The 144,179-nt window shown below is 43.2% G+C and overlaps 7 protein-coding genes and 1 long non-coding RNA gene across 11 annotated transcripts; 3 read left to right on the top strand and 5 right to left on the bottom strand.

Moving 5' to 3' along the window:
* Nucleotides 1-2,341: 2,341 nt before the first annotated feature.
* Nucleotides 2,342-24,971, bottom strand: LOC118395918 (nuclear factor of activated T-cells, cytoplasmic 3-like). The gene is made up of 9 exons (XM_035790006.2): nucleotides 24,495-24,971; nucleotides 18,484-19,669; nucleotides 17,903-18,065; nucleotides 14,935-15,134; nucleotides 12,777-12,949; nucleotides 11,828-11,968; nucleotides 11,695-11,750; nucleotides 10,523-11,585; nucleotides 2,342-3,892 (listed from the first exon to the last, which is right to left on the bottom strand). Exons 1-9 carry the CDS (start codon nucleotides 24,580-24,582, stop codon nucleotides 3,783-3,785), a joined length of 3,180 nt encoding a protein of 1,059 aa, XP_035645899.1. The 5' UTR covers nucleotides 24,583-24,971; the 3' UTR covers nucleotides 2,342-3,782.
* Nucleotides 24,972-25,099: 128 nt separating this feature from the next.
* Nucleotides 25,100-31,529, bottom strand: dus2 (dihydrouridine synthase 2). Its single transcript, XM_035790007.1, has 16 exons — nucleotides 31,379-31,529; nucleotides 30,942-31,085; nucleotides 30,772-30,817; nucleotides 30,570-30,661; nucleotides 30,373-30,416; nucleotides 30,098-30,158; nucleotides 29,922-29,969; nucleotides 29,766-29,831; nucleotides 29,528-29,598; nucleotides 28,211-28,297; nucleotides 27,939-28,107; nucleotides 27,542-27,663; nucleotides 27,206-27,349; nucleotides 26,569-26,656; nucleotides 26,390-26,463; nucleotides 25,100-26,148 (listed from the first exon to the last, which is right to left on the bottom strand). The coding sequence occupies exons 1-16, from the start codon at nucleotides 31,382-31,384 to the stop codon at nucleotides 25,914-25,916; spliced, it is 1,497 nt and encodes a 498-aa protein (XP_035645900.1). The 5' UTR covers nucleotides 31,385-31,529; the 3' UTR covers nucleotides 25,100-25,913.
* LOC118395923 (uncharacterized) lies at nucleotides 27,984-36,485 on the top strand. The gene is made up of 3 exons (XR_004828091.2): nucleotides 27,984-28,121; nucleotides 33,717-33,886; nucleotides 36,337-36,485. It is a non-coding gene; the product is annotated as an uncharacterized LOC118395923 (long non-coding RNA).
* On the bottom strand, nucleotides 31,775-46,882 carry slc7a10b (solute carrier family 7 member 10b). The gene is made up of 11 exons (XM_052466228.1): nucleotides 45,351-46,882; nucleotides 41,343-41,547; nucleotides 40,949-41,100; nucleotides 37,757-37,882; nucleotides 37,322-37,475; nucleotides 36,647-36,770; nucleotides 36,333-36,436; nucleotides 36,032-36,128; nucleotides 35,668-35,817; nucleotides 33,736-33,913; nucleotides 31,775-33,472 (listed from the first exon to the last, which is right to left on the bottom strand). Exons 1-11 carry the CDS (start codon nucleotides 45,520-45,522, stop codon nucleotides 33,348-33,350), a joined length of 1,587 nt encoding a protein of 528 aa, XP_052322188.1. The 5' UTR covers nucleotides 45,523-46,882; the 3' UTR covers nucleotides 31,775-33,347.
* Nucleotides 46,883-47,785: 903 nt separating this feature from the next.
* On the bottom strand, nucleotides 47,786-49,880 carry LOC118395921 (Fanconi anemia core complex-associated protein 24-like). Its single transcript, XM_035790009.2, has 4 exons — nucleotides 49,679-49,880; nucleotides 49,134-49,279; nucleotides 48,813-48,968; nucleotides 47,786-48,526 (listed from the first exon to the last, which is right to left on the bottom strand). The coding sequence occupies exons 1-4, from the start codon at nucleotides 49,779-49,781 to the stop codon at nucleotides 48,284-48,286; spliced, it is 648 nt and encodes a 215-aa protein (XP_035645902.1). The 5' UTR covers nucleotides 49,782-49,880; the 3' UTR covers nucleotides 47,786-48,283.
* Nucleotides 49,881-52,540: 2,660 nt separating this feature from the next.
* On the top strand, nucleotides 52,541-94,703 carry tdrd12 (tudor domain containing 12). 2 transcript variants are annotated; one of them, XM_035790013.2, is made up of 35 exons: nucleotides 52,541-52,622; nucleotides 58,791-58,844; nucleotides 58,986-59,153; nucleotides 59,418-59,554; nucleotides 59,720-59,842; nucleotides 59,982-60,037; nucleotides 60,169-60,254; nucleotides 60,352-60,574; nucleotides 60,730-60,803; nucleotides 60,914-61,026; nucleotides 61,147-61,218; nucleotides 61,313-61,367; nucleotides 61,563-61,687; nucleotides 62,950-63,094; nucleotides 63,269-63,376; nucleotides 63,779-63,964; nucleotides 67,010-67,163; nucleotides 67,260-67,387; nucleotides 67,889-68,080; nucleotides 68,717-68,845; nucleotides 69,085-69,202; nucleotides 69,403-69,542; nucleotides 69,798-70,018; nucleotides 70,293-70,374; nucleotides 70,560-70,741; nucleotides 70,969-71,176; nucleotides 77,371-77,463; nucleotides 77,721-77,896; nucleotides 78,205-78,726; nucleotides 79,092-79,159; nucleotides 81,821-81,908; nucleotides 82,088-82,201; nucleotides 82,446-82,599; nucleotides 82,856-82,916; nucleotides 92,758-94,703. In XM_035790013.2, the coding sequence occupies exons 2-35, from the start codon at nucleotides 58,821-58,823 to the stop codon at nucleotides 92,823-92,825; spliced, it is 4,593 nt and encodes a 1,530-aa protein (XP_035645906.1). In that variant the 5' UTR covers nucleotides 52,541-52,622; nucleotides 58,791-58,820; the 3' UTR covers nucleotides 92,826-94,703. The 2 variants fall into 2 exon arrangements, with proteins under 2 accessions (XP_035645906.1, XP_035645907.1); XM_035790014.2 differs by having other exon boundaries at nucleotides 81,821-81,899.
* A 6,114-nt stretch (nucleotides 94,704-100,817) lies between these two features.
* Nucleotides 100,818-134,604, top strand: ankrd27 (ankyrin repeat domain 27 (VPS9 domain)). 3 transcript variants are annotated; one of them, XM_052466229.1, is made up of 27 exons: nucleotides 100,818-100,950; nucleotides 109,188-109,307; nucleotides 110,160-110,270; nucleotides 110,621-110,777; nucleotides 110,902-111,056; nucleotides 111,336-111,395; nucleotides 111,511-111,564; nucleotides 111,735-111,800; nucleotides 111,909-111,985; nucleotides 112,295-112,416; nucleotides 113,146-113,224; nucleotides 113,389-113,521; nucleotides 113,797-113,889; nucleotides 114,104-114,222; nucleotides 114,421-114,503; nucleotides 114,678-114,793; nucleotides 115,005-115,097; nucleotides 115,388-115,585; nucleotides 117,052-117,108; nucleotides 117,742-117,837; nucleotides 118,098-118,262; nucleotides 118,508-118,705; nucleotides 118,807-118,926; nucleotides 131,675-131,848; nucleotides 131,925-132,018; nucleotides 132,217-132,298; nucleotides 132,558-134,604. In XM_052466229.1, exons 2-27 carry the CDS (start codon nucleotides 109,206-109,208, stop codon nucleotides 132,949-132,951), a joined length of 3,198 nt encoding a protein of 1,065 aa, XP_052322189.1. In that variant the 5' UTR covers nucleotides 100,818-100,950; nucleotides 109,188-109,205; the 3' UTR covers nucleotides 132,952-134,604. The 3 variants fall into 3 exon arrangements, with proteins under 3 accessions (XP_052322189.1, XP_052322191.1, XP_052322190.1); XM_052466231.1 differs by having other exon boundaries at nucleotides 118,511-118,705; XM_052466230.1 differs by having other exon boundaries at nucleotides 100,825-100,950; nucleotides 109,192-109,307.
* A 2,904-nt stretch (nucleotides 134,605-137,508) lies between these two features.
* LOC118377410 (iroquois-class homeodomain protein IRX-5-like) lies at nucleotides 137,509-140,186 on the bottom strand. The gene is made up of 3 exons (XM_035764308.2): nucleotides 139,645-140,186; nucleotides 138,744-139,149; nucleotides 137,509-138,511 (listed from the first exon to the last, which is right to left on the bottom strand). Exons 1-3 carry the CDS (start codon nucleotides 139,882-139,884, stop codon nucleotides 137,814-137,816), a joined length of 1,344 nt encoding a protein of 447 aa, XP_035620201.1. The 5' UTR covers nucleotides 139,885-140,186; the 3' UTR covers nucleotides 137,509-137,813.
* Between the last annotated feature and the right edge of the window lie 3,993 nt (nucleotides 140,187-144,179).

The raw sequence follows: 144,179 nt of genomic DNA on the forward strand, positions 1-144,179 counted from the left end.
TGCCGTCCACCTTCGCTGCCATGGGCCAACCTACACTCAATCATAGGACCTACTGAAGAGATGTGTCCTCAGTAAAGACTTAAAGGTCGAGACTGAGTCTCGAGTCTCTCACATGGATCGGCAAACCATTCCATAAAAATTAAGCTCTATAGGAGAAAGCCCTGCCTCCAGCTGCTTGTGTAGAAATTATTATTATTATTATAGGGACACTAAGGAGGCCTGCATCTTGTGACCATAGCATAGTCTCCAAATCGGAGAGATAGGTATGAGCAAGTACATGAAATGCTTTGTAGGTTAGCAGTAAAACCTTGAAATCAGCCCGAGCCATAACAGGATGGCAGGCTACCACTGGAGTAAAATTATCACAATTTTTGGTTCTCGTCAAGATTCTAGCAGTCGTATTTAACACGGACTGAAGTACCTTAAGAAGGATGCCTGTATCTTTGTAGTGAATGGGTGAATGAGATTTTTTTTACCCATCTACCAATAGGTGCCCTTCTTTGCATGTCATTCGAAAACCTCCCTGGTATTTCTGTTTGAGTCTATGTTTGAAATTCACTGCTCGACTGTGGGACCTTACATATACAGTGCCTTGCGAAAGTATTCGGCCCCCTTGAACTTTGCGACCTTTTGCCACATTTCAGGCTTCAAACATAAAGATATAAAACTGTATTTTTTTGTGAAGAATCAACAACAAGTGGAACACAATCATGAAGTGGAACGACATTTATTGGATATTTCAAACTTTTTTAACAAATCAAAAACTGAAAAATTGGGCGTGCAAAATTATTCAGCCCCCTTAAGTTAATACTTTGTAGCGCCACCTTTTGCTGCGATTACAGCTGTAAGTCGCTTGGGGTATGTCTCTATCAGTTTTGCACATTGAGAGACTGACATTTTCCCATTCCTCCTTGCAAAACAGCTTGAGCTCAGTGAGGTTGGATGGAGAGCATTTGTGAACAGCAGTTTTCAGTTCTTTCCACAGATTCTCGATTGGATTCAGGTCTGGACTTTGACTTGGCCATTCTAACACCTGGACATGTTTATTTTTGAACCATTCCATTGTAGATTTTGCTTTATGTTTTGGATCATTGTCTTGTTGGAAGACAAATCTCCGTCCCAGTCTCAGGTCTTTTGCAGACTCCATCAGGTTTTCTTCCAGAATGGTCCTGTATTTGGCTCCATCCATCTTCCCATCAATTTTAACCATCTTCCCTGTCCCTGCTGAAGAAAAGCAGGCCCAAACCATGATGCTGCCACCACCATGTTTGACAGTGGGGATGCTGTGTTCAGGGTGATGAGCTGTGTTGCTTTTACGCCAAACATAACATTTTGCATTGTTGCCAAAAAGTTCCATTTTGGTTTCATCTGACCAGAGCACCTTCTTCCACATGTTTGGTGTGTCTACCAGGTGGCTTGTGGCAAACTTTAAACAACACTTTTTATGGATATCTTTAAGAAATGTCTTTCTTCTTGCCACTCTTCCATAAAGGCCAGATTTGTGCAATATACGACTGATTGTTGTCCTATGGACAGAGTCTCCCACCTCAGCTGTAGATCTCTGCAGTTCATCCAGAGTGATCATGGGCCTCTTGGCTGCATCTCTGATCCGTCTTCTCCTTGTATGAGCTGAGAGTTTAGAGAGACGGCCAGGTCTTGGTAGATTTGCAGTGGTCTGATACTCCTTCCATTTCAATATTATCGCTTGCACAGTGCTCCTTGGGATGTTTAAAGCTTGGGAAATCTTTTTGTATCCAAATCCGGCTTTAAACTTCTTCACAACAGTATCTCGGACCTGCCTGGTGTGTTCCTTGTTCTTCATGATGCTCTCTGCGCTTTTAACGGACCTCTGAGACTATCACAGTGCAGGTGCATTTATACGGAGACTTGATTACACACAGGTGGATTGTATTTATCATCATTAGTCATTTAGGTCAACATTGGATCATTCAGAGATCCTCACTGAACTTCTGGAGAGAGTTTGCTGCACTGAAAGTAAAGGGGCTGAATAATTTTGCACGCCCAATTTTTCAGTTTTTGATTTGTTAAAAAAGTTTGAAATATCCAATAAATGTCGTTCCACTTCATGATTGTGTCCCACTTGTTGTTGATTCTTCACAAAAAATACAGTTTTATATCTTTATGTTTGAAGCCTGAAATGTGGCAAAAGGTCGCAAAGTTCAAGGGGGCCGAATACTTTCGCAAGGCACTGTAATTGTATGTGTAGGGTACAGAGATGAGATAGTCATTCCAAAATCATGTTAAACACAATTGTTGCACACAGTGTCCATGCAACTTATTATGTGACTTGTTAAGCTTCCATAACAAAGGGGTTGAATACTTATTGACTCAAGATATTTCAGATTTTAATTTGAAAATAATTTACTAAAATTTCTAAAAACATAATTCCACTTTGACATTATGGGCTATTGTGTAGGCCAGTGACACAACATCTGAATTTAATAAATTTAAAAAAGGTCAAGGGGTGTGAATACTTTCTGAAAACACTGTACATGTTGTCCCATTCCTGTGGTCGCAACATCATGCATGTGTTGACTGAGTGGAAAAAAAGGAGAAAGTGTAACCACCTACACCCACGACCCACCTGTTGTAGGCCTATATCATTTTGATACCACTCATAGATACAGCTAACAAGATTTTTAAAATGTGTTTTCTTTTAATTGAACAAAACCACCTTTGACTTTGAAATAGCTGCTTCAAACCTGACATATTGTCAAAGAGTGTCATATAATTATTTATAATATTGTACATTCTTTGGAAAGTAAAATCTTAAAATAGAAAATGGGCATACAATATCAGGCCGGCAATACAAGGCTATGAAAATCAATCATTATTCTAAAGAATCATACAACTGCAAGAGCTACAGTATAAAAAAATAGATTAAAATCTAATGTATTTTGCCAATAAATATTACATTAATACAGCATTTACTATTTGGCCTTCTTCATTGACATCAATGTTCTTTCAACAGCAAATTAGTCATTTTTATGCATTTATAGACATTTTAGCTGTGACATATTTTAGCTGTGCCTCCATCTGCTCTTTTTCAAAAGGCAGCAGGTAAATCTTTGGTATGAGAGACATAGCCATTTTTTTTCCTGAAAGATACTTTAGTTTGACTTGAAAATCGTGATCTGTTAAACAGGCATAACTTCTCTACAACCTAACCACCTGTATGCATTACCAGTGACTGGGTTGGTAATTGCACCAGTTAAAGACATGCTTGGGAACTTATTTGTTCAACCTCCCGCTTTGGGATGGATGTGTCAATGTGTAGTTCATACATGCATAATCTATGAGCAGAATTACTGTCTTATCTCAATTAGTCACGAAATCCCTAGTTTGAAAGCAACTGTTTTTTGTGAAGCTGTGCTGTGCCATTTTTGCCACATTTTCCCCCACATGGGCCAGCCCCCTAGCAATTCAAGTTCTAGCCAATGAGCTTCAGCCCCTCGCCATTTGACAGCTAGCAAGATGCACACACAGCAGAGCGACAGAGAGAGCAATGATTTGGTGCACATATGTGACATAGTATGCAATTTTCATGGACAACTTTTGGCTTGTAAGCGCTACTTTCAAAACTACTGGCTAAAAAGTATACAAAAGGACAGGATAATCTCTTTAAGCCACCACAGTTTTGCCATCAAAATTGTGATCAGTTAATAATAGAACTGCCAAATGCATTGATAGCACCAGTCAACTCATGTCCTGAGTAATGATGATTAGAAAATGAATGAAAGACAAAGAATGGAAGAACATTATCACTGGAGAATCACAGAATCCCATTCATAAGGATCCTGTCCTGGTTGGCTGGACTCTGCTGCACTACCACCAATGAGCTGAGATATGTCTCTGTCGATGATCTCATTCACTGCAAAAGAGAGACACACAGGGGTTTAGTTTCAAGTCTATTGTTGTTGGTATCTTTATAGTTGATTCAGCCATCTGAGGGCAGCATTGTCCATCTCCTAAATATAAACCGAATCACAAATGTAAAAGTAAGTAAATGATACATCAAGCAATACAACACTGACACATACAATGCAGTGCATTGTTGATACAGATGTAGGATCTTAATTTGAGCCAGTTTGCTACAGCTGGAAAATAATCCTGCAGCAACAGGAAATGTGAATTATTATGTTGATTATAATTCATTAATATTTTTTGTAAGGGATGATACACATTAAGTTAGGGCAAATCAGGTTTAAAGTGGGAATTACAAACTTTAGAAGTATTTGCATTTCCTGCTGTGCAGGAAAACTCTCATCAACAAAAGACTGATCAAATTAAGATCCTACATCTGTACATTGTATTATTTTAATGACACTCTCCATCTACAGATGTCACACGTTATGAAAAACGACCAAGCATTGAGGCCTGGTCTAAAGATTAGAATTGGCTGTATGGTGAAACATATTCTGGAGCTTTATCAAATGGTGTGATCCATGTCGATGGCTGAGGCTCCAGTCTGTATTTGTGATGTCTATTTATATTACCCACAGTGCAACAAAAACACATGGATTATAAGGCCACATAAAGTGTCTTGCGAAAGTATTCGGCCCCCTTGAACTTTGCGACCTTTTGCCACATTTCAGGCTTCAAACATAAAGATATAAAACTGTATTTTTTTTGTGAAGAATCAACAACAAGTGGGACACAACCATGAAGTGGAACGACATTTATTGGATATTTCAAACTTTTTTAACAAATCAAAAACTGAAAAATTGGGCGTGCAAAATGATTCAGCCCCTTTACTTTCAGTGCAGCAAACTCTCTCCAGAAGTTCAGTGAGGATCTCTGAATGATCCAATGTTGACCTAAATGACTAATGATGATAAATACAATCCATCTGTGTGTAATCAAGTCTCCGTATAAATGCACCTGCACTGTGATAGTCTCAGAGGTCTGTTAAAAGCGCAGAGAGCATCATGAAGAACAAGGAACACACCAGGCAGGTCCGAGATACTGTTGTGAAGAAGTTTAAAGCCGGATTTGGATACAAAAAGATTTCCCAAGCTTTAAACATCCCAAGGAGCACTGTGCAAGCGATAATATTGAAATGGAAGGAGTATCAGACCACTGCAAATCTACCAAGACCTGGCCGTCCCTCTAAACTTTCAGCTCATACAAGGAGAAGACGGATCAGAGATGCAGCCAAGAGGCCCATGATCACTCTGGATGAACTGCAGAGATCTACAGCTGAGGTGGGAGACTCTGTCCATAGGACAACAATCAGTCGTATATTGCACAAATCTGGCCTTTATGGAAGAGTGGCAAGAAGAAAGACATTTCTTAAAGATATCCATAAAAAGTGTTGTTTAAAGTTTGCCACAAGCCACCTGGTAGACACACCAAACATGTGGAAGAAGGTGCTCTGGTCAGATGAAACCAAAATGGAACTTTTTGGCAACAATGCAAAATGTTATGTTTGGCGTAAAAGCTACACAGCTTATCACCCTGAACACACCATCCCCACTGTCAAACATGGTGGTGGCAGCATCATGGTTTGGGCCTGCTTTTCTTCAGCAGGGACAGGGAAGATGGTTAAAATTGATGGGAAGATGGATGGAGCCAAATACAGGACCATTCTGGAAGAAAACCTGATGGAGTCTGCAAAAGACCTGAGACTGGGACGGAGATTTGTCTTCCAACAAGACAATGATCCAAAACATAAAGCAAAATCTACAATGGAATGGTTCAAAAATAAACATGTCCAGGTGTTAGAATGGCTAAGTCAAAGTCCAGACCTGAATCCAATCGAGAATCTGTGGAAAGAACTGAAAACTGCTGTTCACAAATGCTCTCCATCCAACCTCACTGAGCTCGAGCTGTTTTGCAAGGAGGAATGGGAAAAAATGTCAGTCTCTCGATGTGCAAAACTGATAGAGACATACCCCAAGCGACTTACAGCTGTAATCGCAGCAAAAGGTGGCGCTACAAAGTATTAACTTAAGGGGACTGAATAATTTTGCACACCCAATTTTTCAGTTTTTGATTTGTTAAAAAAGTTTGAAATATCCAATAAATGTCATTCCACTTCATGATTGTGTCCCACTTGTTGTTGATTCTTCACAAAAAAATACAGTTTTATATCTTTATGTTTGAAGCCTGAAATGTGGCAAAAGGTCGCAAAGTTCAAGGGGGCCGAATACTTGCAAGGCACTGTATACACTGTCTATTCATAGCCTGCCCATGAAAATGTGATGTGTATGAAACCCGAGCTGTGTATGAGGGTAGATGAAAGACCACATGTAAAAAAGCAAGGAAAAAAAACATGTTTAATTGTCACATACACTGGACAGGTGCAGTGAAATGTGTTGTTTTACAGGGTCAGCCATAGTAGTACGGCACCCATGAAGCAAATTGGGGTTAAATCCCTTGCTGAAGGGCACAGCGACATATGTTTCACCTTGTCGGCTCGGGTATTCAAATTATCAGGCATTTTGGTTACTGGCTCAACTGCTTACCTGCCGCCCAAACAAACATATGTAAACAAACACACAGCACCAGGCTAGCACTGTTGGGACCGAAAAAACAAGTCCCTGGCCTTCCCAACCAACAGACTGACGGGAAGCTCCCTTCCTCCAAGACCAGTTACAAGACACTGTAAGGACCTTAAACTATTTTATGCTTTAAGCAAAACAAAATTACTAAACCTAAAAGATCCCAGCACTGTAAATCAATGAAATCACTGTCATTTGAAATTAAAATGGATTAAATCATTTGAATTAAATCATTATCACCTAATGTGGCATAAGCTTGCTGTACCCTAATTTATGTATCAGAGTCGCAGAAACCCTGTAGGGTGAAAGTCCAAGTTCAAAGAGGACCCTTCCACCAAACTCAGACCAGGGGTCTTATTTCCAAGCCATATGTAGTGAGGGGGTTGTGGGGTTGTTATGAATACCTGTCATTACTGCACTGTGACAGCTGTGCCACAGATGGTAACTGAAGAAGATTAGCATGCAAAGTACCTTTCGTCTCTTCTGTGTGATTATAGTGTCTATGCTATACCAATCACAGTCAAAAGTGTTATCTCCTCAACTAGCAACCAGGGCCCCTGCCTATAATTAACCTAGATCAGCATTCTTCAACTCTGTTCCTGGAGAGCTACCTGGTAGGTAGGTTTTCACTCCAATCCCAGTTGTGACTAACCTGATGCAGCTGATCAACCAGCTAATTATTAGAATCAGGTATGCTAGATAACCTACGGGACAGTAGCTCTCCAGGAACAGGGTTGGAGAGCCCTGACCTAGATCATATTGTACGCAAACACACATAGACATATGTGCACAAGCGTGCACACACACATACATGGGCAGGCAGCCATGCAGCCCTGTAGGACAGCAAACAAAGACCCAGTGGGCATATGCCTATGGTGACAAGAAAACTGGGCAACAGTGACTGACTGTGTGGTTGGGACAAACACAGTCCGTCCAGCGAGAGGTGATTCATTAAAATATCTGGTCGGCATGGTGAGAGTCTGAGAGCTTGCCTATCACCTATTAACTATCACCTAGCCCACAGTGCAATGGCATCCATTGATTCCTGCACTGTAATGTTCTTTATTTTTGCTTTCTAACCGATTTCTTTAAAGTAACTCCCATGAGAATAAAATAAATAAGACTGATCAGATAGGGAAAAATCACCTATTCTACCCCTTCATTCATAACTAATGGCCCAGTAATAACTGTGCTCTAAATACCCAAGATCAAACATTTTATAGTCCCGTACCCCTTTAAACATTCAACCTCCAGCTACATACCCCCTCTAGCACAAGGGTCAGCGCACTCTCAAATGTTGTTTTTTTGTCATCATTGTAAGCCTGCCACACACACACTATACGATACATTTATTAAACATAAGAATAAGTGTGAGTTTTTGTCACATGGCAGGTCGTGGGAAGTGACAAAGAGCTCTTATAGGACCAGAATAATAATAATCAATAATTTTGCTCTTTATTTTGCCATCTTACATATAAAACTTTATTTGTTCTTTGAAAATTGTGAATAACTCACCACAGGTTAATGAGAAGGGTGTGCTTAAAAGGATGCACAGAACTCTGCAATTTTGTTTTGTATTGGACAGAGTCTCAGTCTTAAATCATTTTCCACACACAGTTTGTGCCTGTATTTATTTTTTCATGCTAGTGAGGGCCTAGAATCCACTCTCACATAGGTACGTGGTTGCAAAGGACATCAGTGTCTTAACAGTGCGATTTTCCAATGCAGGATAGGGTGGCTTCTGATTAAATTACATTTTCACAGAACCGCTTGTTTCAATTTTGATGAGGCTCTCTTGTTCAGATATCGGTAAGTGGACTGGAGGCAGGGCATGAAAGGGATAACGAATCCAGTTGTTTGTGTCATCTGTTTCGGGAATGTTACTGCATAATTGCACACCCAACTCACTCAGGTGCTTTGCTATATCACATTTGATGTTGTCCATTTGCACACAAAAAAATCATACAATGATGGAAAGACCTGTGTGTTGTCCTTGTTAATGCAGACCGAGAAGAGCTCCAACTTCTTAATCATAGCCTCAATTTTGTCCCGCACATTGAATATAGTTGCAGACAGTCCATTGAATATAGTTCCTGTAATCCTAGATTCAGATCATTCAGGTGAGAAAAAACATCCCCCAGATAGGCCAGTTGTGTGAAAAACCCATCATCATGCAAGCGGTCAGACAAGTGACTATTATGGTCAGTAAATAAAACTTTAAGCTCGTCTATCAATTAAAAAAAACGTGTCAATACATCGCCCCTTGATAACCAGCTTCGGTAAGTTGTAAAAGTGTTACATATCATTGCATAGTGCAGAAAACACTCGAGAGTTCAGGGGCCTTGCTTTAACAAAGTTAACCATTTTCACTGTAGTGTCCAAAACGTCTTTCAAGCTGTCAGGCATTCCTTTGGCAGCAAGAGCCTCTCGGTGGATGCTGCAGTGTACCCAAGTGGCGTCTGGAGCAACTGCTTGCACGCTCGTTACCACTCCGTTATGTCTCCCTGTCATTTTGAGGCATCAGTACAGATACCAACACATCTTGACCACCAAAGTCCATTTGATGTCACAAAGCTGTCCAGTACTTAAAAAATATCCTCTCTTGTTGTCCTGGTTTCCAGTGGTTTGCAGACGAGGATTTCTTCCTTAATTGATCCCCCCATAAATGTAACAGGCATATACCAGGAGCTGTGTCAGGTCCACCATGTCTGTGGACTCATCCAGCTGTAACGCATAGAATTCACTGGCTTGTATGCGAAGAAGTAATTGTTTCAAAACATCTCCTGCCATGTAACTGATGCGTCCTGAAACAGTGTTGTTTAATAAAGCCATTGTCTGTATAGCTTTTTTGGCCTTTTCCCCCAGCATTGTCCCAGCCATTTATATATATTTTTAACCTTCATTTAACTAGGCAAGTCAGTTAAGAACAAATTATTATTTTCAATGACGGCCTAGGAACAGTGGGTTAACTGCCTGTTTAGGGGCAGAAAGACAGATTTGTACCTTGTCAGCTCAGGGGTTTGAACTCGCAACGTTCCAGTTACTAGTCCAATGTTCAAACCGCTAGGCTACCCTGCCGCCGATATCTGCAGGAGCAAGAAGAATGAAGTCCTCCACAATAGTATGGGGCTTGCCTGTCCTCGTCACTCGGTAGCTCACCATATAAGACTCTTCCAGCCCCTTCTTATTAATGGTATCTGCTTTTATACATAAAAGTAGTCTTAATTCTCGCTCAAAAAACTCCCGCGGCTTATTTTTCAAATTGCCGTGTTTTGTTTCTAAATGTCTGCGCAAGAGTGATGGTCTCATCAAGTTGTGAGATAGTACTTTTGTGGATGAGGAAAGGCACTGCTCCCAATATAAGTCAACCCCAAATCAATGTAGTTCTCATCATATTTGTGTCTCTTCGATGGTCCAACGTCCCTGTCTGTTGTTTTCCTGGGTAAGGGGGCAGTAGCTCTTCGGCTGCATCAGATTCACAACTGTCAGTGTCCATGCGCGCTGGGCTAACAACAAATGTAGAATTACTGATGTGCTTGTGGAAGCAGAACAACTTGTCTTTTTTTTAACCATTTAACTATTTTTGAGCAAACGGAATGAGCAGCAGCTACGTTTGACTACACACGGACCGTTAGTGGAATTCCCGAAAGAGTAACGGTTAATGTAATTGGATGTTAATTATTTGACTAGGCTACCTGTATTTGACATTGTGTTGTTATTTTGCTGAACACCAGATTGTTTAATTTTATCTTTGGCAGTAAAACGAGGATACTCAGGCGAGAAAAAAAACTCACACAAATGTATAGCGCCGTTGAAAAATATACTGTTTGAAAATGAATATTTAAATGTTTTATATAAATGTTTTTAATAATAAAAAATACATATTTTTATATTAATCAAACTTTTATTTGCCGTACCCTCAACAGCATTGCGCATACCCCAGTACCCCAGTTTGGGAATACCTGCCCTAGAGAACATTTATCATCTGAGCCTCTTACCATCATCCAGTGTGATCTCCTGGAGCCCCATGTTGCCGAGAGGCAGCTTCTCCTCTGGTTCCTGCTTGATGTTCACTTTCCCTTGGTCGTTTGAGAAATGGAAATGGGGGGCCGGGGGACACTCCTGGGGGTCACTACTAGAGGCCAGGCCCTGGGCTCTGCTGGGGGACAGTTGCCTCAGAGGACCCCCAGAGGAGGCTGATGCTGACGGGGAGGTGGAGCAGGTTGCTTGTGCTCCAGGGGTGGGGGAATAAGAGGCAGGCAAGTTTCTTGCAGAGTGATAGCTCAGATTATACTCAGCCTGTAGGGCTGCCAGATCAGAGTCTGATTGGGAGCAGTGGTAGCTTAGAGAGTGCATTTGGGTTGTATTCTGGGTGTGGTTTCCCGCAGACTGGAGAGTGGCGCCAGAGAGATCAGGTCCAATGAGGCTCTGGTACATTTCCCTGTGAGGGCTGGAGGCAGCTGGTCTGGTCTGGGCAGACTGAGGTCGATTGACCTGGGGTGCGGCAGGGCCAGGTCTCATGGGAGAGCTGGCCTGGCCACTGTAAGGCACATTGTGTTGTGTGACCTGATAGACAGGCCTTGTCCGAATGGGTGGCATGGGGTCAGGTGTATGCACAAGGTTTATCTGCTGGTATCCCATACGGGGGCTGTAGCTGTGGAGGTGAGGGGAGTGCTGAAGAGGCGAGGAACCAGAGGGAGTGTATGATGCCTGGGAGGGTGGATCACAAGGCACTGGGTGACCACCAGAGGAACTATACAAGGGCTTGTCCTGAGAGAAGGCCCCGTCAGGAGAAGTCAGCTGGCTGCTAGTTGGATATAGGCCAGGGGGATTGGTGCATGTAGACAGATAGGCTGAGTCTCCGTGCTCTTGCTTCACCCGAGTAGCCACAACTGCACAGTCAATGGCAGTGGGATAATGGTGTGGAGAAGCACCAGCCAAGTATGTGAAGTTTTGTGTCTGGCTTCTTCTCCTCTTCCCGTTACACACATAGAACTGCACCTGGACTGCAGAGCTCACAGCTGTGTTGTGGTAGGTAGGAATCTCAACCACGATTCTGGACTGCAAAGAGAATGTTTCAAAATGATTTATTATCTATTCAAGGGATTCACGGTTTCTGTGAGGTCCATTTCATGTAACTTTTATTAACGTAATGTACATTACTACTTACTATTTTACTCTTTTCACCAATAACTTTTCCATCAACTTCCCATTGTGTGTGTCCATCTGGAGAGATAAAACATCACAATTAATAACACGTTAATAAACCTCTGCTAAAGTTGGGCAGCATCACCATCTCTTACCAGGGCTTTTCTCCAGGAAGATGACCTTTGACTCTGGGGATATGTTGGAGCCGGTGATGACCATCTCCTCCCCCCCACTGACCAAGCAGCTGACTGGACTGCAGCTCTCCATCTGGGGAAGGTCTGTGGCCGAGCGCTGGGCTGCAAGCCAATTACATTTAACTATTAAATATACTATACAGTAAAACAACATTATGTAAGCTACTGGATAAAATACATTCAATGGGAAACCTCTGACTTCTAGTTATAGCCTTGCCTAATTATTATAGCCAATAACTTAATACAGGTTACATAAATAAAGAGTATTCCTGGTCAAGTCGGTAGGGTAGCCTAGTGGTTAGAGCGTTGGACTAGTAACCGAAAGGTTGCAAGATCAAATCCCTGAGCTGACAAGGTAAAAAGGTGTTGTTCTGCCCCTGAACAAGGTAGTTAACCCACTGTTCCTAAGCTGTCATTGAAAATAAGAATTTGTTCTTAACTGACTTGTTAAATGAAGGTAAAAAAAAATGTTTAAGTCCCATAATGGAGAAAAACTCAGGACTCTATGAATCATGTACATGTATCTTTGAATGTATGTACATACCATATACCAGGGACCATCAACTAGAGGATGGTCAGGGGGCCGGTACATAATTACAGATAATTTGTGGACCAGATATATTTAACTAAAACATAATAATTTAAAACCTTGCTACATTTGTATACGATCATATATATTTCTCTATTATGCATGGGAATACTTTGGAACAGATTTCCAAAATTATGATATGCTGGTGTTTTTAGACTTTTATGTCCAACAATCTATAAAAAATATATCTTAAAAAAATATATATATATTATTATTTTTTGCTCAGAAAAATAAAATCCCGCGCGGGCCAAATTTGGCCTGTGGGCCGCCAGTTGGGGAACCCTGCCATATACAATATGTAGCCCTACTGAAGATACTCACAGCACTCCACAGGAATAGAGGCAGCTTGCAGACACATGACCTTTCCACTAGGCTGAGGGATATACACACGGAATGCCACTCGCACACGCGTGTTCTTCCTCCCGATGTCTGTCTCCCCCTTCCTGAGCTCAATGTCAGAGTTCCTCAGCTTCAAGATGCCTGCACAGTCAATACTATAGAGGGGGACATACAAGTACAAGACAACTTTATATAAAGGCCATTTGAATATAAAAGCTAATAATTGAATATACTGTAGTAAGCTAATAAAATAGGCCCATAATGCTATGAATAGTTCAAGTTTTTCATGTGTAATTTGATGGTGTTATGCAGTTTGTTGATTAGTCACAACATGTATCAGATAGTGTGAGAGAGATCTAGTCTTGAGACAAAATAATACCTGGATTTTTCTACTATGGAAGGCAGCCACATTTCCATGACAAAATAAACTCAGCAAAAAAGGAAACCTCCCCTTTTCAGGACCCTGTCTTCCAAAGATAATTCGTAAAAATCCAAATAACTTCACAGATCTTCATTGTAAAGGGTTTAAACGCGGTTTCCCATGCTTGTTCAATGAACCATAACCAATTAATGAACATGCATCTATGGAATGGTCGTTAAGACACTAACAGCTTACAGACGGTAGGCAATGAAAGTCACAGAAAACTTAGGACACTAAAGAGGCCTTTCTACTGACTCTGAAAAACACCAAAAGAAAGATGCCCAGGATCCCTACTTATCTGCGTGAACGTGCCATAGGCATGCTGCAAGGAGAAATGAGGACTGCAGATGTGGCCAGGGCATAAAATTGCAATGTCCGTACTGTGAGACGCCTAAGACAGCAATACAGGGAGACAAGACGGACAGCTGATCGTCCTCGCAGTGGCAGACCACGTATAACAACACCTTTACAGGATCGGTACAACTGAACATCACACCTGCGGGACAGGTACAGGATGGCAACAACTCTCCGAGTTACACCAGGAATGCACAATCCCTCCATCGGTGCTCAGATTGTCCGCAATAGGCTGAGAGAAGCTGGACTGAGGGCTTGTAGGCCTGTTGTAAGGCAGGTCCTCACCAAACATTACCGGCAACAACGGGCACAAACCCACCGTTGCTGGACCAGACAGGACTGGCAAAAAGTGCTCTTCACTGCTGAGTCGCGGTTTTGTCTCACTGGGGGTGATGGTCAGATTCGAGTTTATCGTCGAAAGAATGAACGTTACACCCAGGCCTGTACTCTGGAGTGGGATCGATTTGGAGGTGTAGGGTCCGTCGTGGTCTGGGGCGGTGTGTCACAGCATCATCGGACTGAGCTTGTTGTCATTGCAGGCAATCTCAATGCTGTGCGTTACAGGGAAGACGTCCTCCTCCCTCATGTGGTACCCTTCCTGCAGGCTCCTCCTGACATGACCCTCCAGCATGACAATGCCATCAGCCACACTGCTCGTTCTGTGCGTGATTTCCTGCAAGACAGGAATGTCAGTGTTCTGCCATGGCCAGCGAAGAGCCCGGATCTCAATCCCATTGAGCACGTCTGGGACTTGTTGGATCAGAGGGTGAGGGCTAGGGCCATTCCCCCCAGAAATGTCTGGAAACTTGCAGGTGCCTTGGTGGAAGAGTGGGGTAACAACTCACAGCAAGAACTGGCAAATCTGGTGCAGTCCATGAGGATGAGATGCACTGCAGTACTTAATGCAGCTGGTGGCCACACCAGATACTAACTGTTACTTTTGATTTTGACCCCCCTTTGTTCAGGGACACATTATTCCATTTCTGTAAGTCACATGTCTGTGGAACTTGTCCAGTTTATGTCACAGTTGTTGAATCTTGTTATGTTCATACAAATATTTACACATGTTAAGTTTGCTGAAAATAAATGCAGTTGACAGTGAGAGGACATTTCTTTTTTTGCTGAGTTTAGCAAAGCTATGGTCTGTTAAAATGTGTTTTTCACTATGTAGAAATATGCTTATTCTTCAGATGACAATCCGTTCCCATTTTTACATGCTATGATCTGTTCTAAATCTTAAAAAAGAAATAGAATTCACAGTGGAAACCATTTTACATTTTAGATCATAAAACCAATAAATCAGAAGCACAAATGTTATATTTTTAGCATTTGAAAACATAAATCTTGCATGGTTATGACCAGTACCTGCTGGACATATTGTTTTCAGGGAGCAGAGGTATTTCCAGAACCTTTGTACTGCTTATTACACTTTCCTGGCAAGCAGTAGCCACCGTTTTCCCTGTTACTCTGTGCACCTGGTAGAAGGCATGCGGTCTCAAGTAGCGATCGTCTGCCGTTCCAATGAAAATCTGCAGGTTGACTGGCTTCTCGTTGTATCCAATGAGCTGAAAATGAAACCAATCCATAGAGATATTAACAAGCATACTATTGAAGCATACTAGAGCATTTGATTTACAAAGCTATAAATACACTGTTTCACTTCTTCTTATGAGCACTATTTTTTTGAGCACTGTTTTCTAAGAAGACCTGATTATAATGTGATTGTAATGACAACATGAACTGAATCATGTATATTTCACTACATATGCATAACTGTGTTCCTCATGTTTGGGTCTATTTATAAACAGTATGCCAAAACAATACCAAAGCTCTGTATAGATAGCATTACACTCAGAGAATGTCTAAAATGTGACCTGAAGGATGAGCACTATTTAGTTTACTTATGGAGGGTTTGTAGTGCGCTTTGCCTACAGGAGTCCTGTAAGGAATATCCAGAATTTCCCGCAGTGAAATGTCCAAATTGAAACCAATTGACCACAAATTTGTTGTGCCATAAAGGAGCATGACATTTAGAAATGTTGAACCCGCCTATGTGATGTAATGTACGGGGAAACACTGTTAGTGGCATTACAGAGGACTAGAGAGTGAAGCTGTGTGGCTTTAACACCAGAGTAATGAAGCCCCCCTTCCCAAAATAAACCAGCTGGTGTACATTATATGAGGGCCTTGGTAAAGCTTTGTTTATCTCAGCTTTCATCTGTTCCAGAATGGCTGCACCCTGATCCAGAGTAGTAGTCCAGTCCCACTGCAGCCCACTGGCAAAAAGTGCTCTGCTAGACGTTAGGTGATACAGTCCCACTGCAGCCCACTGGCAAAAAGGCTGTCTGTCTGAGGGTTACCATGTATCAATCATTTACATAATGCAATGTCAATAAACTGAGAGGGGGAGAGACAGAGAGAGACAGAGAGAGAGGGTGGAGAGAGGGTGGAGAGAGAGACAGAGAGAGAGACAGACAGAGAGAGATGGGGGAGAGAGATATAGTGGGGAGGGAGAGAGAGGGAGGAGAGAGAAACAAAGAGAGATAGAGAGAGAGAGACAGAGAGAGTGGGAGAGAGAGAGAGAGAGAGAGAGAGAGAGAGAGAGAGAGAGAGAGAGAGAGAGAGAGAGAGAGAGAGAGAGAGACAAAGAGATACAGTGAGAGACAGAGAGAGAGGGGGAGAGATATAGAGGGAGAGAGAGAGGGGAGATAGAGCGAGAGGAAGAGACAAAGAGAGAGAGAGAGAGAGAGAGAGAGAGAGAGAGAGAGAGAGAGAGAGAGAGAGAAAGAGATACAGTGAGAGACAGAGAGAGGGGGAGAGATATAGAGGGAGAGAGAGAGGGGAGATAGAGCGAGAGGAAGAGACAAAGAGAGTGAGCGACTGAGAGACAGAGAGGGGGGGGGAGAGAGAGATAGAGGGAGAGAGAGGGAGACAGAGAGAGACAGAGAGAGAGGGGGGGGTATAGGGGGGAGAGGGAGAGAGAGAGGCAAAGAGAGAGAGACAGAGAGAGAGAGTCTAGTCCATTTTTATTGTTTATTTCACTTTTGTATATTATCTACTTCACTTGCTTTGGCAATGTTAACATATGTTTCCCATACCAATAAAGCCCCTTGAATTGAATTGAGAGAGACAGAGAGAGAGAAAGAAAGTGGGAGAGAAAGAGAGAGGGGGAGAGAGAGAGAGAGAGAGAGAGAGAGAGAGAGAGAGAGAGAGAGAGAGAGAGAGAGAGAGAGAGAGAGAGAGAGAGGGCGGAGGGGGGGAGCTCTGTATATTTTTGCTGTTGGGGACTTGGCTATCATACAGTATGAGATTAGTGCTTTTGTGGTTGGTAGAATTTGAATACGCTACCCCCATATTTACTGAACCTAATATACTGTATATCAACAAGCTTCACAAACCTCTGATAAACCTGATTGTTATATAAATGTTTGATTCAAGCAACAGCAGTGAGTAATTGCACAAAACGCCAACTCAATTTATCATACATAGTCAATTATGAGCACTCTTTTTCTGAGCTGTTTTCTAAGAAGACCTGATTATAATGTGATTATAATGACAACATGAACTGAATAATGTACATTTCACTACATATGCATAACTGTGTTCATCATGTCTATTTATAAACAGTATGCCAAAACAATACCAAAGCTCTGTATAGATAGCATTACACTCAGAGAATGTCTAAAATGTGACCTGAAGGATGAGCACTATTTAGTTTACTTATGGAGGGTTTGTAGTGCGCTTTCCCTACAGGAGTCCTGTAAGGAATGTCCAGAATTGCCCACAATGAAATGTCCAAATTGAAACCAATTGAGGTCACCACAAATTTGTTGTGCCATAAAGGAGCATGAGATTTAGAAATGTTGAACCCGCCTATGTGATGTAATGTACGGGGAAACACTGTTAGTGGCATTACAGAGGACTAGAGAGTGAAGCTGTGTGGCTTTAGCACCAGAGTCAATTCAATGTAACACTTCCTTTGATATCTCAGGATATAACAAGTTGATTGACACTTCAAGGCTACAACTGAACTGCAAACAGCAGCTAATCAAAACACAATTTATGCGAACCAGGCATAAAGTTTTAACCATTTTCTGTTTTGCTTTGATCTCTTAGAGACCCTCAAAGTTTGCATTGTATCAATAGCACAATCATATTGATATTCTAGGTGAGAGCCTGACACTGACCCTCTATAGATACATTTGTCATGTTGACTTGGATTTACATAGAATGTGTCTAAATACTTTAGCTGTGCTAGATTGAGCTTGCCAAGTTAAAATACTAATTGAATCCAGGTCTGGTGTCATGATTTTGTGAAAGTCTTGCTTTTTACCTTGACTAAAGGGTGTCCACCTGAGGCAGCCTTGATGGCCCCCCGACTGCCCTCTGTCTCATAGTGGGCCCTGTGGTGGCCCCGCGGCTGCACATCCACCTTCAGCTCACACTGGCCAAACTGGCTGGGCAGGGGCCAGTCCAGAGGGGGCAGGGACGAGGTTCTGGGTGGGGGAGGCAACACAGGGCTGTATTAATTAGGCAGCAAATGGAAGAAAACTGAAACAGGGAGGGAACTACCTGAACTTGTCCAATAAGCAATGCTCATTTTAAATTGAGTTTTTTTTGTTAGGTTTTGGTAAATTTTGATACAGTGTGTGCGCTAATGAATATGACCCAGCAGTTCTTTCTCATAAACATACAGTCATTCAGATTTGGTGTTAAAAATACCATGGGGGTCTGTGTTTGTTCTTCACCTTTAGTTAAGCTTTGCTGACCCTTTGCCTTGCTAGGGTTCTATGGTAGTACAATGTCTGCACCATGCTGAGTGATCGGGGAAATGAGAGCACGTTTTCAACCAGTGGTTGGCATTATGAAGCACGCATGTGAGTATTGATGCCGATGTGATTATGAATAACAAACCTGAAAAGGGGTGTGTTGCCAAGTTTGGGTTTGCTCCAGGTGAAGTGTGAGGGAACCGAGAGAAAAAGTTCTTCAAAAAGACCATCCTGTTTTAGAGTAGACCCAGACTCCTCTGCAGGTGAATCCAGGTTAGGCAAAGCCGCTCTGTGGTCTTCCAGCCTCTGCCCGGAATCTCCCTGTGCTTGCAATAGACCCATGTGATGAGAGGTCCTCCTGGTCTTGGACGGAACGTCTACCTCAGGGAAGCTGTACAGGAGGGCCCCCATGGCACCAGGGTTTCCAACCACCCAGGTATCCTCTGTCACACTGCCCCTGGGAGAGTGGCCCGGTGTGGGGCTGGGGGAGTGGTGTGGCGAGGGGGAGGGGGAGGCTAAGTGGACGTCGGCACTGGAGTGCCTTCTTTTCCCACAAGGGGATGTGGGTCTTGAGCCAGACCTGGAGGTGGGACGCAGGTTCAGCCAGTTCTCATCTGTGACGCTGTTGCGCGGGGAGTGACAGGGGGACTGGCGGGGCGATTGGCGAGGGGACTGGTGGGGGGATCCGCGAGGGGACTGTCGGGGCGAGGGTGAGTAGGTGCTCATGAAGTACTGCTGCTGCCACAGCTCTACCCCAAATCCCCCTGCGGCCTGGCCCTGTGGCAAGCAGACAGGGGAGCCCAGGGGGGAGGCCAGCGGGGAGCCCAGGGTGAAGCGGGCGGCCGCCTCGTTTAGCTCAGCCTCCACGTCGTCATACACGTGGGAGAAGGACTCGCAGGAAGACATGTCAGACAGCCAGCTCCTGGAGGATAGGCTGCTGCAGGGGCTGGGGTTCAGGGAGGATGAGTCCCTGTAACAGGGGTCCAGGGACAGGTAGAGGTGGTCCGTGGACAAGGAACGCTCGTGGCTGCACACCCCCCCGCCATCTGCCCCGCTGATGACCACGGCATCCTGGCTGGAGACCAGCTCTTGGTGACTAATGGATGTGATTTGGATGCTTGGACAGTCAAATGCCTTGGGGATGTGTCCAGTGGCACTGTATCTGGAACCGTGATCTTCATAGCTGGAGCTAGGGTGGTAGTTACCATGGGCCTGCAGAGGCGCCTGGTTAGAGACAGCTTGATGGCGCTGGTGACTCTGTTGTACGTCCTGGGCCTGGCCAATAGGCTGGGTGGTGTAGTATTGCGTGCTGTCATCAGGGTCTGGACCAGCTGGGTATAGAAAGAAAGTAGGCCAATTGAGAGGGTTGTTCATTTGCAATGAAAAGTGTCTACTCTTTAGAGCGTAGCAGATAAAAACAGTGCCACTGCGCCCTGTATTAATCCGGAGTCCAGACAAAGGAACAGACCAACAAATGATAATTCTCTGATCTATTACTCTCTATTTGCATCTATCCGACAACAGCCTAGACTAGTCATCTATAGGTCAACCCACTGGGAAAGGTTTGTCATAAATGCCATTGCAGTCTCTACAAAATGTGGGGAAGACTAGAGACTGACCTGTTTAGCAGGGGCCACTGTGGAATGGCGATATATAGATTAACAGCAGCACTCGCCAGGCTAATTCGCATAACTGTATGTGCACACAGCTGTCAACAGAGCAGAAGCAGCAGCATTAGAAGTGGCCTACTACTAATAAACAGTTTCACACAGGACACACGCCCACACACACTGTTTCTCTCTGGCCCGGTCTGGTCTGCATGCAAAATGCAAAGAGGGTGAAAGGTCAAATGGCTGATTGTGCCTTGATATGGAGCACATATAATAATTGCCTTTGGCCTTGACTTATTTGCAAATGCAATGAATGTAATGAATATAAATATTATCTGATGCAACATGGGCTCAGCAACCCCTCTGGCTGAGTGGTAGAGTGTGGCGCCTGAATGAGTTGCGGGTGCCATTTACAACCGTTAGAAATAAGGAAGGAAACAGACAAGAGAAGGGCTTATGGCAAGAAGGGAGTGGGCGGCTGTTATTATGATTTATGCTCTTATATTACAGTAGACATCACCTTTCACTTTTCATACCCCAATGCCGCTGGCATTTGACCCCTTATGAGTACCTTTCTACTGAAAACTGCTGCTGAAATCTTTATCTAAAATGGCAAAATGGGCAGTTGTCAGTAAAATAGTATTTTATCCTACAAAGTACATAGTTACACACTGAGTACACCAAACCTTAAGAACACCTTCGTAATATTGAGTTGCACCGCCCCCCCCCCCCTGAATGGCACACATACACAATCAATGTCTCAATTGTCTCTAGGCTTAAAAATCCTTCTCCACCTTTCTCCTCCCCTTCATCTACACTGATTGAAGTGGATTTTAAGTTGCACTATGCAGAACTCGCTACACCATTTCCTGGTTGCTATAACTCTAGTTCGCCTATTTTCAGTTTTTGTAACTAAATAAGCTGGTATAGTGTAAAGAATCCTTGTTCCATCTAAACCTCTGTGAAATATATTTCCGATAATCAAAAAATATTGTATTTTCAGCTGTATGAAGCTGGTGACAAAACCAAAAGTAAAAGAGCAAAAACACAATTTAAGAACAGGAAGCATAGAAATAGCGCACATAGAACAGATCTACAACTTCGTAGGCTTACTTTCAAGTAGAATGTTAGATCTATAACTCACATTTATGTGAATTTGGTCAGGTTGCCCAAAAAGTTACATATTGCCATTTTAACAAGTGACATCAATAAGGGATCATAGCTTTCACCTGGATTCACCTGGTCAGTCTATGTCATGGAAAGAGCATGTGTTCATAATGTGTTGTGCACTCAGCGTATATTGAGCCACTGGGATTTTGCATGTCAGTGCTGTCCAAATTTCAACTGGACCAGGATCTGATTAGATATAATCCAATGTATCAGTGCAATTTATAACTGTGTAATAAACTCAGTGGTGGAAAATTGCCCAATTGTCATACTTGAGTATAAATAAAGATACCGTAATAGAAAATGACTCAAGTAAAAGTGAAAGTCTCACAGTAAAATACTACTTGAGTAAGAGTCTAAAAAGTATTTGGTTTTAAATATAATTAAATATGTAATTCCTTATATTAAAGCAAACCAGATGGCAAAATGGTCTTGTTTTATTTTTACAGATAGCCAGGGGCACGCTCCAACACTCAGACATCATTTACAATAAAGCATTTGTGTTTAGTGAGGTAGGCCAGAACAGAGGCAGTAGGGATGACAATGGGATGTTCTCTTGATAAGTGCATGAATTGGACCATTTTCCTGTACTGCTAATGAGTACTTTCGGGTCTCGGGGAAAATGTTTGGAGTAAAAATTATACTGACCTAAAATATAAACACAACATGTAAAGTGTTGGTCCCATGTTTCATGAGCTGAAATAAAACATCCCATAAATTTGCCACATGCACAAAAAGCAGTACGTCCAACCGGCCTCACAACCACAGACCACGTGTAACCATGCTAGCCCAGGATCTCCACATCCAGCTTCACCTGCAGGATTGTCTGAGATCAGCCATCCGGACAGCTGATGAAACTGTGGGTTTGCACAATCAAAGAATTTCTGCACAAACTGTCAGAAAACGTCTCAGGGAAGCTTATCTGCGTGCTCGTCGTCCTCTCCAGAGTCTTGACCTGACTGCAGTTTGTCGTATTAACCGACATCAGTGGGCAAATGCTCACCTTCGATGGCCACTGGCACGCTGGAGAAGTGTGCTCTTCATGGATGAATCCCGATTTCAACTGTACCGGGCAGGTGGCAGACAGTGTGTATGGCAACGTATTGGTGAGCAGTTTGCTGATGTCAACGTTGTGAACAGAGTGCCCCATGGTGGAGGTGGGGTTATGGTATGGGCAGGGATAAGCTACAGACAACAAACACAATTGCATTTTATTGATGGCAATTTGAAAGCACAGAGATACCGTTACAAGATCCCGAGGCCCATTATCGTGCCATTGACCCGCTATCACCTCATGTTTCAGCATGACAACATATGTCGCAAGGATCTGTACACAATTCCTGGAAGCTGAAAATGTCCCAGTTCTTCCACGGCCTGCATACTCACCAGACATGTCACCCATTGGGCATGTTTGGGATTCTCTGGATCGACATGTACTACAGCGTGTTTCAGTTCCCGCCAAATCCAGCAACTTCGCAGTCATTGAAGAGGAGTGGGGCAATAATCAACAGCCTGGTTAACTCAATTAGAAGGAGATGTGTCGCGCTGCATGAGGCAAATGGTGGTCACACCAGATACTGGCTGGTTTTCTGATCCACACCCATACCTCTTTTTTTAAGGTACAGTGCCGTGAAAAAGTATTTGCCCCCTTCCCTAAAATGTTGCATATTTTTTATACTGAATGTAATCAGATCTTCAACCAAAACTTAATATTAGATAAAGGGAACCTGAGTTTACAAATAAATAATAAAAAGTGAAAATAAAAAAATGGATACTTACTATATTTAATTAACGAAGTTACGCAACACCCAATTCCCCTGTGTGAAAAAGCAATTGCCTCCTTACACTCAATACATTGCAAATGTTTCCTGTAGTCGTTGATCAGTCTCACATCGCTGTGGAGGAATTTTGGCCCACTCTTGCATGCAGAACTGCTTTAACTCAGAAGTCCCGCCAAAACATCTCAATTGGGATTAGGTCTGGACTTTGACTAGGTCCTTCCAAACTTCAAATGTGTTGCTTTTTTGACATTTTCATGTAGACTTGATCGTGTGTTTTGGATCATTGTCTTGCTGCATTTCAGCTTCAGCGCACAGATGGAGAATTCATGGTTCCTTCTATTAAGGGAAGTAATCCAGGTCCTGAGGAAAATAAGAAAGTCATCCCCAAACCATCACACTACCACCACCATACTTGACTGTTGGTATAAGGTTCTTTCTTACTGTGGAATACAGAGCTTGGTTTTCGCCAGGCATAATGGGACCCATGTTGTCCAAAAAGTTATAGACTCATCTGTCCATAGAACATTCCTCCAAGAGTCTTGATGATCATCCAGGTGATTTTTGGCAAACTTGAGTCAACTTTTTGGACGAGATGAGTCCCATTGGGACGGCAGGAAGCCTAGTGGTTGGAGTGTTGGGCCAGTAACCTAAAGGTTGTTGGATCGAATCCCCAATCTGTCATTGTGCCCCTGAACAAGGCAGTTAACCCACTGATCCCTGGTAGGCTGTCATTGTAAATAAGAATTTGTTCTTAACTGACTTGCCTAGTTAAATAAATTGTCTGGTACAGATACCCCAAAAAACTACTTAAGTAGTACAGTCAAGTATTTTTCCTAAAGTACTTTACACCACTGAATAAACTCCACATCATTCAGAATGGCTGGTGTATTATGCAGTGTGATCGTAAAACACTGGTCTAGTATTTTACATGTGTGTTATACGTTTTAGAACTTTCAAAATATTAATGTTGCCTAAGTAAGCTAGACATTTAAAGATATAACAAGTAAATGCTTATTCAACTGAATCTGACAGTCTAGGTTTATTAGGCTACAATTGATACCTTACAACGGGGATAATTAACTAGATTCAGCAGCGGGACAATTTTTTCTTGAGCGGGTGGTTTAGGGTGCCAGAACATAATTACAAATCATTTGTAGACCAGATATATCTGGTTAAAACACCATTTCAAACCTTGTTTACATTTGTGTACAATCACATATCTCTTTATTATGCGTACTTTGGAACAGATTTCAAACATTTAAATCACTTGGGAGATGATTTGCTGTTGTTTTTACAGTATTTTATGTTCAACAAATAAAAATAAAAACATTTGGGGTTTTTTGTTCCAGAAAATTTGGGGGCCAAATCAAATCACCCGCGAGCCAAATTCGGTCCGTGGGCCGTCAGTTGGTGAACCTTGCCCTACAAGACAGTAGCGACACATATAGGTCAATGACTGCAGCCTACATTCGTAGTTCTTCTACTTTGGCTCCAGGACCAGGTAGGCAAGGCAAATTGGCATCGAATGGTTAGCTTTAAAACATTATATTACGGCTTTGGCGAATACATTGTTGCATCAAAAAAAGAAGAGAACTCACCTACGGGGCCTAGCTGTTGTTGCGCCTCCTCCCCGAAAATAAGTCTGAAGTCCAGCTCCTCATTGCCGCTAAAATTTATAGTACTCATTCGGTCTGACGAGTCGGGTTTTTTTTGCCGTTGTTTCAGAACTGCATTCAAGATTTTAACGATGTAAGGAGGAAATACTTTTTGTTTTTACTATTAACAGCAAGAAGCCTATCCGAAGTTGTAAATAGTTAAAACGACTCCAAAATGCGTGTTCCCTCCAGACGACATTTATAACGACGTTATAATTTCTCGATACTTTACCAGTTCAGTTATGCAAATAAGAAAGACGCATAAACAATAGTTTGTCTGTAGTTATTCTCGATTACCCTTGAAGAAGCAGTCAGCCTACTCACTAAACTTCCATATTACAAACAAAGCATTGACAGACAGCTCCGTTCATGACGTCAGCTAAATCCACCACAGGCATCAACCTGCGTACAAGTACAGTAGCTGGTGAGAGATTATTAGAGTATCAAATCACATGACACGGCAGTGTCTCTGGATACGAATAAAGATAATTAGAATCAAACTGTTTAATTAAAAACAATTGATTCAATAGCAGCCAACTGTCAATGTATACAATCAACAAAAACGTTTATTGTTTAACGTGAAAGAGCAACAACTAATTAATTTAAGATGAAAACATAAAAAGCAAGTTTTCCTAATTTTGTACGGTCCCATGTGAGACAATGGTGCAATAAATACTGCCTGAGAAAATTAACTCTTTATACAGCTCCTGTGCCGCCCTCCTCTGGCAGATTTCATTACACTGTACATACACTCCTGTCAAGAATTATAAAATAAAAACTTGCTTCTGGTCAATATGAGTAGTGCAGAAGGTTGATAAGTGGTTTTCTATTGTGACTTTACAGAAGAAACATTTGAATATTGCAAGAGTAAGCAGAATGCATGATTTCAAGTAGCCTGACAAACTGTCTTGTTACACATTTGGACCGTTTTTTTTTTTTATAAACTAATCCGATTACCAGTTTGGTTTATCAAAAAATAAAATAATAATAGGGCCATTTAATAATCCCATGCAGAGCATGTTTTCTGCAAACCAACACCAAACAAGCTTTTTGTCACTAAACAAAATAATCCAGGAGAAAAAATAAATAGCATTGAACACCTCATGCTGATGTCTGTTTGAATATTTGGAGGGGAGCTGACAGAATATCTCAGACACTACACTACTCGTTTGCATGTCTCAATCTCACAATAATATGGCCGCTACTGTATCAATCACTCCCCATGGTAAGAGCTGACCCCTGCTGCAGAACAGTCACCATTTAATATAAAAGGTACATGCTGTCTTATTGCGGTCGTAAAGCAATAATTTTACAGTTGTTACACAGTGTAGTAGTCAGGCTGTGCATGTCATGTGCTGTACACTATTTGGAATGGTTGGTAACCCGTTGCTCTTCTGGGTTTTCAGACGGGCGTCTTTTCCTGGCTCCAAAGTATGTAGTGGTGTCCTCCTCATCTGGCGTCTCGTTGCTCTTCTCCTCCCTCTTCCTCTTGCCCACCAACCCAGAGTACTCTTCACCAGCCCGACCCTCTGGTAGCCCCAAAACACGTAGACATACTATAGCAGAAGCCTGCTCTGCATATTTCTTTGACTTCTCCCTGCATGGTTATAAAAGAGAATGTGTTTTTATGTGTGAATAGTGCACTTTAGCATTTGTATGAGTAAATAACACTGTTTTAAGCATTGTGTTTTATAACAGTGTTATCAAGCTTTAACTTCCCAGGGTTTAACTTGGTCATAAATAGAAATAAAATGAATTAAGCCTTTTGTGAACTAACACTGGCATCTGCTAAATGACTAACATTTAAAATGTCTATAACACTTTCACTATTAACTCACCACAGAGTGGATCTGTACTTTTTCCCTGTCATCGTTACCATGGATTGGAAGGCCCGGTCTTGAGAGCGCTGTACCTGAAAACATCATACACAATGCACATAGGCACACTACACATAAATGCACTCAGGTTTTGACATGTATGTTGAAAGACCATGGCTAATCTAAAGTGGTCATCTTACTGTCTCATATCGTGGTTGCTCTAAGTTCTCCTTGCGGCTCCACTCCAGCAGGAACATCTTAGGGCTGAATTCTCCAGGGTACTCCCTCCTGACACACCAACATCACACGTCCATCATACTATGTACAGTCATAATAATATGTGCCATATGTAATATTCACAGTAATATATTACAGGACTTCCCACTACCTGCCTACACAACTCAACTAGTGACTTACTAGACATAAACCAATGGTCTTAAAGGTGCACTATGCAGAAATTGCTCCGCCGTTTCCTGGTTGCTGAAATTCTAAGAGTTCGCCTAATTTCAGATTGTGACAAAACCACCAGTCATTGTACCATCTAAACCGCTGTGACATATATTTTCCATAACCAAAAATATAGTTACCTGTTGTACAAAACTAACAGTACAAGATGCAAAAACTAAACTTAAGAACAGGGAGCATAGAAATAATGCACATAGAACAGATCTACAGCTTCTTAGTATTGCTTTCAATTAGAGTAACAATCTGTAAATGAAATTTCTATGCACATTTGTTCAGGTCATCCCTTAAACATTATCCACCAGACAGAGTAGAGCTGCTGTAACCCGATGAGAGAGATGTGTAAGAGGAGTTCCAAATGGCCTTAGAACAAACCGTTCAAATTTGACATGCATTGTGGTGACATCGCCATCTAGAACAGGCTGGTTGGGGTGATTGTGGTTGGTTTGGATGGCTTCCCTTCTGGCTTGTAGTTCTGCCTGGGTCTTCTTATAGTACTCCTGCAGCCCATATCCCTCACTGGAAAACACAGGTGTAGAGTTAAATACCCAAACATCAAACTTAAGTACCAATACTACAATTTTTGAGTACTTATTACCAAAAAGGTTCACCAATAGAATAATATATGAAATATAACTACATTTACTAGGAAATTAAATAGAATACTGGAATTCTGACGTTCTCTGACATCATGATTCAAAAGACATGTACCAGATCTCTTTGTTGGTTTGGGCAGATTTGAGTTGCTTCCCCAGTGGAGACTCCACCTTATCCCTCAGCATTTGACAGAGGCAGTACTTGGTGTTGAAGGCATGGTTGTCGTAGCGGATGGCCTACAAATAAAAAAGCACAAATGTTTCTTAATTGGCCTCTAACATGACACAATGTATTTTATGCTTGGTAAAGTTGGCATATAGCAAGTCATCTTTGATTAACTTCCCTGTAGTTTGTGATTGCCAGCATTATCAGATCAAAAAACAAGCCTTGGATTACCTAGGTAACTTTCCTATGTCAATCTACAATATGAAAGTGATAGTTGAGTTTGGCATTTTAACACAGTGGGTCTCCTGCAGAGTGAGGTAAAGTGGACGGAGGGCGGTAGACTCACGTATTTGAGGTATTCCTCCATGACCTCCTCCACAGACAGCAGTCCCTGACTGCGGAACACTGAGGGGTTCCACATAGCCGCCCTGGCAACCATCACAGAGGACGCCCCGGTGGCCTTCCGGAACTCCTCGATGTCAGCGTGGGCTTTGACCCGGTCCAGAGAACCTCCGCTACACAAAATACAGTAAGTGTCGAAGGCAAGAACAGTCAGTCACATAAGAATTTATTTATCTCCGTGTTCACAACACCTTTGAGAGAGACAGAGCGACTCACTTAGCGATGACAGGAATGGACACCGCCTCAGCTATAGCCTGGATGAAGTCACAGTGAACAGGGTGTCTTGGTCTTTCATCTTTTAACCTGAGGAAGTAGAGGCAGTCACAAATCAATTTGGATATGTAAAACGCCAAAAAATAAAATGAGCCACAAAAAGGTTTGGGTCTCTATAAATCACTAGCTTTACACAAAATCAAGCATCTAAAATCAGATGAATGTAAAATACAATATATATACAAAAGTATGTGGACACCCCTTCAAATGAGTGGATTTGGCTATTTCAGCCACACCCGTTGCTGACAGGTGTATGAAATCGAGCACACAGCCATGCAATCTCCACAGATAATTATTGGCAGTAAAATGGCCTTACTATAGAGCTCAGTGACTTTCAACGTGGCACCGTCATAGAATGCCACCTTTCTAGCAAGTCAGTTCGTCAAATTTCTGCCCTGCTAGAGCTGCCCTGATCAACTATAAGTTCTGTTATTGTGAAGTGAATACTTCTAGGAGCAACAACGGCTCAGCCTCAAAGTGGTAGGCTACACAAGCTCACAGAACTGGACCGCTGATTGCTGAAGCATGTAACAATCATCTGTCATCGGTTGTAACACTCACTAACGAGTTCCAATCTGCCTCCGGAAGCAACGTTGGCACGATAATTGTTCGCCGGGAGCATCATGGCCAAGCAGCCGCACACAAGCCTAAGATCACCATGAGCAATGACAAGCGTCGGCTCTGGAGCCGTGGCAAAGCGTTCTCTGGAGTGATGAATCACGCTTCACCATCTGGCAGTCTGACGGACAAATCTAGGTTTGGCGGATGCTAGGAGAACGCTACCTGCCCCAATGCATAGTGCCAACTGTAAAGTTTTGTGGAGGAGGAATAATGGTCTGGGGCCCCTTTGTTTCAGTTTCCTGTTTCAGCATTACAATGCCCCCATGCACAAAGAAAGGTCCATACAGAAATGGTTTGTTGAGATCAGTGTGGAAGAACTTGACTGGCCTGCACAGAGCCCTGACCTCAACCCCATCGAACACCTTTGGGATGAACGCCGACTGCGAGCCTGGCCTAATCACCCAACATCAGTGCCCGACCTCACTAATGCTTGTGGCTGAATGGAAGCAAGTCCCCGCTGCAACGTTCCAACATCTAGTGGAAAAGCCTTCCCAGAAGAGTAGAGGCTGTTATAGAAGCAAAGGGGGACCAAATCCATATTAATGCCCATGATTTTGAAATGAGATGTTCGACGAGCAGGTGTCCACAAACTTTTGATCATGTAGTGTAACAAAGGGTATGATAAGAACAGGACTTTACCTGCCGTGAACGGCAATAGCTGCCACACCCGTGTTCTCAATTCTCTTTACCAGACTAAGAGTATCTTCCAGCTGAACACACACATAAACACAGGGGTCAGTCAGTCTGCCGCACAAGTACAATTTTAATGGAGAATGTAATCGTTAACAAGTGAGGTCAAAAGACTAATGAATTTGGCTCAAAACACATGACACCCATCTAATTGCTGTAGAAAAGGCATTGTCCTTTTAAAACTTACTGTGGGCAATATTCTGATTTTACATGTCACTGGTTTGGACACTCCTTTCACAAGTGTTCTAAGAATCTAGAAAAAGAGAGATGACAAAAATATATTATTTCTCAACAGTGCTCTATTCAATTAGCTTTCTGATGGGGGAGAAGATTGACAACTCACCGCTTCGATTTTGTCGGGGTCTGAGAGCAGAGCAGCTCCCATCCCACCCTACAGGAGATACAGAGAAGTGAGGGGTCAGCAGACAGTCACCTTAGTGTGAACATTATATTAGGTCTGAATTGACTGACCATTCATTGACTATTTGTTGGCTGCTGACTGTGTCACTCATAGCCCACCTTAGTAGAGTATTCCTTAGGACAGCCCATGTTCACATCAATGGCAGCCACATCATTCTCCCTACACATTACAAAGAGGAATATATAAGAACAGGTGCCAAGGGGCAATAAGGCTTTTCTTTTCACTTGTGAGGTAGACCATAGAACAGACTGTAGTGCCTCTCAACCTAGACCTCAGTTGCTGACAAAATATGCTTACATGTTCTTCCTATATACCAGTAGAAATGGAACAGAAAGAATAGATGGACAACAGAAATACAATGTTCAAGACTCACACTAGTCGCGCCACAATCAGTGCTCTGTCTGGGTCCGCAGTTCCCTGCAGAAACAGTAAGAGGCATAGTCATGTTGGTCCCATCTTTGACATGTTGAATAAATAAGGACATGAGTCCTGTCTATGTCAAATATTGACTTCAATAGCCCCCATCCAATGAAACATTGCAGACAGTGAAGGCTCTCGTGTATAGCCTACCATCTGGAAGACAACACGGTCTTTCTCCTTTTCACAGGTCCTGAACATCACTCTCTCATCAGGAGCCACGAAATCCACCGTCTCCAAGACCTCTGCAAATCACAGCGCGTGCACACACACACACACACTAGCATCTCACAGTGACAGTTGTTACAACAACAGTAATCAAAGGACTGTAGTAGGGTAGGTGAGACAAACTTACCATTGACAACTCTCTGACACTGTGCCATTTTGATGTCAATCAACTCCTACAAAACATACAAAAAATGGATTGAACACAGTAATCAAAGACAACAGTTTCAAAAGATAGATTGACAGTCAATTGCCCCAAAGCCATAAAATGAAGCACAACTTCTCCACTGACAGACTTACCTCAGAGTACACAATATCAGCACCATAATCCAGGGACAGCAGTCTCGTTGGTAAGGTGCCAACACGCACCATAGGTGCCAGTGCATTTACATTGCGGAAACACAGTCTACCCACTGTATTGGCCGTCATATTTTCTTTATTCGCCTGGTTCGAATGGAAACAGAAAACAGGCAAAGCTATTACAACAAACTATCCATGTCCTGAGTCTCTTCTTGGTGAAGAGGTTAGGTTATGTGAAGTAATCAACAACGAATGGTGGGTGTAATTCTATACAAAGACAGTTTTAGCTTCGTTGACAAACATGTTTGGTGTCGCTGTTCGCTTGCGTACAACCAGAGAAACGTGGCAGATATAACGTATTGCTGGTAATATAATTGGAGGACACACATCTGGCAATTACGATATCATGTTTTTACTCCATAATCAAAATAACTCACCGTCATTTACAGAAAGTACATTATAGTGGTCTTCATTTGATCCCCCGGAACGCGTGTTGACTCTACTTCCTGTTTGAAATCTTGCATCATCAAACCTCGCCGATTTGGAATAGAAATTACGGCATAGAACAGACAAATTCACTACGAGTAACGTTGTTCTAAAGTGGTCCTTTGTGTGTAGTGTGCTGCATACCGAACTGTACCGGCGGTGTAAACCTGATGAACGTAAAACACACTATAAGCTACAATATTTTAAAGCCACATATAAATACTTTAAAAAAAACATTTTCTCTCTGGCTGGCAGTTACTGGTACATTATTGGCAAATTTAAACAGTTGAATACTTTATAGTGAGTGCAACATTATGATAAATGATGATGGCAATGAAACAAAGCAGACAAAGCATGAAGTCATTCATTTCCGATATGTATTTGATTTATTGTGGTATTATTGTCATTTTCTCATTTACAAAAAAGTGCACTAAAATACATTCCAGTTAACATTCCAAGTACTGAACCCATTGTAAACACCTGATGCTTTACAAATAATTTACAGTGTAAAAGCTCTTCATATCAAGACTGCTCTAGAAATCTGAACTAAAATGGATATAAAGTAGTAATAAATCTTGCATAAGCACTGTGTTTTACCTGACTGGCTTAATGATCATGGCAGCTGTTGGAGAAACAACTCAGACTAACGTAGTACTATCAAACTACATAATGATATCCTAAACCTACATCATTATCTGGTTATTGGCATTAAATATGTTCCTTGAGTAATGTGTGGCATCAAGTACAGTATCCATATATCTACTACAATACAGTATATATCTATAAATATAGGCTACTTAAAATGTATGTTAATTTCAAAAGAAATGCAACATATCATCTTTTTTGTTTTACAGTAACAGTCAAGGGCCTGGTCATATGAAGAGCACAATATCAGTTAAAGAGCTCTGTTTAGGGAAAATAAATGGAATGGCAGTACAGTGCACCACAGGAAAAGCAAAGGCCTTTTGTATGTTTTTGTCAGGTTACCAGCACAGCATTTAGTTTTAAGTGTGGTAGAGAATAGAAAATAAAATAAGTTAACTTGATATTAGAATCTTAGTTTAGAAACAAGCATTAGAAAAGTCCAGCAAGCTTTTGTGAGCAGTTTTACTTCCACATAACACTGGTATAAATTGGTGTTTGGGTCATTATGTCAGCTGTGAACATTACAGTTGTCGTGTATTTACAGTATATGAAATATAATCAGTAGTGTTAAAGGCAATGGCAAAAGTTAAACAAACTAATTACTGTAAAAACATAGTGACACTCAACTATCAACTACAACCATCTATCATTCAGCAGTATACAATCAGAACACATCTATGTTGTTGGCTGTTGCTGGCTAAAGAGATTAATTTCCAAAGGATTCCAGTCAAAGGCTCTAAGGTCTTTGTTCAGATAGTTTTGAACATGTTCACAAATCTGAGGAAGTCATGACATGTGGCAAATTAACAACTGTCAAGAAGCAGAACATGGAAGACCACAGTGCTTTTCAAATTCTCATAAGGAACACACAAAGCAAAGCAAATTCCAAATTCAAATAATAGGTAAGGTACATTTTTGTTAACAAGGTACACAATTTCCCCTAAAAGGCACAATGATGCACAGTAAATCTTAGGTCAATTAAAACCCAAAGGCTCAAATACTTCCTTAGGGCATATGAAGTCTGTTTCAAAATGTGATACTGTTGCCATTAGCTTGTTGTCCTTGACGACTTAGTACAAAAAGAGAATACATTTTTTTTGCAAGTGGCCCATGTATCAAAACGCAGGCAATTCCACCTAGCTGTAAAGAAATGGATATGAGTCTGAGGTTACCAGAGACCAGACAAGGGGCTCCACTATAAGGAACGGACCGTGTCTGTACTCATACAGTGACAGAATATACAAAAAGAAAAATACTTCAGAAGGCAAAAAGAGTTTAAGACTTCCTAGATAGAGTGTCAGAAGATTTGTCTGGCCATTCTTCGATTGGACTGATCTCGATGGGGTCGAACTGAGGGAAGACCACGAAACACAGCCTCTGTGCCACGTAGGTCGCGGACTCTGTGAGAAAACAGGTCCCATGTTTAGCATCACAAAAAAGTGTCTGACCAGACCACTAAGGTAGTATTCCTTTTAAATGCCATATATCTGGGTCTCCTTAAATAAAGAATGGGTTGATACTTGTTATATATAGGGTTTAGGGAGTTTGAATACCATTAAAAATATGTGGTTGAATTCAGAAATTCAGATATTTTTGGGGGCAAAGAAAGAGGCCAGGATTAGTAAAACAAGCATGTATTTGCAGGACTCAAGAGGACACTCACCGATGAAGTCATAGATACACTTTGGTTTGGCTTTCCAGTGCACCCCCAGGAAGTAGACTGGTACACCAGTGAGCATGATGACCAGCCCAACACCACAGACTACAGGCTCAGAGTACAGGCTGAAGCCCAGTAACAGGGCCCAGAACATCAGGTAGGTGATAGGAACAAGTAGGTTTACCTGATGAGAAGGGATTTATTTTAATTTAATTTTATTTCACCTTTATTTAACCAGGTAGGCTAGTTGAGAACAAGTTGTCATTTGCAACTGCGACCTGACCAAGATAAAGCAAAGCAGTGTTACACAGACAACAACACAGAGTTACACATGGAGTAAACAATAAACAAGCCAATAACACAATAAACAAGTCAATGACACAGTAGAAAAAAGAAAGTCTATATACAGTGTGTGCAAAAGGCATGAGGAGGTAGGCAATAAGTAGGCCATAGGAGCGAATAATTACAATTTAGCAGATTAACACTGGAGTGATAAATGAGCAGATGATGATGTGCAAGTAGAGATACTGGTGTGCAAAAGAGCAGAAAAATAAATAAAATAAAAACAGTATGGGGATGAGGTAGGTAGATTGGATGGGCTATTTACAGAGGGACTATGTACAGCTGCAGCAATTGGTTAGCTGCTCAGATAGTTGATGTTTAAAGTTGGTGAGGGAAATAAAAGTCTCCAACTTCAGCGATTTTTGCAATTCGTTCCAGTCACTGGCAGCAGAGAACTGGAAGGAAAGGCGGCCAAATTAGGTGTTGGCTTTGGGGATGATCAGTGAGATATACCTGCTGGAATGTGTGCTACGGGTGGGTGTTGTTATCGTGACTAGTGAACTGAGATAAGGCGGAGCTTTACCTAGCATAGACTTATAGATGACCTGGAGCCAGTGGGTTTGGCGACGAAATATGTAGCAAGGGCCAGCCGACTAGAGCATACAGGTTGCAGTGGTGGGTGGTATAAGGTGCTTTAGTAACAAAACGGATGGCACTGTGATAAACTCCATCCAGTTTGCTGAGTAGAGTATTGGAAGCAATTTTGTAGATGACATCGCCGAGGATCGGTAGGATAGTCAGTTTTACTAGGGTAAGTTTGGCGGCGTGAGTGAAGGAGGCTTTGTTGCAAAATAGAAAGCAGATTCTAGATTTGATTTTGGATTGGAGATGTTTAATATGAGTCTGGAAGGAGAGTTTACAGTCTAGTCAGACACCTAGGTATTTATAGTTGTCCACATATTCTAGGTCGGAACCGTCCAGGGTGGTGATGCTAGTCGGGCGGGCGAATGCGGGCAGCGAACGGTTGAAAAGCATACATTTTTTTTACTAGTGTTTAAGAGCAGTTGGAGGCCACGGAAGTAGTGGTGTATGGCATTGAAGCTCGTTTGGAGGTTAGTTAGGACAGTGTCCAAGGAAGGGCCAGAAGTATACAGAATGGTGTCGTCTGCATAGATGTGGATCAGAGAATCGCCCACAGCAAGAGCGACATCATTGATATATACAGAGAAAAGAGTCGGCCTGAGAATTGAACCCTGTGGTACACCCATAGAGACTGCCAGAGGTCCGGACAACGTGCCCTCCGATTTGACACACTGAACTCTGTCTGCAAAGTAGTTGGTGAACCAGGCGAGGCAGTTATTAGAAAAACCAAGGCTATTGAGGCTAATAGAAAAACCAAGGCTAATACGGTGATTGACAGAGTCGAAAGCCTTGGCCAGGTCGATGAGAACAGATTGTGTTTTTATAATGAAGAGAGAGTCAACATGACGTCTCACCTTCCAATGAGTGAAGAGGACAGAGGAAAATAGCTGCTTGTACTCTGTTTTTAACAGGTGATGAGGACAGGTGTTGCTGTAGTTTGTTATTTTTTGTCAATTACGGTGCCAATCATTTATCTGAGGGGCCATGATTGAACCATGCCTGTATTAATAATACCTTAATTGGTCTGTAAAGTTTGGGCTTCTTCCATCGGTAATAGAGCAGGCCTGCGATGGTGACTCCATAGGAGAGGTAGTTGATGAAGGACACATAGTTGATCAGGTTGTGTGTCTCTCCTATACACAGGATTACAATGGTGGCAGTACACTGCAAGACAGAGAGAGAGGGAGAGAAGGGAGAGAGAGAGAGAGAGAGAGAGAGAGAGAGAGAGAGAGAGAGAGAGAGAGAGAGAGAGAGAGAGAGAGAGAGACTGTTATTGAAGACATAAGGTCGAGGGATATAGGACCTGCATGTTGGCCACTGAGTGTCGTTTGAGAAACAAAACATACAGTAGAGACGTAGTAGTGTTAGGTAGTCTTACGCAGCAAAGGAGAGCGGGGATAGGGGTGCAGTTCTTAAAGTGGATCATAGCCAGCAGGCTGGGTAGATGTCCCTCTCTGGCCCCAGAGAAACACAATCTAGAAAGACAAATAAAACCTAGAGGGCTTATAAACATTTAATTTACTTAAAAAACACACACACGCCTCCGTTTCTATGGCTGTGTCTCAATCCAAAGGCTGCATCCTTGTGGATTGAGACAAAGCCAGTAGTCTAGAGGACACCATCCACCATCCCTCTGTCTCTCTCCCTTCTCTCCCTCTCTCTCTGTCTTTACCCCTCACCTAGAAGATGTGAAGAGGTAGCCGTTGATGCCTCCAAACGTAGACAAGGCTACAGAGATGGGCATAATGACAGAGAACATCCCCAGCAGCTTCTCTCCAAATGTCTGCAGCAGAACAAGAAGGTTTACATTTAAGACACAATTCAAGCCAGGGATAACTCTTGATGTACAGCAAATTAAAGGTAATCTCTATGTAAACATGCATTGTGTTGAACATTCATTAAAGGTCAATAAATCAAATAAGGGCACCATTAAAGTACAGTACGCAATGCAGTTTTTGTCATTTTGCAAAGCAAAGCGAACAGCGTTACTCACAACAGCCACAGCATTGGATGACAGCAGCTCCTCGGGTGACATGGCGGAGAAGTAGGCGATGTTGGTGAGCGTGTACACAAAGGTCACCAATGGGATAGAGATGTAAATGGCACGAGGTAGGTTCCTGATGAGGTAATCCACACGGTACACAAACTACCGATGAGGTCATCCACACGGTACACAAACTACCGATGAGGTCATCCACATGGTACACAAACTACCGATGAGGTCATCCACATGGTACACAAACTACCGATGAGGTCATCCACACGGTACACAAACTACCGATGAGGTCATCCACATGGTACACAAACTACCGATGAGGTCATCCACACGGTACACAAACTACAGATGAGGTCATCCACACGGTACACAAACCATTGATGAGGTAATCTACACTGTATACAAACCATGCAATCAACACACAGTCTCATATATCATACACTGTTAGAGAAATAAGAAGGCAGCTGATATGCAAAATATAACTCTATAGAATGTTTTCCTTAGCAATATGTTCATTGATATAACATCACAACATACAACTATGCATCACTCCACAATGCTTGCTTTCATGCATTCACAGCCGGACTGCATATTCAGTACACAGCATTGGATTGATAAACAGAATAGAATAGAATGCAAAGGAAAATAATGTTAGGTGAACCAGAAGCTCACCGTCGCGGTTCAACCACTTCCTCTGTGACATAGTTCAGGAAGTTCCATCCACTGAAGGCGAATGAGGCCTGAAGGAAAGCCAGAGCAATCTGCCCAACCGAGGGAGTCGTGCTGAACTCAAAGGCCACCTGAGGCGTCAGTCCCTCGTAGTTACCTGGAGAAGTACAAATTCACCATCAATGTCTGGGGGGCTGTTTTAGGGAAATAGCTTGATAGTCTCTTTGACCATTTAAAGGTGCTATTGACCTTCGGCACCTGGGTCATGTTCAGTAGACACAAAACCGAAGAAAGCAAACGGAAAAGGGGAGGTACTATCTGAACTTGCTAAATAAGAAACCTACTACTCATTTTCAGTTGCAAAACGTCTTGCATGTCCCAAGATTGCTATAATGAAAACCAATCTAGAGAGAGGGTGAGTGTGTGTGTGTGTCTCACCCTTGCAGATCTGCACCAGGCCGACCACTATGATGAGACCCAGGGCCGCCAGCTTCCCCACCGTGAACACATCCTGGATCCTGGTGGCCAGACGTACACTGGAACAGTTCACCCAGGTCAGGAACACTGCAGACACACACACACACACACACACACACACACACACACACACACACACACACACACACACACACACACACACACACACACACACACACACACACACACACACACACACACACACACACACACACACACACACACACACAAATACTTTAATGTAATTGTCCAGTGAAATTCGGACTTTTGAAACTTCTGTTAACTCATACCCAAATAACGTTGTTGACTCGTCCTATACTCGTATTTGTGGCCAAAGCATAAATTGGAGAGAAAAAAACAGTAAAACACCTCAAGCTTGTATCTCAAACAGAATGTTTAAAAATGCTTGCTATTTCTCATAGAGGCTTGCCAATCAGCCTCTATGACTTGCATTAATATGTTTTATGATCAGTATACGCCCACACCATTCTGTTGTTGGGGTACGCCCACACCATTCTGTTGTTGGGGTACGCCCACACCATTCTGTTGTTGGGGTACGCCCACACCATTCTGTTGTTGGGGTATGCCCACACCATTCTGTTGTTGGGGTACGCCCACACCATTCTGTTGTTGGGGTATGCCCACACCATTCTGTTGTTGAGGTACGCCCACACCATTCTGTTGTTGGGTTAAGCCCACACCATTCTGTTGTTGGGGTACGCCCACACCATTCTGTTGTTGGGGTACGCCCACACCATTCTGTTGTTGGGGTACGCCCACACCATTCTGTTGTTGGGGTAAGCCCACACCATTCTGTTGTTGGGGTACGCCCACACCATTCTGTTGTTGGGGTACGCCCACACCATTCTGTTGTTGGGGTACGCCCACACCATTCTGTTGTTGGGGTACGCCCACACCATTCTGTTGTTGAGGTACGCCTACACCATTCTGTTGTTGGGGTGTGCCCACACCATTCTGTTGTTGGGGTATGCCCACACCATTCTGTTGTTGAGGTACGCCTACACCATTCTGTTGTTGGGGTGTGCCCACACCATTCTGTTGTTGGGGTATGCCCACACCATTCTGTTGTTGGGGTATGCCCACACCATTCTAACACAGAAAAGCTGCTTTTTAGCATACTTAAATTATTAAAAAATTGTAAAGAAAACTATTTCACTCATATTATAATTAATTATAGGTCATATTTCATAGAAATCTGGAAACACTGGACAGTTACTTTAAGGCAAGCATTTATTGAGAAACCAAAATACTATTTAAACCCAGGTATAGAATATGGTAGCCTAAGAATGTTACCAACAATGATCAGTCAAAAGTCATGTTTGTCCTCACATAGGGGAGCTCTCGCCTAATCGGAATGTGGCATTAGGGATGCCAGGCAAGCCGTGAGGTGCACAGTAATGTGACATGTTCTCTCCCAGTCAGTCAGGGCTAACGCCTGGGCACATGGTGTTGGTCGGGCGGCAGCGGCCTAGCAGTTGCCATGGCAGACTGGAATGTGGGAAATGGTAAAGCAAAGGGGTAGACACGATTTTTTCACCTCGTCCATCACTGTCATTGGCTTGCCTCTCTTTCTCATGGTGGCCTGGCTCTCACAAACAAAGGCTAGGTGTCAAGGCCCCCAAAACAAACCGCTTCCGATGCAACAGAACAAAACCCAGAGAGGACAGGCAGGCAGGTCCCTGAAGAGGCTGAGAGAAAGCTCACGTTTTCTCCAGATCCTTGGCATCCAGTCCCCCAAAAAACAAGTGAGAATAATGGCCCCTAAAAGCAAGGAACACAATAAAAAAAACATGGGCCACAATGCTGTTGGCTTGTTGGCTTTTCCGCAGCTCAATCATGGTACAATAGGGATTTTGTGTTTTTTTTCTCTCTACTTCATGGGGTTCAGTGGAGGTACAGTGGAGGTCCCCTCAGGCTTGTTGCCAAGTAATTAGTAATACTAGCATGTACAAATTGTAGACAGAGTGAGGGGTGCAACCCTGTGAAAAGCAATACACAAATCACAGGCGACAAAATTGGCTCTAACTTTCGCGAATGGGACAGACACTGTACATGACATTGAATTTAAGTCCAAGTTCCTTCAGGTTCACAAAAATGGTTGCAGTGACGTCATTCGAATGTCTTTTGTGGCGTCACAGTCAACTTCGTTGTAAAAGGATGTTTTTAGATGTATTTTTAGCGACCAATAAAAGGATGTCTATAACCACCTAAAAACCAAATGTCTCCTTGATAAAGAACTTCAAACTAATTTACAACCAGAGAATTAGGCCACTAGGACTTCCCATGGCATATTTTGCCCATTGTGATGATTTTATACATACTTTAGAAACTGTACTCTTCATCAGTCTTTGTTTCCCTAACTTTCCGGCTCACTCTTCCCCCTCCTGTCTCCCCCTTCCATTTTCTATTTGATACACCATGCATGTTAATATCCCTGTCTCCCCCTTCCATTTTCAATTTGATACACCATGCATGTTAATATCCCTGTCTCCCCCTTCCATTTTCTATTTGATACACCATGCATGTTAATATTCCTGTCTCCCCCTTGCATTTTCTATTTGATACACCATGCATGTTAATATTCCTGTCTCCCCCTTCCATTTTCTATTTGATACACCATGCATGTTAATATCCCTGTCTCCCCCTTCCATTTTCTATTTGATACACCATGCATGTTAATATCCCTGTCTCCCCCTTCCATTTTCTATTTGATACACCATGCATGTTAATATCCCTGTCTCCCCCTTCCATTTTCTATTTGATACACCATGCATATTAATATCCCTGTCCCCCCCTTCCATTTTCTATTTGATACACCATGCATGTTAATATCCCTGTCTCCCCCTTCCATTTTCTATTTGATACACCGTGCATGTTAATATTCCTGTCTCCCCCTTCCATTTTCTATTTGATACACCATGCATGTTAATATTTGTCTCCCTCTTCCATTTTCTATTTGACACACCATGCATGTTAATATTCCTGCCTCCTCTCTGAGAGTTTTAAAAGCCTTAGAGGCAATTGTTACATAAGATATATTTTACTCTGTTGCACCAGATAAACTTCCCATAAAATATAACACAAGCATGCACGCACGCACACACACAGTCAGACACACGGTGCAGTACTCACATAGACAGACTGTTGACAGCAAGCGTGTGGCCATGTAGGGAGGGACACAGTCTGGGAAGACAGGCTGTAGAACATAGTTAGAAAAGGTCAGGGCGATGACAGCCAGGGTGGTAGGGTACATGATGAGCACTGCACTCCACAGCAGAAGGAACCTAGGATGGGAAAGAAACAGAATTGAACAGAATTGTATTTGGGGTAAAAAGTAATGCATAGGCTACATCAACAACATGTGAATTTCATCACAGAGAAAAGCACATGAAAGTATCAATTAAAAATGTATTCCCAAAGTAGTCTGCATTGATCCAACCTAATGTTACATATTTCATAATCAGCTTGCAAACTCTACACATTGGGTGTGAAATAAACTGTAGGTGTGGGAGACAGAGGTACCTACCCAACAAGGCCTCCAAATATTTCTGTGACGTAAGAGTAGTCCCCCCCTGACTTGGGGATGGTGACCCCCAGCTCAGCATAGCAGAGGGAGCCCAGGGCAGCTATACATCCCCCTAGTATCCACACAATCAGGGCTAGACCCACTGAACCCGAGTGCTCTAGAACCCCTTTAGGAGAGATGAAGATTCCAGAACCTATGATGTTCCCTGTGGAGAGGGAGAAGGTATTACTAGAATGCATACACACAAAAACAAGCAATGTAAATATTGTTTAAAAATATACACTACCGTTCAAAAGTTTGGGGTTGCTTAGAATGTCCTTGTTTTTTAAAGAAAATCACATTTTTTTGTCCCTTCAAATAACATCAAATTGATCAGAAATACAGTGCAGACATAGTTAATGTTGTAAATGACTATTGTAGCTGAAAACGGCAGATTTTTATGGAATATCAACATATGCGTATAGAGGCCTATTATCAGCAACCATCACCAATGGCATGTTGTGTTAGATAATCCAAGTCTAGCATTTTAAAAGGCTAATTGAATATTAGAAAACCCTTTTGCAATTATGTTAATAATTGCAATAAAAAGAAGAGATTAAGATGGGCAAAAGAACACCGGGTCATCTGAGGCAGCACTCCATCACTCTCCTTCTTGGTCAAATAGCCCTTACACAGCCTGGAGGTGTGTTTTTGGTCATTGTCCTGTTGTAAAACAAATGATAGTCCCACTAAGTGCAAACCAGAAGGGATGGCGTATCGCTGCAGAATGCTGTGGTAGTCATGCTGGTGAAGTGTGCCTTGAATTCTAAATTAATCCCAGACAGTGTCACCAGCAAAGCACCCCCACACCATCACACCTCATCCTCCATGCTTCACAGTGGGAACCACACATGCGGAGATCATATGTTCACCTACTTGGCGTCTCACAAAGACACGGCGGTTGGAACCAAAAATCGCAAATTTGGACTCACCAGACCAAAGGACAGATTTCCACCAGTCTAATGTCCATTGCTTGTGTTTCTTGGACCAAGCAAGTCTCTTCTTATTATTGGTGTCCTTTAGTAGTGGTTTCTTTGCAGCATTTTTACCATGAAGGCCTGATTCACGCAGTCTCCACTGAACAGTTGATGTTGAGATGTGTCTGATACTTGTGAACCCTTTTAAGCTTTTATTTGGGCTGTAGTCTGAGGTGCAGTTAACTCTGGGTCTTCCTTTCCTGTGGCGAGCCAGTTTCATCATAGCACTTGATGGTTTTTGCGACTGCACTTGAAGAACTTGAAGAAACTTTCATGTTCCGTATTGACTGACCTTCATGTCTTAAAGTAATGATGGACTGTTGTTTCTCTTTGCATTAAGAAGGACATAAATTCCACAAATTAACTTCTAACAAGGCACACCTGTTAATTGAAAGGCATTCCAGGTCACTACCCCATGAAGCTGGTTGAGAGAATGCCAAGAGTGTTCAAAGCTGTCATCAAAGCAAAGGGTGACTACTTTGAAGAATCTCAAATATAAAATATATTTTGATTTGTTTCACACTTTTTTGGTTACTACATGACTCAATGTGTTATTTCATAGTTTTGATGTCTTCAGAAATATTCTACAATGTAGAAAATAGTACAAATAAATACAAACCCTTGAATGAGTAGGTGTGTCCAAACCTTTAACTGGTACTGTATATATTTATATGACTATAATAAAATCTGATAAAACTGTATCATGTGTTTGGAAACAAAGAAAAACACTAAACAATACATTGAGATCTAAACAACAGATATATTGCAGTGTAAAAAGTGGGGATATTATATAATCTGGTCTATACACTTCCCCTTGAGCTAGCTAAAGGGTACTCACTGATTTATCCTCACATCAACCCTGAAATGATATGGCTCTCTATCTCTTCAGATATACTTGAGAAAAATATCCTCCCCGATGATCATTACAAGTTAACACATCGTCCACAGCGGACCTCAGAAATGGAACAATTATTCTGTTGATGTGAGTGAACAGAGCTTTAGACAGGAGATCAAGCAGTCAAAGTAGGAAGTGCTACCATCTGACTCAAGAGGCTTGCTTCAACATCAACCACACTCATTGAAGTAATAAAATGAGCTGGGTTCCAATATGGCTGTACCATGTCCAAGGGAAATGGCCCCGTTGAAAAGTAGTGCCATTATGGAATTGGGTGCCATTTTAGGCGCAGACCAAGTGTATCCCAACCAACACATTCAGGGTAGAGCACTCAGAGTAGCACAGCAGAAGGCAGCCAAGTGGCACAGACCTCCATTACATAACTGGACATAAATTATTTACTCTTAACTGTCGAGCTCAGGCATGAGCCATCCGCAAGAATTGAATTCAACTCATCTCCTGCATTATTTCTAGACTCTGCACAGCCGGCTTTCATTTAGGTTTCTGCCCCTGTCAGAAATGTTAATACTGGGATGTATAACTTTTAAACAACAGCAACAGGGTGGATGCCAGCATAGACTTCCTGGTCTGGATTGCTCAATTTGTCCAATCACAGTTGGTGGTCTGTACTGTGTTTCTCTTCCACACACGCATTGGTGCATCAATTTGTGTACTATTTTCTATGATTGTGTTTTGCTTTTCGTGTTTTGATGTGCATAATATGGTGTATAGTGATGTGTGTAGTGTATATTGATGTGTATACAGGGCTCATCTGTGAAAGAGACCGTGGTCTCAGCATGACTCCCTGTCAAAATAAAGGTTAAATAAAAAATATCTGCATTCTGTGGTGGAACAGACCTTCCAGGAGTCAAAGGGATGTTCACTTTTTTCTCCAGGACCGATCTTGATGAAAAAAAGTTTCATTAATGTGACTTATCAAAAGCCACTAGAGTAGGTTGGGGCCTGCTGTGAGGAAATGTAATTGAAAAACATAACTGTCAGTAGAAATGGCATAGAGCATAGGCCTATTCTTTACACTTTAGACTTTCAGTTTAATAACCATTTTACAGTAACTCTAAAACAAATGTAAACAGTCAAGTCAGAACATATGTAATAATGGCAACAGAGCATGCTGAAATCTTCAGCATATGTATCATTAGTCTGAAAACCAAAACCACCTAAAATTGACTTTATTAGTCATGATACATATGCATCTTCCAGACTGTATAGTGGGATTTACTTTACTGTAAATCAGTAGCGATATTTTGGGATTACCCCAAATCAGTCATGTAACCTGATTACTTTGGCCTGATGAGGATCCATCTAACACATGTGGTGTGTCATTGTAGTGGCCTCTGACTTGTGGACTCCCTCAGGTGGAACAAATTTGAATTTGCTTATTTTTTACAATGCTGAATTGAATGTCATTGCGAAAACAGAAAGGTGTCGTTATGTATTTTTTGCAAACACCTTGAACATTTCTGAATTTAAAAGTAATCCATCTAGTTTTTCAAAAGTATCTGTAATCTGATTACAACATTTATTCTTGGTAATGTAACTGGTTAGTTCGTTTTTTTGTAATCAGATTACATGTCAGTTATTTTACTCTCCAACCCTGTGTAGGTGACACTTGGGTTTATATCTTAATTTGCACCCTTCAACAAGCAGATTAGATTTATTAAAGCAGTCCCTGCCATTTCTTCTGCTTCAGCAGAATATTTGCTTCTGCTTGACAACCAATGTGCTACTTGACTGACTTAATATATTTTGGCCACGTAAGCATTGAGGTCGATATTTAATGCACATATTTATTTGTCATGTTACCACACGATCAGATCAAATAGTACCATATTCTTAGCATCACAGGTGAGAAGATGGGCCTATTTCTAAACATTAAACTTGTGACTAAATATAGGATATTAACTTGAATAATAGGCCTACATAATCCATCGTTGGAAAACTAATGTTTCATTCAGTAAGGGCAAATGTTGTCAATAGCAAATTTACAACGTTCTTTTATAAAGTGCGCATTCAAATAAAACAATGAACAAACACCCCCTAAGTCTCTAAAATGCAATACATTTTTACCAACCTTACCTATGATTATTGTACAGGCGCTTAAAAGTCCTATTTCTTTTTTCAGAGTCACTCTATCGGGGATTTCGTCACGCTTGTTGTTCCCATCTTTCAAGATCTTCAGCGCAGCCAACGGCTCTTGCCGTGAGCAGATACTTCTTTTCCGCTTTCCTCCATCCATGTCTGCAACCATATCAAAGGCTTTCTCGAATCCCTCTCTTGAACTCACACACGGTATTGATGCACACTGAATAGGGTGCGCTTGCGCAATAATCTGCCGCTGTCCAGGGTAGAATGCTAACTACCCCACTCTCGTGCCATGGCCCATCAAGTACTTGAGCGTCGCTGCGCAGGACTTTTCGTACAATCACTCAACCTCACTCGAAGATCCCCTCGAACTTCGAAGTCCATAGTTTCACCATAAATATTTGGTTATACCAAATGTTCTGTTTCAATACCGGACATGATAGGCTGGCATGCTTTTTAGCTGAGGCTTGCAAACATCATAGTTTGGTGAACTCTCCAATTTGAGTAAACCCCCCATCTTGAACACAACTGTGTGTGCATAATCTCGACTGCTCAGTGTTCATGCCCTCCTTTCAGAGTACACACATTCTCTTCATCAATGTCCTCAACTATCAGAGTATTACATCTTGTGAATTGCAAACAGTCATAGAAAATACATGTTAAATAAAACTATACAACTGTGACCACAATGAACATAAGCACTCCATTATGGAGTAATAGAGTATACTAAATTATTGACCAACTGATCAATATTTTATAGGGCATGAAAGAGCAAATGCAATAATGAATTTAACAAGCATACACACCACCTACTATGCCTTATCTACTACTACAGTACTCCAAATAAAAGTAGCCTAATCATCCTGAAAAAAAAATACTATTTTCAATTCTTAGGGGAAAAAATAGCATAAATAGATTACAAAACATATGGATGACAGGGACGCCCCCCCCCAAAAAATAAATCATTGAAATCATGTACCAGCTTTATAATTTACTTAGCAAATACTCTCCTCTGTGTACATTTCATGCCAGATACACTCCCATTCACACAACTCTGCCCCTCTGTTGTCTTGTTTCTAAAATTAGCCTGTCATGTTACATTGATGCAACTCTGAACAGCCTCCTGATGAGAGAGCCCACATTTGAACTGTCCGGGAGAGGAAACCCAAAGAGGAGGGCTCACGCCTCTGCTCCACCAGCGCACGCATCCCAAAGGCGGCCTTCTTCATGCTTCCCTTCCCCTCTAAAGGACCCTAGTGGAATTTAGGAAGTCAAGTTGTGCAGTCGTACCAGGTCTTTTCTCTGCCTCTCTCGCTAACACCACAGACTGCACAATAAAGGGCCTGGATTCAGCTGATCCTGTTAGAAGGCCAATAAAACAGCCAGCTGCTTTGTGTGCAGGCAGGGAGGGAGGAAAGACGAACACTGCCAGCAGTGTGCTGCGTCGCTTAAAGGAGGAAGCCGAGCAGAAAACCAATACGTCACAGGAGCCACTCTGGGTAACTGGATGGTGGACAGAGGGAAGGAGTGATAAAAACAAAGACTTCTTCAACCAAATGCTTTTTAACTGCCAGTAGGTTTTACTGCCTTTTAACTGCCAGCAGGGTATTATCTCATTGTGAAACGCAAACGTTCACAGCATCACACTGGGTCAAAAGTTTAGATGAAGCACAAAATTGAAATTGATATTTTATTTAACCTTTAAATAGGCAAGTCAGTTAAGAACAAATTCTTATTTACAGTGACAGCCTACCCCTGCCAAACCCTAACGACGCTGGGCCAATTGTGTGCCGCCCTATGGGACTCCCAATCACAGCCGGTTGTGATACAGCCTGGAATCAAACCAGGGTCTGTAGTGACACCTCTAGCACCAAGATGCAGTGCCTTAGACCGCTGCACCACTCAGGAGCACATATCAATAAACAAGCAAACAAAGTCTGTCCTGTCCAAATGCATTAACACTCATAAGATCCCAAAATGAATAAAGTTAATTTTTTGGGAAGAAATGTAGTTCCAGTTCTTAAGAATGGGGGAGCTGAGGTAGGAGTCAATTCATTCAGTCAATTCATGCTTTGGCCAGCATGCCAGTGTTAGTTCCTGTTGGATTTGGAAGGGATGGAATGGCATCACAGAGAGAAGTCACTGGCCAGGGAAAGCTCCACACAGCCAACCCAGGTCACATGGTCAGAATGGTATAAAAAGGCAGTCCTGACTGTGGTTGGGAAAGAAGGCCTTTGACAGCTGTGCCAAGAAAGTGTGCCTTCATTGAGGCGGAATGCTTTAGTGCAAATGGATTGGATTGAACTAAGCCAGGGGATCTGCCCTTTCATTGAAGTTATAAGGTTTCCCTGTAGGCTCTAACGTCGGTTGGAAAAGGTATCCATATTGTATTACCATTTGCACCTGCAATCAGTTCAAGTAAAACAGTCCTTGGTTAAGGTTGATTTATTCCAATGGAAGTTTATGAATTGTTCTGGATGAGGAAAGAGCATCTTCTACTCCATCTTGTGGTCAGTTACACACACACTTTCAATGTAGCTCTGTGATGTCTTCTGCAACACATGATATTGAGGATCCTTGGGACCCCTTCATTGAAGTTTCAATTTACAATGGTTAGGTAAGGGTTAGGGTTAAGTGTAGGGATATCCCAAGGATCCCTAATAGCACTGACCCATATTTTAGGCCCATGGGTCACAAGAACTGCAATACATTTTTTCATTACACAGAGAGGCACCAAAGCATTCTGTTTGTATAAACTTGTATCATAGAGATGTGACGAAAAAACAAACTATAAATTCCACTAGATTTCCAACTAAGGAAGTCTCTCTAGCTTTACAGCATTGTGTCAGGTTCACTGTTGCCCTCCTTACACACTTGAACATAAAACAAGTATTGATTTGTCAATGAGCCGTGGCGTTTGGTCAGAGTCAGACCAATGGGTCGTGGAAGAAGTTGCGTATGTGCTGAGCCGTGGCCTGGCCCACAATGTGTTCCAGTTCGTGCGTTCCTGCGTTGCACAGCTGGTGGATACTGGAGTAGCGCTGGAGCAGGGCCATGGCTTTGACCTTCCCTACCCCAGGGATCTGCTGAACCAGGGACATGATCAACGGGTCTAGCAGGCAAGACACACTCCTCCTGCGGAACGGGTTGTCTTTACTTTCTCCGTGCACCTGCAGAGGAGAGGACAACTCATTAGTCAACTGACATCATACATGGTTAGACTATTATCATTTTTAAACTGCATCGTTGGGAAGGGCTCATAACCAAGCATTTCACTGTGAAGTCTACACCTGTTGTATTTGGCACATGTGACAAATAATTGATTTATTGAGTTCTAAATGGCTGTATGCCAGTTTGAGGTTCATGCGCATTTATGTAACCAGGAAAACACTTGTAAAGTGACAATTCTAAACAAAACTCTTCACTTGTTTTCTCTCATGTGAAAGTATGACTTACTATTTGTATGAGTAGCTGGGAGGCTTCAAGCTGGCTGGCAACAGGTAGCAGTGTCAGACCAAGCTCAAACACCACAAACTTCTGCATGGCAGAAAAGTACTGTTCGCTGAGCTGGGTCTTCTCCACCAGCACTATGCCCTGGAAGCTGCTGTTGGCCTGCAACAGAGAGGGGAGAAGATTAGAACATCACCAAGGAAAAATGGAAGATGTAGTATGTACATTAAAATATTATATCAGTCATTCTATACATTAGAATGTAGCAGCATAATCAAGTGTGTAGTAGTGTAATAGTGTAGTGCCGAACACCAAAAGTAGACTTACATTTCTAAACCTAACAAGTTTTCTTTTGTAGTGGTTTCCAGCCACAATGTCAGTTTCAGAGACATACAAGATGCAGCTCTTGTTAGATAGATGAAAGTCCACCACGCCAAGTTCTTCTTCAAATATTGTTTTCACACTTCCAGTTCCTGAAACCAGGAATTCAACGCCACCATGTTCAGAATGTAACAAACGAGAAGAGACTTGATTTACAATCACTCAGTATTTACTATCTAATCGTCATGTCTTATATTAAAACAGACATGAAGCGACATTGTGCGCTAGCACTGACAATGGGGTGTCCGCTGATATCGATTGTTTGTTTAAACTTGTCTGTAAAATGTATTTCAGTTGTAATGTAACTTCAATGAAATGTGTAACTAATAAAGTAAATACAGACTGACTGAAGTTGGGCTGGCTAAGTTGTTTGTTTACAATGTTATCTAACGTTAGCTAGCCAACCCTTAGCCACAGGTTAGTTAATATAATAACTTTAGTTGCCTTAGCTACTGTAGCTACTCTCTGGCAAGAGACTTAACTACTGTTACCTTTCAAACTTTGCACGAGGACTGAGCTTCTCCACTTCTCGTTGGCAATAACATGCCCATACGGGGGAACGGCGTTCATAAGAACGGGAGGTTTTATCGCCATTTTGACAACGATATAAGTTCTTCATTCAAAGCAAAATTAGCTTTCCTCCAAATGTTCAATATCTAACTCTTCTTCGATTAGGTTTAACGGCGGTTGGCATCCAATAAATGTTGCATTACCGCCACCTACTAGACTGGAGTACAACTCCCTTAAACAAATACCATAACACAATACTTTAAAAGAAATAAACACCACCCTACTCCACTATTTATTTAGTCCTACCTCAGGTCAACAACCTGAAAGGATGGGACACCACCACTTAACACACCCTGTAACTCTTCTGATTTTATTTTATTTGTTTATTTAACCTTTATTTATCTAGGCAAATCAGTTAAGAACAAATTATTATTTACAATGACAGCCTACCAAAAGGCAAAAGAACGGGTGTTGTATGTGGAGGATGAGGGCTGCAGTAGATCTCTCAGATAGGGGGGAGTGAGGCCTAAGGGTTTTATAAATCAGCATCAACCAGTGGGTCTTGCGACAGGTATACAGAGATGACCAGTTTACAGAGGAGTATAGAGTGCAGTGATGAGTCCTATAAGGAGCATTGGTGGCAAATCTGATGGCCGAATAGTAAAAAACATCTAGCCACTCGAGAGCACCCTTTCCTGCCGATCTATAAATTACGTCTCTGTAATCTAGCATTGGTAGAATGGTTATCTGAATCAGGGTTAGTTTGGAAGCTTGAGGAAACCAAGTTTAGATTTAACTTCAGTCCGCATCTTTGATATGTGCTGAGAAAAGGACAGTGTTCCGTCTAGCCATACTCCAAAGTACTTGTATGAGGTGACTACCGCAAGCTCTAAACTCTCCGAGGTAGTAATCACACCTGTGGGGAGAGTGGCATTCTTCTTACCAAACCACATTACCTTTGTTTTGGAGGTGTTCAGAACAAGGTTAAGGGCAGACAAAGCTTGTTGGACACTAAGAAAGCTTTGTTGTAGAGCTTTTAACACAAAATCCGGGGAGGGGCCAGCTGAGGATAAGACTGTATCATCTGCGTATAAATGGATAAGAGAACTTCCTACCGCCTGAGCTATGTTGTTGATGTAAATTGTGAAGAAAGTGGGGCCTAGGATCGAGCCTTGGGGTACTCTCTTGGTGACAGGCAGTGGCTGATATGGCAGATGTTCTGACTTTATACGCTGCACTCTTTGAGAGAGGAAGTTAGCAAATCAGGCCCTTAGACACCAATTCTACTTAGCTGGCCCACAAGAATGTTCGCTGAGCTGGATATGGTCTACCATATCAAAAGCTTCGGCCAAGTCAATAAAAATAGCAGCACAACATTTCTTAGAATCATGGGCAATGGTGACATCTTGAGGACCTTTAAGGTTGCAGTGACACATCCGTAACCTGAGCGGAAACCAAATTGCATACAAGAGAGAATACTATAGACATAGTTATACTATAGTTTTCCAACACTTTTGATAAACAGGGCAAAATAGAATTAAGCCTATAACAGTTTAATTCAAGGACTAACCTTGGCTACCTTCTAAGCAATGTGAACCTCCCCAGAGAGGAAAGATAGGCTTGGCGATTATAGGGGCAGCAACCTTAAAGAAGAAAGGGTCTAAACCATTTGACCCAGATGTTTTTTTGGGGTCAAGTTTAAGGAGCTCTTTTAGCACCTCAGACTCAGTAACTCAGGGAGAAACTTTATATCAGGGCAGGGGAAAAAGAAGGTGTGGGAGATTAGGAAATGTTTGATGGGCAAGGAGGCATGGCTGAGCCAAAAATGGAATCCTGACTTAATGATGTGGTGACTAAAAAGCTCAGCCATGTGCTTCTTGTCAGTAGCAACCACATCATGAACTTTAAGGGACAAGGGTAGCTGTGAGCTACCATGCTGTGTTGTTGCCTTTGGTGTCTATTTATGTAGTGTTGTCTGTCTTGTCATGATGTGTGTTTTGTCCTATATTTATAAAAAAATATATAAAATATTTGTATCCCAGCCCCCGTCCCAGCAGGAGACCTTTTGACTTTTGGTAGGCCGTCATTGTAAATAAGAAATTGTTCTTAACTGACGTGCCTAGTTAAATAATCTCCACCCGGCACAGCCAGAAGAGGACTGGCCACCCCACATATGCTCTCTCTAATTCTCTCTTTCTTTCTCTCTCTCTCTCGGAGGACCTGAGCCCAAGGACCGTGCCCCAGGACGACCTGACATGATGGCTCCTTGCTGTCCCCAGTCCACCTGACTGTGCTGCTGCTCCAGTTTCAACTGTTCTGCCTTGTTATTATTTGACCATGCTGGTCATTTATGAACATTTGAACATCTTGGCCATGTTCTGTTATAATCTCCACCCGGCACAGCCAGAAGAGGACTGGCCACCCCACATAGCCTGGTTCCTCTCTAGGTTTCTTCTTAGGTTTTGGCCTTTCTAGGGAGTTTTTCCTAGCCATCGTGCTTCTACACCTGCATTGCTTGCTGTTTGGGGTTTTAGGCTGGGTTTCTGTACAGTATAATAATAATAATATATGCCATTTAGCAGACGCTTTTATCCAAAGCGACTTACAGTCATGTGTGCATACATTCTACGTATGGGTGGTCCCGGGAATCGAACCCACGACCCTGGCGTTACAAGCGCCATGCTCTACCAACTGAGCTACAGAAGGACCACTGTACTTTGAGATATCAGCTGATGTACGAAGGGCTATATAAATAAAATTTGAATTTGAATAAAAGTTAAATAAATACAATAAATAGCGCCATCCTGTGGACTAGCAAGTACATTGAACTGTATACTTTTTTTTCTCGATCCATCACCACGTTGCGGTCGTGATGATGCGCAGTCTCGACAACTACACGTTCGCGCTCGGAATCAGTTGAAACAGGTAAGAAACATAGCTACCCAAAACCTCGGACGGAATGCGATACTGTACCAAATACTATATATATTATTGTCTATGTTTCACTCTTCCCCATGACAGTGATGTTGGGCAAAATAGTGTGAGCTCGATATGTTTGAACCTGAACCTCATTGATTTGACCGACCATGAATTTATGTAGTAATGACTTTCAGCTGGTACGTTCATTCAGTTTGAAAACAAGGTAGCAGCTAATACCAATTGTTTGTCATGCATGACAGCCACCATGTCACTAAATGTTTGTAAGCATCATTCAAATACCTTTTTAGATCATTACAGTGGTCTTTGGCACTGCAAAGTTGATCATTATTAACAATTACCTTTTTGTAACTACTCAGACTGCATTTCCCGATTCACTTTCAAATCATTCAGCTTTCTAGCTAAGTTAGCTTAATCAGAGAAATGCACAACTAACAACCAAAAGCAGACTTTTAAATGTGAAGTAAAATGTCAATTTAAGTTGCTAGTGTAAGTAAAGTTGCTACTATAACTTAGCTAGCTAAACTAACAAGGTGAGCTAGCTAGCTACCTTGTAGTAAATATATGCGTGTCATTGGATGGCGCGCAAGATGGCGATCAGTGCAGATAATTTGTTTTGGTAGCTGAAGGAATTATTGGATTTCCTTACCCAATTATGACCATTGGATTAGTTCTACGGTCATAAAACCCTGTGTGAATATGGTTTAGTTTATTTACCAAAGTAATTGATTACTTTCTGCAAGCTATTCACCTTTAAAAATTAAGTTTAGGACAACACTAGCTAGCTCAAAAACTAGCTTGTCAAACGTACATGGAAACTTCCACGATTTGAAAGAAATGGAGAGATCTTCAGATGGACAATTGACCACAAAAGAGAGCGATTTTGGGTACTCTTCTTCAGAATGTAACTGTGGGGGGAAATACTGCAATGGGTGATGAAAATGTGGTGAGCACAGACAACATTGCTCACAACTTGCGCCCCTCCAGTTCCCAGCTCAGGCCTTTACCTTATGACCCCGGAACTTCAGTCAAGCCCCAGGGGAAAAAGATGAGATGCCAAGAGGGTATGTCACTTCTTGAGATGCAAAACCATATCGCAATGCTTTTGACAGCAAAGATAGATGAAAGGGCAAATGTCTTGGAGGTCATGGTTAGGGAGAATACAATGAAAATTGAGGCCATTAAAAAAATCTGACTATCTTTGGAGAAGTGAAAACCCTCAAAAGTGACATGAAGAAAGTGGAAGTTATCAGCCAGGAAAATGCCATACAGCACTCCTTCCGTGGCCTCCAACTGCTCTTAAAAACCAAATGCAGCTTTTCAACCGAAGCATCACCAAGTGCTTTTCAACCGATCGCTGCCTGGATGCCCGACTAGCATCACCAAAATATGGGACATCTATAAGTACTGGTGTCTGGCTAGACTGCAAACTCTCCTTCCAGACTCAAAAAACATCTCCAATCAAAAATCAAATCCAGAGTCGGCTTTCTATTCCGCAACAAAGGCTGCCAAGACCCTAGTAAAACTGACTATCCTAGCGATCCTCGACTTCGGAAACACTGAAACTGGATGCTCTATCACAGTGCCATCCGTTTTGTCACTAAAGCACCTTATACCACCCACCACTGGACTTGTATGCTCTAGGGCTGGCCTTCACTACATATTCAGACCCACTGGCTCAGGTCATTTACAAGTCCATGCTAGGTAAAGCTCCGCCTTATCTCAGTTCACTGGTCACGATGGCAACACCCATCCATAGCACGCGCTCCAGCAGGTGTATCTCACTGATCATCCCTAAAGCCAACACCTCATTTGGCCGCCTTTCGTTCCAGTACTCTGCTGCCTGTGACTGGAACGAATTGGGCTGAAGTTGGAGACTTTTATCTCCCTCACCAACTTCAAACATCAGCTATCCGAGCAGCTAACCGATCGCTGCAGCTGTACATAGTCTATAGGTAAATAGCTCACCCTTTTTCACCTACCTCATTCCCATACTGTTTTTATACTGTTTTTATTTATTTACTTTTCTGCTCTTTTGCACACCAATATCTCTACCTGTACATGCCCATCTGATCATTTATCACTCCAGTGTTAATTTGCAAAATTGTATTATTCGCCTACCTCCTCATGCCTTTTGCACACATTGTATATAGACTGCCCATTTTTTTCTACTGTGTTATTGACTTGCTAATTGTTTACTCCATGTGTAACTCTGTGTTGTCTGTTCACACTGCTATGCTTTATCTTGGCCAGGTCGCAGTTGCAAATGAGAACTTGTTCTCAACTAGCCTACCTGGTTAAATAAAGGTGAAATAAAAAAAAATAAAAAAAATAAAAAAAAATGAAAAGAAGCTGCTGAACTCAAGCAAAAGGGGAATGAGGCGGATAGATACCAGCGCAGGTGGAACCTGAGGCTCCATGGAATTCAGAGCAGGCGGAGGACATCAAATGCAGAGTTGACATCTGGAGCTGTCATTCCCGACTCAAAAGCCACATTTCAGGAATATGTAGACATCGTTTGGGAAGACTTATGGATCAAGACAAGAGACTGAGGACAGATCTACACAGGATCTTTGGAGGCGAGCTAAGAATTGTGAATTCCTCATCAAGCAAAAATGGAGGTTCACGGAGGATCTGACCTCAGCAGACAAAGTGACGAGAGAAACTGTGGCTGCAGCTCGAAAGGCAGGGAAAATTGCATATTTTTTTTTATCGGTACAAGAGTGATCATCGATGGGAAAGAAATGCGGCCAAATCAGAACATTTGAGTGAAAGCCAGAGTCTAACTCAGACAACTGTCAGGCCAAAAAACTGATTACCAGGTGAAAAGCAGCCTTTTATTATAAAAATGTACACAAACACTTGAATGAGAAAAGGCTGACCTGAGAACTGGTCAACTAAACACTGACTATAGATGAATAACTGCTTATTGTTAAGTCTACAATGTCTCCCCCTTGTGGGAGTAAGAATACTTTAACTTCATGACCTATATTTGTTAGTTTTTTTGTTGGAGAGGTTAATAATGGGATGGAAATCCTTTTGAGTTACATATCCTTAGGAAAAGCTTGTATTAGCATAACAAGGTTGTTGGTTGAAGTTTGTCTATCTCTTTGTTCAATTAATGTCAGGGGTATTTGTAATTTACTCAAGGGTACGGCTATTTTCCTGTATTGCAAATGGTTTAATGCAGACTTTTACAAGAGACTCATGCTTATTCTTCCGCTCTATCTTTTTGGAAAAATCAATGGGCCGATATCTGGTTATCATATGGCAACAACCACTCTGCAGGTGTAGCAGTTTTAAGAGGTGCATTTAAAGGGAAGCTCATCAGTAGTAAGACTCACCACTCTGTACGTTGGTTAATTTTAACAGTAAATTTCAATTGAACCATAAATTCTTACTGATCATGAAGGTATATTATTATCTTTAAATATGAATGGATTTGAAGTTAAACCGACTCGGAAGTTATTGGAAACTCAATAGTAGACTGTTGGAAGATGATAATTTCAAGATGGATGCCAAATATATTATACAAGACAATTGGAGGAAAGCCCAACTATTTTAGTCTTATGGAAAATATTGGGAACTAATGAAGTATGAAATAAGACAAACAGCCATGAAGAGAGGTAAAGAAATTGCTGAACTTAAAAGATTGAGGGAAGATGAACTTATTCATAAGCTCAATATAGATGGCAAAGAAAATGAAAACCCCAAAGATGTTTCAGAATTCTATGGTAACCTTTATACCAGTAATGCCTGTTCTACTAGTGATATCTCTGCCTTTCTTGACTGTCAAAGCCTGTGCAAAATTCATAGACGAAGACTTCCAAAAGTCTTGTGATTAAATTATTTCTATGAATGAAAAAAAAAATGTATCAGCAAGTTAAAAGATAACAAATCTCCAGGGAATTATGGCATTATCAGTCAAATCTATAAATATGTTCAGGAGGATATTATTGAATTTATATTGAATGTTTTTAAGGAAGCAATTGATTTAGGGGTCCTGCCTATTTCTATGACACAGGGCCTAATTTCTGTAATACCCAAACCAAACAAAGATTCTATGATGATAGAAAATTGGAGACCAATCACAATGATGGAAAGCTACTTGCATCCATCTTTGCAGAAAGACTTAAATGTCTTGACCAAATCATTGACTATACCCAGTCAGGTTTTATGAAGGGCAGACATATGTAATAATATTCGACTAGTATTGGACTTGATAGACTACAATGAGGACATTGTGGAAGATGGCTTTATTTTATTTGTTGACTTTTACAAGGCATTTGATACAGTTAAACATTATTTTCTTTTTGAGACTTCGATTTTATTTAATTTTTTTGTCAATATTTTCAAAGTGTAATTAAGACACTTTAGAATAATAGTAACAGCTCTGTTAAATTATTTGCGTTGAAAAGACGTGACTTAAACTCAGTATGTAATATCCCTGTAAAAGATGTGATCACATATCTTGGCATTACAGTTAGCAAAGATCAGAAAGAAAGGGCCAACTTAAATACCTCTCCTTTTGTAGAGGACATTGGAAAGAGGTTTAACTCCTGGTTATTAACAGATCTTTATCTGGATGTGTACTTTTATCAATCTGAAGGTTCAGATGAGTTTATACCTCCCTTGCATGTTACTCTGTCAGTAACTAAAATGGCTGATACTAAATTATTTAACTTCATATGGAGGAATAAACCTCATTATTTTAGAAAAGCGGTAATATGTAGCACCCAAGGTGAGGGAGGGTTGAATGCTCTGGATTTTAAAACCTCTAATATAATATTAAGATTAAATGGATAGAAAACTATTTAAGAAATAAGGATTGCATCTGGAATATCATCCCTAATTTAATAATACAAGAAATTGGTGGTCTAGAATTCTTACTCAAATGCGACTTTGATATGGGTAAAATCCCTATTAAGCTTGCAAACTTTACCTCTAACTTGGAACCTCATGTACAAACACAATTTTTCCCCTCATAGGTTTGACAACAACATTATTTGGGTTAAACAATTATTGAATAGTGATGGACAACTATATGATTATCCAGAACTTATTAGAACACACAATGTTACATTCACTCCTGAGGAGTATCAAATTGTTAGAGCTATCCCTAAAGGTGCTATTCTTCTTTTAGGAGAATATAACAACACTCCAAGTGCAACTGTTGATGATTTTGTAGCCTCAATACAATTAGAAGGAATTTACATTTTAAACTATAAGTGTAATAACATGTGTATATAACGAAACTGTCAATATGTTACTATTCCCTCTGCTAAAATGTACTGGAATGCAGCCCTAAGACCAGTGAACTGGAACAAAGTTTCATTGTTATCTGGTAAATATTGTATATCTAAGGTGAAAGAAGTATCATACAAACTCATTGATAGAATCTACCCTGGAAAGACCTTTTTATTATACACAGATTTAAAATAGCTATTGATAACAAATGTGTATTTTGTGATTGTGACCCAGAGACTTGACCATTTATTTTGGGACTATTCTTATGTCAGAAGATTTTGGAGTGAGTTAGAAGATTTAATCAATTTAAAAAAAAGACTATTAATGTTAATCTGAGAGACTGATATTATGTTTTATTTTGAGCCAAATGCTATGGACCCTGATTTAACTTTCATTGTTAATTTGTTTATCTTTCATGGACGATTCTTTGTCAATAAAATGAAGTGGGCAGAGAACAAACCCCTATTCACATTATTTAAGATAGAATTGATATATTATTTTGAAATGATCAGTAAAAGTAATAAGCACCATGAAAGTATTTAACAAATAGAATAATAATAATAATATATGCCATTTAGCAGACGCTTTTATCCAAAGCGACTTACAGTCATGTGTGCATACATTCTACGTATGGGTGGTCCCGGGAATCGAACCCACTACCCTGGCGTTACAAGCGCCATGCTCTACCAACTGTGCTACAGAAGGACCAAATAGAAAATGAATCTTGATGTGTAATACCCCTGTCTGTTAGGTTTATGTACTCTTGTTTGTATATTTCAGATTTTTTTGTATTTGTTGATCATAATAAAACAAATTAAAAAGTAACTATATGCGTGTAGCAAATTTAGATAAATGATGTACATTTGCTAGCTACAGTAGTTTTCTGAATTTGAACCCCATGTCTTGCAGGTGACCAAACTGTCAGTGACGGTTGAAATCATGCTTGAAATAAATGTTTTGAAAGTAAGTAGCTATCTATCCGTGCTATTCCACACAACATAGATTCCAATCTAGATTGCCAATGGGCTGTCTTTGTTACCTTGCAAATGTGTGTTGTTGCTTTACAAATTGAAAACGGTTTCACCACCATGTTTTCTTTGACAGGTGGAGAACCCGTCCTGTCTGTGGGGTCGGTTTGTGAAGGGTCCAGGGATAGAAGCAGTCGAGAATAAAAAAGAATATGATGATCTTCAAATTAAAATGAACCTTTTCTATCATGAGGTCAACCTACATGTGCAGAAGATCAAACTCTCAACTATAGAGTCGGGACAGGTAATAATCTGTGGAGAGAGTGAAGGGTGATTAGAGCTCAATGTAATCTGTGGAATGTTTGTTTTAGTATCTTGAGTTTAGGGTAATCAACTTGAGTATATGGCACATGATTAAAGACATTTCTCGTTTTTGAAAGTGAATGTGCATTTACAGCTCTGCCTGACTGGCATAGCTCATGAATGATAAATGAATCTATTAGTTGACTGACTAGTTACTACACTGCTATATGAAAAAATTGAGCATCATCATTGTAGTGTTCCCCAGGTGTGTGTGGTGTACTGGTCTGCCCTAAGGAGCTGGTGCCGAGCCATCGTTGAGTCTCTTTTCCTGGGCACTGTTGGAACCCAGGCCATGTGTTTCCTAGTTGACCACGGAGAGCGCGTCATCGTCAGCTCAGATGAGTATGTCCTAATTCACTCACACATCCCCATTGTGCCAGCTGATGCAAAGGGCAACCAAAAAGGCTCTTGACTTCTGACAGTCTTTGGCCATCTTCTTGGTTTGGCACTTGATTAATGTCATGAAATGTAATTGGCTGATCATGGAGACCTTCCATTCTTCCCCAGAATTCGGGCTCTGTTAGATACGTTTTTGCAGCTGCCCTTCTGGGTGAGGAAGTTTCAGCTCGCTGGTGTTCATCCCATGACGCTGCACGTGTCTGGAGACTGCCTGGAGAAAGCTGAGCTCATGTAAGGGTGGACTGCAGTGCCGAATAAATTGATGTACTAAAATATGCATCAAAATTACTGTAATTATTTTGTACTATTAAAATCACCTTTATTAGTAGTTATTACTACTCACCCTATAGAGCTCTTGTTTTCATTCTAGACCATCAACGCAATGGGACAGCTCTGCCACACGCTATTTGCACAATCTCTTACAAGGTATGTAATCCTCTCCTGCAAGGTCAGTTTCAATAGAGATCACTGAATTGAGAAAGCACAGTTCGTAGTGCTGGAGTCTCATTGCTTTATATCAGTCCTAACTGTGCTCTGTTCGATTCTCTGATCTGAAGCTTCTACTGAGATGGAGGCAGTGTTGTGTGAAACACAGGCAGATTGCACTGCCATTGAGCTCTACTTGACCGTCAAAAATGTTAAGGTATTGTACAACATACAATCAGTGGTGATGCCTCCCATAACTAGCGATCACAGTTTTTCTATACAACTTTGAAGCTAAAAGATGGTTATCTCTCTAGATCTGTGTAAACGACGATCTGGTCTCAAAGAAGTTTGCGTACTTCACAAGCCAGAAGGCCCATCAAACCAGTGGAAAAAATGGTGTTGTTGATAGATCCCCAGCCGTCTTGGCTTGTGACATCTTTTCTGAAACTCAGAACTTCCTGGCTACTGACGGCTGTACCGCACGATCACTTTCAGATTTCCGGCTCCGGCAGCAGGACCCAATCGTTCATAATCAAGGTGAATGCACCTTCAGTTATTTTGAAGTCTTCATTAAGAACAGTTTATTATATGTCTTTCAAAAAGTTCCCGTTGTAAAATATCACTGCATGATCTTGAGGGGGAAACTCTTAGTAAGATTTTCTTAATTGAACCTTCTTTATTGATCTTTTTAGTGTCTGATCAGTGCCAGCTAATGGCATCTGTGAAAGAGGCATCGAAGACTTCCAATGAGATATCAAATCCAAAGGTGACTGACTATTTTACCCTCAATAAGGTGCAGCAGTTGGAATCATGGCACAAACAAAAAGTTATATCCTGTGAAATCAACACTTATGTTATTTCCTTGTTGTTTTACAGAAAAGCCCAGAAAATGGAAGAAATCCCTTAGAGGGAGGGAAAAATAAGGCAGCGCAGCCGCAGAACAAGAAATTCAAGACATTTTCAGAGATTGATGGCGACGAAGTCGAGAGGTTTGTTATATAGCTTTAGTTATTGTTTTTATTGCTCAACAGGTCATTTGGCAGTGGGGCTGCCTTTTGTAGTACGATAATGTCACATTGTTGTTTTTAATCATAGCGTTCTTCTTTCAGGGACGACGAGCCTGGAGAGGAAACTGACATGTCTCTTGATTCAGAACTGTTCAGAAATCTGAATCTGTTAAGGTGAGAATGCTTTAGTCTTCTACTTTCATGCTAAGGTTCTAATCTGCTTTGAATGACATTTAATCAAATTCTTACTTGTTCTGGATCTCAACAGATTCAAGATGTTTCTGAATCCTACTTCGAGCACTCAAAGGGCTGCTATTCCCAATGTGAGTTTCTGGATGATCTCGATAGCCGTTCTTGTTTTTGTAAAAATTCACTTGCACAAGAACTCTGCTTCTACATCTTTCTAAGTCGGAGATTCCATTTAGGTTCACACTATGTGAACCAAAATGGAATCTCCGCAGTGAATCTTGGGTCAGAAAGAGACTAATGCTTTAAAGCACCTTTTGTTTTATTGTCAGACTGAGCTTATTGAACAGAAGGAGGAACGTGGTGTTCAGAGGATCTCTGCGGTCACGGAGAAAGCAGTGGAAGAGCCGGTCACTGCACCTCAACAGATCGGACAACAGACTGAAACGGCTGTATGGTATGAACACAACCCTCCTGCCACTACCACTTACTTTCTCTGTTCTAATTAGACGACCTAATGGAAAAAAAGTATTGTGACTTTAATCCTCAACAATTTTGGCATGTGTATCTTTGCAATGTGTATTTTAAATTGTCAAATAAACTGCTGCCATCCTTTCAGCCATTCTAATGCTACCTCCCTTTCAACCATGACTTTGCCCATATGTAAGTTAGTGAATTTGTGAGTTGTTTTAAAGCGCCATCTGCTGAATGCTTTCATAGTAACGGTGAAAGTCAACCTGTGGATCAAAAATGCAGTGAACAAAAGTATATCACATTAAAAGCTAAGACAGTGATATGTGTGTGTGTTTTCTCACAATTAAACTTTGTTGAATTTCTTGGGTTAAAGTTTTTCTAGATTTAAATACTGAACATAATCGGAACATGCAACAATTTTCAAAGATTTTTCTGAGTTACAGTTCATATGAGGAAATCAGTCAATTTGAAATGAAATTCATTAGGCCCTAATCTATGGATTTCACATGACTACAGAATACAGACATGTATCTGTCTGTCACAGAACTTTAAATAATGAGCCTCATGATCTTATCACAGTATTTCTGTGCATTCAAATTGCCATTGATAAAATGCAATTGTGCTCGTTGTCCGTCCATAGTTTATACCTGCCCATACTATAACCCCACCACCACCATGGGGCACTCTGTTCACACCGTTGACATCAGCAAACCGCTCAGCCACATGACGCCATGCACGTGGTCTGCGGTTGTGAGGCCAGTTGAACGTACTGCTAAATTCTCTAAAATGACATTGGAGGCGGCTTATGGTAGAGAAATGAACATTACATTCTCTGGCAACTGCTCTGGTGGACATTACTGCAGTTAGCATGCCAACTGCATGCTCCCTCAACTTGAGACATCTGTGGCATTGTCTGACACAACTGCACATTTTAGAGTAGCCTTTTATTGTCCCCCAGCACGAGGTGCACCTGTGTAATGATCGTGCCATTTAATCAGCTTCTTGATATGCCACACCTGTAGGGTGGATGGATTATCTTGACAAAAGAGAAATACTCACTAACAGGGATGTAAACACATTTTATGCGCAAAATTTGAGAGTAGTAAGCTTTTTGAGCATGTGGAAAGTGTCTGGGATTTTTTTTATTTCAGGTCATGAAACATGGAACCAACACTTTTACATGTTTCATTTATATTTTTGTTATTAATGTGAATGTCTGTACTAAAGTGTAATCTGTGTTTCCAGTACTCCTAGTGACCTAGTAGACCGGACACAAGAGTTTGTCTTCACAGAGCAGCCAACCATTGAGGAGGAGCTTGTCTGCGCTCGGTTGTTGCAGTTGCTAAACCCTGACCCTCTGAACACAGATGTAGGCTCATCAGAAGTCACTGTAAGTATCGAATCAACCTTAATTTATACAAAAAAGTTCAAATAATCATCAATGGACTGGATGCAGATATACTCTTCACTTCCTTGGGTAGCTGTCACCAAATGTATTGACATGTTTTGTGCACATACAATAATATCTACTGTCCATGACTGACTTAAGTGTTCCTCATGTCAGATCGTCCATACTGATCCAAGCAGGAGTGGGATAATGGTGCATTCTGCCTTTACTCTGGACCCCTGCACCAGTCTGGCCAATGCTCCAATCACTGACACCTTCCGGAGGGTTGGTTTGCTTTCAACTATGTTCTAACTTTCGAATGGAACGTATTTTGAATGCACTGAGCGCTGTACATTGCTCTGGATAAGAGCTCCTGCTAAATGACTATAGTCAATGTATTTACTACTGTGAAAATGTAATGTTAGGAATATGATAATGTAAGTTGAGATTGTTCAGTATAAATGTAATTAGTTGAACATTTGAAATGACTGTTCAACATTTTACCCTGAAGATCTTAGGCAATAATAATGTCCTGTCGCATGGGCAGCAGGTAGCCTAGGTTAAGAGCATTGGGCCAATAACTGAAGGTCGCTGGTTCTAATCCCCAAGCTGACTAGGTGAAAAATCTGTAAATGTCTAGACTAGTATGTCATGAAGATTGGTAATGTGCATTGTGTTTCTTTTCAGATCTTGATGAGGAATAAGTATGCCGGCCCGTCTGTGGCTGAGAGTTACTGCTGGCCGGCGGTGGCCAGGGGCTGTGACACGGTCCTCATCTCCCACAGCGGAGACCAGCCCCTCACCTACATTCCCCCGTTCCTGGCCCACATGCAGCTCTCCTCCGTCTTCAGCGCCCTCTCTTCTCGCACCGGGGTGAGTTGAGCATGTAAAGCACTAGACAGGAATGGTGTGATTTCCAGTGTTTCCCCTGCTATTATTGTGGTGGATAACTATCTCTGTTTGCCCCCTAATAAAATTGTCTGGCTTCAGTTAGACAGTTGAAAATCTTAGTTTTGGTACAGGCCTCTTCAGCTCCGTTCATGGTGATACCACTCTATGTAGACAAAGTAGTATGTAGAAATCTGGGTGTTTAACGTCTACCTTTGACTCATTCCTCTCTGCCTCCTTCTTTCCACTCCTTTCCTCTTTTGACCTCACCCTCTCACCTTCCCCCCCTACTCACAAGGCAGGCAATACGCTCGACCTCATCTTTACTAGATGCTGTTCTTCCACTAACCTCATTGCAACTCCCCTCCAAGTCTCCGACCACTACCTTGTATCCTTTTCCCTCTCGCTCTCATCCAACACTTCCCACACTGCCCCTACTCGGATGGTATCGCGCCGTCCCAACCTTCGCTCTCTCTCCCCGCTACGCTCTCCTCTTCCATCCTATCATCTCTTCCCTCTGCTCAAACCTTCTCCAACCTATCTCCTGATTCTGCCTCCTCAAACCTCCTCTCCTCCCTTTCTGCATCCTTTGACTCTCTATGTCCCCTATCTTCCAGGCCGGCTCGGTCCTCCCCTCCCGCTCCGTGGCTCGACGACTCATTGCGAGCTCACAGAACAGGGCTCCGGGCAGCCGAGCGGAAATGGAGGAAAAGTGGTCCTTCTGTAGCTCAGTTGGTAGAGCATGGCGCTTGTAACGCCAGGGTAGTGGGTTCAATCCCGGGACCACCCATACGTAGAATGTATGCACACATGACTGTAAGTCGCTTTGGATAAAAGCGTCTGCTAAATGGCATATATTATTATATATTATATTAACTCCCTCCCTGCGGACCTGGCATCCTTTCGCTCCCTCCTCTCTACATTTTCCTCCTCTGTCTCTGCTGCTAAAGCCACTTTCTACCACTCTAAATTCCAAGCATCTGCCTCTAACCCTAGGAAGCTCTTTGCCACCTTCTCCTCCCTCCTGAATCCTCCCCCCTCCTCCTCCCTCTCTGCAGATGACTTCGTCAACCATTTTGAAAAGAAGGTCGACGACATCCGATCCTCGTTTGCTAAGTCAAACGACACCGCTGGTTCTGCTCACACTGCCCTACCCGGTGCTCTGACCTCTTTCTCCCCTCTCTCTCCAGATGAAATCTCGCGTCTTGTGACGGCCGGCCGCCCAACAACCTGCCCGCTCGACCCTATCCCCTCCTCTCTTCTCCAGACCATTTCCGGAGACCTTCTCCCTTACCTCACCTCGCTCATCAACTCATCCCTGACCGCTGGCTACGTCCCTTCCGTCTTCAAGAGAGCGAGAGTTGCACCCCTTCTGAAAAAACCTACACTCGATCCCTCCGATGTCAACAACTACAGACCAGTATCCCTTCTTTCTTTTCTCTCCAAAACTCTTGAACGTGCCGTCCTTGGCCAGCTCTCCCGCTATCTCTCTCAGAATGACCTTCTTGATCCAAATCAGTCAGGTTTCAAGACTAGTCATTCAACTGAGACTGCTCTTCTCTGTATCACGGAGGCGCTCCGCACCGCTAAAGCTAACTCTCTCTCCTCTGCTCTCATCCTTCTAGACCTATCGGCTGCCTTCGATACTGTGAACCATCAGATCCTCCTCTCCACCCTCTCCGAGTTGGGCATCTCCGGCGCGGCCCACGCTTGGATTGCGTCCTACCTGACAGGTCGCTCCTACCAGGTGGCGTGGCGAGAATCTGTCTCCTCACCACGCGCTCTCACCACTGGTGTCCCCAGGGCTCTGTTCTAGGCCCTCTCCTATTCTCGCTATACACCAAGTCACTTGGCTCTGTCATAACCTCACATGGTCTCTCCTATCATTGCTATGCAGACGACACACAATTAATCTTCTCCTTTCCTCCTTCTGATGACCAGGTGGTGAATCGCATCTCTGCATGTCTGGCAGACATATCAGTGTGGATGACGGATCACCACCTCAAGCTGAACCTCGGCAAGACGGAGCTGCTCTTCCTCCCGGGGAAGGACTGCCCGTTCCATGATCTCGCCATCACGGTTGACAACTCCATTGTGTCCTCCTCCCAGAGCGCTAAGAACCTTGGCGTGATCCTGGACAACACCCTGTCGTTCTCAACTAACATCAAGGCGGTAGCCCGTTCCTGTAGGTTCATGCTCTACAACATCCGCAGAGTACGACCCTGCCTCACACAGGAAGCGGCGCAGGTCCTAATCCAGGCACTTGTCATCTCCCGTCTGGATTACTGCAACTCGCTGTTGGCTGGGCTCCCTGCCTGTGCCATTAAACCCCTACAACTCATCCAGAACGCCGCGCCCGTCTGGTGTTCAACCTTCCCAAGTTCTCTCACGTCACCCCGCTCCTCCGCTCTCTCTACTGGCTTCCAGTTGAAGCTCGCATCCGCTACAAGACCATGGTGCTTGCCTACGGAGCTGTGAGGGGAACGGCACCTCAGTACCTCCAGGCTCTGATCAGTCCCTACACCCAAACAAGGGCACTGCGTTCATCCACCTCTGGCCTGCTCGCCTCCCTACCACTGAGGAAGTACAGTTCCCGCTCAGCCCAGTCAAAACTGTTCGCTGCTCTGGCTCCCCAATGGTGGAACACACTCCCTCATGACGCCAGGACAGCGGAGTCAATCACCACCTTCCGGAGACACCTGAAACCCCACCTCTTTAAGGAATACCTAGGATAGGATAAAGTAATCCCCCCCCCCTTAAAAGATTTAGATGCACTATTGTAAAGTGGCTGTTCCACTGGATGTCATAAGGTGAATGCACCAATTTGTAAGTCGCTCTGGATAAGAGCGTCTGCTAAATGACTTAAATGTAAATGTAATTGGTTTGTTAGGGTTCAATGGCAAACAGCAGTAACCTACCTAACTATGTTCAGTAAGTCAGGCATGGTTTTCTGCTGACATCTGCGTTTAAATGATCCATTTGTGTTTATTCCATTTTATCTAATACCACATTATGTGCGGTCTCCTTCAGCCCATAGCGGTGATCCTGTGCCCGGGGTGGGAGAAAGCCCAGACTGTGATTGACCTGCTGGAGGAGAGCCAGACCTTCCAAGTCCTCCACCCCATGGTCATACTGTTGGGACTGGGAAAGGAAGAGGCAAAGACTGTTAAGATCCAGAACAACTGTAAGACCATTATTCACAGGATCAGGACAGTTCGGTTTGACAGACAGGAGTATTACTACATTCCTCTCCTGCTGTGTTTTGTGTGTGTCTCTCCAGGCCAGGTGGTGGTGACCACTCCGTTCAGCCTTGTGCGTCTGCTGCGTTTGCACTGTTTCCTGTTCCTGCGGCTGTGTCACCTGGCGCTGGACGAAGTGGACCTGCTCTTTTCTAGAGCCCCGGACGAGGTGAGAGACACTGACTGTTCTTCAACTGTAGTGATAAGACTGTACAAAAGGAGAGAACGGGAGATACACATGATAAAGGGGCACAGACTGGAAAATAGCCAAGATGGGACTCAAACCCCCGTCACCAGGGGGTGATACAACTAGACCAGACTCCAGTGCTTTCAACTGCTTAAAGCAGTAATCCCGGTCATCTGCGCTTCAAAGGGAACACCTCACGGCACACCGCCTCTCCCCTATTTGACCTTGATATTTAGTGTGTATGTACTGATATGTAGGTTGTGTGCCGTTTTTTAAATATATGTTGTTCTGTCCTTGAGCTGTTCTTGTCTATTAATGTTCTGTATTATGTCATGTTTCATGTTCTGTGGACCCCAGGAAGAGTAGTTGTGGCTTTCGCAATAGCTAATGGGGGTCCTAATAAAATACCCCTGTCTCGTCTGTTTTCCTCCCTTGCCACTGTCTCCTCAGCAGTTTGTCTGACTGTTCTCCCCCTTTCCTCAGATGACCATCATCCTGCAGCACTTCCAGAGGGTGACAGCCAGCGAGGAGCGTGTGTCGTGCCCCAGACAGATCATCGCAGTGGGAAAGCGCTGGAGCCGCCCCCTGGAGGGCCTGCTCCTCAACCACATGAGCAACCCCACCGTTGTCGTCACGGTGATGGAGGAGGCCGCACTCTACGGCAATGTGCACCAGGTCAGTTTTGAGAGGACTGACAACAAAATAATCTGAAAACCTACAAAGGTTGGAGGGTCTCCACCATTAGAGAGCTGGTTAAAGGGATAGTTCAGGCAAAATCTATATTTAAGTGGAATTACCCTTACTTTGAGTTGTCTGAAGGCCCATAGTGACAGAATCTCCAATAATACATTGTTTACTTCTGCCGCAGCCAGGATTAAGCATAATTAGCCTCGTCCAAATTCATGAATGTAAACAGCCGGACCGATGTTAGCAAAGCTGCATCACAAGCAGAAACTTCCTCAAAAACACTTTAAAGTAATGGATTATTGTGGATTCTGCCACTTTGTGCCTTCAAGTTCAGGGTAATTCCACTCAAATATAGATTTTGTCTGAACTATCCCTTTAAGTGTGTAGCTGTCTCTGATTTGAAGGGCCTGTTGGTTGGATTTGTGATTGATTAAAACTATGTAATGTGGCAGTAAACCTGCTTTCATCGTATCTCATTTAGACTAGTCATTACTTTTAGTAAGGGAAGAAGGGTCCAAGAGTCAAACAAGGTCTAAAAGTCTCTCAAAGCAAAGTTTCACTCATGTATATGTTCTTCAATAAAAAATAGAAAGCCTTCTCTCATCTCTCTTCTGCCTCCCCAAGATTATCCTGTTGTGTCTGGACTGCACTAAGATCTCTGTCCTGCTCGGGGCGCTGGACTTCACCCCCGACGTGGCCCAGAAGACCCTCGTCATCACCAACTCTGCTGAGGAGGCTGAAAATGTCTTCAAGGTAACTACAGCAATCTATATCTCTTATTTTGGCAACCTTATTTTTGGACGTCCTGTCCCCTGCTGGTACGGGGTACTATAGAAAGAAAAAGACATTGCTACATTTCAAAACTTGTACGATTTGCATTTTGCAACCTTATTTTTGGGCATTTTACCACAAGTGTACAGCACTAGAAAAACAAAAAATACATTGTTCATGTATATTCAACTAAATGTTTGTTTCTTGTATCTGTCATTCAGGCTGTTTCAAACACATCAGCCTTCTCCCTGAAGGTCCACGAGGAGTTAACCTACCAGTTTGACTTTGTGACTGAGCAGTGGAAGAAGCCCATTGGACCTGGCACTCATGTCATTCTGGGTGAACTGATGCACAATTGCATTTTCTTAAGAGTTGACAGTTGCAATGAATAAAAAATATCATACATCTTTCCATTTTATGGCATAGTCTGCCAGGTCAGCTCAGTTTGCTTGAAGTAAGCTTGTCTCTATTTTTTTTCTCCAATTTGCCCTTTGTCCAATCTGACCGGTTTTTTCTTTCCTTGTCTTTCTGTCTACCAGTCACCACCAATGAGTGTATGAAGTCTTTGGGTATCTGTGATGCTACGTGTGTTGTGCACTACGGCTTCCCAAGCTCACCTAAGCTGTTTGGCAGCCGTCTGTTTTGCATGTCCCAGAACTTCCAGAACCTTTCCGACAAGGTAACGTTAGAACAAACTAATATGTTCTTTCTCTTGCTCAGTCCTGGATTCAGAGCTGAGATAAGCGTGCACAGCTCTGACTTTTTCTGGGAGACGTCTAGTTTAGCGGGCAGATCTCAAGTCAGAAGATGGCCCTGAGTGGTCTCCTTTTACATAATTTATTCAGATGGCACCTGTGTAAGTGTATCTTCTTTGACTGTATGAGGATAGTCTACTTTGTGAATTCCTTTTCATATTGGATTCTGTAATTGACAGGAGCGTGCTGCAGAGAGCACGTCTCACCCTGCCAAGTCAGTGCTGCTGCTATCTGAGAGGAATGCCCGTCACGTAATCGGGGTCCTGCGCTACCTAAAGCGTACTGAGGCCTCGCTGCCTCCAGAGCTGCTGCACTTTGCCCAGGGAGTCCTGCGGGCCAAGGAGGAACAGAAGTCAGACATGCCTCTGTGCAGATACCTCAAGAGCTTTGGCTTCTGCAGGTCAGTGCAGCTGAGATGCAGACAATACTCTGTCAAGAGCATTTCTCCATGGGACAATAAAGCTAGATTTGATTTGCTGTTATGCATGTTACAATACTCAGACATGAGCTGAACCTTGAATGTGGGTACTTTGAAAGATTCGTACTTGTTCCATGCACTTAAGAATAGAACTTTATAGTTTTGTAAATCATTGCTTTGCTCAAGGGCACAGCAGCAATAGGTGGCACCTGATATTCTTTATGTAGTGCTTAATGTGACTCTTGCTGTATTGCAGGGACAGCAGTGTTTGTTCTTATCGACACAGTATCAGCCCCATAACAGACCAGCCACTGCAACCAGACTCTGGAACTATTGTGGTGAGTCAGCATATTATATGATAGCACTTGTTTCAGGGGTGTAGATATCAGGCAAGAACAGATGCCAAAGTTGGACATATCCTCTCAAGCTTTTCCAATGAGATCACAGGTGTAATATAACTTAATATGCTATCTGAATGTATTCAAATGAATATATATATTTGTTTCACTCTTACGTTTGAAAGGTTCTGCCCTTGTTCATCAAGACTGCTTCCGTCTACTACGGACGCATTGTGAGTAAGAAGGAGGACCATTATGAGAGCCTGGCAGCAGCAATGACTACATACTACGCCGCTGAGAAGCTGGGTGCTAAGGAGGTTCTGGAGGGAGGGCTGTACGGAGTACAAGAGGATGAGGTCTACCACAGGTCAGAAAACAAACAACATTAATTCAGTCACTTTTATAACTGATGATGTATGTTATATGGCCATGAAGCAGGTTTAAACAACATGCCAAGTAATGGTTACATGCAGTGAAGTGAAGTCCAAATCCTCTGGGTGGGTCAAATGCTTTTGTCACATATCAACCCAATGCCACTCTACCTCACGTTCCTTAACAACTCCTCCCACTGCTCCTCTCGTACCTGTCTTGCAGGGTGCGGGTGACTTCGGTGCCGGACAAGGGTGAGTGGATGTTCTGCAGCGTGAGGGCTCTTTTCCTGGATGAGGGGCGTGAGCAGGAGGTGAAGTCCCACCAGCTGCTGCAACTGCCGGCCCAGTTCCACACACTGCCGCCCCAGGCTTTGGAAATCATTGTCTGCAGGGCCATGCCCATCGACGCTGAGGTCAAATGGAACCCCAAGGTCTCTTACACCAGGCTACACTCACTGGACTCTTTCTCACTCACTTTTTGGGAGCTCATCTTTAGCGATAGAACATTTAAATGATTAGAACCAATGACCATGAACTATGTTACAGAAGCTAAAATTATGTGTTGAGATTTTTTAAATTAAAAAAATATATATGTTTCACTATTAGTTAACCAGGTAGGCCAGTTGAGAACAAGTTCTCATTTACAACTGCGACCTAGCCAAAGCCCTTGCGACACAAACAACACAGAGTTACACATGGGATGAACAAATGTACAGTCAAATAACACAATAGATAAACCTATAAAGTGTGCAAATGTAGTAAGATTAGAGAGGTAAGGCAATAAATAGGCCATAGTGGCAGAATATGTGAAAGTAGAAATACTGGGGTGCAAAGGAGCAAAAAAGTAAATAGCAATATGGGGATGAGGTGGGTGGGCTGTGTACAGGTGCATTGATTGGTAACCTGCTCTGACAGCTGATGCTTAATGTAAGTGAGGGAGATATGTCTCCAGCTTCAGTGATTTTTGCAATTCGTTCCAATCATTGGCAGCAGAGAACTGGAAGGAAAGGCGGCCAAAGGAGGAGTTGGCTTTGGGGATGACCAGTGAAATATACCGCCTGGAACACGTGCTATGAGTGGGTGTTGCTATTGTGACCAGTGAGTTGAGATAAGGCGGGGCTTTACCTAGCAAAGACAGTGTAGTGTGTTGGAGGCCATTTTGCATATGACATCGCCGAAGTCAAGGATCAGTTTTACGAGGGTATGTTTAGCAGCATAAGTGAAGGAGGCTTTGTTGAGAAATAGGAAGCCGATTTATAGATTTGACTTTGGATTGGAGATGCTTAATGTGAGTCTGGAAGGAGAGTTTACAGTCTAGCCAGACACCTAGGTATTTATTGTGTTCCACAAGTCCGAACAGTCCAGAGTAGTGATGCTAGACGGGCGGGCTGGTGCGAGAGCGATCGGTTGAAGAGCATGCATTTAGTTTTACTTGCATTTAAGAGCAGTTGGAGGCCACGGAAGGAGTTTTGTATGGCATCAAAGCTTGTCTGGGGTTTGTTAACACAATGTCCAAAGGGCCAGATGTATACAGAAGTGGATCAGAGAATCACCAGCAGCAAGAGCGACATCATAGATATATACAGAGAAGAGAGTCGGCCCGAGAATTGAACCCTGTAGAACCCCCAGAGACTGCCAGAGTCTGCCAGAGGTTTGGACAACAGGCCCTCCGATTTGACACTGAATTCTATCTGAGAAGTAGTTGGTGAACCAGGCATGGCAGTCATTTGAGAAACCAAGGCTGTTGAGTCTGCCGATAAGAATGCAGTGATTGACAGAGTCGAAAGCCTTGACCAGGTTGACCGAAGATGGCTGCACAGCACTGTCTTTTATCGATGGCGGTTATGATATCGTTTAGTACCTTGAGCGTGGCTGAGGTGCACCCATGACCAGCTCAGAAACCAGATAGCCTAGCAGAGAAGGTACGGTGGGATTCTAAATGGTAGGTCATCTGTTTGTTAACTTGGCTTTCAAAGACTTTAGAAAGCCAGGGTAAGATAGATATAGGTCTGTAACAGTTTGGGTCTAGAGTAGAAGTCGACCGATTTAATCGAATGGACAATTTAATTAGGACGATTTCAAGTTTTCATAACAATCGGAAATCGGTATTTTCAGCGCCAATAAAAAAATATATATATACCTTTTATTTAACTAGGCATGTCAGTTAAGAACACATTCTTATTTTTAATGACGGCCTAGGAACGGTGGGTTAACCTCTTAGAACTCTTGCTCTATACTGCCCCTGTTGGAGAAAGTGCATGCCCATAGTAAACTGAAAATATTTTTCCCCAAAATTGCTAATATATGCATATAAAAAAATATTATCGAATAGAAAACACTCTAAAGCTTCTAAAACCGTTTAAATTTTGTCTCTATGTAAAGCAGAACCCTCAGGGCATGCATTCTCCCAAATGCTCTCTTGTCATGGAAAAAGTTGGCCCAACTTTGACGTCATCTCACACGCACTTCCCAAACAGCTACCGCTCTGGGAACAGTCTGTACGTGTTCAGTGCGAAGCCTGCTTTCAATGGGGCTTCTCATTGTGAGAATCGCGCGCTTGCGCGCTCACGGGAGTTTGAGCGAGCCGAAACCTCTCGGCCAAGCGGGAAAAAAAGGTGACTGTTACGCGCGCTCTGGCCGGGTGATGTATTTTCTTCAGGATCGATTAAACGACGTGTGTGTTTCTGTTTGTCCTCAAGATTTCTGTGCACCTTTATAACATGTTAAAGCTTAATTATGAACATAGTTTGACAAGTTTACTCGACATATAATATGTAATTTCGACGTTTTGGTGCGCATCCACTTGAATTGTGCCTACATTTCGACCGAAATGTGGCTATTTTGAGAACCGAAAGAAGCAAGACTTGAAAACTAAACGCTGGTTTGGTAAGTGTAATCCCTTCCAGGTCTTTTGATGGAAGAACAGCAAAGGTAAGGGAATATTTATGTGGTAAATTTGGGTTTCTGTCGACTCCAAGATAGAGGAGCGATAATGCTAATTTTGGAGCGCCGACTCCTAGTATAGCCTAGTGAACGCAACCTGTAACGTTAAAAATAAATGTAACACAGCAATTGCATTTAGAAGAAGTGTATCTTCCTATACATATGTAAAACATGCATATTTAGTCAAAGTTTATAATGTGTATTCCTTGTTAGCTGACGTTATCTGCCGGATCTATCTGCATTTCTCCTGACATTTTAGTAGCATTTTTTGAACGATGCATCATTGTAAACAGAGATTTATGGATATATATTGCAGATTATTGAAAAAAAATGAATGTACTGTGTAACATGTTATATTACTGTCATCTGATGAAGATTTCAAAAGGTTAGTGAAATGATTTTTCTTTTAATCCTGCGTTTGTTGATTGCATATTTTTTCCTACTTGGCTATGCAAATGAGCTATGTCTGTGGTGGTGGTTTGACAAATATGTGCTATGTTTTCGCCGTAAAACATTTTAGAAATCTGACTTGCTGGGTAGATAAACAACTTGTTTATCTTTCATTTGAGCTATGTTACTTGTTAATGTGTGGAGGTTAAATATTTTTAGGAATATTTTTTCGCATTGTGCGTTATGCTAATGAGCTTGAGCCGTAGTCACGAACCCGGATCCGGTATTGGTAGACTATGAGGTTAACTGCCTTGTTCAGGGGCAGAACGACAGATTTTCACCCTGTCAGCTCGGGGGATCCAATCTTGCAACCTTACAGTTAACTAGTCCAACGCAATAACGACCTGCCTCTCTCGTTGTACTCCACAAGGAGACTGCCTGTTACGCGAATGCAGTAAGTTGCAAGCTAGCATTAAACTTATCATATAAAAAACAATCAGTCATAATCACTAGTTACCTACACATGGTTGATATTACTAGATATTATCTAGTGTGTCCTGCGTTGCATATAATCTGACTGAGCATACAAGTATCTAAGTATCTGACTGAGCGGTGGTAGGCAGAAGCAGGCGCGTAAACATTCATACAAACAGCACTTTAGTGCGTTTTTCCAGCAGCTCTTCGTTGTGCATCAAGCATTGCGCTGTTTATGACTTCAAGCCTATCAACTCCAGAGATGAGGCTGGTGTAACCGAAGTGAACTGGCTAGCTAGTTAGCGCACGCTAATAGCGTTTCAAACGTCACTCGCTCTGAACCTTCTAGTAGTTGTTCCCCTTGCTCTGCAACGCTGCTTTGATGGTGACTGTTGCGAGGGGAGGGACAGAAGCTATACTGTTACACTGGCAATACTAAAGTGCCTATAAGAACATCCAATAGTCAAAGGTTAATGAAATACAAATGGTATAGAGAGAGAGAGAGTCCTATAATTCCTATAATAACTACAACCTAAAACTTCTTACCTGGGAATATTGAAGACTCATGTTAAAAGGAACCACCAGCTTTCATATGTTCTCATGTTCTGAGCAAGGAACTGAAACGTTAGCTTTCTTACATGGCACATATTGCGCTTTTATTTTCTTCTCCAAGACTTAGTTTTTGCATTATTTAAACCAAATTGAACATGTTCCATTATTTACTTGAGGCTAAATTGATTTTATTGGTGGATTATATTAAGTTAAAATAAGTGTTCATTCAGTATTATTATTACAAATAAATTGAAAAAGAAATCTGCCGTTTTAATCGGTATTGGCTTTTTTGGTCCTCCAATAATCTGTATCGGCGTTGAAACATCATAATCGGTTGACCTCTAATCTAGAGTGTCTCCCCCTTTGAAGAGGGGGATGACCGCGCGTCTTTCCAATCTTTAGGGATCTGTGACAATACGAGTGAGAGGTTGAACAGGCTAGTAATAGGGGTTGCAACAATTTAGAGAGGGTCCAGATTGTCTAGCCCAGCTGATTTGTAGGGGTCCAGATTTTGCAGCTCTTTCAGAACATTAGCTATCTGGATTTGGGTGAAGGAGAAGTGTGGGAGGCTTGGGCAAGTTGCTGTGGGGGGTGCAGAGCTGTTGTCTGGGGTAGGGGCAGCCAGTTGGAAAGCATGGCCAGCCATAGAAAAATGCTTATTGAAATTCTCAATTATAGTGGATTTGTCGGTGATGACAGTGTTTCCTATCCTCAGTGCAGTGGGCAGCTGTGAGGATGTGCTCTTATTCTCCATGGACTTTAGTGTCCCAGAACGTTTTGGAGTTTGTGACAGGATGCACATTTTTGTTTGAAAAAAGCTAGCCTTTGCTTTCCTAACTGCCTGTGTATATTGGTTCCTGTCTTCTCTTAAAAATTGCATATCGCGGGGGCTATTCGATGCTAATGCAGTACGCAACAGGATGTTTTTGTTCTGGTCAAGTCTGGAGTGAACCAAGGGCTATAACTGTTCTTAGTTCAACATTTTTTTGAACGGGGCATGCTTTTTTAAGGTGGTGGGGAAAGCACTTTTAAAGAATAACCAGGCATCTTCTACTGATGGGATGAGGTCAATATCCTTCCAGGATACCCGGGCCACTTAGATCAGAAAGGCCTGCTCGCTGAAGTGTTTTAGGGAGCGTTTGACAGTGAGGAGGTGTGGTTGTTGCCCGCGGACCCATTACGGACGCAGGCAATGAAGCAGTGATCACTGAGATCCTGGTTGAATACAGCAGAGGTGTATTTAAAGGGCAAGTTTGTCAGGATGATATCTATGAACGTGCCCGTGTTTACAGATTTAGGATTGTACCTGGTAGGTTCCTTGATGATTTGATTGTAGGATGGCCGGGGTGTTCAGCATATCCCAGTTTAGGTCACCTAACAGTACAAACTCCGAAGATAAATGGGGGGCAATTATTTCACATATTGTGTTCAGGGCACAGCTGGGGGCTGAGGGGGGGCCTATAACAAGCGACAGCAGTGAGAGACTTATTTCTGGAAAGGTGGATTTTTATAAGTAGAATCTCGAACTGTTTGGGCACAGATCTGGATAGTCTGCAGAGTTCTGTCATGCTATCTCTGTAGTAGATTGCAACTCCACCCCTTTTGGCAGTTCTATCTTGTTGGAAAAATGTTGTAGTTTGGATGGAAATTTCTGAATTTTTGGTGGCCTTCCTAAGCCAGGATTCAGACGCTGCTAGGACATCAGGGTTGGTGGAGTGTGCTAAAGCAGTGAATAAAACAAACTTAGAGAGTAGGCTTCTGTTGTTAACATGCATGAAACCAAGGCTTTTACAGTTACAGAAGTCAACAAATGATGGCGCCTGGGGAATAGGAGTGGAACTGGGGGCTACAGGGCCTGGGTTAACCTCTACATCACCAGAGGAGAAGTAAGAAAAGTTTATGGCTGAAGGCTATAAGAACTGGTCGTCGAGTGCGTTGGGAACAGAGAATAAAAGGAACAGATTTCTTGGCGTGGTGGAATGCACCTTGTGCTAGGGACAGTAAAAGGCCACTCTAAAATGCACTGTTTTGCCACAGATGTCTCGTTTTGAGGGAGCGTTCAATTGGCATGCTGACTGCAGGAATGTCCACCAGAGCTGTTGCCAGATAATTTAATGTTCATTTCTGGGCGTGGTGGAATGTGATTGCTGAGACTCATATTGTGAATACCAATGGCTATTGTTGGACCTTTACCTTTTCAAAGTGTATAACTAATGACTCTAGAACAACAGGTTACAATGACATTATTCTAATGGTGTGGTTTCAGGTCACCAGGGCCATCAGTCAGAAGATCAAAGGCTTGCAGCACCAAGCCAAGGTTGTTCTGTGTTTGGGAAACACCGTCTTCGTAGATCCCATGGTAGGTTCTTCTACTACAACTACAGACAGCTGAATTTCAACAAATCTTCAACACAAACACTTAATCCTTGTGCGGCAAGTAGCCTAGCGGTTAAGAGCGTTAGGCCAGTAAACGAAAGGTTGCTGGTTCGAATCCTAGAGCCGACTAGGTGTAAAATCTGTCTGTGCAAGGCATTTAACCCTAATTGCTCCAGTAAATGGCTCTGGATAAGAGTGTCTGCAAAATTTCTAAAATGTAAAAATGTGCTTTGTTCTCAGGTGCGGATGACACGACTACCAGGCCTGAAGACCTTCATAAATGAATACAACGTCCACGCTGAGATCCTGAGCACGGGGATGGGCACCAGCAACCCTCAGCACCTGGACCTGTTGAATGAGCTCTGCCAGGGGGCTGGGCCTGGAGCCAGTGCTGGGGATGCCCCGCTCACCACGGTGTGAGTTCAGTCCTCTATGCCCATGGGCAACCAGGCTTTCGTGCACCATGGGACCTCCATAACACAAGACACTGTACACTGACATTCAACAGCATTCTCCACTTATAATACGGCACAATGTAATACAGCATGTTAAAATGGATGCTGCTACACCAGGGGCTGTGTGCAGATATGGGAGTTACGTCACATAGGACATGGCGGTCAATCCTACATTTTTTTAAATCCTCAGTACTTAATGAGAGCACTGCATTACCAATCTATTACGATTGTGTGTCGTGACTCGTCTGCTTGGTTTGTTTGTTTGTTAGGCCGGATGGCTCTGGGGTGACCTTGGAGGACAAGGTGCATGCTGCAGAGGAGGCCCTGGTCTACAGGATGAGGGCAGCTGTCGAGCGCTTACACTGTGGCCAAGAGGTTTCTGTAGACCAGCCCCAGACCCAAACGTCTGTGCTTCATGCCCAGACAGACTTGTCCCAGTGCCATATTAAGGCCTCAGCAGATCTGCACCAGATAGACCAGAAAGTATTTGCTCATGCACCCCAGCTTCGGATGAACGATGTCTTTATATACCCGTCCCAGCTCTCGCCCAAGCCACAGGAGGCCCCATTAGCAGCAGTTCCTGATCCGAGCGAGGCTCAACTACCAACACTCATGGACAGGACCCAGATACCTTCCCCTCTCCCAACACCTAGCGAAGCCCAGATATCTGCACCACTCTCATCAACTAGCGAGCCACAGTTACCTGCCCCAACAACTGAGCACAACGACCCCAAAATGGAGCAGTGGAGGAGCCTCATAGCTAACCTCCAAGGCGCCACACAAACACGGAGGTTGGTGTTCTTCATTTTCACTGGGAAACAGGGGCTTCTTCCTTGCTGCTGGCTTACTGTTCTTAGTATTGTTTTTCTTTGATGCAGTCGGTCAATAAAAATACATTTTCTGATGTTTGATTCTTTCACTATACAGTGCAGCTCTGCTCCCGACCCGTGATATCCCACTGGCCACAGACGTCAATTTAACGTCTATTACACATTGGTTCAACATAATTTCATTGACATGATGTGGAAAAAATGTTGATTTAGCTAGTCTTCTTAGGCTTACAACTGTGCTGAGTGCTCTAAATGGGATCCATGGCTAGTGTTGCATTGATCTCACTTCAACATGTGATGTTCACAAGACTTGTGTTGTCATGCAGGCATACAGCTCTACAAAGATTTACCCCCAAAGACTGGATTTCTGCAGTTCCCTGCCCCATTGAAAATGGTATGAAAAGTATTTTAGTTTGATAGTGATCAACAATGTACAAAAAGTACATTTACTGTATGTCTGTCTGAACCATGACATTCACTATTGGTGAAAACAGAAGTTGATAATGATCAACAAAGATGTATAAAGACTCAAATATTTTGAGTAGTCTAATATGCCATTCACCATTGTTGTACCTCATAAGGCTGGCTCTTCATACTACTCCAAGCATGTCACGTGTGCAACCAGAGGAAAACAACTCTAGACCACCTTTACTCCACACAGAGAGATGGATACAAAGCTCTCCCCCACCTTCCATTTGGCAAATCTGACTATAATTATATCCTCCTGCTTACAAGCAAAAACTAAAGCTGGAAGTACCAGTGACTCGCTCAATACGGAAGTGGTCAGATGACGCGGATGCTACGCTACAGGGCTGTTTTGTTTGCACAGACTGGAATATGTTCTGGGATTCATCCAATGGCATTGAGGAATTTTCCATCTCAGTTGTCGGCTTCATCAATAAGTGCATTTACGACGTCGTCCCCACAGTGACCGTGCGTACATATCCCAACCAGAAGCCATGGATTACAGGCAACATCCGCACCGAAAACTATTGTGGACTATAAAGGGAAACCCAGACGCGAGCTGCCCAATAACGTGAGCCAACCAAACGCGCTAAATGCCTTTTATGCTCGATTCGAGGCAAGCAACACTGAAGCATGCACGAGAGCACCAGCTGTTCTGGGTAATAACGCTCTCGGTAGCCTGTGAGCAAGACTTTTAGACAGGTCAACATTCACAAAGCCACGGAACCAGATGGATTACCAGGACGTGTACTCAAATCATGCACAGACCAACTGGCAAGTGTCTTCACTGACATTGTCAACCTCTTCCTGACTGACTCTGTAATAGCTACATGTTTCAAGCAGACCACCATAGTCCCTGTGCCCAAGGAAGCGAAGGTAACCTGCCAAAAATGATTACCACCCCGTAGCACTCACGTCGGTAGCCATGAAGTGCTTTTAAAGTCTGGTCATGGATTACATCAACAGCATCCTCCCGGATACCCTAGACCCACTCCAATTTGTATACCACCCCAACAGGTCCACAGATGAGGCAATCTCAATCCACACTGACCTTTCCCACTAGGACAAAAGGAACACCTATGTGAGAATGCTGTTCATTGACTACAGCTCAGTGTTCAACACCACAGTGCCCATGTAACAGTATAGCAGTATAGCTGTCCCTCTCCTCGCCCCTACCTGGACTTGAACCAGGGACCCTCTACACACATTGACAACAGCCACCCTCGACGCATCGTTACCCATCGCTCCACAAAAGCCGGGGCCCTTGCAGAGCAAGCGGAACAACTACTTCAAGGTCTCAGAGCGAGTGAAGTCACCGAAACACTATTAGCGCACACCCTGCTAACTAGCTAGCCATTTCACTCCGGTTACACCCACAAAGCTCATCACTAAACGAAGGACCCTGGAGCTAAACACCTCCCTCTGCAACTGGATCTTGGACTTCCTGACAGTCAGCCCCCAGGTGGTAAGGTTACAACGACACGTCTGCCATGCTGATCCTCAACACTGGGGCCCCTCAGGGGTGTGTACTTAGTCCCCTCCTGTACTCCCTGTTCACCCACAACTGGGTGGCCAAACGCAACTCCGACACCATCATTAAGTTTGCTGATGACTCAAGTGGTAGGCCTGATCACCGACAACGATGAGGCAGCCTATAGGGAGGAGGTCAGACAACCACCTCTCCCTCAGCATAACAACCTCTCCCTCAATGTGAGCAAGACAAAGGAACTGATCGTGGACTACAGGAAAAGGTGGGCCGAACAGGCCCCTATTAACATCAACGGGGCTGTAGTGGAGCAGGTCGGGAGTTTCAAGTTCCTTGGTGTCCACATCACCAACAATCTATCATGGTCCAAACACACCAATGCAGTCGTGAAGAGGGCACAACAAAACCTTTTCCCCATCAGGAGACTGAAAAATATGTCAAGGGTCCCCACATCTTCATAGTTCTACAGCTGCACCATCGAGTGCATCCTGACCGGTTGCATCACTACCTGGTATGGCAACTGCTCAGCATCTGACCGTAAGGCGCTACAGAAGGTAGTGCGGACGACCCAGTACATCACTGGGGCCAAGCTTCCTGCAATCCAGGACCTATATAATAGGTGTGTTAGAGGAAAGCCCATAACATTTTCAGAGACACCAGTTACCCAAGTCATAGACTGTTTTCTCTGCTACTGCACGACAAGCGGTACCAGAGCGCCAAGTCTAGGACCAAAAAGCTCCTGAACAGCTTCTACCCTTAAGCCATAAGACTGCTGAACAATTAATCAAATGGCCACCAGACTACTACATTCACCCCCCCCCCTCCATTTGTTGCAACCCGCTGTTTATTATCTATGCATTGTCACTTCACCCCTACCTACATGTACAAATTACCTCTAAGCTGTACCCCCGCACACTGACTCAGTACAGGTACCCTCTGTATATAGCCTCGTTATTGTGTTTTTATAAAAATAAATGTAAATATTTTCTTAACTCTTCTTGAACTGCACTGTTGGTTAAGGGCTTGTATAATTAAGCATTTCACGGGAAGGTCTACACTTGTTGTATTCGGCGCATGTGACAAAGTTTGATTTGTCTTATTCAGGTCATTTGATCGATGAGAAGCAAATCAACGGTGAGAAAGTCATCAGTGTTGTCAAGGTTGATGTGGATGCACCAAAAAGGTATTTGAGGTACACGTATCCCTTATATTTCTGAATAGTCAAATTAAGCTGATTTTCTATTTACGTATTGCGCATCAGTGTTGCATGGGGTCAATTCCATTTTTAAAATCTGTTTACTTAATAAATATATGAATTGACTGAACTGACTCTAATCCATCGCAGATTTACATTTAGTTAGTCTTTTTCAGTTTCCATCCACAGATCAAGTGGTTCCAGAGAGATGACACAGTCACACTGAACATAAAGCTCAGAGAACCAGTGGATCAGAGATGTGAATTCTTCCCTGACAGAGTGGTGTACAGGTCTGTCATGTGTCCTTTCAACCACCTGAACATAAATAAAAATAATCTTAAGTAGCTTGAGGCAAGTGCTGAGCTGTTAATGTTTATATTCTATGTATAAAAAAAACTTATTTTTTTAAAATAACTCCCCGTGCAAGGTAACATTGTGTGTGCAGGATGAAGTCAACATTGGGGCTGTAATTCCCTGCATCACAAATGAGAGATGCATTTAATTTGATATTACATCTCTAACTATTGCCTATAGTGCATGTGTGAATGACAGGCCTTATCGTGCTGACCTGGAGCTCCACAGTAACATCACTGCAGAGACGTCCTCCTGGGAGATGAAGTGCAATGAGCCAGTCATCCGGCTCGTCAAACAGGAGAGGGGAGACTGGAAGATGCTCCTCAAGCAAAAGGTAGTACTTTTCATTAAAGGGAAAAATATAGTATGTCTATCTCCTAACCTCCTTTGTACAGCTAGCAATACCTGTAGGTAAACATACTTTGGATATTTTGTCCTTTTGGCATTTGAGAACTAAAAAATACAAGACATGGCCTTCCAGATGAGGAGTTGTCAGAGTTTTGCTTACAGTAACAGAATGTTCTAGTGATGTCATGCCTCATTGTTTATTCATAATGAATATTGATTAAGGTGAATTGTGATGTCCTCAGAGTGCTTTTGTTAGTTTGGATTTCGACCGATTTGAGGAAGATGAAAAGAAGACTACAAATGGTAAGATTTTAGAATCATTTGCACTAAATTCCAGAAGCTAGAGTTATTTGTATTCAGTTATCGTGGGGAGAAGAAGTATTTTATACACTGCCGATTTTGCAGGTTTTCCTACTTACAAAGCATGTAGAGGTCTGTAATTTTTATCATAGGTACACTTCAACTGTGAGAGACAGAATCTAAAACAAAAATACAGAAAATCACATTGTATGATTTTTAAGTAATTAATTAGCATTTTATTGAATGACATAAGTATTTGATCACCTACCAACCAGTAAGAATTCCGGCTCTCACAGACCTGTTAGTTTTTCTTTAAGAATCCCTCCTGTTCTCCATTCATTACCTGTATTAACTGCACCTGTTTGAACTCGTTACCTGTATAAAAGACACCTGTCCACACACTCAATCAAACAGACTCCAACCTCTCCACAATGGCCAAGACCAGAGAGCTGTGTAAGGACATCAGGGATAAAATTGTAGACTTGCACAAGGCTGGGATGGGCTACAGGACACCAGGCAAGCAGCTTGGTGAGAAGGCAACAACTGTTGGTGCAATTATTAGAAAATGTTCAAGATGACGGTCAATCACCCTCGGTCTTGGGCTCCATGCAAGATCTCACCTTGTGGGGCATCAATGATCATGAGGAAGGTGAGGGATCAGCCCAGAACTACACGGCAGAACCTGGTCAATGACCTGAAGAGAGCTGGGACCACAGTCTCAAAGAAAATCATTAGAAACACACTACGCCGTCATGGATTAAAATCCTGCAGCGCACGCAAGGTCCCCCTGCTCAAGCCAGCAATTGTCCAGGCCCGTCTGAAGTTTGCCAATGACCATCTGGATGATCCAGAGGAGGAATGGGAGAAGGTCATGTGGTCTGCTGAGAATTTTTAAAAACTTTTTGGTCTAAACTACACTCGTCATGTTTGCGTACAGCCCAAAGAACACCATCCCAACCGTGAAGCATGGAGGTGGAAACAACATTAATTGGGGATGCTTTTATGCAAAGGGGACAGGACGACTGCACCTTATTGAGGGGAGGATGGATGGGGCTATGTGTCGTGAGATCTTGGCCAACAACCTCCTTCCCTCAGTAAGAGCATTGAAGATGGGTCGTGGCTGGGTCTTCCAGCATGACAATGACCCGAAACACACAGCCAGGGCAACTGAGTGGCTCCGTAAGAAGCATCTCAAGGTCCTGGAGTGGCCGAGCCAGTCTCCAGGCCTGAACCCAATAGAACATCTTTGGAGGGAGCTGAAAGTCCATATTGCTCAGCAACAGCCCCGAAACCTCAAGGATCTGGAGAAGGTCTGTATGGAGGAGTGGGCCAAAATCTCTGCTGCAGTGTGTACAAACCTGGTCAAGAACTACAGGAAATGTATGATCTCTGTAATTGCAAACAAAGTTTTCTGTACCAAATATTAAGTTCTGCTTTTCTGATGTATCAAATACTTATGTCATGCAATATAATGCAAATGAATTACTTAAAAATCATACAATGTGATTTTCTGGATTTTTGTTTTAGATTCCATTTTTCACAGTTGAAGTGTACCTATGATAAAAATTACAAACCTGTACATGCTTTGAAAGTAGGAAACACTGCTGATTTTGCAGGATATCAAATACTTGTTCTCCCCGCTGTAGCTACCGCCCCAAAACACTTTTTAAAATGTATTTATTTAACCTTTAACAAGTTTCACTCGCTTTCTATCATTGTATCAAGCCTCTTAAAATGACAAGGAGGCTCCAGTAAATGCTTTCATGCCCCCACGATATGCAACGTCTCAGGGAAGACCGGAACAAATGTACTCAGTCAGTTAGGAAAGCAAAGGCTAGCTTTTTCAAACAGAAATTTGCATCCTGTTGCACTTATTCCGAAAAGTTTTGTGACACTGTAAAGTCCATGGAGAATAAGAGCACCTCCTCCCAGCTGCCCACTGCACTGAGGATAGTAAACAGTGTCACCACCGATAAATCTACGATAATCAATAGTTTCAATAAGCATTTTTCTACGGCTGGCCATGCTTTCCACCTGGCTACCCCTACCCCGGCCAACAGCTCTTCACCCCCTGCAGCAGCTTCTCCTTCACACAAATCCAGACAGCTGATGTTTTGAAAGGGCTGAAAAATCTGGATCCCTACAAATCAGCTGGCCTACACAATCTGGACTCTCTCTTTATAAAATTATATGCCAAAATTGTTGCAACCCCTATTACTAGCTTGTTCAACCTCTCTATCGTATCGTCTGAGATCCCCAAAGTATTTTTATTTTAATTGTATTTTTATTTCACCTTTATTTAACCAGGTAGGCTAGTTGAGAACAAGTTCTCATTTGCAACTGCGACCTGGCCAAGATAAAGCATAGCAGTGTGAACAGACAACAACACAGAGTTACACATGGAGTAAACAATTAACAAGTCAATAACACAGTAGAGTCTATATACATAGTGTGCAAAAGGCATGAGGAGGTAGGTGAATAATTACAATTTTGCAGATTAACACTGGAGTGATAAATGATCAGATGGTCATGTACAGGTAGAGATATTGGTGTGCAAAAGAGCAGAAAAGTAAATAAATATAAACAGTATGGGGAAGAGGTAGGTAAAATTGGGTGGGCTATTTACCGATGGACTATGTACAGCTGCAGTGATCGGTTAGCTGCTCAGATGGCAGATGTTTGAAGTTGGTGAGGGAGATAAGTCTCCAACTTCAGCGATTTTTGCAATTCGTTCCAGTCACAGGCAGCAGAGAACTGGAACGAAAGGCGGCCATATGAGGTTTTGTCTTTAGGGATGATCAGTGAGATACACCTGCTGGAGCGCGTGCTACGGGTGGGTGTTGCCATCGTGACCAGTGAACCGAGATAAGGCAGAGCTTTACCTAGCATGGACTTGTAGATTACCTGGAGCCAGTGGGTCTGGCGACTAGAGCATACAGGTCGCAGTGGTGGGTGGTATAAGGTGCTTTAGTAACAAAACGGATGACACTGTGTAAGTCGCTCTGGATAAGAGCGTCTGCTAAATGACTTAAATGTAAATGTAAATGTGATAAACTGCATCCAGTTTGCTGAGTAGAGTGTTGGAAGCTATTTTGTAGATGACATCGCCGAAGTCGAGGATCGGTAGGATAGTCAGTTTTACTAGGGTAAGTTTGGCGGCGTGAGTGAAGGAGGCTTTGTTGCGGAATAGAAAGCCGACTCTAGATTGGAGATGTTTGATATGAGTCTGGAAGGAGAGTTTACAGTCTAGCCAGACACCTAGGTACTTATAGATGTCCACATATTCTAGGTCGGAACCATCCAGGGTGGTGATGCTAGTCGGGCGTGTGGGTGCAGGCAGCGAACGGTTGAAAAGCATGCATTTGGTTTTACTAGCGTTTAATTGCAGTTGGAGGCCACGGAGGGAGTGTTGTCTGGCATTGAAGCTCGTTTGGAGGTTAGATAGCACAGTGTCCAAGGACGGGCCGGAAGTATACAGAATGGTGTCGTCTGCGTAGAGGTGGTTCAGGGAATCGCCTGCAGCAAGCGCAACATCATTGATATACACAGAGAAAAGAGTCAGCCCGAGAATTGAACCCTGTGGCACCCCCATAGAGACGGCCAGAGGACCGGACAGCATGCCCTCTGATTTGACACACTGAACTCTGTCTGCAAAGTAGTTGGTGAACCAGGCAAGGCAGTCATCAGAAAAAATGAGGCTACTGAGTCTGCCGATAAGAATATGGTGATTGACAGAGTCGAAAGCCTTGGCAAGGTCGATGAAGACGGCTGCACAGTACTGTCTTTTATCTATGGCGGTTATGATATCGTTTAGTACCTTGAGCGTGGCTGAGGTGTACCCGTGACCGGCTCGGAAACCAGATTGCACAGCGGAGAAGGTACGGTGGGATTCGAGATGGTCAGTGACCTGTATGGAAAGCTGCCTCAGTCATCACCTTCTTCAAATAGACCCAAACTGTTATAGACCTATATCCATCCAGCCCTGCCTTTCTAAAATCTTCAGAAGCCAAGTTAACAAACAGATCACCGACCATTTAGAATCCCACCGTACCTTCTCCACTATGCAATCTGGTTTCTGAGCTGGTCATGGGTTCACCTCAGCCACACTCAAGGTCCTAAACGATATCATAACCGCCATCGATAAAAGACAGTGCTGTGCAGCCATCTTCATCGACCTGGCAAGGCTTTCGACCCTGTCAATCACCACATTCTTATCGGCAGACTCCATAGCCTTGGTTTCTCAAATGACTGCCTCGCCTGGCTCACCAAGTACTTCTCAGATAAAATTCAGTGTGTCAAATCGGAGGGCCTGTTGCCCGGACCTCTGGCAGTCTCTATGGGGGTGCCACAAGGTTCAATTTTCGGGCCGACTCTTTTCTCTGTGTATATAAATTATGTCGCTCTTGCTGCTGGTGATTCTCTGATCCACCTCTACGCAGACGAAACCATTCTGTTTACATCTGGCCCTTCTTTGGACACTGTTAACAAACCTCCAGATGAGCTTTGATGCCATACAACACTCCTTCCGTGGCCTCCAACTGCTTTTAAATGCATAAATAAAACTAAGTGCGTGCTCTTCAACCGATTGCTGCCCAACTAGCATCACTACTGGACGGTTTTGACTTAGAATATGTGGACAGCTTCAAATAACTACCGTAATTTCCGGACTATAAGCCGCTACTTTATTCCCATGCTTTGAACCTTGCGGTTTATACAATGACGCGGCTAATTTATGGAATTTTCCCGCTTTCACAAGATTCATGCCGCCAAAAAACTGAGCATGTCACATAATGTGACGTAAATCGAGCGCGCTCAAACTTCCCATCATTCTGATTACGGTAGTAATTTTGTCACCCTCATCATGGCAAAGACACGGAGAAATGCATATATGATGCAGCTTTTAAGTTGAAGTCGATCGATCTGGCTGTTGGAAAAGGAAATAGAGCTGCTGCATTTAAGGTGGCGCTCCTTGTTCAGTGGGAGGCTTGGATGACAAGTGGGGAGAAATCCTTCACTAAAACGGGCCACATGCGAAGAGCAACTTATGGTCAAGTCTGCCAGTGGGTCCTGACAGCGTGGAGCATTGTCAAAAAATCTACTATCATCAACGGGTTTCGAAAGGCTGGACTGCTGCGTGTTGAAGAGGGCAGCATGAGCTCAGCGGGGTATTTGCCTCCGGATGAAAGTGACGAGAGCGACAATGAAAACGATCCAACATCGGATCAAGCAATTCTGAGGCTATTCAACTCCGACACCGAAGGAGATGGCTTCAGTGGTTTCAGTGCACAGGAGGAGGAAGATAGTGACCAAAGACTTTCTTGGTAGGCCACTGTTTCATTTTTGTTACATTTACATTTACATTTAAGTCATTTAGCAGACGCTCTTATCCAGAGCGACTTACAAATTGTTACAAGCCGTGTTTCGTTTAAAGGCTGTGTAAAGTTCATTTGTTTCAATGTACCGGTAGGCACCTGCGGCTTACATATTTTTTAAATAATTCAGTGGGTGCGGTTTATATTCAGGTGTGCTTAATAGTCCAGCAATTACGGTAGGTGTCTGGTTAGACTGTAATCTCTCCTTCCAGACTCACATTAAGCATCTCCAATCCAAAATTAAATCTAGAATCGGCTTCCTATTTCGCAAACAAAGCCTCCACTCATGCTGCCAAAACATACACTCGTAAAACTGACTATTCTACCGATCCTTGATTTCGGCGATGTCATTTACAAAATAGTCTCCAACACTCTTCTCAGCAAACTGGAAGTAGTCTATCACAGTGCCATCTATTTTGTCACCAAAGCCCCATATACTACCCACCACTGTGACCTTTATGCTCTCGTTGGCTGGCCCTCACTACATATTCGTCGCCAAACCCACTTGCTCCAGGTCAACTATAAGTCTTTGCTAGGTAAAGCCTCACCTTATCTCAGCTCACTGGTCATAGCAACACCCACCCGTAGCACACGCTCCAGCAGGTGCAGTTGAAGTTTACATACACTTAGGTGGCAGTCATTAACTTGTTTTTCAACCACTGCACAAATTTCTTGTTAACAAAACATAGTTTTGGCAAGACGGTTAGGACATCTACTTTGTACATGACACAAGTTATTTTCCCAACAATTATTTACAGACAGATTATTTCACTTATAATTCACTGTATCATAATTCCAGTGGGTCAGAAGTTTACATACGCTAAGTTGACTGTGCCTTTTTAAAGAGCTTGGAAAATTCCAGAAAATAATGGCATTAGAAGCTTCTGATAGGCTAATTGACATAATTTGAGTCAATTGGAGGTGTGGATGTATTTCAAGGCCTACCTTCAAACTCAGTGCCTCTTTTGCTTGCCTTTTTGCTCCTCTTTGACCTCAGAAAATAAATTGTAGACCTCCACAAGTCTTGCTCATCCTTGGGAGCAATTTCCAAACACTTGAACGTACCATGTTCATCTGTACAAACCAATAGCACGGAAGTATAAACACCATGAGACCACGCAGCCGTCATACTGCTCAGGAATGAGACTCGTTCTGTCTCCTAGAGATGAATGTTCCTCTGGTGCGAAAAGTGCAAATCAATCCCAGAACAACAAAATTACCTTGTGATTACCTTGTGAAGATGCTGGAGGAAACCGGTACAACAATATCTGTATCCACAGTCCTTTATCAACATAACCTGAAAGGCCACTCAGCACGGGAGAAGCCCCTGCTCCAAAACCGCCATAAAATGTGCCAGACAACGGTTTGCAACTCCACATGGGTACAAAGATTGTACTTTTTAGAGAAATGTCCTCTGGTCTGATGAAACAAAAAATAGAACTGTTTGGTCATAATGACCATTGTTATGTTAGGAGGAAAAAGGGGAGGCTTGCAAGCTGAAGAACACCATCCCAACCGTGAAGCACGGGGGTGGCAGCATCTTGTTGTGGGGGTGCTTTGCTGCAGGAGGGACTGGTGCACTTCACAAAATAGATGGCATCATGAGGTTGGAAAATTATGTGGATATATTGAAGCAACATCTCAAGACATAAGTCAGGAAGTTAATGCTTGGTCGCAAATGAATCTTCCAAATGGACAATGACCCCAAGCATCCTTCCAAAGTTGTGGCAAAATGGCTTAAGGACAACAAAGTCAAGGTATTGGAGTGGCCATCACAAAGCCCTGACCTCAATCATGTAGAACATTTGTGGGCAGAACTGTAAAGGTGTGTGCGAGCAAGGAGGCCTACAAACCTGACTCAGTTACACCAGCTCTGTCAGGAGGAATGGGCGACAAAATTCACCCAACTTATTGTGGGAAGCTTGTGGAAGGCTACCCGAAACGTTTGACCCATGTTAAGCAATTTTAAAGGCATTGCTACCAAGTACTAGTTGAGTGTATGTAAACTTCTGACCCACTGGGAATGTGATGTAAGAAATAAAAGTTTAAATAAATCCTTCTCTCTGCTATTATTCAGACATTTCACATTCTTAAAATAAAGTGGTGATCCTAAGACAGGGAATTTTTACTAAGATTAAATGTCAGGAATTGTGAAACTGAGTTTAAATGTATTTGGCTAAAGGTTATGGTATCTTCCGATTTAAATGTATATTTCACTGGTCATCCCCAAAGTCAACACTTCCTTTGGCCGCCTTTCCTTCCAGTTCTCTGCTGCCAATGACTGGAATGAATTGCAACAATCACTGATGCTGGAGTCTTATATCTCCCTCTCTAACTTTAAGCAACAGCTGTCAGAGCAGTTTGGTTGTGTACAGGTAATCTGTAAATAGCACACCCAACTTCCTCATCTACATATTATTACTTACCCTCTTGCTATTTTGCAACCCAAAATCTCTACTTTGACATCATCATCTGCACATCTATTTCTCAAGTGTTAAAGCTAAATTGTAATTGTTTCGCCTCTATGGCCTATTGCCTTACCTCCCTACTCTTCTACATTTGCACACACTGTACATAGATTTAGCTGTTTTTCTATTATTAACTATACATTTGTTTGTGTTGCTCTGTTGTTTTTGTCGCTTTGCTTTATCTTGGCCAGGTCGCAGTTTTAAATGGGGACTTGTTCCTGGTTAAATAAAGGTGAAATAAAAATGTGCCATAGAGAGAACAAAATAGTCTACATTTTCAAAGTAGGTGGACACGTCAAACATCGCATTCCAAACTCATGGGCATTAATATGGAGTTGGTCCCCCCCTTTGCTGCTATAACAAACAGCCTCCACTTTTCTGGGAAGGCTTTCCACTAGATGTTGGAACATTGCTCCAGGGACTTGCTTCCATTCAGCCACAAGAGCATAGGTGAGGTCAGGCACTGATGTTGGGCGATTAGTCCTGGCTCGCAGTCAGCGTTCCAATTAATCTCAAAGGTGTTCAATGGTGTTGAGGTCAGGGCTTTGTGCTGGCCAGTTAAGTTCTTCCACACCTATCTCGACAAACCATTTTTGTATTGACCTCGGTTTGTGCATTTGGGCATTGTAATGCTTAAACAGGAAAGAGCCTTCCCCAAACTGTTGCCAAAGAATTGTCTAGAATGTCATTGTATGCTGTAGCGTTAAGATTTCCCTTCACTGGAACTAAGGGACTTTGCTCGATCCATGAAAAACATCCCCGGCACGAAATTTGTCACTGATTAATAACATTATCCCTTGTATTTCAAGATTGAAAAATGTAATAACATAATGTCATGGACCGAGCTAGCCATTAACGTCACTTAACGCTCAAAGACAGATTCAATGGCATAGTGTTTGACTGAATGATTAGCGAATAAATATTTGAGAAATTATGAATAATTAGAATGTTTTTACCTGATAATAGTCTACTAATGATATTATAACTTCAAATACAGAGCTAGAAACGTTAAGTAGCCTACGTTAACTTAGCTGACCTTCAATAGAGGGAATTCACAAGAGTTCTCTGACATTTTTACAACTCATTCAAACTCTGAAAATAAATACATGGGCAAATGTTACCAACCATGATGATGATGATGATAATAGGCCGCAGCTCAATTGTTAAATTACACTTTCCATCCTTACCTTGGAAGGTCACTGTCTCTGCTCTGATCGCCTGTGAGTGAGAGAACTCTAGCTAGCCAATGGAAGCGTAGTAGAACGCCCCTCTGATTAACGGGGCGTGGTTTAGGATTAACTCTGTTGGGGTAGAAGAAAGACGCCATTTGGGCAGGTAGCGTTCTCCTGGCATATGCTGTAGCGTTGACTTCCCTTCACTGGATGTAAGGTGCCTAGTCTGGACCATGAAAAACCGGCCAGGTTTACACCACTCCTGCCGATGCTTGGCATTGCACATGGGGATCTTAGGCTTGTGTGTACGGCTGCTCGGCCATGGAAACCCATATCAGGAAACTCCCGATGAACAGGGCTTGTGCTGACGTTGCTTCCAGTGGCAGTTTGGAACTCAGTAGTAAGTGTTGCAACCAAGGACAGACAATTTTTACGCGCTTCAGCACTCAGTGGTCCTGTTCTGTGGGCTTGTGTAGCCTCCCAATTCACAGCTGAGCCGTTGTTGCTCCTAGATGTTTCCACTTCACAATAACTGTGGTTACAGTTGACTGGGGAAGCTCTAGCAAGGTAGAAATTTGATGAACTGACTTGTTGGAAAGGTGGCATCCTATGACGGTGCCATGGTGAAAGTCACTTAGTTCTTCAGTAAGGCCATTCTACTGCCAATGCTTGACTATAGCGATTGCATGGCTGTGTGCTCAATTGTATACACCTGTCAGCAACGGTGTGGCTGAAATATCCAAATTCACTCATTTGAAGGGGTGTCCACATACTTTTGCATATACAGTGTAGTTCTGACTGACCACCTTGTTCTGTTGCTGGTGTTCCCCAGGTCTCTGCTTTGTGGGGCACACTGGGGAGGAAGGCTGCTACGTGAGCTCAGACAGTAGCAGTGACTGACTGCAGACAGACGGCCCTCATCGATCCTCTCTCCAATCATCAACTGAGAAGAATCTAGTGCCAATCCCCCCAAAATACATATATTCAGCCAGTTAATTATTTTACACTTTTCGTTCATGTCTGCTTGAAGGACACATCTCTTTGGCTATTTTAGCACATTTCATATGACAATTCCATGTTTTCAGGTTTATTGTTTAAAGATTTTTTGATGTTATGCTATCAGACTCAACACAAGTGAATTTAGAATAATGATGGAGTATTCAAATCTGTTACGACAATAGTACATCAAAGTACTTACTACTTAGGAATTGACAAACTAGCAGATACCCATGACGTCCAGTCATTGTGTTAACGCTAGTTAGAATTGGCTTGCGAAACACCCTTTTAACTTCCTTCATACTGGACACAAATATAACAATGATATCCTCCAGTTCATATGACTCTGGGGAAGTAGATAAAGGGCCTCATTGCCAAAATCCTGAAGTAAAAAAAAAAAAAGTATGTTAAAAAGCAGCTTTCCTGTGTTAGAATGATGTGGGCGTACCTCAACAACAGAATGGTGTGGGCGTTTACCCGTCATAAAACATATTCAAGCAAGTAGACTGCTGATTGGCCAGCTCATCATCCTCTATGAAGAAATGGAAGGCATTTCTGAAACTGTCTGAAGTGTCCCCCCCTCCAATTTATGCTTTGGCCACATGAGTATAGGATGAGTTAACAAAATTATTTGGGTAAGAGTTAACTGAACTTTTGACTGGACAATTACAATAAGCATTTTCACACAGTTGTTAGCTAAAACGCAAATCAGTTTTATTATAGGTTTAAGTTACGTTCAATTTCAAGAAAAAAACAAAAATTTGTGAACCAGTCCTTGTTTTCAAGCATGTGTCTACTTGACATAAATGTACAAATCGAAAGCTACATTCTGGGATTCGAAAAACTGCTGCCATGTCACTTGTTTTGGCATACAGCTGAGGGATGGGGCTAGTAAAATGTAACCCCTCAAATTCATAGACTGCGTTCAAGGTGCAAGGACTAACAGTATATATGCCATTTACCAGACGCTTTTCTCCACAGTGACGTAGTCATGCATGCTTCGTGCGTCATTATTTTACATATGAGTGGTCCTAGGAATTGAACCAACTATCCTGGTGTTGTAAGAGACATGCTCTACCAACTGAGAGGACCAGTCCATGACATCCAAGCTATACATTGTTTGTTTACATTATTGTCATTTGTAATGTATGCACACATGACTGTAAGTCGCTTTGGATAAAAGCGTCTGCTAAATGGCATATATTATTATTATTATTATTATTAAACAATGGTGTAATAAAACCAAATATTTTGGGTTATGATAAAGACCGATGGTTGTGCTTTGCTCATGAGGCGTTTAAAGCTCCATTATGGAACTTCAGTTTTTTTTCAAGAACCTTAATGACCATTAATCAACTTTCAGATGAACGTTCTTCCAGACTACCTGCATTTTTGCTGTGATTTTTCAATTAAAGTGCAATGGTTTTGGAATAGTTGCAATAGTTGTAAACTAATATAAATGATTTTACTTTCAATACATGGACGAATTCGGTATGACCCAAATCCCGCCAGAAGAACCGAAAGATTAACTTCGGCCTTAATAAAGCCTTCAAAATAAAAGTTAACAAAACAACAGCTACACTATCAGTAGTCTTCTATGCTAGAAATGAACCTTTCAGCAGTACAATGAAGTTCCAAGCTAAATATGAAAACACCCATACGAAGTGTGGAGTGGGTTGTGTAGTAAAAACATGTAAACACTTGGAATTGTAACTATTCCCCAGTTGCTGTAAATGAGAATGTGTTCTCAGTCAACTTACCTGGTAAAATAATGGATTTTTTTTTTTTATTTTTTTTTTTGGGGGGGGTCCATTCTTGTCTGCAAATCATCTCAAGCTCTGTGAGATTGGATGGGGAGCGTCGCTGCACAGCTATTTTCAGGTCTCTCCAGAGATGTTAGATTGTGTTCAAGTCCAGGCTCTGGCTGGGCAACTCAAGGACATTCAGACTTCTCCCAAAGCCACTCCTGCGTTGTCTTGGCTGTGTGCTTAGGGTCATTGTCCTGTTGAAAGGTGAACCTTCGCCCCAGTCTGAAGTCCTCAGTGCTCCGGAGCAGGTTTTCATCAAGGATCTCTCTGTACTTTGCTCCGTTCCTCTATCCCTCGATCCTGACTAGTCTCTGCCGCTGAAAAACATCCCCACAGTATGATGAAGCCACCACCATGCTTCACCGTAGGGTTGGTGCCAGGTTTCCTCCAGACGTGATGCTTGGCATTCAGGCCAAAGAGTTCAATCTTAGTTTCATCAGACCAGAGAATCTTGTTTCTCACGGTCTGAGAGTCTTTAGGTGCCTTTTGGTAAACTCCAAACGGGCTGTCATGTGCCTTTTTATCTGAGTGGCTGAAGAAAAAAAATATTTAAAAAAAGGTCATACAATTTTAGAATAAGGCTGTAACGTAACAAAATGTGGAAAAAGTCAAGGGGTCTGAATACTTTCTGAATGCTCTGTAATTGTGCATTAAAATAAATTGGTCTGCCTGTATAAACGCAGCCATTGTAGATTAATTTCACCCAAGCATGTAGATTGACCATTTTAAAGGGTTAGTTCATCCAATCTGCAGTTGCTGCATCCATTTTTGGATTTAAATATATGTACCCATTGATTCTTGAAGAATATAACTTATAAATCCCTTATGAGCTTAGTTCAACTGTTGTACCCCATCAGAACCCAAAATATAAGCTTGTTTTCCTCCAATGTTTGTTCACAAAGTAAATGTAAACATTTGTATAACCTCAAAACATGGTTAAAATATCATTTTAATATCATGGCTGGTCAGTCCTTGCATCAATAGCTCTATGAATTTGAGTGGTTGCATTTTTCCATGCCCATTCCTCAGCTTTTTACCAAAACTGGTGAGGCTTACATTTTGTTTCAACTGCTGATTACAGCTTTAAAAGATGGTTCTATTAGTGTTTTTGCCATAGTTTGATTCCTCTCAAGGTTTCTTCCATCTGGGTGTTTTTCCTTGCCTCTGTGCTTCTGCTTGTTCTTTGGAGGATTAGACTGTGTCACTGTGAAGCACTTGTTGTAAAAAGTGCTTTCATTTTAGCATTTGTGGCACAAATCCCCTGCAAGTCATGGTACCTAAATTAGCATTTTTAGTGCATCAGGTCAAAATCATCTAAGTAAATTAGTTGAGCTGCGCAATCAATGTTTTATAATTTAGGATGATTTGGACATAATGTGCCATAAAAAAATGCTAATATAAGTACTATGACTTGAATGGGATTTGTGCCGCAAATGCTAAACTATATAGAAATATTTAAAGAAGGTCATACCAAGGATCATTTTGCAATTTGATTTAGAATTTTAAGAGCCCTTGAAGTATAAAAAAAAAAAATACATGAAAAAATGATTTATTTGGCTTTGCTGCTATTAGCCCATACCAACAAATTGAATAACAGGTCAACTACATGGAACAATGGATATCCCCCCCAAAAAAATCTAAAGGAAGTTTGTTCAGAAGTGTCTGTCCTATATCTGAGAGCTACAGTATAAGAAAGATCAGGAAACATTTTTATTTGTCCATGTATTTAACCCCTTATTTCTGGCACTAAACTGTTAACATAGTCGTGGCCAAAAGTTTTGAATGACACATTAATTTTCACAAAGTTTGATGCTTCAGTGTCTTTAGATATTTTTGTCAGATGTTACTATGAAGTATAATTACAAGCATTTCATAAGTGTCAAAGGCTTTTATTGACAATTACATGAAGTTGATGCAAAGAGTCAATATTTGCAGTGTTGACCCTTCTTTTTCAAGAACTCTGCAATCTGCCCTGGCATGCTGTCAATTAACTCCTGGGCCACATCCTGACTGATGGCAGCCCATTCTTGCATAATCAATGCTTGGAGTCTGTCAGAATTTGTGGGTTGTTTGTTTGTCCACCCGCCTGTTGAGGATCAACCACAAGTTCTCAATGGGATTAAGGTCTGGGGAGTTTCCTGGCCATGGACCCAAAATATCGATGTTTTGTTCCCCGAGCTACTTAGTTATCACTTTTGCCTTATGCAAAGTGCTCCATCATGCTGGAAAAGGCGTTGTTCGTCACCAAACTGTTCCTGGATCGTTTGGAGAAGTTGCTCTCGGAGGATGTGTTGGTACCATTCTTTATTCATGTCTCTTCTTAGGCTAAATTGTGAGTGAGCCCACTCCCTAGACTGAGAAGCAACCCCACACATGAATGGTCTCAGGATGCTTTACTGTTGGCATGACACAGGACTGATGGTAGCGCTCACCTTGTCTTCTCCAGACAAGCTTTTTTCCGGATGCCCCAAACAATCGTAAAGGGGATTCATCAGAGTAAATGACTACCCCAGTCCTCAGCAGTCCAATCCCTGTACCTTTTGCAGAATATCAGTCTGTCCCCAATGTTCTTCGCGGAGAGAAGTGGCTTCTTTGCTGCCCTTCTTGACACCAGGCCATCCTCAAAGTCTTTGCCTCACTGTGCGTGCAGATGCACTCACACCTGCCTGTTGCCATTCCTGAGCAAGCTCTGTACTGGTGGTGCGCCGATCCCCCAGCTGAATCGACTTTAGGACATCGTCCTGGAGCTTGCTGGAATTTTTTTGCGCCCTGAAGCCTTCACAACAATTGAACCGCTCCTTGAAGTTCTTGATGATGCGATAAATGGTTTATTTAGGTGCAATCTTACTGGCAGCAATATCCTTGCCTGTGAAGCCCTTTTTGTGCAAAGCTATGATGACGGCACGTGTTTCCTTGCAGGTAACCATGGTTGACAGAGGAAGAGCAATGATTCCAAGCACCACCCTCATTTTAAAGCTTCCAGTTTGAACTCAACCAGCATAACAGAGGGATCTCCAGCCTTGTCCTCGTCAACACTCACACCTGTGTTGATCAGAGAATCACTGACATGTCAGCTGGTCGTTTTGTGGCAGGGCTGAAATGCAGTGGAAATGTTTTTGGGGGATTCCGTTCATTTGCATGGCGAAGAGGGACTTTGCAATTAATTGCAATTCATCTGATCACTCTTCATAGCATTCTGGAGTATATGCAAATTGCCGTCATGCAAACTGATGCAGCAGACTTCTAAAATGTATATTTGTGTCATTCTCAAAACCCTTGGCCACGACTGTATATACTTCCTTTCATTTTTTTAACTGGTCCTGGGGGGACCTTCAGAGGAGTCTTGTGAGGCCTGTGTTCGTGAGAGTCTCACCTTTTCACAGAATGGTCATATTTGTGTGTAGTCCAAACTTGCGTTTGTTGATTACTAATGAGGCATTTGTTGATTACTGAAGAGGCATTTGTTAAATTTTGAAGAGGGCGCTGATGTTCTGGCAAAAATCTATCACGGAAACCTATACCCATGTAGCTTGTGTGATCTTGTTAATTAACATGTATCATATTATATTGTATTTTTGTTGTTGTCTCAATCCATGTATAAGCATTGTTTTTTGGTTAAATTAAAGTTCTTTGTTTCTTGAATTTCCCTGTTATAATTTGTTTATTACACTTAGAACTGGATCACCCTAGTAACTACTGGAACACCAAACATGTAGCATTCCTACTCATTACAATACCTGTAAAGAGGTAAATGGGGTATGGTCGGTAAACATTGGTGGGCTCTCATGAATGGACATGCTTCAAAATCTAATAGCTGCTTTCCTACTTCCTCTTTTCACTAACACACATTTCAACATTGTACCTTTATCAGCATGTGGCAGTGTAAGTCTGATATAGTGTTCATATCCCTTGACTTATTTAGCATTTTGTTGTAACAGCCTGAATTAAAAATGTATTAAATAAAAAATCATAATGACAAAGTTAAAACACTTTGTTTTTAATTTTTTATGTTTTGTTAATTTATTGAAAATGAAATCCAGATATCTCATTTACATAAGTATTGACTCAGGGGTGTGAATACATGTTAGAATTTCAAGTCTATTTTAGTCAACTGTAACTAGGCCACTCCGGCACATTCAATGTCGTCTTGGTAAGCAACTCCAGTGTATACCCAGTCTTGCGTTTTAGGTTGTTGTCTTGCTGAAAGGTGAATTTGTTTCCCAGTGTCTGTTGGAAAGCAGACTGAACCAGGTTTTCCTCTACGATTTTTGCCTGTGCTTAGCTTTATTTTGTTTCCTTTTATCCTAAAACACTCCCTACCTATAATATGATGTAGCCACCACCATGCTTGAAAATATGAAGTGGTACCCAGTGATGTGTTGGATATGCCCCAAACGTGCCGACTTTCTTCTTTTCACTTTGTCAATTAGGTGGTGTAACTACAATGTAGTTGATCCATCCTCAGTTTTCTACTATCACAGCCAATAAACTCTTAACTGTTTTAGTCACTGAGTGGTTTCCTTCCTCTCCGTATCTTTGTATTGACTGGGTGTATTGATACACCATCCAAAGTGTAATTAATTACTTCACCATGCTCAGAGAGCTATCCAATGTCTGCTTTTTTAAATATTTACCCATCTACCAATAGGTGACCTTTGCGAGGCATTGGGAAACCTCTGTTTGAAATTCACTGCTTGTCTGAGGGACCTTACAATTATCTGTTTATGTGGGGTACAGAGATGAGGGAGTAATTCAAAAATCATGTTAAACTTATTGCGCAGAATGAGCCCATGCAATTTGTAAGTTAAGCAAAAATGTTACACCTGAATTTATTTATGCTTTGCAAGAACAAAAGGGTTGAATACTTATTGACTCAAAACATTTCACATTTGTATTCATTTGTAAAAAAATAAATAACAATTCCACTGACATTTTGGGGTATTGTGTGTCGGCCAGTGACACAATCTAAATTAAATATATTTGAAATTCAGGCTGTCACTCCAAAATGTGCAAATAGTCAAGGGATGTGAATACTTTCTGAAGGTACTGTACATGCCTAATTTGGGCCCATTTTAAATATATTGAAAGGGCCCTTTATTACAAACTAATTGTTTACCACAGGTAGGTAGGGGACCTCTGACATTTGCTCCCAGTGGTTCCCAGCACCTATGCAATTGAGGCCTAAACTTTCACTGTGTTGCTGATTTAAAGCCCTGTTTCATGTTAGAATATAAAATACAAATCACAGCCCTTTTTGAATAAGTGATGGATAAGAAAAGAGTAAAAGGTCACGTACACATTTAAGTATCCCGATTGCACACTGACATTGCAACATTTTATTACATTACACTGTGAAAGAAACACTTAAACCTATGTTATTCTGCAAATCAAGTTCAAGAACGTGTTAGAGAGCAGTAGAGGCTTCTTTAGTATTATACTGTATGTATACAGTGTAACTTGGCTTCATTATGCGCAGTGGAGTGTCATCCTTTCGGTGGATGATTTGAGGCAGGCGGTTGAACAATTTGTCCCGGAGTAGCGGGATTGGTTTGCTGTAAATCGGCGAACCTTCACCTGATTGGTTGACAAAACCAAACTCGCGTTTATTTCGCTCATCAAATGAGGGATTTACGGTTCTCCATGCAGCAGGATATGATGCTGGCATCACGATCGCGGATTTGTTTTTATCTCAAAATAAGAGTCCCCTTACAAAGACATGCTGAATTTGGGTGTAGTAAAATGTGTGTAGTAAAAGGTCAACAACACGTAGTATTTTTCACTGCCCCATGAAATTACAACATATCTACAGACCATACCGAGTACTCCAAACCCCACTTTTACATCAGCACAATATATTTTTTCCTTATAATCCCAATATTATCAACATACCAGTTTTAACATTTTATTTTTCAGGAGTGGGCTTAATAATTTAAAAACATATATTGCATTTGCTTACAAACACAATGCATATCGATGTTGATTAATATATATTTTGAATGAGTTAACCATGCAATGGATTGAAATATGGGCTTTAATTTGGAAGGGTTCCTCATTACGATAGTGACGTCACCTTTATTGCTGCTTTCAGAATAGTAGTAAATTATGGAGACTGGTGTTAGTGTTGACAGACATCGGTGGATCAGATGGTGACTTCCGTTTACTGCACGTCTTTTGAAGAAGAGCATTTTGGAATGCGATTCCTCGGGGTTTAGCAAATAGAGGTAAGTTAGATGGACATATTGTGTTTGTATGAATGTAACGTTAAATGCAAGCCGACGTCGTTGTTGCTGTGAGGTAGCTAGCTAACTCCTGCAGCTAGATAGCTGAAAGATAAGCAGCGTGTTATCCCTTGATCATGACTCAGTTCCATTAACGCCATAAATCATTGGACGAATGCGTCTTCTGTACGGGGGAGTTTTGTTAAAAGCCCTGATGCTCGGTCTGAACGTGTACACGCATTTGCTTGCGGTACGGTTTTGGAAGCATACGGATATTTCATATCACCAATAAATAATTTTATGAAAACAAAAGGTTGAATTGATACACATTTTATATGGTTAGTTTTGCCACACAGTCATATCGCCATGTTATGGGTTGTGTTTACGAAAGAGAGACCACCTGTGATAACTAGCGGGCTCCGAACACCTGTGTAACGGAAGAAGGCCGCCAGAAATATGTCAGCTGCAACTGTGATAAACCCGTTAAAACAGTGTTTTAAGTGTTTCATTTTGCATTTGTGAAGTTATTTTGATGTGATCTGAAAATAAATAGCTTTTTAATTTATTTTTGTAGAAAAGTTTCACAATTGAGAATCTATTCACGTTTTAGATGCATTTACAAGCATTTCGTTACACACGCAATTACATCTACTAAATATGTGTATGTGGCCAATAACATTTTATTTTATTTGTCTGTTTTGGCTGCCAGTCTACCTTTGTAAATAACATACGTTAAATTAAGGAGTAACGGTTGGCTCCTTTTAAGAGTACATCTTGGGCTAGCTAACGTGTTAATGTATTTAAGAATACAAAAACCTGGCACTGATATATGTATATGACCCATGTAGCTTGTGCAGTCCACTTACTAATTCTCTATTTGCAGGGAATGATCGATGTCCAATTGACAGAACATTGCTTACATTGCTAGAGTAATTTGTGCCCCTTGATCTGGCCAGCTATTATGGATTTCAATGCTGTCTTGTGAGCATTGTTCCAGGCCATATTTTTGTCCACTTCCAAAGCAAGTATTTGTATGATATTGAACTTTGACTGTCTCTTACAGCCTGAAAATTGCAAACACATATGACACACCTTACCTGCAATATATCAAGTGTAATTTTGCAGTATATATATCTATATATATATCTCTCTCTATATATCTCTATAATATAACCTATTCCTGGATTTTTTCAACCTGTGCACTATTGTACCCCTGGGGGTGCAATGGCGATTGCGTTGTCTGTGGATTAGTTGACGCGGTATGCAAATTGTAGTGGGTTTAGGCTGTCCGGTAAGGTGGAGATGATATGATCCTTAACCTCTCAAAGCATTTCATGATTATGATACAGTGGAAACGACATCCTCCATGCACGTCTTGATGAACTACCCGAACATTTCCCAGTCCTCGTGATCAAAAGAATCTTGAAGCATAGATTCCGATTGGTCAGATTAACATTGAACAGTGCTTACCATGGGTGCTTCCTGCTTAAGTTTCTGCCTATAGGTGGGGAGGAGCAAAAATAAACAATGCTTTGTCACATATACCAGATAGGTACAGTGAAATGTATTGTTGTACAGGGTCAGCCATAGTAGTATGGCCACCCTGGAGCAAATTGGGTTTAAGTGCCTCGCTCAAGGGCACATCGACATATTTTTCACCGTGTTGGCTCAGGTATTCAAACCTGCAAACTTTTCAGTTACTGGCCCAAGGAGGGACTTGTCATCCCGGAAGGTAGAGTAGCAATGATCCAGAGTCTTTGATTTGCGTGTAGTACAGGAGATGTGTTTGATAAAATTTTGTTAGCGTTTTCCTCATGTTTATTTTATTAAAGTCCCCAGCTACTATAAATGCAGCCTCAAGATATGCGTTTTCCAGTTTGTACAAAGTCTAATGTAGTTCCTTGAGCTGTCTGGGTGTCTGCTTGTTGGGGAATATACATGGCAGTGACGATGACCGAATAAAATTATTTTTGGAGGTAATGCAGTCTGCATTTAATGGTGAGGTATTCCAGATCGGGAAAACCAAAGGACTTGAGTTCCTGTATGTTACCACAATCACAGCATCATGAACCATACACCTCCACCTTTCTATTCCGGAGAGTTTCTTCCTGTCTACGTGATGGACGGCGAACTCCGCTGGCTGAATGGAATGGCCTTACAAACCAGAGGTAACTCATTTCAGTTTTTTATAACTATAAGCTGGTAAGCTCTATTCCTGACCATGTGGTCAGTCATGCATCATACCGGCAAGCCTATGCATTCAAGACTCCATGGTTTTACGGCGCCTTTGATGAGCACATTTTAAGACTGTCGTCCGTGAAATCTGATTTGTGGGGACATCAAATTGTATACAGTTTTGGCTTGTTATCCACGAGATACTAAAATAGCGAACTCTAAATTAGCCTAGTACATTAAATCAATTGCATTTATTTTTTTTCTGTTGGACAAGCACATGATCATACGATGCAGTGTCCATTTCAGTTGACTTTGGGGCTGACACAATGTTTCAAATTTACTCCAGTAATCTATGATAGGCCTATGTTGTCGACGCTTGTGCTTTCGCCTGGGTACACTTCTTTCCATGGAAACAACAGGATTGATGTTAGCTGTGTTGGGGAATTAAAACCAGAGTCCAGCTCTGCAAACATTGCCATGGCTTTGGCAGAGGAAATTATGGGCCTATTCATTTCAAGTGCAATTGAATCAGTATGTTTTTAAAACCTTCTTGTTTGAATTTGCATTCATTGTTACTGCTAGTCTTGAAGGAGTCTATTGATCAGTGTGTTACAACATGGGGACCTTCTATTGTAACATGTCGCCTTAGGTAGTGGACCAACCTGGTTATGTGCTCCACTTGGTATCATTTCCCTAGGATTTGATTGTTTAGGCTGGCCTATGTTTTGTCTCCAACATTTGTCATTTCTGGTAGCCAGGCATGGGATTGCCTCCAGTCTATTTGTAAAGTGTACTTGACCGTTCTCACAAGTGTCTTTCATTATAGATAAAACAGGTTGAAGGCACTTGTTATCAAGATGAGATCTGGCATGATAAGTCTAATCCAATAGACTACTAACCTAAAACAGGCCTTAGACAGGATGTTGCTATTTTTAACTTTGTTTATTCTTGAGCTAGTCAAAACAAAGGCAAGAAAGTTAGACAAGTGTTGTCTTCAGGAAAGTGTTCAGGGTGCCTCTTCAAATTAGGTGATCCAATTGTTCTTTACTGGCTAGAGGTCTGTCTGTTTTTAACAGAAGTACTATACGCTGACACTACATGACAAAGTATGTGGACACGCTCGTCTAACATCTCATTCCTAAATTATGGGCATTAGTATGGAGTTGGTCCCTCTGTTGCTGCTATTGTATAAACGCCTCCTCTGCTCTAGGAAGGCTTTCCACTAGATGTTGGAACATGCTTTGGGGACTTGATTCCATTCAGCCACGAGCATTAGTGAGGTTGGGCTATTAGGCCTGGTTCGCAGTTAGCGTTCCAATTCATCCTTAAGGTGGTTGAGGTCAGGGCTCTGTGTGGGCCTGTCAAGTTCTTCCACACCAATCATGACAAACCATTTTGTATATGGCCCTCGCTTTGTGCGCAGGGGAATTGTTATGCTGAAACTGTAAAGGCCCTTCCCCAAAATGCCACAAAGTTGGAAGCACAGAATCGTATAGCATGTCAGTGTATGCTGTAGTGTTGACTTCCCTTCACTGGATGTAAGGTGCCTAGACTGAACCATGAAAAACCGCCGCAGACCATTATTCCTCCTCCACCAAACTTTACAGTTGGCACTGCATTCTGGCCGTCAGTGTTCTCCTGGCATCCGCCAAACCCAGATTCGTCCATCGCACTGCCAGATGGTGAAGCGTGATTCATCACTCCTGAGAACACTTTTCCACTGCTCCAGAGTACAATGGTGGCAAGCTTTACACCACACCAGCTGACGCTTGGCATTGCGAGTGGTGATCTTAGGCTTCTGTGCGTGCGTGCGGATGCTCGGCCATGGAAACCCATTTCATGACGCTCTCAACGAACAGTTATTGTGCTGACATTGCTTCCAGAGGCAGTTTGGAACTCAGTAGTGAGTGTTGGACAAATTCTTTTTTTACACTCTTCAGCACTCAGCGGTACGGTTCTGTGAGCTTGGGTGGCCTACCACTTCACGGCTGAGCCGCTGTTGCGCCTAGATGTTTCCACTTCACAATAAATACACTTACAGTTGACTGGTGAAGCTCTAATGGGGAAGAAATTTGACAAACTGACTTGTTGGAAAGGTGGCATCCTATGACAATTCAGTGAGGCCATTCTACTGTAAATGTTTGTCTATGGAGACTTCATGGCTGTACTCGATTGTATACACCTGTCAGCAACAGTGTGGCTGAAATAGCTGAATGCCCTTATTTTGAAGGGTTGTCCACATACCTTTGTATAAACAGTGCATTTGAAAAATATTCAGATCCCTTGACTTTTTCCACATTTTGTTATATTACAGCCTTGCGTTTTTTCCTTCATCCATCTACACACCATGCCCTATAATGATATTTTTTGTACAGCTAATGTCAGGTCTGTCCAGAGATGTTCCATTGGGTTCAAGTCTGGGATCTGGCTGGGCCACTCAAGGACATTCAGAGACTTGTCCCGAAGCCACTCCTGCGTTGTCTTGGCTGTGTGCTTATGGTCGTTGTCCTGTTGGAAGGTGAACCTTCGCCCCAGTCTGAGGTTCTGAATCTTGTTTCTCATGGTCTGAGAGTCTTTTGGAAAAATCTAAGCGTGCTGTCGTGCCTTTTTACTGAGGAGTGGCTTCCGTCTGGCCACTCTACCATAAAGGCCTGATTGGTGCTACAGAGATGGGTGTCCTTCTGGAAGGTTCTCCCATCTCCACAGAAGAGCTCTGGAGCTCTGTCAGTGACCATCGGGTTCTTGGTCACATCCCTGACCCTTCTCCCCTGATTCTCCCCTCAGTTTGGCCTGGTGGCCAGCTCTAGGAAGACTCTAGGTGGTTCCAAAATTCTTTCATTTTAAGAATGATGGAGGCCATTGTGTTCTTGGTGACCTTCAATGCTGCAGAGATATTTTGGAACCCTTCCCCAGATCTGTGCCTCGACACAATCCTATCTCGGAGCGCTACGGACAATTCCTTCGACCTCGTGGATTGCTATTTGCTCTGACATGCACTGTCAACTTTGGGACCTTTTTTATATAGATGGGTACAGTGCCTTGCAAAGGTATTCACCCCCTTTATGTTTTTTCCTATTTTGTTGCATTACAACCTGTAATTTAAAATTAATCTGGATTTCATGTAATGGACATACACAAAATAGTCCAAATTGGTGAAGTGAACTGAATAAAATAACTTGTTTTTAAAAGAAAAAACAAGTGGTATGCATGTGTATTCACCCCCTTTGCTATGAAGCCCCTAAATAAGATCTGGTGCAAGCAAATTACCTTTGTCACATAAAGTCAATCTGTGTGCAATCTAATTAAGTGTCACATTTTATATATATATATATATATTGCACTTACTTACCTACCTACCTGTTCTGAAAGGCCTCAGTCTGCAAGCGGCACCATGAATACCAAGGACCTCTCCAAACAGGTCAGGGACAACGTTTTGGAGAAGTACAGATCAGGATTTGGTTATAAAAAAATAAAACTTTGAACATTCCACGGAGCACCAATTTTCTTTTTTAAATCCATTATTAAAAAATGGAAAGAATATGGCACCACAACAAACCTGCCAGGAGAAGGCTGCCCACCAAACGCATGGACCAGGCAAGGAGGGCATTCATCAGAGAGGCAACAAAGAGACAAAAGATAACCTTGAAGGAGCTGCAAAGCTCTGATCTCCGCTGTGGAGCATCTGTCTATAGGACCACTTTAAGCCGTACACGCCACAGAGCTGGGCTTTATGGAAGAGTGGTCAGAAAAAGCCATTGCTTAAAGAAAAAAATAAGTAAACACGTTTTGGTGTTAGCCAAAAGGCATGTGGAAGACTCTCCAAACATATGGAAGAAGGTACTCTGGTCAGATGAGACAAATGTAGCTTTTTGGACATCAAGGAAAATGCTATGTTCGGCGCAAATCCAATACTGTTCATCACCCCGAGAAAACCATCCCCACAGTGAAGCGTGGTGGCAGCATCATGCTGTGGAGACGTTTTTCATTGGCAGGGACTGGGAAACTGGTCAGAATTGAAGGAATGATGGATGGTGCTAAATACAGGGAAATTCTTGAGGGAAACCTGTTTGTCGAGAGATTTGAGACTGGGACAGCGGTTCACCTTCCAGCAGGACAATGAACCTAAGCATACTGCTAAAGCAACACTCGCGTTGTTTAAGGGGAAACATTTACATGTCTTGGAATGGCCTAACCAAAGCCCAGACCTCAATCCAATTGAGAATCTGTGGTATGACTTAGAATGCTGTACACCAGCGGAACCCATCCAACTTGAAGGAGCTGGAGCAGTTTTGACTTTCCGAATACACGGTATAGTGTATATAGTAGACAAAAGGACTTTCATCAGAAGATGTCTCAATGTAATATATACAGTATAGCTTGACCAAACAGCATGAAAGGTCAGATGAAGGAATATAATTTGTCCATTATCTTGAAGAATACATATGCGTCTTTATGCTTACATTTCACTGGTCACAAGTGTGAAGGAAGTTTTTCACAAACCAGGCTGGTTCAGACCCTGCAGACAGGTCACACGGCACATTCTTCAGGGTTTCAGGCCATCAGGCAGCGTCTATCTGATAGCCTACCAGGCAGGGAGCACACAGGGAGATGAGGGTGGAAGTTGATAGTGCTCCTGTCTTCACTCTGAGCTACTGCTGATCTACTATGAAGCCTTGTCCGACTCCGAAAGAGGCTGGTTTAGTTTAAGATGAGTCCTCCCAGTCCCACTCTGCTGTTGTGAGTGACCCCCCCCCCAATGGCGTTATCTTTCCTGCGATTCGTAAAGATGATGTTGAGCTCAGCATCTCAAGTCCGCTTTACTTGGCGCAAACAAGTGAGTAGCCTGATCTATTCTATCAGATGATGAGACTTTAAATGGATTTCATATTCTGGTATTCTCCATTTTGGGGATGATGCTCACATGATGTATTTATGATGTTCCAATGGAATGTTTGGAGTTTTATATCAGAAGGAGACATAAGGGAAGATGTGATGCCACATGACCTGGCTAAATCTCATCTTTTTTTTAATAGTTTCAACAGGAGATGAGGCTTCTGTCTGAACATTTGAGGCTTGGGGAACATCTTGTAAAGGCTCGGTGCAGTCAAATGTGATTTTGTATTTATTTATTTCCACATTGAGGTTGGAATACTGTGAATTTGTGAAGATGATGATGCCCTTTTAGTGTTAGAGCTGTTTGAAAATAGAGATTTCAGGCCAACCTTTTTTGGTGGGATAGAGTTTTGCCCTGCCTGGTGACATCACTTTTTGGTAAATTAGTCAATAGACACAACCTCTGCCAATAATGACTATTTAAAAGTTTTCCCTCCCCACTCAGACCACTTCAAGACAGTCATAGCTAAATTCTTGCTCGAAAGTGCTCTTGCTAAGAAGCAATTTATTTATAATAAAGTGAGTGTGAGAGATTCATTGAGCCCTTACCAACCTGTTGGTTTGATCCTTCCTGCTGTGTGTCTCTTTAATAAAGGTTGATGTTTCATTAAGTTCTTCTAAACATGTCATATACACATACAGAATCTCTGGCCCTGGAGATGCACTTATGTGGGGAACCAGCTTTTGTAATGTAATTTCCGAGAATGTTAACGAGCTCAGCTGAGAGGCAGCTGGCTAGGGAGAGGGAGGAGGAGAGCAACCCTGGAGACAGGAACAATATTCTTGTTGTTCCTGTTGTGGTTTTAGATGCTTCAGGAAAGACTACTCTCTCTGGACCTAGCTGCTTCTGTCTGTTTGTCTTCTTTGGCAAACCCTTAACCTCGTCCCCAGGCTAATTGCTACCATAAATAGCCAACATATACTGCATGTTCGACAGAAATTTGGCTGGTGGACTAAACCCCTAGCCACTTAGCTCTTACCTAGGCTACTTCATGTCAACAACTCTAACATGTTCTCTGTCCAGCCTGGGCTGAGTCGTCGTCCTTATGGAGCAACATGGAAGCATTTTTGTTGTTGTAATTGTCAGCCAGTCAAAGTCACCTAATATGGAATCCTTCCCTCCTACCACATATTTACTGTTAACTGTCCACCTCTTTTCCTCCCCCCTGGAGCCAGAGATCCAGATCCTTATGGCTGTGTATGATGAGAACCTCCTGAAGAACCCTTTTTACCTGGCACTGGAGAAGCAGAGACCCGACCTGTGCAGCAGAGTGGCAGAGCTACATGGCATTGTGAGTGACTGACAGCTGTGGCTGTGGGGCCATACTATAGTACTCAGCCCTTTTTATATTGTGTATGTTACCAAGCTCAGCAGAATGAACACAATAGTTTTAGGCTTGCATGATCATATACAGTAAATATTCCAGCTATAATGCACTCCTCCCCCCCTGTCTGAAAATGCAAGATTTAAGACAGTGACATTTCTTTTTTGTGAGCTGTGTGTAGACTTGGAGCAGAATCAAACAATGTAAAGTTTCAACATATGGGGCTAGGCCAGCGTGACTGTCCAGAAAATGCAGGACAATTTGGTACCACACAGGCTGAAGATTCTCTTTATGGCAAGTTAGCTGCTAGGTTGAGATGCAGGGCACGAGAGCATCCATTTATGCAGAGATAAGAAGAAAATAAAGGAAAATAGTCAATATTTCAGGGAGGGAGTCCATGTTATTGCTTTGGAAAATGGTTTTATCTTGCCATTTGTAGAAAATGGCCACTTAGAAGGTTCTCAGCCTACTTGGTGGTTAGCAAAGGAATATCAAGAGGATAATATCTGGACCATTACTATGACTCACCACTGTTAGTGTTCTGGGAAGTTCTCAAAGGAGAGCTCTGTCTAGAAACCACCTCCTACAGTGAGAGAAGAAGCGGGGGCGAGAGAAAGCTCATGCAGACACTACTGTCATAGGTGTTGAATCGCATGTGGGTGGTAGGCCGTACCAGAGAAATAAATGCTACTGTCTTAAATGTGAAGTAGCATTTTTTTTACAGCTTTTTATTGTGGGTACTTCACCAATAATCCATTCTGTCAGTCACGAGAAGCATTGTTGATTACCCTTGTTGATGATGGTGTGGTTGTGCCCCAGGTTTTGGTGCCGTGCTGTGGAAGCATAACCCTTAGTGCGTACACAGCATCCCAGTTTGAAACCTACGTTTTACACCCATCTGGAGAAGGGTATCAGACTATAGATGGGAAGGTAAGATCCATCTGCCAACGCTACAGTTCCTGTTGTATCATTGGTGCAACTATACAAAATATCATGCACTTTCATTTTCTCTATACCACAGGAGGTTGTTGGCACCTTAATTGGGGAGGACAGGCTTGTGGTAAAGGCTAGAGTGGAATGGTGTCAAAATGCATTAAACACATGTTTCATTACATTCCATTAGCTCTGTTCCAGCCATTACTATGAGCAGTCCTCCTCTCAGCAGCCTTCACTGCTATATACCCATCTAGTTGATTGTAAACAGCCGCTATAAAGCAGAACGTTCTTGGTTAAGACATCTTGGTCAACGATACTACCTGTGTTTTTGTCCTGTCTGATAGGAGCTGACCATCCAGGACAGCTTGGTGAGACTGGGCTTAGGGTTCCAGGTCCCAGCCAATGTGCCCATCCTGTTTGAGGAGACCTTCTACAATGAGAAGGAGCAGAGCTACAGTATCCTGTGTATCGCCAGGCCCATTGACACCAACCAAAGCCCAGGTAGTACTGCTATCCTCCAAAGTGACAAAAGTTGATTAACTTAGTGTATGGTTTAGTCTATATTGAATCAGATACAGCCACCATCTAACTCTCACCTTTCTTCTCTCCCTATTTTCTCTCACAGTGGAGGTGGCCCCCAGCCCAGCCCCGTACTATCTGAAGAATGTGGAGGATGTCAGGGAGTTCCTGGGCCGCCATGTTGAGAAACTGGACAAGTTCATCAGCAGCTTTTGCCACTCATTAAAGGAGCAGGAAAAGAAGGGACTGCGACACCACATTGTAAGTACTGACCCTAAACAACACCTATCTGGCGCTAGACTGCTTTCGACACCATGTAGAGTCTATGCCCCGACCAATTAAGGCGGTTCTGAGGGCAACTCAATATTAGGAATGCGTTCATAATGTTTTGTACACTCGGTGTACAGTAATGACACACTAATGTATAATATGAAATGGCTATACTATAGTAATGTACACTAATGTATTGTATGCTATAAGATGTTATATGACTTCTGCTGTGATGTACTGCTTTAACATGTAACTGTGCTCTCCCCTCAGGACTCTGTGAATTGTCTTTATACTAAATGTCTTCAGTGCCTGTTGAGAGACTCTCGCCTGGTGAGTAGCATGTTTTGCTACGGAAAAACAAAACTCATTTTCAAATAATTTTCTACTGTTTCATGCGTATTGGACACAATCCTGAGAAGTAAAGCTGATTTGTTAAACCTTTCAGAAATTGCTGGTCAAACAGGAGCTCCAGATGACTCTCCTCAAACAGGCGGTTGAGGTAGTTCTATCCTAGTCGTCATACCTCACACTTACTTTCAAATTTGACATGTCTGCTGCTTTTTGGACTGGTTCTTCATTCTGGTCCTCAGTGAAATTCTGTTGTGTGATGCTATAATGATGTAATATATTTTCATGTAAAGTTGTCAGTAAATATTTTTTCTCTTTTAGATGTATATACATCATGGTATCCATGATTTCATCTTTAATTTTGTGGGGACTCTTGAAGCCAGCCAGGTATGTAAATAAATACTATACAGTATTTGATAATGCTGTCATTTATAGGCCCAGAATTCCCATGCAGTGAAGGTTAATATCTATGTTTTATTATCACTGTTCCAACAGGATTCTGCCTTCAACAAAACCACCAGAGGCCTGCAGGACCTGCAGCAGAAAGACTTTGGGGTCAAATCTGAATTTAGGTTGGTTTTTTTCCACGTCGTCTCTTTTAATTTCTGCTTTTTATGATTACAACTCAATAACGTGATGCACATTATAATTCTGTGCTGGACAAAAAACAAGTCTGCATACAACACAAACAAAAATGAACAGACACCATATTCATCTCCATAATGTCAAGCAGGTTTATAGCAGTAGATCTCTATCAGGTCATTTCACCACTACTGTTGTTGTGTCTATAGACAATAGGAGTATGTTTTGTCTTTCCACTCTCATACAGTATCAATATTAACTTATCCTGTTGTACTTCCATGTTATGTCTCCTCCTACAGTATAAATATCCCTCGGGCCAAAAGGGAGCTGAGCCAGTTGAACCGCTGCACCTCTCCTCTACACAAACTGCTCTGCCTCAGGAAGGTGTCTCTCACAATCATGCAGTCCCCCAGCCACTCTGGTATGTGTCTGTTTTTTATGTCTGTCTCTGTCCATCCTACCTATGCCATTTCATGTCACATCGGCAGCAGTTTACAGTGTTACAGACTTGCATGGAACCATCACAAATGGGACAGTTTCCATTTTAAAGGCACATTTGCATTCCACTGTCAATGGGCTGATTGTATCATCAAATAAAATGTTTGCTTTCATCCAGAAATGCATAAAAAGCTGATTTACCAATGTTTTATGTAGACATGACATTATTATAAGCAGCCTACAAGTCTTTCAAGGCTGGTCATTGTAACCCAGATCAGGATTTGTTGTCTGTTCTATTCACTCCCTCCCTGGTAATATAATAACTTGGTGTGTACACACGGTCCACAGAACAGAAACTGTAGGGCCCTAATGTGTATGTCAAGTTTGTTTTGCAAATCCAACCTTGTTTGCCACATAACAACCAGACCCTGTCTCTGCAGAGTGCTGCAATCCACTCCTAATTTCTGATGGCCAAACAACCAATTGACCAATTTAAAGCCTAAATGAGGACAGAGGCAGAGTGTCTGAGTGGTTACACTGACTGTGTGGACACTTTCCTGTTTTGTAGGATGACACTGTTTTATGTCTTCATTTTGAAGAGCCATTTCTCCCTGCTGTATGCTCTAGTTGTAAACCTCACACAGTCACTGAACCTTAGACGCAACCACAGTCATTTAATAACATCTTTAATTTCCCTTTTCTCCATATGCAGTTAGCTTAGAGGCCCTGTGTGCAGACGACCTTCTGTCTGTGATTCTGTACTTACTGGTGAAGACGGAAATCCCCAATTGGTGAGTAAGGAGTTATAACCTAGTAATACCACTGACCATTAAATAGCCTGGTGACTACTAACTACTCATTTAATGAATAAGTGAATAACTCGGACCTAGTAATTAAATATAGTCATTAATTAATGACTAACAGCCATGTTAAACTAACAAGCATGCTCTTCCAGGATGGCCAACCTGAGCTACATCAAGAACTTCCATTTCTGTAATTCCACCAAGGAGGAGCTGAGCTACTGCCTGACGTCGTTCGAGGCCGCCGTGGAGTTCATCAGACAGGGAAACTTCGGCCAGGGCCGCGTGGTGAGCGCAGTACAGTAGTACACAGGGTGTCTTTTACATGACATTAGTCCTGGCCTGCTTGGCTTGGCTCAATATTGTGAAGGGGGCTTTATACACCACAAGCACATATGTTGTTGTAGCTGATATCCTATCCATTCACATTGTTGACTTAGATACACCAACTTATCACTGCAATTCCTGTGATAGCAGGCCACAATAATGACTGAAAAAATGATATTGAGAAAAACACTCCCCTGTGCAGAGTGAGTGACTATGGCTGTGTGTGAGGTTTGCAGGGTTTAGGGGACCTGAACAACAAAGTGCATTTCACCCAGAAGATAAACCTGCTCTCCCAGAACTCTGCTACCCCCATAGACTGTCTGTTTCAGGTGAGAACCCTGTCCCCCGACCTTAAGAAGGGGAGAAAGCTATACTGTGCATAACGTTATGCTTCATTCATCAGATGGACATCTAATTTCATTCAGCATTTCATTTTAATATGAAAACATTTGATTCACTTTTTTATTTTTTAAAAATCAATTGTGTGTGTTGATCCATTTTATTTATCTTTGCTGATTGTGTGTGGATTGATGGATCCTGCAGCACATAGCCAATGGTAACGAGGTAGAGGTCCAGCGTGTGTTGAGTGAGAACCAGAGTGACGGTGTAAAGGGGTGCCACCCCCTCTGCTCCTGTGACCACTGTGAGCTCCATCTCTCAGGGTGAGTACCGCTCCCACACACACACACACACACACACACACAACTCCTCTATCATAAAAAAATGATATTCTCAGTCGGAAAAGTTATTTCTTTCACTACATCTCGGGTTCTCACTTGAAACAATCATTTCCCCTTTCTGCCCATTTAATGGCTTAGGAACTGAAAATTTGATTATTCTTCAACTCTGTCTGCTTACAGGAGCCTGAATGACCCCTCCATCATAACGCCCTTCTCTCGAGACGACAGGGGATACACACCACTTCACGTCGCTGCTATCTGCGGTAAGAGATACCAACAGGTTTCAGAGATACATAAAGTTGTCCAGAAAACTGCCACCAGGCCACACAACAGGGGATTCCTGGTCTGCCACATTCTGTACTGTTCATCCCTTTCCATCTGTCTCCCTCATTTCCCACTGTCTAAATAAAATAAAAAGCCTGTCTTTGCCGTGGCAGGTCAGTCCCTGTTGATCGACCTGCTAGTGTCTAAGGGAGCTCTGGTGAATGCCACAGACTACCATGCCCTCTCACCCCTTCACCTCTCCTGCCAGAAGGGCTACCAGCGAGTCACGGTGAGCAAGGACGCTAGCAGGACGGCTATAGCCTGGTCCCAGATCTGTTTGTGCTGCCTTGCCTACTCCTAAACAGATCTTGAACCAGGCTAGGAGAGCAACACTAAAGATGCAAAAAGAATACTTCTGTTACAAACTGTATATTGTCTCTGACATATTTATATTTTTCTCATTCTGTTTGTCTCCATCTGTCTCTCTCTCTGTACTCCAGCTGCTGCTCTTGCACTATAAGGCTTACTCCGGTGCCCAGGATAACAATGGCAACACTCCTCTGCACCTGGCCTGTATGTACGGACACGAGGATGTACGTCAGTTTGGGGAGTCACTCTCCATTTAAAATCTGGATTTAAATGCACTGTTTATTCCAACAGCCTTGACTCTGCCAGTTTGTGTAGTAACCTGAGTGATAAAGCTGAAGAAATGTAACCAGTCACAGTACATGGGATAGCAGTCACAGTATCTGTATTGATACTGCCCTAAATAAGTATTTGGATGATGATTACAGGTGATGACACCCTGCATTGACAGTCTTCTCTATGGTAGTTCAGAGGAGATTGTTCTCAGTCTAACAGTGTTATCCTATCCGTGTCTCAGTGTGTTAAAGCCCTGGTGTACTACGACCTGCACGTGTGCCGTCTGAACATCCAGAATGACAAAGGCGACACTCCCCTGCACATCGCAGCCCGGTGGGGCTACGAGGGCATCATTGAGGTGCTGCTGCAGAACGGAGCCAGCACCACCATCAACAACAAGGTCAACGACTCTCCACTACAATGTGCCCTCAACTCTAAGGTGAGGAGTAGAGACCCCTGGTCGCAGCTGCCTCTGCCTGAAACAGAGTTCCTACATGGGTACTTTAACACTAGGAAAGCAGAGCGTGTCATTGACAAACATTTTTCTTTTTTTTATTACTCTGCCATTTTTTAAAGTCGGGTCCTTTTCCTGAATAAGTCTTTATAACACTTATTTGTGTTCTAAGCAGTTTCAAGAGGATCTTATCCCCCCCCACACTGCCCGTCATTCACTGCCAGTCATCCAGCACAGCTGATGACGTCTCATTGAAACTATGCTACATGACCAAAAGTAAATGGACACCTGCTTATCGAAAATCTCATTCCTAAATCATGTGCATTAATATGGAGTTGTTTCCCCTCTTTCCTGCTATAACAGCCTCCACCCTTCTGTGGAGATTGGAAATTGGTGTTATGGATAGACTAATCTAAGTTTGAGGTGTTCGGATCACAAAGAAGAACATTCGTGAGACGCAGAAGAAAAAAATAAAGATGCTGGAGGAGTGCTTGACGCCATCTGTGAAGCATGGTGGAGGCAATGTGATGGTCTGGCGGTGCTTTGGTGTTAAAGTGGGAGATTTGTGCAGGATAAAAGGGATCTTGAAGAAGGAAGGCTACACCATGTCATACCCTGTGGATGGTGCTTAATTAGAGCCAATTTCCTCCTACAACCGGACAATGACCCAAAGCACAGCTCCAAACTGTGCAAGAACTATTTAGGGAAGAAGCAGTCAGCTGGTATTCTGTCTATAATGGAGTGGCCAGCACAGTCACCGGATCTCAACTTTATTAAGCTGTTGTGAGAGCAGTAAGAAGTGCCCATCAAGCCTATCCAACATGTGGGAGGTGCTTCAGGAAGCACGGGGTGAAATCTCTTCAGATTACATCAACAAATTGACAACTAGAATGCCAAAGGTCTGCAAGGCTGTAATTGCTGCAAATGGAGGATTCTTTGATGAAAGCAAAGTTTGAAGGACACAATTGTTATTTCAGTTAAAAATCATTATTTATAACCTTGTCAACATATTGACTATATTTCCTATTCATTTTGCAACTAATTTCATGTATGTTTTCATGGAAAACAAGGACATTTCTAAGTGACCCCAAACTTTTGGACGGTATTATATATGACATGTATTCCTTTAGAATGTTGACATCCAAAAGACTCGTCATTGGCTCGAAGGGGGGTCCCCTCTCGGCCAGGCTTTTCTACTGTTAACGATAAGGCTTGGCATACTAAACATTTTAGTTAGATAAATATATCTATTCAGAAAAAGTATTAACAGAAGGGTGGGAATTGTTCTAAGGAAGAAAATCTTTCTGGATGGCCTAGCAACAGGATTGGCTTGATATATTTGCCTCGTCATTCAGTATTGTTGTGATTTTTGAACAAGAATGAAATGTGAAAAGGTTGTATAAGAAATAGGGCGTGTGTAACTGAAGTGTACTTGTCTATGCGTCTTGCAGATTCTAACGCTATTGGAGTTGTCCCACAACGGCTCTGATAGAAGAGAGAACAATGATGTAAGTCAGATTTCATCACTTAGGAAGTGACAGAGAAGAGATGCAACTACAGTATTTCATTAGATACAATGATGGCTCTACTCCAGGCAGCCAGCCTGTTGGAACACCATTAACCAACATACTGTAGTTCTACTCTAGACTCTTCCAAATATATCTAATATATATATATATATCAATATATATCAAATATATTCACTTGCTCTGATCAAACAATGCCAATGCTTGTGATTTTTTTGAATTCCTAACAAAAAGTAAATAAAAAATATCTTATAGAAAACGCTTTTGTTAATTTTTGACCAGAGGAATCGTAAAATAACAAAATATAATACTGCAATCACATACAAAAGTAGTCCTTCATTTAGGTAGTCCTTCATTCCTGCTCCTAAGGAGCAGCCTGTACTGCATGGGTGTTAAACTCATTCCACCATTTTTGGTTAAGACATAGACAACCAGGTGAGGGGAGTTCCTTACTAATCAGTGACCTTAATTCATTATTTAAGGACAATGGAAGAGCCAAAACCCGCAGACACTTGAGCCTCCGTGGGATTAGTTTATGAAACGTGCTGTACTGTGTGTGTGTGTGTGTGGTCAGCTGAGTGACTGCTCTCTCGCTCCCCAAACCATTCCCCCCAGGCCTCTGACTGCAGCAGCCGCCGCTCCTCTGTTTCCAGCACCACCTCCCAGAGCTCCGAGGCCAGACCCGACAGAGACAGGTTCCGACACAAAGAGGTTAGAAGGGAGCACTGAGGACCCCTGGGCAGGACTGACCCTGGCAATGCCTGAGAGGAGTAGCATCATCTTAATTTAAGGGGAAAAGGAATAGGGATGTAGTAGAAATTAAATGCACTATTTTCTATATATTGAGGGAAGCTAATATTTGGTGCTTTCACCCAACATTTTTTTGTGGGATGACTCTTTGTAATTTGTAATCCGGTTTGTAAAGGTCTGGCTGGTGTTCCAATATGTAGTCTCACTCTCTCGACTGACAGGTGGAGAAGTTGCTTCGTGCGGTGGCAGATGGAGACATAGAGATGGTGCGGTACCTGTTGGAGTGGTTGGATGAGGAACCAGAGGAGCAGCATGCAGGGCTGCCGTCCTGGACAGAACTGTGCCACCCACTGTGCCAGTGTCCACACTGTGGACCTACACAGAAGGTCAGGGAGCAACCCTGGCCTTTCATTCCTACCACAACTCCTTGGCCAAGCCCCTTTCTGATATATAGACGATATCAGTGAGCACACGGCAAACTTGACACATGGCTGGAAGCACTGAAGCTATGTTGAATGGGAAGTTAGATGTTGAAAGGAGATGATTTATGATGTTCCTGCAGTGCTGCCAAGTTAACTTGATGATGTTATTCTTTGTATTTTCCTCTGTGTGTGTGTGTGTTTGACACCAGAAGTTGGCGTGCCTGCAGGCCAGTGGTCTGAGTGTGAACAGCAGTAGTGTGGATGGCTTCACTCCCCTCCACGTGGCAGCGCTCCATGGTCACACGGCCCTGGTGTCCCTGTTCAGCCGCCACGAGGCCAATGTTGACGCACGCAACAGCCAGAGTGCCACGCCACTGCACCTGGCCAGCCAGAACAACCACGTACAGGTGGGCACTCCGCTGTGTTCGATTGAGCTTGCATGGCACATCTGAACAAATGGAATAGTCCCAAAAGCTCAAACCCCACCCATCTCATTAATCATGTTCAGGTAGTGACATCACTGCTGGAGTGCAACGCCAAGCTGAATAAGAAGGATCACTATGGCAACACCCCTCTGATCCACACCTGCCTCAGAGGTCACCTGGACACAGCCACCATCCTGCTACAGGTAAACACACACACACACACACACACACACACACACCGTCCTGCCGCAGGTACACACACACACACACCGTCCTGCCGCAGGTACACACACACACACGTCCCCGCCGCAGGTACACACACACACACACCGTCCTACCACAGGTACACACACACACACACACACACCACACCGCAGGTACACACACACACACACCGTCCTGCTGCAGGTACACACACCGTCCTGCTGCAGGTACACACACACACCTGCTGCAGGTACACACACCGTCCTGCCGCAGGTACACACACACACACCTGCCGCACACACACACACACACCTGCCGCACAGGTACACACACGTCCTGCCGCACACACACACACACACACGTCCTGCCACACACACACACACACACACCGTCCCTGCCGCAGGTACACACACACACACACACACTGTCCTGCCGCAGGTACACACACACACACACACCCTGCCGCAGGTACACACACACACACACCGTCCTGCCGCACACACACACACACACACGTCCTGCCGCAGGTACACACACACACACGTCCTGCCGCAGGTACACACACACACACACACACACACCGTCCTGCACAGGTACACACACACACACCGTCCTGCCGCAGGTACACACACACACACACACACCACACCCTGCCGCAGGTACACACACACACACACACACACACCGTCCTGCCACACACACACACACGTCCTGCCGCAGGTACACACACACACACACACACCGTCCTGCCGCAGGTACACACACACACACACACGTCCTGCCGCAGGTACACACACACACACACACCTGCCGCAGGTACACACACACACACACACACCTGCCGCACACACACACACACACACACACCGTCCTGCCGCACACACACACACACACACACCGTCCTGCCGCAGACACACACACACACACACCGTCCTGCCGCACACACACACACACACACCGTCCTGCCGCAGGTACACACACACACACACACACACCGTCCTGCCGCAGGTACACACACACACACACACGTCCTGCCGCAGGTACACACACACACACACACACACACCGTCCTACACACACACACACACACACCGTCCTACCGCAGGTACACACACACACACACACCGTCCTGCCGCAGGTACACACACACACACACCGTCCTGCCGCAGGTACACACACACACACACACACACCGTCCTGCCGCAGGTACACACACACACACACCGTCCTGCCACACACACACACACACACACCTGCCGCAGGTACACACACACACACACACCGTCCTGCCGCAGGTACACACACACACACACCGTCCTGCCGCACACACACACACACACACCCGTCCTGCCGCAGGTACACACACACACACACCTCCTGCCGCAGGTACACACACACACACCCCCTGCCGCAGGTACACACACACACACACACACACACACACACACCGTCCTGCCGCAGGTACACACACACACACACCGTCCTGCCGCAGGTACACACACACACCGTCCTGCCGCAGGTACACACACACACACCGTGCCTACCGCAGGTACACACACACACACACACCACCGTCCTGCCGCAGACACACACACACACACACACACGTCCTGCCGCAGACACACACACACACACACCGTCCTGCCGCAGGTACACACACACACACACACCCGTCCTGCCGCAGGTACACACACACACACACACCTGCCCTGCCGCAGGTACACACACACACACACACACGTCCTGCCGCAGGTACACACACACACACACACGTCCTGCCGCAGACACACACACACACACACCGTCCTGCCGCAGGTACACGCACACACACACACACACCCTGCCGCAGGTACACACACACACACACACACCGTCCTGCCGCAGGTACACACACACACACACACACACCGTCCTGCCGCAGGTACACACACACACACACACACACACACGTCCTGCCGCCGCAGGTACACACACACACCGTCCTGCCGCAGGTACACACACACACACACACACACCGTCCTGCCGCAGGTACACACACACACACACACACACCGTCCTGCCGCAGGTACACACACACACACACACACACCGTCCTGCCGCAGGTACACACACACACACACACACACCACCGTCCTGCCGCAGGTACACACACACACACACACACACACCGTCCTGCCGCAGGTACACACACACACACACACACACACCGTCCTGCCGCAGGTACACACACACACACACACACACCGTCCTGCCGCAGGTACACACACACACACACACACACACCGTCCTGCCGCAGACACACACACACACACACACACCGTCCTGCCGCAGGTACACACACACACACACACACCGTCCTGCCGCAGGTACACACACACACACACACACACCGTCCTGCCGCAGGTACACACACACACACACACACACCGTCCTGCCGCAGGTACACACACACACACACACCCGTCCTGCCGCAGGTACACACACACACACACACACCGTCCTGCCGCAGGTACACACACACACACACACACCCGTCCTGCCGCAGGTACACACACACACACACCCGTCCTGCCGCAGGTACACACACACACACACCGCACCTGTCCTGCCGCAGGTACACACACACACACACACCGTCCTGCCGCAGGTACACACACACACACACACACCACACACCTGCCGCAGGTACACACACACACACACACACACACACACACACACCGTCCTGCCGCAGGTACACACACACACACACACACCGTCCTGCCGAAGGTACACACACACACCATGATTCTGGCGTCGACAGAGATGGCCGCTTCGCGTTCCTAGGAAACGATGCAGTATTTTGTTTTTTTACGTGTTATTTCTTACATTGGTACCCCAGGTAATCTTAGGTTTTATTCCATACAGTCGGAACTACTAGATATATAGAGCAACGTCAACTCACCATCATTACGACTTTCCCGAAGCGGATCCTGTGTTTTGCCCACCACCCAGGACAATGGATCGGATCCCAGCCGGCGAACCAAAACAACGTCTCAGTATAGGGGCAGACGAAGCAGTCTTCTGGTCAGGCTCCGGAGACGGGCACATCACGCACCGCTCCCGAACATACTACTCGCCAATGTCCAGTCTCTTGACAACAAGGTTGAAGAAATCCGAGCATGGGTTGCATTCCAGAGAGACATAAGAGAAATGTAACGTACTTTGTTTCACGGAAACATGCCTCACTCGAGACACGCTATCGGAGTCGGTACAGCCAGGTGGTTTCTTCACGCATCTCTCTGGTAAGAAGAGGGACGGGGGTTATGCCTTATGATTAACGAGACGTGGTGTGATCATAACAACATACAGGAACTCATGTCCTTCTGTTCACCTGACTTAGAATTCCTCACAATCAAATGTCGACCGCTATATCTACCAAGAGAATTCTCTTCGATTATAATCACAGCCGCATATATTCCCCCCCCCCCCAAGCAGACACATCGATGGCCCTGAACAAACTTTATTTGACTCTATGTAAACTGGAAACCACATCCTGAGGCTGCATTCATTGTAGCTGGGGACTTTAACAAGGCTAATCTGAAAACAAAAATTAAATTAAATTCTATCAGCATATCGATTGTGCCACCAGGGCTGGTAAAGCCCTGGATCATTATTATTCTAACTTCCGCGACGCATATAAGGCCCTCCCCCGCCCTCCTTTCGGAAAAGCTGACCACGATTCCATTTTGTTGCTCCCAGCCTATAGACCGAGACTAAAACAGGAAGCTCCTGCACTCAGGTCTGTTCAACGCTGGTCCGACCAATCTGATTCCACGCTTCAAGATTGCTTCCATCACGTGGATTGGGATATGTTCCACATTGCGTCAATAAACAACATTGATGAATACGCTGATTCGGTGAGCGAGTTTATTAGCAAGTGCATCGGCGATGTCGTACACAAAGCAACTATTAAAACATTGCCTCCTCCATTTCCCCAGTTGCAATTTAGTTTCTCTGTTTTTGTTCCCACTTTCTCTTTTTCTCTTCTCCCTATTTCTTCTCTTGTTTTCAATCGTTTTATGTATGTTCCCTTCACTTTTCAACTGCTCTTTTCTTTACGCTCCTTTTCTCTTCATCTGCCAAGCTCTTCCTTTTCCTCTTCTTTCTCTTTCTTTCCTCTGCTTTTCTAGCACCTTCTCCATCTCCCTCTTCTTTTCTTCCTCCTTTCTCAGTTTCTTTCTTTTTTGCCTCTTCTGTATGTTCTCTTCCTCTAAGATTTGAATTGTATCCTTTTCTCTTATTTTTTTCTGTTCCCTCGTTCTGCTCCTTCTCTTGCATTTCATGCTTTTCTTGATACAGACTTCCTTTACTTCCCTTTCCATCTTTCTTTCTCTCAGTCACTTCCTCATCCTCACGATGCTCGGTCACTTCCTCATCCTCACTGTCTTCCCTACCAGCCACCTTCGGACTCTTTTCATGCTCTCCCTCCTCTCCTCCTTCTCTCTTTTACTCATTTTCTCTCTTCCCGTGTTGCCTCTATTGTGTCCTGACAGTTCTCTTTCTCCAGTTGGTCAATGTTGCCTTGGACACCATACAGTCCCTTCAGAAAGTATTCACACACCCCTTGACCTTTTCCACGTTTAGTTGGGTTACAGCCTGAATATAAAATGGATTAGATTTAATTGTATGTTACTGATCTACATACAATACCCCATAATGTCACAGTGGGATTTTGTTTATAAAAATGTTTACACATTAATAAACAATGAAAAGCTGAAACCTCTTGAGTCAATAAGTATTCAACCCCTTGTTATGGCAAGCCTAAATAAGTTCAGGAGTAAAAATGTTGCTTATCAAGTCACGTAATAAGTTGCACAGATTCACTCTGTATGCAATAATAGTGGTTAACATGATTTCTAAATGAATACTCCATCTCTGTACCCCACACATACAATTATCTGTAAGGTCCCTCAGTTGAGTAGTCAAACAACAACATTGATGAATACACTGATTCTGTGAGCGAGTTTATTAGCAAGTGCATCAGCGACGTCGTACACACAGCATCTATTAAAACATTGCCAAACCAGAAACCGTGGATTGATGGCAGCATTCGCACGAAACTGAAACTGCGAACCACTGCTTTTAACCAGGGCAAGGTAACCGGAAACATGATCGAATACAAACAGTGTAGCTATTCCCTCCGCAAGGCAATCAAACAAGTTAAGCATCAGTATAGAGACAAAGTAGACTCGCAATTCAACGGCTGACACAAGGTATGTGGCAGGGTCTACAGTCAATCACGGATTACAAAAAGAAAACCAGCCCCGTCGCGGACCAGGATGTCTTGCTCCCAGACAGACTAAACAACTTCTTTGCTCGCTTTGAGGACAATACAGTGCCACTGACACGGCCCGCTACCAAAACCTACGGACTCTCCTTCACTGCAGCCGACGTGAGTAAAACATTTAAACGTGTTAACCCTCGCAAGACTGCAGGCACAGACGGCATCCCCAGCCGCATGCACAGACCAGCTAGCTGGTGTGTTTACGGACATATTCAATCAATCCTTATCCCAGTCTTCTGTTCCCACATGCTTCAAGAGGACCACCATTGTTACTGTTCCCAAGAAAGCTAAGATAACTGAGCTAACCAACTACCGCCCCATAGCACTCACTTCCGTCATCGTGAAGTGCTTTGAGAGACTAGTCAAGGACCATATCCTCCACCGACCACCCTATCCCTGGGTCCACAGACGACCCCACACTGCCTGTGCTGTTCAACTGGGCACTGGACCCTTCTCGACTGTGCAACGGGCTGCCCCTAGGTAGTGAGGGTAGGTAACATCTCCACCCTGCTGATCCTCAGCACTGGGGCCCCACAAGGATGCGTTCTGAGCCCTCTCCTGTACTCCCAGTTCACCCACGACTGCGTGGACATGCACGCCTCCAACTTGATCATCAAGTTTGCAGACGACACTACAGTGGTAGGCTTGATTACCAACAACGATGAGATGGCCTACAGGGAGGAGGTGAGGGCCCCCGGAGTGTGGTGTCAGGAAAATAACCTCACACTCAACGTCAACAAAACAAAGGAGATGATCGTGGACTTCAGGAAACAGCAGAGGGAGCACCCCCCCTATCCACATCGACGGGACAGTAGTGGAGAGGGTAGTAAGTTTTAAGTTCCTCGGCGTACACATCACGGACAAACTGAATTGGTCCACCCACACAGACAGCGTGGTGAAGACGGAGGCTGAAGACATTCGGCTTGTCACCAAAAGCACTCACAAACTTTTACAGATGCACAATCGAGCGCATCCTGTCGGACTGTATCACCACCTGGTTCGGCAACTGCTCCTCCCACAACCGCAAGGCTCTCCAGAGGGTAGTGAGGTCTGCACAACGCATCACTGGGGGCAAACTACCTGCCCTCCAGGACACCTACACCACCCGATGTCACAGGAAGGCCATAAAGATCATCAAGGACAACAACCACCCGAGCCACTGCCTGTTCGCCCCGCTATCATCCAGAAGGCGAGGTCAGTACAGGTGCATGAAAGCAGGGATCGAGAGACTGAAAAACAGCCTCTATCTCAAGGCCATCAGACTGTTAAAAAGCCACCACTAACATTGAGTGGCTGCTGCCAACATACTGACTCAACTCCAGCCACTTTCATAATGGAAAAATGTATGTAAGAAATGGATCACTAGCCACTTTAAACAATGCCACTTCATATAATGTTTACATACCCATCTCATATGTATATACTGTACTCTATACCATCTACTGCATCCTGCCTATGCTGTTCTGTACCATCACTCATTCATATATCTTTATGTACATATTCTTCTGCATCCTGCTAAGCACAAGCATTTACGTGTGTGTGTGTGGTGTGTGTGTGTGTGTGTGTGTGTGTGTGTGTGTCCTGTGTCCTGCTACACACACACACACCCATCCTGCTGGCACACACACACACACACCATCCTGCTACACACACACACACACACCATCCTGCACACACACACCATCCTGTAAGGTAGTAGTTGTGGAATTGTTAGGTTAGATTACTCGTTGGTTATTACTGCATTGTCGGAACTAGAAGCACAAGCATTTCGCTACACTCGCATTAACATCCACTAACCATGTTTATGTGACAAGTACAATTTGATTTGCAGGTACACACTAATCCTGCTGCAGGTACACACACACACACACACACACACACTATCCTGCTGCAGACACTCACACACACATCCTGCTACACACACACACTCACACACACATCCTGCTACACACACACACACACACACACCATCCTGCTGCAGACACACACACACGCACACACCATCCTGCTGCACACACACACACACACACATCCTGACACACACACACACATCCTGCTGCAGACACACACACACATCCTGCTGCAGACACACACACACATCCTGCTGCAGACACACACACACCATCCTGCTGCAGACACACACACACACACCATCCTGCTGCAGACACACACACCTGCTGCACACATCCTGCTGCAGACACACACACACACACATCCTGCTGCAGACACACACACATCCTGCTACACACACACACACACACCATCATCCTGCTACACACACACACACACACCATCCTGCTACACACACACACACACCATCCTGCTACACACACACACATCCTGCTACACACACACCTCCTGCTACACACACACACACACACACACCATCCTGCACACACACATCCTGCTACACACACACACACATCCTGCTACACATCCTGCTACACACACACACACATCCTGCTACACACACACACACCATCCTGCTCCTCCTGCTACACACACACACACACACACCATCCTGCTACACACACACACCTGCTACACATCCTGCTACACACACACACACCATCCTGCTACACACACACACCATCCTGCTGCACACACACACACATCCTGCTGCACACACACACACACACCATCCTGCTACACACACACACACACATCCTGCTATCCTCCTGCTGCACACACACACCATCCTGCTACACACACACACACACACACCATCCTGCTACACACACACACACACACCATCCTGCTACACACACACACACACCATCCTGCTGCACACACACACCATCCTGCTACACACACACACCATCCTGCTACACACACACACACACCATCCTGCTACACACACACACACACATCCTGCTACACACACACACACACCATCCTGCTACACACACACACACACACACACATCCTGCTACACACACACACACAACACACACACACACACCATCCTGCTACACACACACACACACACATCCTGCTACACACACACACACACACACCCATCCTGCTACACACACACACACACACCATCCTGCTACACACACACACACACACCATCCTGCTACACACACACACACACACACCATCCTGCTACACACACACACACACACACCATCCTGCTACACACACACACACACACATCCTGCTACACCTGCTACACACACACACACACCATCCTGCTACACACACACACACACACACCATCCTGCTACACACACACACACACCATCCTGCTACACACACACATCCTGCTACACACACACACACACACCATCCTGCTACACACACACCATCCATCCTGCTACACACACACACCTGCTACACACACACACACCATCCTGCTACACACACACACACACCATCCTGCTACACACATCCTGCTACACACACACACACACACACATCCTGCTACACATCCTGCTACACACACACACACACACACACACACACACACACACACACACACCATCCTGCTACACACACACACACACACCATCCTGCTACACACACACACACACACCATCCTGCTACACACACACACACACACACACCATCCTGCTACACACACACACACACCATCACACACACCATCCTGCTACACACACACACACACACTACACACACCATCCTGCACACACATCCTGCTACACACACACACACACACCATCCTGCTACACACACACACACACATCCTGCTACACACACATCCTGCTACACACACACACACACACACACACATCCTGCACACACCTGCTACACACACACACACACATCCTGCTACACACACACACACACACCCATCCTGCTACACACACACACACACACACACACACCATCCTGCTACACACACACACACACACACATCCATCCTGCTACACACACACACACATCACACACACACACATCACACACACACACACACACACACCCATCCTGCTACACACACACACACACACCATCCTGCTACACACACACACACACACACCATCCTGCTACACACACACACACACACACACCATCCACACACACACATCCTGCTACACACACACACACACACACCATCCTGCTACACACACACACACACACACACATCCTGCTACCATCCTGCTACACACACACACACACACCATCCTGCTACACACACACACACACACACCATCCTGCTACACACACACACACACACCATCCTGCTACACACACACACACACCATCCTGCTACACACACACACACACACCATCCTGCTACACACACACACACACACACCATCCTGCTACACACACACACACACATCCTGCTATCCTGCTACACACACACACACACACACACACACACACACACCATCCTGCTACACACACACACACACACACCATCCTGCTACACACACACACACACCTGCTACACACCATCCTGCTACACACACACACACACACACCATCCTGCTACACACACACACACACACCACCATCCTGCTACACACACACACACACACACCATCCTGCTACACACACACACACACCTGCTACCATCCTGCTACACACACACACACACACCATCCTGCTCCTGCTACACACACACACACACACACACACCATCCCTGCTACACACACACACACACACACCATCCTGCTACACACACACACACACACACCTGCTACCATCCTGCTACACACACACACACACACCATCCTGCTACACACACACACACACACATCCACACACACACACACACACACACCATCCTGCTACACACACACACACACACACATCCTGCTACACACACACACACACACATCCTGCTACACACACACACACACACCATCCTGCTACACACACACACACACACATCCATCCTGCTACACACACACACACACCATCCTGCTACACACACACACACACCATCCTGCTACACACACACACACACACCATCCTGCTACACACACACACACACACCATCCTGCTACACACACACATCCTGCTACACACACACACACACACATCCTGCTACACACACCATCCTGCTACACACACACACACACCTGCTACACACACACATCCTCCTACACACACACACACACACACACACACCATCCTGCTACACACACACACACACACATCCTGCTACACCATCCTGCCTGCTACACACACACACACACCATCCTGCTACACACACCACACACACCCATCCTGCTACACACACACACACACACCATCCTGCTACACACACACACACCATCACTGCACACACACACACACACCATCCTGCTACACACACACACACACACACACACACATCCTGCTACACACACACACACACACACACACATCCTGCTACACACACACACACATCCTGCTACACACACACACCATCCTGCTACACACACACACACACATCCTGCTACACACACACACACACACACCATCCTGCTACACACACCATCCTGCTACACACACACACACACACACACACATCCTCCTACACACACACACACACACACACATCCATCCTGCTACACACACACACACACACACACATCCTGCTACACACACACACCTGCACACACACACACCATCCTGCTACACACACACACACACACACACCATCCTGCTACACACACACACACACATCCTGCTACACACACCACACATCCTCCTGCACACACACACACACACACACACACACACACACATCCATCCTGCACACACACACACACACACACCATCCTGCACACACACATCCTGCTACACACACACACACACACACACACCACTGCTCTACACACACACACACACACACCCTCCTGCTACACACACACACACACACCATCCTGCTACACACACACACACACACACACACACACACACCATCCTGCTACACACACACACACCATCCTGCTACACACACACACACACATCACCATCCTGCTACACACACACACACACACATCCTGCTATCCATCCTGCTACACACACACACACACACATCCTCCTACACACACACACACACACACACATCCTGCTATCCTGCACACACACACACACACACATCCTGCTACACACACACACATCACACACACACACCTGCTACACACACACACACACACACACACACCATCCTGCTACACACACACACACACCTGCTACACATCCTGCTACACACACACACACACACCATCCTGCTACACACACACACACACATCCTGCTACACACACACACACACACACACATCCTGCTACACACACACACACACACACATCCTGCTACACACACACACACACACATCCTGCTACACACACACACACACATCCTGCTACACACACATCCTGCTACACACACACACACATCCTGCTATCCTGCTACACACACACACACACACATCCTCCTGCACACACACACACACACACACACATCCTGCTACACACACACACACACCATCCTGCTACACACACACACACACATCCTGCTACACACACACACACACATCCTGCACACACACACACACACACATCCTGCTACACACACACACACACACATCCTGCACACACACACACACACACATCCCATCCTGCTACACACACACACACACACACACACACATCCTGCTACACACACACACACACACATCCTGCTACACACACACATCCTGCTACACACACACACACACACCTGCTACACACATCCTGCTACACACACACACACATCCTGCTACACACACATCCTGCTACACACACACACATCCTGCTACACACACACACACACCTGCTACACACACATCCTGCTACACACCTGCACACACACACACCATCCTGCTACACACACACACACACACACACCATCCTGCTACACACACACACACACACACACACACCATCCTGCTACACACACACACACACACACACCATCCTGCTACACACACACACACACACACCATCCTGCTACACACACACACACACACACACACATCCCGCTACACACACACACACACACACACACCATCCTCCTACACACACACACACACACACACACACACCATCCTGCTACACACACACACACACACACACACCATCCTGCTACACACACACACACACACACACCATCCTGCTCCTGCTACACACACACACACACCACACACACACATCCTGCTACACACACACACACATCCTGCTACACACCATCCTGCTACACACACACACACACACACACCATCCTGCTACACACACACACACACACACACACACACACACACACACACACACACACACACACACACACACACCATCCTGCTACACACACACACACACACACACACACACCATCCTGCTACACACACACACACCATCCTGCTGCAGGTGAAGACAGAGGCCAACTGTTACTCTTTACAATGTGTGTTCTATGGGCCTCCAGAGCAATGCGTCAGTGAACCTGTCCAATAACCAGGGGAACACGGCCCTGCATGAGGCTGTGAGGGGAGGTCACCTGGCTCTGGTGGAGCTGTTACTGCAGGCTGGAGCCCTGGTCCACATGAGGAACCGGAGACAGAGGACCGCACTGGACTGTGGCAAGGAGACTGGGGGCAAGGTGAGAATAGAACAGCTACTGTATGTTCAGTAGCAGATCCGAGAGGGAGAGAATAATTGATTAAATGTATCTACAGAACACTGAGATCCTGAGGATTCTTCAGAAGGCTTCTGGACTCTCCCCTGATGCTGAACCAATCAAACTGCTCTCTGTGCCCAAGGGGGCTTTGGGTAAGAGAGCCAGTATTGACACCAGCCACTTTTTCCTTGACCTGCTAGAGGGTGACAGTAGAGATGTGCCACAACCAACACAATGACAAGTCTTCGTCACCATCTTCAAACTGTGGCTATCTTCCGATGTCTCTATCCTATGCCACAGAATACATTCCCGAGGTATGCTAGTGTCTAACTCTTTTCTCCCAACCACAGCCCATTCATTTGTCCAGAGGTTCAAGCTCCATCAGCATAATACCAATGGAAGATGTCAGAAGCTAGCCCAGTCAATCAACAGGTTGGTCTCATGGAAAGGATGACTTGTGTCTCCTAGTGGAATATTTTAACTTGAGTTTGCTAAACGTATTAGATGACCATGTGGAGTTTGTTTGTAGTTGAGTTAATGTCAAATGTTTTCTAGAAAGTATAGAGAAATGTTTTAAGCAGAGTCTACAATACATCTTTTGTCATAAACTTACATTTTTTAAGGAACTGCACTGAAACATAGCAGTTCCTTTTTTTAAATGTAAGTTTATTAAAAGGGATGATGTTTGCAGAGTTCAGCAGATGAAGAAAGGTCTTCCCAGGGACCCCAGTGTACCTTCCATCAACTCGCCCACTGCCCAGAGGAGGAAGCTGAGGCGGGGGGTGACCCTGGAGAGCAGTGGGCCTTTCAGCATCTGCTCCAGCCCAGAGGGAAGCCCCCCGCCTGGGTACCACAGGGACAGCGAGAGGGTCCTGAGCCACTGTCACACTGTGGACACAGAACACCCCCCATTCCCTCAGTGGGCCCGGGACCTGAGACACACAGAGGTTAAGGTGGACACACATGAAGCCGAAGACCCTTCACACACAGACACTCCCGGTGAGCCTGACATACACACACCTGACGTATCAAGTACACAGCTGATGGCCGTTCAAATACACACGCACAGCCAACAACCCCTCTAATACCCTACAAACAACCAGCAGCGTCCCATCACACACACCTAGCCAAGTCAATGAAGGAGACAGACCAAGAAGGACATGAAAAATATGTCCTCACCAGATACAGATTTACAGTGGAAAAGATACTGTCCAGAGGCTGGGAGCCGACCCAAAGAGCTGGTAGAAGACTTGGTGGATAAATGGAGATCCTTTAAGGAACGGATGGTTGAGGCAGACTCCAGACGGGAGAACTTGCACCAAGTGGGTTAACCAGAGATGAGTGGAGCCTAGTTCTAGTTACAGAAAGAGGGCTTCTATACTGACTATTATTGAAAGCACTTTTTCACCTTGCCTTCAGGAAAAAGGGTAACAAATCATGTTAATTCAACTTCATGCGAATGTCATTTCTGTTTTAGTACATTTTTTATTTGGTTGCTCACTCTTCTAAAAGAGAGTAGATAGAACGTTGTGACATTATAGCATATCACGATGAAGAAAGTTGGTTTACTTGATAGGATCATCTGCATCTATGCTCCTCTTGCATCTGACAGGGTTTTATTTCAACATGTACAATCAGGGCTCTGTTTTTATTCCTAACAATTTAGTTTTTTTATTACACTTCTCAGGTTTGGATATAATTTTTAATTGACTGCGTTAGTTATTCCCTTTTTTAGAAAAACCATCAATTCCCCTTTTCAACCCATCTATAACACATGACCTCCCTGGTGTGACATCTGAATGACTATGCACAGTAAGGCCACACTTGTATCTCACTGAATGTCACACACAGTTTTCTTGGTTGCTCTGTAGGTAGAGGGAGCAATGTATATACATCTATATACAGTGAGTAGCTCAATTTGTTGACTCCAGAAATTGTACTGTAGTTGTTACTATATTCTCAAATGCAGTACAACTGCCATAGTTAATGTCTATCATTTTTACTGTATTCTGATGTAACACATGCCATGGAAATGGGTACATATGTAAAAAAAAAAATAGATATATATATGGCCTTGCTTGACAGGATCAACTGCCATAGAAGTGAAACAGAATTTTCTGCTCAATGATAAATAAGCACTTTTTGCAGCAGAAAATTCTGTTTCACTTCTATGGCAGTTGATCCTGTCAAGCAAGGCCATATAGGACCCAACCGACGCTATCGGGAGTTTGCACTTTGCTCCTAGCATTTTTTTCTTTCTGTCAACAACACTCTGAAATGTCTGTAGCTCTTTGAATTGACATTATTTTAAATCGTTTTCCAGCACATACAGTATATTTAACACAAACGACTAGCATCAATCAGCGTACGGATGTATTTTTATTTCAAGGTGACCGTTTTGGTATATGCATTAGTAGTTATCCACTCCAATTGCAATATTAATTTATGTACTAAAGTATTTTATTTTGAATGTTGAGGCAGTGAACAATATTATTATATTATTATTATTAAATAAACCCATGATCTATTGTCATTTGGTCATGCAGGTGTTGGCCAGTTATAAAAAAAAAAAAATTAAATGTGTGCTTTAGGATCTATATGCTTGGTAAGTTTCTAATGTTATGACTTTTATACTGTTAAAATATTTTAAAGGGTCATTCTAGACTTGGTACGTACATTTTTGAGTGATACATTATATGTACCCATTTGATTCTTCAATAAAATGCCTCATGAGCTTAGTTCAATTGTGTTGCCCCATCAGAGCCCAAAGTAAAAATATTTTCGTTAAACAAGGTTATAAACGAACACTATACACTACAGTATATAGGGGCGCGGAGGACGCTTTGTTAATGTTTCAACTGCTGATTTCGCTTTAAGGATGCCCATTCTACTCATTTGAATGTTATGGTATCCACCACTAGATGGCGGTGTTTGTCCTTCAATGAGATTGGCCTTCCTCCACATGTGATCCAACAGCGATCCAGTGAGACGAGGGCCCTAGGTGCCACCAGGAGAGTGAGCAAGCAGAGACAACAGCTGAGCCTCTGTCTAATAATGTTGCTTTCTGCTGTGGCACCAGGGAGTCCATACTGCCCTGATAGGTCATGTATGTCACTGTCAACATGGTGTTCATGTCATCCAGGCAGACCCTGGGCGTTCTCTCTGCATGGTCCTCACAGAAGCGTACTCCGTGGCCGTCTGCTTAGGGGACATATGGGAGTCAGGAAGTACACTACTTTGGGGCAGGTGCCATTATGAGCTCCAGCCTCCCGGCTCACACCAGGGGAAAGTTATGAGTGCAATGTGTCTTCCACAGAGTGGGAGAATACTGCTGGACTACTACAAAATGTTGCTCGTGTGCAGCTACTTTACCTAGACCATATTCTGTGAGGAATGCAGTAAGTGGGTTTTGCTTGGGTGTCTGTGGCTGCTGCATCTTTTTAGTGGCACTAGAGGGCACTTCAGGCAAAGTTACGGCTACAATTGTTATACCAGGGTTTCCCAAACCATGGAGGACTGAGGACCAAGTTTGGGGAACATATGCATAGACATATCATATATATATATATATATGTATGTATGTGTGTCTCTACCCTCCTGGAAAGCTACTGGGTGTGCAGCCTTTGGTTCCAACCTTACTCTAACACACTCGATTGGGTTAAACAATGTAAAATGTGAGGATGACTCACGAGGTCATTAAATGTAAAGCACCTTGAAACGTTGTTCTATTGAAATGCAAGCCTTACACATGGATTGTATTTATTTTATTTTTCATATGAAAGGTACTGTATGTGCCTAATGTGGGAAGAGACTGCTTGTATCGAGGCACAACATTACCTCAGCCCTCAAAGACCAGAGACTAGGCCGTTCAAAAACCAACACTGTGAGACCAGCTGCTTTTATAGAGGTCCTGGAGCGAGGGAGTAGAGAAGGGGAGAAGAGGGTGAAGGGACTGCGTGGCAGGGGGCTAGGTGATATCAGATCCTAACATCTGGTAGTCCTAGGGGTTATCCCATGCAGAGTGGACCTCACACTGGTTGAGAATGCCCCAGCAGCGTCTACACCTGTTGTTTACGACGCATGTTACGAATACAAATTTGATTGATGTCTGGTGGTGTTTAGCCTCAATGCACAACACAGTTGGGAAAGAGAGACATATGGGCCCTAAAGCCAATCAAACAATTACTTCACTGCAAATGTCAATGTTTGAGTTCTACTAATCTACTGAATGCAACTTTGGCAAATTCATACAGAGGACTGCTCCTAAATAATAATTGATAAGGTTGTGTCTTTGGTATGATAAAGTTACAGCACATATATTCTTTAGATTTTATAAATAAGGTTTTTTTTAAAGAAGAAAGAGGTCACAGGACAATAGTTTGAATGGGTGATATGGACCAAGTCAGCAGTAATATTATACTAATATAATCCATAAATTACTGCTTGATAATTTGATGATTTTGTTATTTATAGTATTCAAACTCCTTTTTGAGACTGTGGTGGATTGGATTTGGCCCATTGGCTTCCATTTGTGTATGTAACTGGGACCTAGAAGTAATTCTATAAAACTAAATGGGTAGATATCCTGCACTATTAAAAAAATGTCATATTTTGCCATCATGAAAAATGTATCCATACACTGTCAATTTGAGTTTAAACAAACGCAATTTATATTTCTTATGACCTTTGTGTAACCTGAGCTTTTACTGAATCCAAGACAAATGTTTTTATAATCTTTTAACGTTTTGAGTAAGATGATGGTGTGTCTCAGACTATAGAACGTCTCAGGAAACGTTTAAACGTCCATTGACACAATGTATTGATGTTTCATACACACTTTCTCTGTTAGTTATCCGTTTAAAAAAAGACTTCAATATCAAGAGAATTGAGAAAAATAGCCTATGCAGAAAGCCACGAAAAATCACTGCAACACAGAAAACATGGAATTGCTTTAAATACCTTAGGGATTTTTACATACCCTTTTAAGTAATTGTGCACTCAGTGCGCCGAGTTTACACTGTGATACGCTTTTCTTACTCTTCTCTGCATGTTTTGTTGCTGTTTGGCTCTTCGAATTCCAGGATCAAGAGAAATCCCCTCCTTCAGGATAACATTTTCGAACGTAAACACTTAATTCCTTCTAGATGGCCTTGGAAAATGTAAGCTTCTTAACTGTTAATATTTTTGAAACGCAGATAGGCCTGGTTTACGATGAATATTTTTGTGCTGTGATCATATTTAATTTCCTCCCTGCTCAACTTTAAAATAAATAAAAACAGATATGGGGATTAGGCCTACATTTTCCGCAGTTGCTTCATGTAATTGCTACTAAAATCTAGCCTGGCTACATGCAGGGGGAATTTTGAGAATGATTTATCCTTATTGAAATACATATATATTACTTATTGGAATGGTCCTGTGATAATGCAGTTAATACAATAATGCATTGTTTTTTAATCAAATACTTTTGCCGCATTGGCAACTTTCTGTGTGGAGTTGTGTGCATAACATGGCTGTGGTTATTTCACAAGGCACAGATGTCAAACATTGCAGCCATGCTATATGAAATTAACTTGATAAAAAATAAGATATTGTTTGCATTAATGAACAACCAAAGTTAAATATAAATGACAGAGTAACACGATTTTCTTCTCAGAAAGACTTCAATAAAAGTCTTCTTTAATGATTAAATATTCACCACGCGTTTTGACAAAGGAATGCACTTTACTTTCTTCAGATATTAAACATTATCCTTTAAAAAATGCAAAATGTAATAATTCAATATTCATATTCCTTAAATAATCGTTTGTTGCCTTTTTAGGGACTCACAAGAATACTCATTTTCAATGTTTCCTTTTCCACACTGAAAATATCCTTTATTTTCCCAGTTCGATAATAAATAAATGTTTATATAGAGCCTATAGCTTACCAAATAACACACAGGCTACTAAACATGTGTCATACCTTTCTTAAGTTCATATCTCAAGTCTTTACAAAGATCTATCTGTGTTTGGCTCCTGGCTTTGCTATCTCTTGCCAGTGCCTCGGCTCTGTGTAACATAGTTTGATGTAATCCATTTAAATGTGTCGCTGACCCCACGTTGGATCCGGGGCTGTGCAGCTGTCCAAAAGCGCCATGATAGTTTGAGTAACCCTGGAAAAAGGGAGACGTATAATAGACATGTCTTGAAAGGGCTGCGCTGTGAGGGAAATGATTCTGAGGAGCGGCTCGCGGTGGAGATGACACACTGGCCGGAATCTCTGTGCGCAATTGTCGGGACACGTTCTGGGCACCATCGCTACATCCTTTACATTTGTCCGAAGAAGTTGCAATCTCCGCCAGCGACCACAGTTTTGGTTTTGGGGCTGGAAGGGGCGAGTCAATCACTGACGTGGCATTGCTGGAGTTGCCTGTGTCATTACGCCTCGGTGCAGGTGGACTTGACGTGTCCGCCGAGTCTGAATCCCTCTCCGCTCCAAGGTGCACGTTTTGAGGAGATGCTGTGGTAGTGGGTCCCAGCATCTCGGGCACTCTCCTGTCCCCGTGGTCCTTTAAATCCGGATCAGTTAAGACAGGTTCCATATCATTGCTGCTATTGTCCTCTTTCTCACGGGAGATTCCCACTGGATGTGGATGATGTCCATCTGCAAGAAGATAGAATAAATTAGACCACATCGTTCAAAGGATTACCGTAATCACCCTTTCAAGGTCTAACGAAAGCAACAGCATGTTGTAAGCCTATGCAATTAATTAAATGGAAATAGGACAACATTTTTGTTTTTACAACTTTTGAAAACAATTAAATGCCTGAAATAAAATACATTTTAGGCCTATTGCAACTTATAAACATTATTGAAAAAAATATATTAAACTAACCTCCTTCATTTTTTAACCCAATTTCTGCTGTTGGCTTGAGTGGCTCGTCGTCGTCGTCATTCTTTTCCAGGTCAATGTTGTCATCCTCTTCCTCATCCTCACTTCTATTCCTCGGGTTCCACGTCATTTTGTTCTCTTTCTTCAAACGTCTTCTGGCGTTAGCGAACCAGGTGGACACTTGGGTAAGGGTCATCTTGGTGATGATTGCCAGCATGATCTTCTCGCCCTTGGTGGGGTAAGGGTTTTTGCGATGTTCATTGAGCCACGCTTTGAGAGTGGAAGTCGCATCCCGTGTAGCATTTTTCCTGTATGCAGGGTCGCCATATGGATAGGGGCCCAATGCACCACCAAACGGGTGATATTCTAAAGAGCCAGTGATGCCGGCTGAAGGATCATACGCGGAACCCTAGAAAGTCAATAGACAGACAATGTATAATCATCTATTTCAAGATTGACTGCACAAGACTGGCAAGCCTAAAATAAGATATTCGTAATTTCCAGATCAGATTTCCAATAGAATTCTATTGATTTAGAGATACATTTAGAGATAAAAATGGATGCATATTATAGGCCTTTACATTTAGGCACAGTATATTCACAATTTATGACAGATTAAATATTGGACACTATTTTAACTCAAAATTCTATATTTTCTTTTGCAAAGTTTAGCAAATAATTGTGACTAATCATTGCATAACGTATTATAAATTACTTAAAGCTTTTATTAGGAAGCTTTTGTAAATATGTATTAAACATTATAGTCTACTCCTTGCGTCAGAAGGCTACACTTCAGCCTACTCGTTCCAAAATCTGGATACAAATAGGCCTTTTCAAGGAAACGAACGGCATTTGTTTTTACAAAGTGCCTAATTAATTATTAAAATGTACAGTATTCACTCACCACAAACGAGTTCATTGCCGCCCTCTGCTCTCCGCTGTACTGAAGGTAAGAGTTGAAGCCTGGCGACGTGCCATTGAACGCCGGTGATCCCGCGTACGGCGCGAAGGCTGAGCCTGTAGACGGCCGGCCCATTTCATCTGTCCTCGGTCTTCCTAAAATCACACTGGAACTGAACGGGGGACAGGAATGGAGAGCCAGAGAAACCGACGGTTGGAAGAGAAAGCCTTGAGGATACGCCATGATGACGGAGTGACCTCCTAAAGTCAGCCACTTAGGGCCACTTTTGAGCTTTCACCTGGTTAGTTGTTCACTCACAAGACTAGCGCATGGAAACACATCTGAAAACAGGCCCTTTCCCTCAATGTTCGCATTTGTGAAATACGTATTCCATTCAATAACATTACGAACTATTGCGTCGGTTGGGTTTGTTGTTTCCTGCAGCAACTTGTCTGGAAAAGTAGTCTGCATGCAGCCTTCCAGCGGAACACTTTGTCGATGCTCACTACCTGCCAGGCTCTGGTAATTGAGTATTCTGAGGCAAGTGCTCCTCCTGCAAGTGGGAGTCAGCAGAGGAAAAAGGCAACCTCATTCTATAATTGTCAGCTCCACCCCCGTGAATGCGCGCGCGTACACACACACACACACACACACACACACACACACACACACACACACACACACACACACACACACACACACACACACACACACACACACACACACACTAAGCTATTATTCAGATAGCCTATTATCGAATCAATATAATGTATTACCTGTAGCCTAAGACAAAAAATGATATTAATCTAGGGTCAACTATCGATTAATGATCTTATTAGAAGCACTCCCGTTAAGGAGGCAAACTGCAGTTCAAACAACAACAAAGCATTAACCCCACCACTAATTTGGTAAACAGCTGAGGAATGGGGCCAGAGAAATGTAACCACTCTCATATTCATAGACACCTCTATGGATTCAATGACTGACCGTCCATGATATCAAAAGTTTTAACCTATACAGTGTTTGTTGACATTTCCATTGTTTAGAAACATTGGAGTGAATAGGCTTGCAGTAGCCTACACTGTATTTTAGGTTCTGGTGGGGTAGAAATCAAACAGTTGAATAAGCTCATGAGGAATTTATAAGTCATATTCTTCAGGAATCAATGTGCAGGCCTACAGTATATATCATTAATTTATTCAAAAAATGGATGCAGCCTACCATTCGCAGATTACCCCTTTAACTGTGAGGGATCGTTGCTTGTACTGTTCTTCAGTTGTAACAATTGCAGATATACAGTCACCTCCAAAATTATTGGCACCCTTGATAAAGATGAGAAAAAAAGAGTGTTTAAAATCAATAATACAAACACTGAGCTATATTGTATGCAAAAACAAAATAGGAAAATTGGACTATTTTATGCAAAAACAATTGCTCAGATAAGTATATTTTTGTTTAACAACTATTAAAACAAATTCTCAGAAAGATAGGTGTCAAAATGACTGTCACCCCTGAGGCACCCTCACCTTGCGAGGATAACAGCCCTGAGGCACCCTCACCTTGCGAGGATAACAGCCCTGAGGCACCCTCACCTTGCGAGGATAACAGCCCTGAGGCACCCTCACCTTGCGAGGATAACAGCCCTGAGGCACCCTCACCTTGCGAGGATAACAGCCCTGAGGCACCCTCACCTTGCGAGGATAACAGCCCTGAGGCACCCTCACCTTGCGAGGATAACAGCCCTGAGGCACCCTCACCTTACGAGGATAACAGCCCTGAGACACCCTCACCTTGCAAGGATAACAGCCCTTAGACACCCTCATCTTGCGAGGATAACAGCCCTGAGGCACCCTGACCTTGCGAGGATAACACCCCTGAGGCACCCTCACCTTGCGAGGATAACAGCCCTGAGGCACCCTGACCTTGCGAGGATAACAGCCCTGAGGCACCCTCATCTTGCGAGGATAACAGCCCTGAGGCACCCTGACCTTGCGAGGATAACAGCCCTGAGCTTTTTTTCTCAAATGTTGTATGAGATTGGAGATTGCACTGGGATGAATATACACCTACACCATTCCTCCATACACAATCTTTCCAGATCCTTGATATCCTTTGGTCTGCACTTATGGACTGCCCTCTTCAATTCAAACCACAGGTTTTTAATGTGTTCTGGAGACTGAGATGGCCGTTGCAAGATTTAGATTTTGTGGTCAAATAGCCATTTATTTGTGGATTTTGATCTTGGGGTGCTTGGGGTCATTGCTTTGCTTGCTGGAAGATCCACTGGCGGGCCAAGTTTCAGCCTCCTTGTACAGGGAACCAGGTTTTTGGCTAAAATGGCCGGGTAGGCCTACTTGGTAGAGTTCATGATTTTTAAAAAATCATCGTTTGCCTTATGTTGAAATTCCTGAGTGTTTTTTCCCTCTCCGGCAGCTGAGTTATGAAGGATTTCCTGTATATTTTTAGTGTCTGGGTGTACTGATACACCATCCAAAGTGTAATTGATAACTTACATTTTTCCACCGATCTATCAATAGGTGCCCTTCTTCGTGAGGTATTGGAAACTCTCCCTGGTCTTTGTGGTTTAATCTGTGTTTGAAATTCACTACTCGATTGAGGGACCTTACAGATAATTGTATGTGTGGGGTACAGAGATGGAGTAGTCATTTAGAAATCATGTTAACCACTATTATTGCAAACAGAGTGAATCCGTGCAACTTATTACGTGACTTGATAAGCAACATTTTTACTCCTGAACTTATTTAGGCTTGCCATAACAATATACTTATTGACTCAAGATGTTTCAGCTTTTCATTCTTTATTTATCCTTTATTTCATTCTGTAAACATTTTTATAAACAAAATCCCACTGTGACATTACGTAGATTTTTATTTTATCTTTATTTAACTAGGCAAGTCAGTTAAGAACAAATTCTTATTTTCAATGACGGCCTAGGAACAGTGGGTTCGTTCTGCCTTGTTCAGGGCAGAACGACAGATTTGTAACTTGTCAGCTGGGGGATTCAAACTTGCAACCTCTCAGTTTCTAGCCCAGTTCTAACCACTAGGCCACCCTGCCGCCCAGAGCAGTAGCATACAATTAAAACGAATCCATTTTATATTCAGGCTGTAACCCAACTAAGCGTGGAAAAGGTCAAGGGATGTGAATACGTTCTGAAGGGACTGTATGGTGTCCAAGACAACATTGTCTGTGTCAACAACAAGTTATTTTCTCTGTCTCACATAGACCTGTTGGCCTGCCAATAGCAGTGACCAAACGGAGAAGGAGAACTGTCAGGACACAATAGAGGCAACGAGGAAGAGAGAGATAGATGCAACACAGAAGAGAGAAAATGAGTAAAAGAGAGAAGGAGGAGAGGAGGGAGAGCATGAAAAGAGTCCGAAGGTGGCTGGTAGGGAAGACAGTGAGGATGAGGAAGTGACTGAGACTAGTGAGGATGAGGAAGTGACAGATTAGTGAGGATGAGCAAGTGACAGTGTACTGAGTATGAGGAAGTGACAGATTAGTGAGGATGAGGAAGTGACAGAGAGTAGGGAGGATGAGGACTTGACAGAGTGTAGTGTGGATGAGGAAGTGACTGAGCGTTGTGAGGATGAGGAAGTGACTGAGAGAAAGAAATATATAATAATAAATGCCATTTAGCAGACGCTTTTATCCAAAGCGACTTACAGTCATGTGTGCATACATTCTACGTATGGGTGGTCCCGGGAATCGAACCCACTACCCTGGCGTTACAAGCGCCATGCTCTACCAACTGAGCTACAGAAGGACCATGGAGATGGAAAATAATGTAAAGGAAGTCTGAGTCAAGAATTGAAAGAGAAACCAACATTTCAAAACAGGTGCTAAAAGTCCTACAAGATGACAAAAAAAGTTGTAAAAAAAACAGAAAATGATAAGAGGAACACAAAAAGCGTGAAAAGCAAGAGAAGGAACAGAACGAGAGGGAACAGAAAAAATAAAAGAAGAAGAGAAGAGGAGAGAAAAGGATATAATTCAAATCTTAGAGGAAGAGAAGAAAAATACAGAAAAGAAGGAGAAAAGTAATTTGGAGGCAAAAAAGAAAGAACAACTGAGAAAGGAGTAAGAAAAGAAGAGGGAGATGGAGAAGGTGCTAGAAAAGCAGAGGAAAGAGAGAAAGAAGAGGAAAAGGAAGAGATTGGCAGATGAAGAGAAAAGGAGCGTAAAGAAAGAAAAGAGATTAAAAGAGGAGCAGGTGAAAAGTTAAGAGAAGGAACGTACATAAAACGATTGAAAACAAGAGAAGAAATAGGGAGAAAAAGAAAGAAAAAGAGTAAGTGGGAACAAAAAGAGAGAAACTGGAACTTGCAACGGGGGAAATGGAGGAGGCAATATTGAGAATGTTTTAATAGTTGCTGTGGGTACGATATCGCCGATGCACTTGCTAATAAACTCGCTCACCGAATCAGCGTATTCATCAATGTTGTTGTTTGACGCAATGTGGAACATATCCCAATCCACGTGATCGAAGCAATCTTGAAGCGTGGAATCAGATT

This window comes from Oncorhynchus keta, chromosome 17 (genome assembly GCF_023373465.1).
Source record: "Oncorhynchus keta strain PuntledgeMale-10-30-2019 chromosome 17, Oket_V2, whole genome shotgun sequence".
NCBI classification, from domain to species: domain Eukaryota; kingdom Metazoa; phylum Chordata; class Actinopteri; order Salmoniformes; family Salmonidae; genus Oncorhynchus; species Oncorhynchus keta.

Bases quoted from the DNA above. Each gene is read 5' to 3' on its own strand.
- LOC118395918 (XM_035790006.2), bottom strand. From the start codon at position 24,582: ATGAGTACTATAAATTTTAGCGGCAATGAGGAGCTGGACTTCAGACTT. The intron at 12,950-14,934 runs GTACTGGTCATA...CCCCCTCTATAG, and splicing joins GAAAACAATATGTCCAGCAG to TATTGACTGTGCAGGCATCT. The intron at 11,969-12,776 runs GTGAGTATCTTC...ATTGGCTTGCAG, and splicing joins CTCTATTCCTGTGGAGTGCT to CCCAGCGCTCGGCCACAGAC.
- tdrd12 (XM_035790013.2), top strand. From the start codon at position 58,821: ATGCTTGAAATAAATGTTTTGAAA. The intron at 61,688-62,949 runs GTATGAACACAA...CTGTGTTTCCAG, and splicing joins CAGACTGAAACGGCTGTATG to TACTCCTAGTGACCTAGTAG. The intron at 67,164-67,259 runs GTAAGACCATTA...GTGTCTCTCCAG, and splicing joins TGTTAAGATCCAGAACAACT to GCCAGGTGGTGGTGACCACT.
- LOC118395921 (XM_035790009.2), bottom strand. From the start codon at position 49,781: ATGGCGATAAAACCTCCCGTTCTTATGAACGCCGTTCCCCCGTATGGG. The intron at 49,280-49,678 runs GTAACAGTAGTT...TCCTGGTTTCAG, and splicing joins CCTCGTGCAAAGTTTGAAAG to GAACTGGAAGTGTGAAAACA. The intron at 48,969-49,133 runs GTAAGTCTACTT...TCTCTGTTGCAG, and splicing joins AACTTGTTAGGTTTAGAAAT to GCCAACAGCAGCTTCCAGGG.
- ankrd27 (XM_052466229.1), top strand. From the start codon at position 109,206: ATGGCTGTGTATGATGAGAACCTCCTGAAGAACCCTTTTTACCTGGCA. The intron at 109,308-110,159 runs GTGAGTGACTGA...GTTGTGCCCCAG, and splicing joins TGGCAGAGCTACATGGCATT to GTTTTGGTGCCGTGCTGTGG. The intron at 111,801-111,908 runs GTATGTAAATAA...CTGTTCCAACAG, and splicing joins GGACTCTTGAAGCCAGCCAG to GATTCTGCCTTCAACAAAAC.
- slc7a10b (XM_052466228.1), bottom strand. From the start codon at position 45,522: ATGGTTGCAGACATGGATGGAGGAAAGCGGAAAAGAAGTATCTGCTCA. The intron at 41,548-45,350 runs GTAAGGTTGGTA...CCCTCTCCACAG, and splicing joins CGCCTGTACAATAATCATAG to GGAACATCATAGGTTCTGGA. The intron at 36,771-37,321 runs GTGAGCTTCTGG...TTACCTCATCAG, and splicing joins GAAGTGGTTGAACCGCGACG to GAACCTACCTCGTGCCATTT.
- LOC118377410 (XM_035764308.2), bottom strand. From the start codon at position 139,884: ATGGCGTATCCTCAAGGCTTTCTCTTCCAACCGTCGGTTTCTCTGGCT. The intron at 139,150-139,644 runs GTGAGTGAATAC...TTGACTTTCTAG, and splicing joins CGGCAATGAACTCGTTTGTG to GGTTCCGCGTATGATCCTTC. The intron at 138,512-138,743 runs GTTAGTTTAATA...ATCTTCTTGCAG, and splicing joins TGGGTTAAAAAATGAAGGAG to ATGGACATCATCCACATCCA.
- dus2 (XM_035790007.1), bottom strand. The intron at 28,108-28,210 runs GTGAGTCGCTCT...TATTTTGTGTAG, and splicing joins TCCATTCCTGTCATCGCTAA to CGGAGGTTCTCTGGACCGGG. The intron at 27,664-27,938 runs GTGAGTCTACCG...TTTTATTTGTAG, and splicing joins TGGAGGAATACCTCAAATAC to GCCATCCGCTACGACAACCA.